Source organism: Phaseolus vulgaris, chromosome 11 (assembly GCF_000499845.2).
Source record: "Phaseolus vulgaris cultivar G19833 chromosome 11, P. vulgaris v2.0, whole genome shotgun sequence".
NCBI lineage: Eukaryota > Viridiplantae > Streptophyta > Magnoliopsida > Fabales > Fabaceae > Phaseolus > Phaseolus vulgaris.
This window is the reverse complement of record NC_023749.2, coordinates 35676268-35820446: the sequence shown is the minus strand read 5'-3', so window position 1 is coordinate 35820446 and position 144179 is coordinate 35676268. Positions and strand designations below refer to the sequence as shown.

Genomic DNA, 144179 nt, shown 5'->3' with positions numbered 1-144179 from the left:
GCTATCTCTATGGCTTTTAGCTATCTCTATGGCTTTTACACTAAAAAGTGAAAGCAGGATAAAATAAGACTTGAGAGAAGTTTTTAAACCAAATAAGAAGAAATTCATTACAATATTCAAGTCTTAAAATATTACAAGACAGACTCCCTTTTTATAGAGCCATAAGTCTCCTAAAGATGACTATTGGAACTTCTAAAAACTCTCCATTCATGGAGTGTCATGTGACAGTCCATGTCTTTAAAAGCTCTCCATTAGAAAATGGTCATGTGGCACAAGGGAGTGGAAAAGGCATGCATGAGGCACCCCATGTGCTTCATGAAAGAGTGGAAGAGTCACCTTGCGGAGAAGGAAGGAAGGAAAAAGGAAGGTACCATGTTGGAAGCTTATGTGGCTTCTTGTGTGTGCCATGTAGGCATCTGAAATTGAAATTTTATTTACTTTATATAGTTTTTACAAGGTTACAGAAGAAGAATTCTCTAGAAAAATAAGTTTTGATAAAAACTTTTAGTGGCTAGAATGGTCCTCCATTAAAGTTTGTTTCCAAATATAAGTTTGAGAATAAATCCTTAAACTAGTTCAAATAAGGAAGTTGAATCAACATTGTTCGTTCTCAACAAATGTGGTCGCGGTCTAGTGGATCATGCAAAGAATATTGGCTAAATGAAGTTGAGTATTGTTCAGCCCATGTACATATACTCATCAATTAAAATGAAGTCAAACAAATACTTGAGTAAGTTAAGTACAACACAATTTGTATTTATTACGTTTAAATTGCAATTGTATGACTGATTACATATTAATTTCAAGATTGTTCTTACAAGTTCACTCCAACAATAATGAAGAGGCTTCAATGAGTATACATAAACAATTTCGGTAATAGTTTAACAACTACGTAAGTGTTGTATAATTTGTGCTTATAATTAATTATTGTAATCAATTTACATATTAGTATGTATGTGACCATTTCATATGTTCATGAGGAGAAGAATTGGGTGATTGACCCAAACATGAAAGCATGTAAAATCGTGCAACATGTACTTCATTAATGGGTACAAGTTCCATACAAAGGCATGGAGTGAAGGCAACAAAACCACAACTTATGGGGTGCATGTAAAAGTTGTAACAGAAGGACAAGATGACTTTAAAACAAATTAAAACATTAAACATATTCAAAAGAAAAAAGAAAACAAAAATCATTAGAAAAATGTACAGATCTTAAAAAACAAAAACTAAAAAAATTATTCACATAAAAAAATAAAAAATAAAAAAATTTTAAAATATTTACATAAAAAATAAAAACTAAAAAAAAATATTCACATAAAAAAAATAAAAACTAAAAGAAACTTTTAAAATATTCACATTAAAAAATAAAAACTTGAAAATATTCACTAGCAGTAAACTTTTTAAAATATAAAATTGAAATAAAATAAAATAAGTTTAAAATAAATATGAAAATAAAATAAATAAATAAATTCAAAAATCTTAAAATAAATTAAAAGCATAATAAATCTGAAAACAAATAAATTCAAAATAAAGATTAAAACAATGAAAGCAGATCTTCAAATTAAAAGAAAATAAAATATGTAATAAAATAAAAAAAATAAAAACAAATATATAAATAAATCAAAATAAAAAATATTAACAAAATATAAACACAATAAACAAATCAAGAACTATTAAAAAAAATAGAAACAGTTAGATTATGATTCATTATGGCAAAACTCTTTTTGAAAAAAGTTAAAATAATCTAGAAAGACATTACTGCAAACCAATACTTATTCATTAACTTATGGACAAATACACAATATAGTAATAATATAGTAATAGATACAAGAATTCAAATTTGTACAGATTTTAAATTACAGAATAAACTTAGAAAGAAAGTATGATAAATAAAAGAGAAATTGACACTTTATGTCAACAATATGGGATGGAACCAATTAGAGTGCCTAGTGCTAGAAAAAAACAAAATAATTAAGAAACAAAATAAAATAGGAAGAAAAATTTATAGAAAGCTTTATAACAAAAATAGGCAGGTTACTAAATTTCAAGAGAATAAGCCAACAAGAAAATCTAAATATAAAAAATTTAAGAAAATAGAAAATACGTGTTGAAAGTGTGAAAGGGCAGAACATTATGCAAATAGTTGCAAAGTAGTAAAATGATAAATCAAATTGAAGATGAAAAATTAAAACAAAGTTTACTTAATATATTAATTAATTCAGACACCGATGAATCAAACAACTCTATAGAAGATGATAGTGAGTAGAATTAGATCAAATAGAATATGACAGTACTAGTGAAAATTCAGAAGAGGAAACTGAAAAAATTTATTGCTTAGGACCTGATTTATGTAACTGTACAAATTATAAGAGTATAAATTTGTTAAACCAAGCAACTGTTTTAATATCAATAATAGATATATTAGACGAATCTCCTTTGCAAAATTAATTTTTATCACAATTAAACAATTTAGTAAAATGGAGTGAAGAATCCCAAGAAAAGGTAAAACCATAAATATGAAAGATATCCATAATAGATTTAAACCACACAATCATCAAATAACTACAAAAGACTTACAAGAATAAATTAAAAATCTTAAACAAGAAATACAATTATGGAAAGCATATGATATTTCATTAGAGTATAGATTATTAGAATTAGAAGATAAATAAATAATAAGATATCTAAATAAACAAGATACCGATTCAAATCAAAATTATATAGAAAGGAATAATACAGAAACTTATATTAGCATGTTAAGTCTAATTACCACCCATAAATATGACATACTGAAGTAACCCTAATAATCAAAGAAGAAACGTTTAAATGATAATCTTCATAGACTCAAGAGCAGATATTAATTATATTCAAGAAGGAATAATACCTACTCAATATTATGAAAAAACCGTAAGAAAAGTAATTAGTGCTAATGGGACAAAAATGAATATTCAATAGAAATTATCTAATGCTAAAATACGTAAGAATACAATATGTTATAGTACTTCCTTTCTATTAATAAAAAATACGAATACCATAATGATTCTAGGAACTCTCTTTTTAAAATTATTATATCATTTTCAAGTAACAGAAAAATGATTAATATCTCAAACCTTAGGGAAAGAAATATGCTTTAAATTTATAAATACCCCTAGAACCACCAGAGAATTAAATCTATTAAGAGAACCTTTAATATATTTTATATAAAGTAAGAAAAAACAAATAAATTTAGTAAATAAAGAAATTAGATTTAGAAGAATAGAGGTGCAACTAAAATCACCTAATCTTAAAAACCTTATTAAAGATTACGAAGAAAAAGTAAAAAGGAAATATGTGAAACAAATCCCATAACCTTTTGGTACATAAAAAAATATATCGTCTCATTACCATATATAGATAATTTTGATGAGAAACAAATACCTACAAAAGTTAAACTGATACACATGAATCAACAATATTTGGAATATTAAAAAAATGAAACCAAGAATACTTAGATAAAGGATTAATAAGGACCTCAAAATCACCTGGAGTTGTGCGGGGTTTTATGTAATGAAAGCCTTAAAAATAGAACACTACAAGAAAAATCTATTTTAGCTTCCAACAAAAAGTGGAGGATGATAAGTGTTTAAATTCAATAATATTTCATATTAAAATATAGACACTTTTGAATATTAATTGCTAATTTACATATAAAATAATCCATAATTTATGAATTTATACCTTTTTACATTGTTTATGATATTTATTTGAATAAAAGCATTTTATTCCCAAATTTGGTGTTAATTGCAGGTTTATAGGGAAGAATGAAGATTTGAACTAAATAAGAATAATATAAGCTAAAAGGAGAAAGTTGGAAGGTCCGAAACACACAAAAGAGAGAAAAAATTCCAACTCAGCAGTAGAGATTCTCGCTTGAGCGAGAATGCGTCAGATACATTGGGTCATTTTATGTTTTTATCATTAAGCCCATTAGTGTGATGCATGAAGTCACCTAACCCTAGTGAATTAGGTTAAATAGAGGGCTAGAGGCATAACTCTAGTGTGTCAGATTGAGAGGAAAATATCATTGAGTGAATTGTAACCAATTGGTAGAATGGAAGGTGCTAGAAGTAAGTGTGGCTAATTCTACCCTTTGGGATTGGGAGTAATTTGTTCGAACTCTTATGTATTGAGCTGATATTTAAATATGATATAATATTTTGTTCTTGACTGATTATTGGTATTGTTGTTTTGCTTCTAAATAGTTATGATATGTTTGAGAATCTTAAATCTCACTGGATGATATTTTTAGAGTTCTGACCTAAACAACAATACTTAATATATTTGAGTGCTATAAATAGACTTGAAAATGTTAATTGCTATTAACGTCTGAGCGTGATTCTAATTTTTTTTTATAAATATGCAAGAAATTGATATTTAGGAAACATTCTTAAGAATTTTATATGCGAGAAATAGATATAAATGATTTTTCTACAGGCATGAATTTCAATCAACGAACTTAATGTTTACATGCTAATCAAAATCCGTAGGAGTGAGAAAAGATGAAACCCAATCCCTATTTTTCCAATTGAAGCAAAAAAACTTTGATTTGTTTTTCCTGTTAATTCTTGCCATTATAACAATTTTAAACCAACTTTTTATTGTTCTGTTTTATATTTAGAGAATATTGTACTTGAAAATTCAATTGTTCCTTGTGGGATCGATATTCGTCCTTAGGGACAAATTATTACTTTTGACAACGCGGTGCACTTGTTGTAAAAAGTCATCAGAGGCTATAAAAAAGAATCCACTACCATGGGTGAAGTCTACTCAAGTTGGACACAAAAATAAATGTCAAATATTGTGTCCATAATGGACATCTTTAACTCACACTAAAAATATTAAAACAATAATAATAACTTAATGTCTAAAATGGGGACACAAAGTAGATGTAATGAAAAAAAAAAGTGACAGAAAAATATTGAGTCTAGAATGAGGACACAAAGTGGATGCAAGTTAATATTTTATTACATTTAGCGTAGGTCTAGACGACACTAAGGTGATGTGGACGTTTTTTGTCACCTTAGCCCAAGCTAAGTTATTTAATGAGAAAAAAATAAAACATTAAAAGATTTTTGTCTCACATTTTCATTTTCTCACTTTCAATTTCTCATTTCTGTCTCACACTTTCAAACTCCTAATCTCGAAATTCCTTCCAAAAACCCTACATCTTCTTCGTGGCCATTTCGCTCTCCTTAATTTCATTTTTCTTTTTTGTCTTCATGGTCATTTCGCTCTCCTTAGGTGCATTTTACTCATTTTTATTTCCCAGGTAGTGTCCCCAATGATGACAATTTACTCACAATTGTTTTCTCACGTAGTGTCCCTAACGACGATGCTAAGTTTAATTATTGTTGGAGATCCCACATCGACTAGAGATTATGACATTTCATAGTATATAAGTGGGTGCAAACCTCACCTTATAAGTCGGTTTTATGAGGTTGAGTTACGCAAAGTCCACCTCTTAATATGGTACCAGAGCCATTTTGAGTTTATCCTAGCAATTGTTTGTTGGCCTTATCAAGCCACCTGTTATCGGGTTGTTATCAGACCACCCATAATATATAGTCCTACGCACGAGTTGGTAGCCTCGACGTGAGGAGGGTGTTGGAGATCCCACATCGACTAATGATTAGAATATTTCATAATATATAAGTGGGTACAAACCTCACCTTATAAGCCAGTTTTGTGAGTTTTTAGATCGCATTTTAGAAGATTAAACACATTCTAGACCTAGTTTTCTTTTCTTTTTGTAATTCTTTTGTTTTGCTTTCGCATTGAAGGCTAAACCTTTTTAGTTTATTCTTTTGTAATTCCCCATTGAGTTTTGAGGTTTTGTTCAATAAAAGTTTTGTTTATTAATTCTCTACAGAAGTTATTTTAACATTCTAATCTCTTAGGAAACTGGTTTTTGTGAGAGGTTGTTTTTGAACGCATGATTGAGAGTCTTCCTTATTTTAAACTTTGGTTTCTTAGCTAGTTCGTATTGTTCTAATTAATTTCTCGGGCGCATGATTCAAGAGAGAGGAGATAAGCATTCCCATGAAGTATACGCATGGAACAAAGTGAGTATTGATTAAACTAGTGGACCCATGCTTTACTGATGAGTTTTAGTTGAATCAGATCAGCACATGTTCAATCTAGTTTAGCTCTGTTGGAGGATTGAGAAAGGATTAATCTTTAGAGAACTTGTGAAGAATTCAATGGTGGAAGAACTTGGGGATCAACCGCTTTTTATTTGTTATTTTAATCACTTTTATATTTTCTGCACAACTATCACAGCCCCTTTTTATCATCATTATTATTATTATTGCTAACTTTTATTGCTTGCAGATAGATTCTAAACACTAATTTTGTAATTTTACTATTGGATTCGCTAGAAGACGACATGGAATCATCTTACCACAATTATACCATCATCTCTCTAGTGCTAGACAAGTCTACGCTAAAATCATACTAATTTGACAGCAAAACGACAGTTATCAAGCACCAAGGTTAGTAATTAATTTTAAAGAATTAAATAAGGTATTAAAATGGATTAGGTATCCATTACCTTATAAAAGTGATATGATAAAAAGAATACATGATGCTACAATATTCTCAAAATTTGATTTAAAATCAGAATACTATCAAATCTCTATAGATGAAAAAGATAAATATAAACTTTCTTTTCTAGTACCTTTTAGACATTATGAATGGAATGGAATGTAATGCTTCGAGGACTAAAAAATTCTCCTAGTGAATTTCAAAATATTATGAATAATATATTTTATCCTTATATGAAATTTTCTATACTATATTTAGACGATGTTTTAATATTCTCGAAAAATATTAATGAACATAAAGAACATTTGGAGGAATTTGTAAAAATAATTAAGGAAAATGGATTAGTAGTTTCAAAGAAAAAGATAAAAATATTTCAGACAAAGATAAGATTTTTAGGATATGAAATATATCAAGAAACTATCACACCCATACAAAGGTCATTGGAATTTACAAATAAATTTTCAGAATAAATAATAGAAAAACAATAGTTGCAAAGATTTTTAGGGTGTGTAAATTATATAGTAGATTTTATTCCAATATTAGAATAATTTGTGCCCCATTATATGCAAGATTAAGAAAAGACCCTCCAGTTTGGAATGAAGATATGACCAAAGCCATAAAACAAAGAAAAGAAATAGTTAGAAAACTACCTTGTCTAGGAATACCTGACCTTTAAACTTTTCTTATTGTGAAATAGATGCCTCTGATTTAGGATATGGAGAAATTTTAAAACAAAAGCTTTAAAAAAAATCAAAAGATCAAGTAGTCAGATATCATTCATGAATCTGACATTTTTCTCAATAAAAATATTCTACTTTTAAAAAAATAAATACTTTCAATAGTTTTGTGTTTGCAACAATTTCAAGACAATCTATTTAATAAAAAAATTAATTTGTACTAATTGTAAAGCAGTTAACTAAAGACGTTCAAAATCTGGTTTCTACACATATTTTAGAAAGATGACAAGCTTTATTATCTTGTTTTGATTTTGAAATAGAACATATTAAAGGAAAAGATAATTCTTTACCAGATTTTTTAACAAAAGAAGTTTTACAAGCTTCAATATGAGTGTCAAGTTAAAAGGAAAAGATGATTATGGTCCCCACTGAGATCAAATAAAGAATCTAGTTCAATAAATAAAGCTCAATATGATTTCTCACTGGGATCAAATAAACCATTTTCATCAATATCATTAAGTCCATCCTCTTCATTGTCTTTAAAACCAGCAAACACCCACAAACCAACTTCTACCTAAGAAGAAATTATAAAAACTCTTCATCAATCATCGAACTCCTTAATACCTCCAAATAGGTTCACCCCCATTATATTACCAAAAATGTATTAATAAGCCCAAAAGACTTTACCAGCAGATTTCCCAAAATCAATACCCTCATAGGAATATTCAGAAAAACCCAAAAGTATGCCAATACTAATATTAGAAAAAACATGGATAACTCCAAACCCAAGACAAATAGTTGAAAATTGGTTTCCCCAAGACTTCCATCATTTGCCAATAGACATATGCAAAACCAAAACTTTTTATGAATTTATATTGGTGGATACAAAATCCATAGAAGTATCCCATCATAAAGCTGATGAAGGAAATATCCAATTATCCAAAATAAAAGTTCTACAAGTCCTAACCCCTCAAGAGTGGAACCAACCTCTCCACAATAAAAAATCGTTTTCAAGAATGTTTGATTCACAACAATATAGTTATTATGATTATATGGATGCATGGACCAACATATTATTTGTCAATCGAGAGAAGCATTCTTGGTTTATCTGGTTCAAAAAAGGAGTATCTTTAAAATTTCCAAGATGGTTCGAATTCATAAAATGGTTTGTCAACTTTGGACCATTACATTCAATATTTCCAACAAAAATAAATGAAGTGTATACGTATTGTTGACAAAAATTCTACATTTGTACTGGGATATAGGCTTATATCTTTCATAAGCCTCTCAAGCTAATACTTGGATAGTAGCTTGAGATTATACTATGGTACAACCATATGAAGGAGTCAAAATCAGGATGTTATCAAGAAAGATAAAGATAAAATGGTGGAAGAAGTTCAATAATAAATTAGTGTACAAGAACAGGATTAAAGAATGGATAAAGCATAATTCAAGAAGCAAAGATAGCCCTGCACTCAAACAAGATGCATTCTTCTTAGTAGAGAAACAACAATTAATAGCATCCTTAGCATCAACAACCTCCAAAGAAGAGTTTGAAAGAGCTCTTCAAAAAGATACTTCTTCAAAAGGCTCAGACAAAGTCAGTACTGATAATGAATCATCACAATCCAATCCTTATCTCTGCAATGAAGACATGTATTATTGAAGAATCATTAACCGTAATGTGTCAATACATTTTCTGACATCAATACAAAGTAAAAAGTATCAAAGAACAGTAGTTGGAGCATTTGGCAACCGTGGCAAGAGGCAGAAGATTTTTCCACATAACAACAAAAAGAAGATTTTCCAAGATAACAATAATTTGGAATCTGAATAATAATGTAGACTTTTCTGAACAATAATGTAAATCTAGTTGTCGTAAGTAATGTAGTGTGCCTATATCAAGAAGCTCTTCCAGATAAGAAAGACAGAGTTGAGTAGAGAGTTCACTAAGAAACTTGTATAAAAGTTTTGTCTATGAAATAAACTGTTTTCTTCTTGAGCAACTGTCTCCCATGGTTTGTGTAAGTCTTTTGCAATCTTCTTTCAGTATTCCAACACAATATTTCTTATGAATATTTTAAGTTCTTCCATTTTATATTCCATGACTATTATTATTATTCATTCTATGATCTGGAACAAATACATTACAGATAATAATAATAATAATAATAATAATAATAATAATAATAATAATAATTTCTATCAAGGTAAATTTGTAAATATACTTTTCCTTTTACGTCTATAATACTAGGTTTGGTGTTTTTTGATTTTTTTCTAAGAATAATTTAAATCTCAGAGGAAAATATAGTGAACAAGTTGAAAACAAATGCGACTTTCTTTAAGCATTATATTTATATTTCGAATTTAAAAATTAATCTTTGTATCTTACGTATGCAATGAGAAAAGTGTTCCCATTTTTCTATTGCTTTTTGATTTTGCTAGGACCTTTCAGTTAAGGTCTACACTTTGTTCTTTTTAGGTTGCATAAATCCTTAAAGATTGTCCTTTGCGGTTAGACGAACTCGAGTTGTTGATGTTGCTCATATAGTTGTGGAACCACTGAGCTGCTTTTATATGCAGGCAAAGTAAAAAATTATTGTAAATGGAATGGAACCAAATATCTAGTTTCTATGCTAATTTGTTGCCTATGATGATAATCTGCTATAAGCACCAACTACACTTCTGTTTTTGAAGATGGAAGTCTAGTGGTAAGTGATTCAGGTCTTGTCCTAATATTTGTATTTGATTTGATATTGTGATTGATAATAAAACTCAATCATGCAAATCTAGTTCTTATGTGCCTTAGATCTCCCTGAGGTATCTTAAAAAAAATCTCAAAATACTTCAGAGATATCTCCTATGCACCATATAGTTCTAAGCAAAAGACCAATCATATTAAATTTTTATAAAAGATCAAAACACTACTTTTAAACAAAATTTTGAAAACTAAGTTTATAAATATTTTTCTTTTTATATTACTCTTCTTATTATTTAAGATTGTTAAATCACACTTATTTCAGTAATTCTTTTATAATTTAATCAATTTATTCTAAATTAAAACTATTTTAAATTGTCCAAACTTAAGTCATTCTAAATTAAAACTATTTCAATTTCGTACACACATAATTATATTAAATTTTTAATAATTATGACATTCGTAATATTTGTGTATTAAATTTTACCTGACATTTCTTTGATGGAGTGGTGGTTGAGAAGAAATTTGCAAGCTGAAGGCTCTCCATGGTTAATCACATTTCAGTTCCTTGCAGTGTTCCAAACTCAAAATTTTAAGATTGGAAAGTTGCTTGATGGTGCTTGGTAGTGTCACAAATTTGTTTCCCCGCAAATCTAATATTACTAAAGAACGCAAGTTCCCAATTTCATCTGGGATTTGAAGTAGATTGCAGAAGCTTATATCAAGACGCGACAAACATGGGACACAAGACAAAGAAGACAATAACAAACCACATGAATCTTCAGGTTTAGGATGGGAGAAAAACTGGAAAGGCAACATTAGAAGTTTGTATACAGAGGATGTTGCCGATTGGATGACATATGTATTTTTATCAACTTTCTCCGTGTGCCTTGGGTCCATTAACATCTTACTATTTAGTACTTTTGAACAACCAGAGAGACTTAAGAATTCAAGAGAACTGAGCCCAGATATGACATTCAGATTAAGGACAAGTTTTTTACAATTTCCCAAATTCAAATGACAAAGTTCTCTTAGAACAGCAATGGATGGATGAATCTCAACAATTTCTATACATCCTTCAAGATTGATAATCGTAAGACGTGGAACCTCAGTTAAGTCTGGCACCTCAATAAGACTTTTTGAGTGACTCAGATCCAGCCTTCTCAAATTAGGCAGACACTGAAAGAGAAACACAACAATATATAGTACCTTTTGCTTTGTTCTAGAAAGTTGAGAAAATATCTTGGTATCTTCATTGGCTATTCTCTAAATAGTCATGCATACAGAATCTACAACAAGAGGCTAATGACTGTAGAAGAGTCTGTTCATGTTGTCTTTGATGAAGTGGAACACCAGTTTGAAGAAGCTAGACATCTGTGCAGAAAAACAACCGGTTGATTGCTCAAAACAACCGATTGAATTTCTGCAGCAGAGTGAGTTGCCCAAAGAATGGAGGATTCCTAGAGATCTGTCAGTGGAGAACATCATAGGGCAAATAAAAGAGGGTGTTTCTACACATAGCTTTATCTCAAACTTCTGCAGGCACACTGCTTTTGTCTCTCAAATTGAACCAAAGTCAATTGATGAAGCTCTCAAGGATGAAAAATGGGTTGAAGCTATGCATGAAGAGCTGAATCAGTTTGCAAGGAATGAGGTATGGTTTCTTGTCCCTGAAATAGCTGAGATGAACATCATTGGCTCAAAGTGGGTATTGAGAAACAAACTGGATGAGGATGGTATGATCACAAGAAACAAAGCAAGGCTAGTTGCCAAAGGCTATATTCAAGATGAGGGAATTGGCTATGGGGAAACCTTTGCTCCTGTTGCAAGATTGGAGGCTGTGAGGTTGCTGCTGGCTTTTGCATGTATGTGTGGTTTTAAACTCTTTCAAATGGATGTCAAAAGTGTCTTTTTAAATGGCTACATCAATGAAGAAGTGTATATGGATCAACCACCGGGCTTTGAAGATCATCAATATCCTAATCATGTCTTCAAGATGAAAAAGGCTTTGTATGGGCTGAAGCAAGCTCCAAGGCAGTGGTATGAAAGGCTTAACAACTTCCTTTTGTCACATGGCTATGAAAGGGGAATGATTGACAAGACTCTCTTCATCAAAAAGTCAAATTCTGAAATTATCCTTGTGCAAATCTATGTTGATGACATCATCTTTGGTGCTACACAAGATAATTTGTGTGAAGAATTTGTGGCTGCTATGAAAGGTGAGTTTGAAATGTCTATGATGGGAGAACTGTCTTTCTTTCTTGGATTGCAGGTTAAGCAAACAAAGGATGGAATATTTCTATGCCAATCAAAGTATTGTAAAGAGATTCTCAAGAAATTTGAAATGGAGAATTGCAAGGAAGCAAGCACACCTATGCCCTCAAGCTGCTATATGGATGCAGATGCTGCTGAAAAGGGGTAGATCAAACAGAATATAGAGGTTTGATTGGATCTTTGCTTTATCTAACAGCAAGTAGACCGGACATCATGTTTGGGGTATGTCTTTGTGCAAGATATCAAGCAAATCCAAAGGAATCCCACTTCAAAGTTGCAAAGAGAATTTTGAAATATCTTAAAGGAACATCATCTGTTGGGTTACGGTATCCTTCTCACTCTCCCATTCATTTAGTTGGCTATTCAGATTCTGATTTTGCAGGATGCAAGTTAGATAGGAAAAGCACAAGTGGCACTTGCCACCTTCTTTGTTCAAGCCTTATCTCATGGCATAGCAAGAAGCAAGCTTGTGTGGCTCTCTCTACTGCAGAGACTGAGTACATAGCTGCTGGAAGCTATTGTGCACAAATCCTCTGGCTCAAACAACAACTTGCAGACTTTGGATTGCAAATCAGCAAGGTGCCTTTGATGTGTGACAACACAAGTGCTATCAATCTTACTAAAAATCAAATTCAGTACTCAAAAACTAAGCATATTGAGATTCGCCATCATTTCATCAGGGATCATGTGAGCAATGGGGACTGTGAAGTAAAGTTTATTGAGACAAAACTGCAACTAGCAGATATCTTCACAAAACCACTACCAAAAGAGAGGTTCTTCTTTTTGCTAAATGAGTTAGGTATCCTTGACCTTCAAAATCTTTCCTAAATCTGTCTTATCACTCTTATAGTCTATTTGTGAAGACAAATAGGGGGAGAATTGATTGGTTCTTGTGTGTCTTTCTCTAGAAATGTTTTAAAATTGTTGAAATCTCTGATATCATAATTGTTCTGCTTCGGCTGATAGAAACAACCGATTGTTTCGTGTAAACAACCAATTGTTTGTCTGGAATTTTGTTTTAAATGTGTGTAAATCTAACCTTCTGTTGTAGAAAGCATTGGATTGTATATATGTTTCTTTTTGCAGGAACTGCTTCAGATTCAATCAAATCCAACACAAGCAACCAGGGATTTGTCTTCATCAAATAGGGGGGATTCTTGAATCAAGTGTGTTGAAGCTTTGAAGAATCCAAATCCTTTGAGTTTGATGGAAGGCTTGATGTGTTTGCTGTTGCTAAGGTGTTTTAGAATAGGATCTGGGGTAGATTATCTGTGTAAATCCACTCTTGATTGAATCCAAAGCTCAAGTATTCTCAAACCTTTTAATTGAAAGTGTTTTTCAAACTAAGTGAAAAACAACTTGTTATTTTGTCAAAACAACCGATTGTTTTATACTTAGGTGCTTTTGAGAAAGGTTGAAAACTGTTTTTGATGGTTGACTTGTAGTCATACCCAAACAACCGATTGATTCGAGCATTCAACCGATTGTTTGTTTTGAAACCATAACAAAAAATTGTTTTGTGCTTTGACTGAGCTTTAAATTATTTCATAACTGAATGCGCTCCTGTTTTAAATGCTTTGACCAGTCTTTGAAATCAATAAATAGTTTGTTAAGATTTTGCAACAAACAACAACTAAGATTTAATCATAGAAAAACATATTTGAGTTTTTCACTGATTTAGTTTTTAAAAAAGTTTGAGATTGCTTTGAGATTACTTTGGTCAAAGCGAAAGTGGAATAGGATTTTCATCTTGTATTGATTTCAGATCTTTCTGTAACAAGTGTAATCCTTCTATACCTTGTGTAAACTCTGGTGTGATAGGCCAAGAAGTGTTGTGTGCTCTTGAGGTTGTCAAGATCAACAGTCTTGGTGGTGTATGTGTTGAGCCAAAGGAAGTGTGTGTCTTGAGGGGATCAAGGTCACTTCTTTGGTGATGTTTGTAAGTAATCTAGGTTTGATTGCTTAGTGGATTCCCCCTATGGTTTCTGAGAAGATTGGATGTAGCTCTTGGTTTAAGAGTGAACCAATATAAACTGTGTGTGCAATCTCTCTATCCTTAAACTCTTTAATTTCAGTTTGTATTGTTTAACTAGTATAAACAACCGATTGTTTCTGCAAAACAACCGATTGTTTTTCTGGTGATGTGCTAAATTGCTTTGTGTTTTTGGCAAACTGAGTTCTTAATAAAGTTTTCTCAAAGGAATTTCATTCTAGACTAAAAAGTTTGCGAAAACCCTCTTTAAACCATTCACCCCCCCCCCCCCCCCTCTAGTTTAAAGCCATACATTCTAACACATACACTAGTGCAAAATGGTAAAACAACTACTGTTTAATAAATGTGTTTTTACCACAGACGTAGTCTTACAAAATGCGGTGTCCTTTTTTAAATTATTTTTATTTATGAGTGCGGCTATTTGTAACAGCCATATTCATAAATCAAGTGTTTTGATTTATGAATATCAACATAATAAAATCAAACAGTTATTAGGAGATAAAGAAAGAGAGATTTACACAACATAATTTATATTGGTTCACTCAACCTTGAGCTACATCCATTTCTCATAACAACCTCTGAGTTCCACTAGTAATCAAATCCAGATTACACCAACACACCACAAAGAGGTGACCTTGAAAACCACAAGATCCACTCACCCTCTTTGCAACACCACACACCTCAAGACAGAACACCCTCTGTCTTTACATGATTTCACACACACAACAGTTTTTAAGAAAGTACAATTACAAGGATTTAGACAAGGATAGAAAACACCTGAGATTACACACAACAGGAAGTCCTATGATCAGATCTTGTTACCAGAGCAAAGGTTGAACAACAATCTTGCAACTTTGAAAAACTTCTTTCAAAAACTAATCTTTCTCTTTGATCTCAAATCAGTATCAAAACTTGTTACATTGCTTTGAAAGAATGGCTATATTTATAGCACTTGAAATCTAGCCGTTTAAGGCAGTTTTAATGAGCTAAATCAATTTTGATCACATCCAAAACAGTTAAAACAGGTTTTCAAAAAACTGTTATAAAAACACACATTTAACCTGTTGAAACCACGATTTAACCAGTTGAATGGGTCAGGTAGTTAGATAACCAATTCAAAAAACAATTTCAAAACCTTTAAGCCAGCTAAGTGATAAACAACCGATTATATCGATAATTCAACCAATTGTTATCCCTTTGCTTGGAAAAACACTTTGTTTCTTCAAAACAGATTGGTCAAGCTTTGTGTAAGGATTAAAGAATTGATCTTAACATAGATTCTAAACATTCTAGTCTAAACCCAAACCAAAAGCAGCACAACTTCAAGCTTCATGTGGATTTGAAACATCAAAGCTCCCGTGCTCAACATTAAGTATATTGTTTCATTGCCTTCGCTCCTTTTCATTATGCTTTTCTGTGGTCGTCGTCGCTGTTGTTGTCGCCGCTGCTGCCACTCTCGTTCCACTCTTCACCAACGTTGTCGTCACGCACAAGGTTGGTGTTGTTTTAAATTTTTTTGAATTTTTTTTAATGTTAAGCATTTGTTTATATTTTATTTATTATAATTCTTATTTTTTAAATTTATATTATTTAGTATTTGTTATAATCAAGGTTGTCAAACTTGCGAGTCTACGTAGACTCGTGGGAGCTCTGTAGACTCGACTCGTAGACTCGTAAGAGTCTACTTTCATATTAAAAAAAATAATAGTGTAAATAACTACATTTAGTCCTCATTGAGAATTATCTAACTTCAAAGTCTCAAATAAAGAAGTTCATACAAATACAACAAAAGTTAAATTGTTCAATTCAAGTCATAGAAATTAAATAATTAGAAATTCAAGTTTCTATGTCCAATCCTCTAATGATATCCTCTCCTCCATCATCTCCATCATCATCTCCATCTTCATCTTTATCTTCATCCACATTGACAACAAGGTTCAGAGTCCTCCCTAGTTCCAACAAGATGATGCTTGAACCTAAATATTCCTCAACTCACAGTCTTTGAACTATAACTACACTTCACTTTTTTACCATTTCCATTAATATTTATCCCATGCTTCCATCCAACATCAATTCTATTTCCTGAAGCATTTTTACTTCTATTAGAAGATGCAGTTCTATTGACCTCACTTGAATTTGATCCACTCCCAGAAATTTCTTAACAAAAATACTACTCCTCCAAATTCAATTTTTGTCCAAAAAAACAAATGTGCAGTGCAGCCAACAACTATTCCCAATTAAAAAACAGTTCATTCTGCAGCCAATAAAAAAATAGAACCCTAATCCCTTCCCTTCCCTACCCTAATTTCACACCACCCATCTCTAACCTTATATGATGAGCAGCAACCACGAGTCCCACGACCACTCCGACGCGACCACCGCGATGCGACAACCACTCAATCTACCGCGTCGCACTCCACAAAAGAAGACGCAAATACAAAACAGAACGCGAAACCTAAGTTCATTTTGGTTTCATTCAGTTCCCCCATTCAAAACGACACATTTTTGGTTAAAAAAAAAACCATTTGGACTCACCAACTCGGACCAGAGTCGCAAGTCCACTACGAGTCCACCGATTCCACACCGAGTCCACCGAGTTTACCCCAAAAATGAGTCTGCAGAGCACCTTCTATGTGATGGGTTTTTTTGATCTTATACAACTTGGACATGGCATAGTGTATTATTAAATTTACCATGCGTTTCCGTAACTGAAGAATATGTGGGGTCCACCATGGATGATGCAGTACATGATGATGTAGATGATGATCAATTGAGGACATGATTCGTGATGTGGGAGTCGAGTCTTTTGCAGATGCACATGGATATGGAAGTATGTCAAGCGATGCAGAGACTCCACTGTATCCTGGATCAACTAAGTTCACACGGTTGTCGGTGGAGTTAAGATTGATGAATTTGAAGACGATAAATGGATGAACCGATAAAAGCTTCATGGAATTGCTTCAATTGTTGAAGGATATGCTTCCATAGGGAAATAGTCTACCTAATCATAATTATGAGGCCAAAAAGATTCTTTGTCCAATGGGTATGGAGTATAAAAAGATACGTGCATGTCCTAATGATTGTGTATTATACAGGAAAGATTTTGAATTGTTGAAAAGTTGTCTGGGGTCTGTGTTATCACGTTATAAGTTTAAACACAAAGATGACGATACTATTGAAGAGATAGAAAAACTTGGACCCCCAATGAAGGTTATGTGGTATCTTCCTATCATTCCAAGGATGAAGCGTTTGTTTGCAAACCCAAACGATGCTAAGAATCTTAGATGGCATGCATATGAGAGGAAATGTGATGGCATGTACCGACATCCAGCTGATTCTATTCAATGGAAGAAATTTGATGATGAGTTTCCAGAGTTTGGTAAAGAATCAAGAAATATCCGACTTGGTTTAGCTATAGATGGAATGAATTCGTTTGGTAATATGAGTACAAATTACAGCTCATGGCCTGTTTTACTAGTTATTTACAGCTTACCTCCTGGATTGTGCATGAAGCGAAAATGCATGTTGTCAATGATGATATCTGGTCTGAAACAGCTAGGGAATGACATAGATGTTTATCTAAGTCCCCTAATTGAAGATTTTAAGTTAATGTGGGATCGGGGTGTTCATGTATTTGACGAATTTGCTAATGAAACTTTCAAGCTCCATGCCATGTTATTTTACCCCATCAATGACTTTTCGGCATATGGTAACTTATCAGGTTATAGTGTTAAGGGTCATAAAGCATGTCCAATATGCGAAGAAGACATTGTTTCTCAACAATTGAAACATGGAAGGAAGACAATATATCTTCGGCATCGGAGGTTTCTTAGAAGTCATCATCCTTACCGAAGGTTGAAAAAAACCTTTAATGGACACCAAGAGACTAGTGGTCCACCAACTCCATTAACTAGTGTTAAGGTTTACGAAAAGGTAAATAACATAGACCACACCTTCGCTAAGTAAAAAAAAAGTCATCTATCTCAAACATTTGGAAGAAAAAATCAATCTTCTTTGATCTTCTGTACTGGCCGAGGTTAGAAGTCAGACATTGTATAGATGTAATGCATGTTGAGAAGAATGTGTGTCACAGCTTAATTGGTACACTTCTTAACATTAACGGGAAGACGAAGGATGGTCTAATTGCTCGTTTAGATTTGATTGAGATGAACATACGAGGCGATTTGGCACCCATACAAATGGGTAAGCGTACATATTTGCCCCCAACCTGTTACAGGATGTCAAAAGATGAAAAGTAAGTTTATGTCAATGTCTAAAGGGTGTGAAAGTGCCACAAGGACATTTCTCAAATGTGAAGAGCCTAGTGTCAACGCAAGATTTGAAGTTAATTGGGTTGAATTCTCATGATTGCCACATCTTGATGCAACAGTTGTTGCCGGTAGCTATTTGTGGAATCTTACCAAAAAATGTTAGACATACCATAACCCATTTGTGTTCATTCTTCTCTTTTATATGTTGTAAAGTCATTGATCCATTAAAATTAGATGAACTTGAAGATGAAATTGTTGTTATCTTGTGTGAATTGGAGATGTGTTTTCCTCCATATTTTTTTGACATCATAGTTCATCTAGTTGTGCATCTGGTTAGAGAAGCTAGATTGTGTGGACCAATGTACTTAAGATGGATGTATCCTGTTGAGCGGTATATGAAAATTTTGAAACGTTATGTGAAAAATCATTATCGTCCAGAAGCTTCAATGATTGAATCGTACATAGCCTAAGAAAGTATTGAATTTTGTTAAGAGTACATGTCAAAAGCAAATCCAATAGGTCTTCCAGCTAATTCATGGCGCCACAGGCGTTCTATAAGTAAATGTTTACGTGGTGTGAATATTGCAAGCAAATCTCAATCAGAAGTCTTGCAAGCACATTTGTATATATGGAATAACACAAATGAAGTTATATCTTACATAGAAGCTCATAAAGCCATTGTGAAGGCAAATAACCCAAGACAAGCAGAGAAATGGGTTTTGATGGAACATAATAGAACTTTCATGCCTTGGTTTAAAGATGAGGTGTTAAAGGATTCAACGGCATCGGAGACCTTGACCTGGTTCGCTGCTGGATTGAAGTTTGATGTCATTTCTTGTAAAGCGTACGAAGTGAATAATTGTATATTTTACACGAAGTCTATGGATGAAAAGAGTACAGTTCAAAATTCTGGTGTTACTCTTGAAGCCGAGTCCATGCAGTTTTCCACTTTGAAAGATACAAATCCTATACGATCAATGGCATACTATGGGTTTATAGAAGAGATATGGGAGGTTTACTATACTAAGTTTTTTGTTCCATTTTTCAAGTGTAAATGGGTTAACAATAAAAGTGGGGTTAAAGTTGATGAATTAGGATTCACACTAGTGGACTTTCGAAAGACGGGGTATCGAGATGAGCCATTTATAATGGTTTAACAAGCATCTCAGGTTTTCTACGTCCAAGATCCTACGTCAGAACATTGGTATGTCGTTTTACACGGGAAAAAACAAGGGGAGGCCATAGATGATATTGAAAATGGTGACCCCGGTTCATTAACAACAATGATAATTAATAAAGATGACGATGTACTTGATGATGTACATGCAACCCGTAAAGACCACAGTGAAGGAATTTACATATGAACATTCATAGACTATGGTAATAAATTTAGAAATATTTTTGGTAATACGCATTTAGAATTTTATGTATTTGTTTTATATGATTTTCTTTCGATGCAGATTAACCAATGTATGTTACCTAATTTTTTAACACAAATGTGGATGACGATCAGACTCCAATCTGACCCTGATCCAAACGAGGCAGCAGATGACCTACTAGATTGAAGTTTCTCTTAATGAGACGTGCTGCTGGTCAGAAGACACATGTTGATATTGACGTCAACACTGGAGTGGCTTCTGGTCATAATGCTGACACGTTTAACAACTATCTTGGAGTTGTTTCTCGTGAGAGGCTCTCCATTTTTATTAATTCATGGGATGATGTATCAAAGGTGGATCGAAACATGCTCTGGGAGGATGTTCAGGTAAGCTTTACGTTACTATCATTTTCATATATTGCCTTTTAATATTCATTGATTAAGACTTAATGTGATGATATTATTTTGCAGGCAAATTTTCAAATCCCTAATGTGGAACCGCTTCGATCAAAGATTCTATCCAATATCGCACTTAAATTTCGTCAATTTAAGTCAAGACTGACGACGAATTATGTTTTTGGAAAGCTTAAAAGCGAAAGTCCTTGTTTAAAGTAGGTATAATAACTTTTTCGTCCATACATTTAGGGTCAATATTCAATTTACTATAGTAATTTTTAAAAAAATCAATTTAGTCCCAAAGTATTTTAAAAAATATGCAATTTGATCCCTTCTGTTAAATTTTCACTAACACCGTTAACTTCAGATGATGTGGCATACACATTGTCATTAGTATGTATAGGTGGAGCGCAGGGTCAAAGGAATTTATTCTAACCCTAGATTCAAGCAGGGTCAAAGGATGGGGCAATGGAGTTTGAAACACAAAGCAATCAGGTATGGTGGTTGTGCACCACTTTGAAGAGCTGAGGCAATGAAATGAGTATTGGCACTCTTCCCAAACCACCATCCTTCTTCCTACTCCGGTAACCAGGGTCTCTACGGCAGCGTATTGGTCAAACCTTGCGCTACGGACGCCCTTCCTCTCCATCTCCAGCGACAACAATCTGTCGCCATTCAATTGAGATCCGCAATCGACAGGTAAAGGTTCGGCACGATGGAACCTGACGTTACCACGTATGCGTGAGAACCAGAGAAGATTGAGAGGTCGTTGACAGCGAACACTGTCATTTTGTTGAGAGTCACGAGCTTCGCATACTTCACCTTCATCGTTAGGGCGAGGATGCTGAAGTCGTTGTTGCGGAGCCTAAGCATCGCATCTCGGAGCATCAAGCGCATCATAGAAGGATGCCCAACCGCGTTGTTAGAGTGGAGATGAATTCGTCGCTGCCACGGAGGAATCTCCCTCTCCATGTTTTTTATGAACCTTTTGGAACAATTAGAAAGGTGAAGGGTTTGTTGGTGGTTATTCTGGTAGAGTGTTTGTGGTTGCAATGATTGCAATTGAACCATTTATCTCATTTTCCCAATTTTACATAAGAAAACATAAGGGTAGCATGAACGAAGGGTTTTCTTCTTCTATTATTCCCAAATCACCACTTCTGAAACGTTTCAATAGCAGCAAGAGGGTGATATGCTTGGAATTGGACCTGAAGCTAACGCCGTTGGAAAATGACTTGAACTTATTGTTCGAAAACAAGGCTCCGACGATGCATCTTTTGTTGTAGATTTTTCCCATTCTTTCATTATTTTTTGGACAAATTTACGTCATTGACTAATTGAATCCGGTGTATACTGCATCTATGAGATGTTAGACTGTAGTTAGATCGCTAATTGATTGGGAATTCTGATGGTGGATTTCTGTTTCGGTTTCTAAGGAAGAACCGTGAAAGATAGATAAATTGGCTCTGCGGTTTCTATTGGTGTTTCTTTTGTTGTTGGTTAGCGCGTATATAAGGTAATAACACAGATCCCTAAGTGCAAAGTCCACTTGTGCATACTAGTGATAGTGTGTATGCCACGTCATCAGAAATTAACGTTGTTAGTCAAAATTTAACCGAAGGGACCATATTGCATACTTTTTTTAAAAATCCTGGGACCAAATTGATTTTTTTTAAAATTACGGTAGAAAATTGGACCCTAAATATAGGGGCGAAAAAAGTAATTATACCATAATACAAACATATTGATGAAGAGACATGGCTTCTTTTTAAAGAAAGTCGTGAAAATGAAGCTTGGGTGGTAAGTGAAGTTACTTATATATTTTTTATTTATATAATATTAATAAGTTAATATTATTTAATTCACTTTGTTTATTTCATTTATGACAGGATCGTCAGAAGAAAGCTCAAGACATAGCTTTAAAGAATCTTACCCCGCACGTATTGTTTCGTTCGGGGTACCGAAAGCTTGAGCAATCACTGATGGTGGAAAATGAGCAATCTAGACAGGGGTCATTTCTCCTCCATCACCACCTTTGCGCCATGTAAAATGGAAGATGGCCCGAATTAAGAAGTCAAGTGCACCAAGTTCAGAGCAAGTAGGGGTTATCATCAAAAAAATTGTGAGTTATTTTTAGTCTCTTAAAGCATTAATTATATTAAAAAATGATATGATTTTGGTCTCTTGCAGATACCTTGGACTCCCAAGGTAATTTTGTTTCTCAAGGTCGTCACGATATCCTGGTGGAAGCAATTGGACGACCTGAGCATTGTGGTCGTGTTCGTGCAGCTAGACAAGGGGTTGGAATTAAACTATATTTTGGAGCTGCACCACGACACTCATTCTCCTCCCCCAAAGAGAGCAAAGCAGAAATGGACAGTAAGCTACGTCAAGAATTAATGGATGAGATGAGAAAGAAGACCGAAAGGATGCGGGTAGAGTTGCAATAGGAAATATTATTTCATATTAAAAGATAGGCACTTATAGATGTTTATTGATAAAATAGCTATAATTCAACGTCTAATTTATGAATTTAAACCTCTTTTCATATTTTATGATTATAATATGAATAAGAACGATTTATTCCCAAATTTGTGTCAATTTTAGGATTTTAGCGAAAAAGTGAGATGAAGGGGCTAAAAGGGAAAGTTGGAACATTCAAAACTCGACCCAAACTCGCTCAAGTAATCTTACTCTAGAGGATTATCACTATTCTTATGCTATTTTGATCACAAAATTTCTACATTACTTTAAAGTTGATTTGGAGGATGAAAAATCTGAACTTGTGAAGTCTACAAGTGAATTCAATAATGGATCACTAAGTAGGATGGGATTCACCAAAGTTAATGGAAGATGGATAAGCAAAGGTGGAGATGCACATGCTGAAGGTGAAGATGAAGATCAAGCTGTTGTTGAAGGAGATGTTGCTGATATGGAAGCTAGAGGAGAAGGTGTTGGTGGTTATGATGCTTAACAAAATGCTAGAAACATGGGTGAACGTATCACATCCATGTCACCCTTTGAGAGGTTGATGTTGAGCAGAATAGACAGTTTTGCAGAAAACCAAAGAAATCTCCATGAATTTTGTGCTACCAATTTTCAGAACTTTGATGATAGATTCCAGAGCATGAATGCACGTTTTGAGAACTTGGATGAGCAAATAGATGTTGTGTAGAACCAGCTATTTGAAATCCAGTATGGGAAAGATGATTGAAGACTTGGTCATGTCTTAAAGTCTTTTGTTGTTGATGATTTTATATTTGTTGAACAATGCTTGTTGGGTTTATTTTGCTTAGACAATTTTATACTCTTTTACTCTATTTGTGAAGACAAATAGGGGGAGAATATGCTGGATTGATAGTTGATTGATTGTTGTTTTTAATTGTTTTTAATAAGCTAATATGTAGTTGTGCAGGAAACTCTGATTTTCTCTCCTACTTCACTAGTTTTTGTAGAACATGGGAGCTTTGATGTTTCAAATCCATGATGAAACTTGAAGTTCTGTTGCTTTTTGTTTTGGGTTTAGTCTAGGGTGTTTAGAATCTTTGTAAGATCTTTCCTAATTCCTTACACAAGCTTGCTCAAATATGTTTTGAAAGAGAAAAGTGTTTTTCTAAGTAAAGAGAAAAACAATCGGTTGAAATCTCGAAATAATCGGTTGTTTGGCACTTGGCTTGTTTGAAGGTTTTAAAACTGTTTTTGACTTTGTTAAGTAACGGCCTAACTAATTCAACCGGTTAAAATGACTTTTCAACCGGTTGATTGTGACATTTAATCTGTTTTGGATGTGAATCAAAACTGTTTTGGCTAATAAATGTTGCCTAGAACGGCTAGTTTTGTCTGCTATAAATATAGCCTTTCTTTCAAAACAAAATACATAAGTTTTATATCAAACACAGTGAGTTTGAGATTGATTTGAAAGAAGTTTTTCAAAAGTTTTGCAAGATTGTTGTATAGTTGTGCACTGGTTCAAGGTCTGATCATAGGAGCTTTCTGATTACTGTAAACTCAGGTGTATTATGTTCCTTTCGTGATTCTTGTATTTGATCTTTCATACACTTGTAAGTGTGTGTGAGATCCTGTAAAGTCAGAGGTTGTTCTGGCTAGAGGTGTGTGTTTGCAAAGAGGGTGAGTGGTTCTTGTGGTTTCAAGATCACCTCTTTGTGGTTGTGTAAGTTATAATCTGTGAGTGATTACTAGTGGCACCCAGTGGTTGTTCTGGGAACTGGATGTAGCTCAAGGTTGAGTGAACCAGTATAAAATTGGTTGAGTAAATCTCTCTCTTTCTCACTCCTCATAACTGTTTGTTTTAATTTTTCTTTTGCTACTGCCATAAACAACCGATTAAAACAAAGTTTCAACCGATTGAATTTCTGCAAACAGTTTTTTACTCATTTTTTATTGCTTTCCTTGATTTTTTAATCTGTGAATTGTGTTAAAGCTTCATTCCTATTCAATCTTTGCGAAAATCTTTGATAAACAATTCACCCCCCTGTTTAAGCCATTAATTCTTACAGTTTTCACACTGATTTTGAGGTTTCTCTTTGAGAAAATCACATAGTGGAAGCTGGTTCAATAGCATAAGAGGTTATGGATGGAATTGCTCTTTGGTACTGCTTTTTTGATTGTTTTGCAGGTACCTTCAAATTCAAATAGAACTCAACAAAGAAAACCAGGGATTTGTCTTCATCAAATAGGGGGAGATTGTTGAAGAAAAGCTTTGATGACTCCAAATCTCCATGGATTGCTTGAAGGCTGATTGTAGCTTAGTTGGGTGTATTCTGGTAGTTTGAATTTATTAATTCACTCTTAGTTTGAATCCAAAAGCTGGTTTAATTCAAGTCTTTTTAAAAGAATGTTTTATGAAGAAGCAGAAAACAACCAGTTCTTTTATCGTTTCAATCGGTTGTTTCATACTTAAGGTTTTTTAAACTAGTTTTGGAAGATTTGAACTTGGTTGACTTTGTTGTCAAACCAAGTCAATCGGTTGTTTCGACAAAACAACCGATTGCTTTTTTAACTACCTTAACAAAATTCTGTTAAGTTTGTTAAATATGCTTTAAATGTTTTCAAACTGATTTGACTTTAATAAAAAATGATTTTAATTGCTAATTGGAGTATAAATGTTCTGTTATACTCTCCTACCAAAAGGGTTACAAGATCAAATTTTGAAATCAAGGTTTTTTCCAAGATTGCTTAAAGCTTTGGATTTTTCTCTAAGAATGAATTAGGACTTGCTGTGTACTTTGATTTGATTTGTACCAGGTGTGATCAATTCTATTTCTTCCTTCAGTTGTATTTCTGTAAGAACTTGTGTTCACAGAGTCAGAAGGTGTTCTTATCTGTGGTGTGATTGTGTGTGTCAAAGGAAGTGTGTGTTCTTGAGGGGTTCAAGATCACTTCTTTGGTGGTTGTGTGTTTGTAATCTGGTTTTTGATTACTTAGTGGATACCCAGAGGTTTCTGGGAACTGGATGTAGCTCTTGGTACAAGAGTGAACCAGTATAAAATTGCTTGTGTGATTCTTTCTCTCCGTTAACTCTTGTATAATTGTTTTTAGTTTTTTTTATACATTGGTGATACAAACAATTGGTTGAATCACTGAAACAAACGGTTGAATTTATGGAATTCAACTAAAACTGTTTTCTATCTTGCATTTTTGATTCCTTTGGCTGTGATTCTTCTTTGATTATCTTCATACCTTCTAAACTTTTGAAAAACGTTAAAAAACAATTCACCCTCCCCTCTTGTTTAAGGCCTACAATTCTAACACTTACTTGTAATTGTTTTCATATTTGTAAAACTTGTAAGGTACTGGTGTCTACAGTTAGAGGGTGTTCTGACTTGTAGTGTTTGTGTATCAAAGAGGTCGAGTGATCTTCAAGGGTTCAAGATCACCTCTTTGGTGTTTGTGTTTTGTAATTTGTGGTTGATTACTTAGTGGAATACCTAGGGGTTTTTGGAGACTGGATGTAGCTCTTGGTGTAAGAGTGAACCAGTATAAACATTGTGTGTGAATCTCTCTATCCCTCACTCCTTAAAATTGTTTGAACTGTGTTTTTATAAACTACTGATAAAAACAATCGGTTGATTCTTGCCTCTTTTCTGGAATAAATTAAAAACAGTTTTGTTTCTTGGCTGATCTTATTGCTTCTTCTATGCTTCTTCATTAATCCTCATTCTTGTCCAATATTTTTGACAATTTAAAAAATTCAACCTCCTCTTGTTTAAAGCCTTTAGTTCTAACAATAACATAAGGAGGACAAGATGACTTTAAAAAAAAAAAAAACTTTAAACATACTCAAAACAAAAAGAAAAATAAATCTTTAGAAAAATGTACAAATCTTAAAAAACTAAAACTAAAAAATTATTCACATAAAAAAATAAAAAAACTTGAAAATATTCACTAGGAGTAAACAAAATTAATTCTTTTAAAATTCAAAATTGAAATAAAATAAAATAAATATGAAAATAAAATAAAAACAAATAAATTCAAAAATCTCAAAATAAATTAAAAGCCGAATAAATCTGAAAACAAATAAATTCAAAATAAAGATTAAAACAACAAAAGCAGCAAATTAAAAGAAAATCAAATCAAATCAAATTTGTAATAAAATAAATAAAATAAAAACAAATATATAAATATATCAAAATAAAAAATAGTAACAAAATATAAACAAATTAAGAACTATTAACAAAAAAGAAAAATAGATTGAATATTCACAATATTTAGGAATTTATATTCAAAAATTCAATTGTTCCCCAGCAACAGTGCCAAAAACTTGATGACTATTTTACAACAAGTGCACCGCGTTGTCATAAGTAATAATGTGTTCCTAAGGATGAATATCGAACCTACAAGGCACAGTTGAATAATCAAGTAAAATATTCATGAAATATAAAAACAGAATAATGAAAGTGTGTTGAAAGTTGTTGTAATGGCGATGTTTAATAAGAAAACAAGGCAAAGATTTGTTGCTTCAATTGGAAAAATAGGGATTAGGTTTTATCTTTCTCACTCTTTTGTATTTTGATTAGCGTGATAATATTGTGCTCTTTGATTAATATTGATGCCCGTATAAAAATCATTTATATCGATTCCTCGCATATAACATTATTAAGGTGCTTCCTAAATATTGATTCCTCGCATATTTATAAAAAACACTTATCATTAAGATTAGACGTTGATAGCAATTAAAATTTCAAGTTTATTCCTAACACTCAAATATGTTAAGAATTAGTGTTTAGGTCAGAACCATAACAATACTTTTTAGTCATATTTAAGATTCTAGATCAAAAATTAGAAGCAAAACAATAATACCAATAATCAATCAAGAACAAAATATTATATTCAGATATCACCTCAATACATAAAAGTTTGAACAAATTACTCCCAAATCCACAAGGTAGAATTAGCTACACATCTTCTAACACATTCTATTCTCCCAAATGGGTTACAAGTCACTCAATGATGTTTTCCTCTCAATCTTGCACACTAGGATTGTGTCTCAAGCCTCCTATTTAACCTAATTTGCTTAGGCTTAAGTGACTTCTCACTTGGGCGCTAATGGGCTCGCTTGGGCGAGTAAAACGTAAAAAAGCCCAACGTTCTTGCACTATCTTGCTCAAGCGAGATCCACTAGCGGCATTATGGCTTTGTGTGAGTTTGGGCAGCTTTGGTGAGTGTTAATGCATTCCAACTTTCTCTTTTTAGCTTTGTATATTTTTGTTTTGCCGAATTATCTCCATTCTTCCCTAGAAACCTGAAATTAGCACAAATTTGTGAATAAATTGTTCTTATTTAAATTAAAATCATAAAATATGTAAAAAGGTACAATTTCATAAATTAGGGGTTATTTTATACTTATTTTATCATTTAATACTCATAAATGCCTATATTTTAATATGAAATATTACTGAAATTTGGCACTTATCCTTGATGATGATATTTCTTTTTTTGTAATCGTACAATTTGGATTATATTTTAAGAATGGATGAATGAATGCAAATAATTTCAGTTTGATCTAAGTTATTTAATTCATGGAAAAGTTTAATGGACTGCAAGAAATTTCAGTTTTCCTTTTTGAGTAAGCGGTCTGCACTGTACAAAGTCTAGTATTGCTGTATATCATATTTTGCCACTAATGTGTCATTGGACCACACGAATGTGAAGTTGCATGTTAATGTATTCACTGATATTGACTGTTGTTTTTTTATTGAAAGCATTTATTCGTACTGACTGGAGATAGGGGTAAGTGGTGACCTGAAGTTGTATAAGTGGTGACCCGTGACAAGGTTCTTGCATGGTCATGTGTTTCATTTGGGTTATTGGTAATGAAGCCTTAGCAGTCCATGATCTATGTGAAGGCACCTCAGTGTAGTAAAGGAATGTGAATTCGGTCAGTTAAAGCATATAGTAGTAGTCATTGGTGAGCTTGTAGGGGTAAGTGGTGACCACAGTTTGTATAAGTGGTGACCCATGGCAAGTTTTCTGCATGCTCATGTGTTTCATTTTGGTTATTGGGATTCAAGAGTTGCATGTGCATGATGTGTGTCAAGGCACCTCATTGTAGCATAGGAATGTGAATTTGGTGAGTGAAAGCATTTAGTGGTGGTCATTGGTGACCTTGTAAGGGTAACGGGTGACCTCAGTTTCTATAAGTGGCGACCCATGACAAAGTTTCTGCATGGTGATGTGTTTCATTTTGGTTATTGGGAATCTTGGCAGTGCATGATATGTGTCAAGCTACCTCATTAGCATAGGAATGTGAATTTGGTCAGTGAAAGCATTTAGTTGTGGTCATTGGAGACCTTGTAGGGGTAAGTGGTGACCTCAGTTTGTATAGATGGTGACCCATTTATTGACGATGTAAGCAAAAAATTTTGAGATTCTAATTCATTTGGTTTACAAAAGCAATTAATTTTTCTAGTTTCTAAATAAGAAAAATCTTGAAATTTGTAATGCTTTTTAGGGAACATGTTTTGTATGGACTAGGTTGCACAATGCAAGAGCACTTGTATTCTTGACAATGTTGATCAACTTGAAGAACTTAAGCTGTTTACTAGGAATAGAGATAATATGTTACGTGGATGCCTTGGTGGAGGGAGCAGAATCATCATAACTCTAGGGACGAACATATATTGAGGACACAGGGAGTGGATGATGTTTATCAAAGTGATTCGTTGAGATAGGAAAATGCTATGCAATTGTTTTGTAGAAATTCTTTCAAAGTAAACTATATTTTGAATGATTATGAACAGTTGGCACATGAAGTAATTGGCCATTGGAGTAATTGGGTCATCTTTGTTTGGTTGAAATGTCTCACGGTGGAGAAGTGCATTGGGTAGGCTAAGATATAATAGAAGTAAAAATATTATGGATGTGTTTACGTATAAGTTTTGATCAGTTGGAAGAATAAGATAAAGAAATATTTCTTGATATTACATGCTTCCTCAACGATTATAATGAGAGTTATGTGAAGGAAGTTTTAAACTTTCGTGGATTTCATCCTGAATATGGCATACAAGTTCTTGTTGATAAATCAATCATAACCAAGAAACATGGAAGGATATATATGCAGAGTTTGCTAAAGGATTTGGAAAAGAGTATTGTTCGAGAAAAATCACCTAAGAAGCCCATGAAGTGGAGTAGGTTGTGGGATTACCAAGATTTCGAGAAAGCTATGTTAGAGAATGAGGTAAAAGTAATAGATTGAGTATAAAATCTTAAATTGTCTTTTTTTTCTAGAATATGAAAACCCTTGAAAAAATATAACAATGTTATTCTTTTTGCATAAAGTTTAGGCAACTGAAAATCTTGAAGTTGTGTATGTTAAAGGTAATTGGGAGACTTATAAAACTGTGGTTTATCAAAAATTAAAAGCCTTAAGTTCCTTAGTCTTGTAGGAAGTTTATAGGAAGTCTCAATCATCTTTCAAGTGAACTAGGATATCTTAAATGGTACAAATGTCCTTAAAAGTGTTTGTCTCCAAGTTTTGAACCAGATTGGGAGCAGTATTCAACAACTATGGAAAGGCACAAAGGTTGTGTATATTAATTTTTTATTTCTATTTTTTTTAAAATAAACCAATTAAATGACAAACTATGTCTTTTTATTTCCTTTTACTTTTATTAGCCCAAATGTCATTGCTAATTTGAAGCATTTGGATCTCTTTTTCTCAAAAAATTTAGTTGAGATGCCAGATGTTGTAGAGGCCTAAATCTTGAAAACATATATCTTGATGAATGCATACAAAGCTCCAAAAAATCAATCCATCGATCGATTTTCTGAGAAAGCTAGCTATTTCGAATTTGAGAAACTATAAAAGTCTAGTAAGCTTACCCAATACCATATTGGGTCTGGATTCTCTTGAATATTGGAATGTCTATGGCTGTTCAAAACTATATTTAATAAGTTATTAAATGAACCAAGGAACACTAAGCATTTGAAGAATCTTTGTTTAGTTGAACACTAAGCATTAGATGTGTTGTTGTCTAGAGCACAAAGAGACTCAGTCAACTCCTTGTTACCTCCTCTCCTACTCTCCCTTGTTTGCGTGATCTGGATCTAATCTTCTGTAACTTAGTTAAAATCCCTATGTCATTGGAAAGTTAAGTTGTCTAGAAAAACTAAATTTGAAGGGAAACAATTTCACTACACTTCCCAACCTCAAGGACCTTTTCAGATTGTATTATTTAAACTTACAACACTGCAATGATTCAAATATTTGCCACATCTCCCTTCAAGAACGAACTTACCATGAAAAATTACAAGCTTCCACTCTTATATTCCATAGAGGACTATGAAGATGTGGCAGGATTAACCATTTTCAACTGCTCAGAATTAGATGAGAGAGAACGCTACACTAGCTTAACTGTTTCATGGATGATACAAATTGTTCAGGTGTGCATGCTCCTTCCTTTCTCTTTCCTTCTTTTAATATATATTTTTTTAGGTATGAAAACAACTACTAACGCATAACTCCATCGAGGTACAAGGCGACCCACCAATACAGATGTCTTACATCCACTCCATTCCGTCCAAGTGTTGAAAGTATTATCCCTGAAAGGAAAATACCAAGGTGGTTCAACAATCAGTTTGTGAGCATAGGCAATTCAAAAGAGATTGATGTCTCTCCTATCATGCATGACAATAATTGGATTGGTGTTGTGTGTTGTGCAATATTCTATTCAGGCAATGAAAGGGAAATGATTTCTCCAAGAACATAACATTTTCCCATCAAAGTACTTCCATTCGATTTTATAGATGTATTCAGTTATGTGGCTACATTTGCATTGAAGCATTAAGCTACATTTGCATCGTAGTGAAGAATTGAAGCCATTGTTGAATGTGGAAGCATGAGTTGATAATCAAACCAAACCAAGAGGCACATTAGAAGCAGCAGCATTCAAATTCCCTTGGCTTCTCTGAGGCACTCCATTGCTCTCATCACAACATACAATATTGTTACTGTAGAATTCACTTGTTTTAAAAATAATTATGGAACAAATGCTCACTGTTTTCCCTTACAATATACAGTCCAATTAATTGCTAATATTATATTTTTTACTTTGTTCGGAATTTTGGGTTTTGGAAATATATCTTGAAAACTATAAGTATGTTTTATAGAGGAGTTTGTGATTTATTTTATTGATATACTCCAAATATAGAACAAAATGTAACATAATATTAAATCTTAACAATATCTCAATCTTAATTTTTTAAATTTATAAATAAATATTTTTTTTAAAGATATTTTTTAAAAATTAAAATATTTTCTAAAAATTAATTTAAATAGAAAGATTTTAAGTAAATATTCTCAATAGTATTCAGATGTACTCTAGGTACTTCATGCTATCACAAATTTAGTATTCAGATGAACTCTAGGTACTTCATGCTATCACAAATTTTATATTTGACTCAATTAAGGTACTTAATATTACTATATCTCAATATCATATCCTAGGCTAACATTAATATCTCTCAATCTACTAATATGAATACAATAGATACTATAAGAAAATCATTAAATAAAAACTAATTTTAAAGATAAAAAATAATTAATCATTATCTTGATTAAAATTGATATTATTTTAAAGATTAAAAAAATTATTGGTAACTAAAGTAGTTTCTATTTTTAATAAAATTTCTAAACTAGTTTCTAAATTAGTATCTAATTAGCTACCAAGGTTTTAGCTTCTAACTTTATAATATAAAGTAATTGGTAGCTAATTAGATACCAATTTAAAAACTAGTTTATAAATTTTAATAACAATAGAAACTATTTTATATACCAACAATTTTTTTAGTCTAAAATAATATATAATTTAGTCAATATAGTGACTAATTATTTTTTTTTTTTAAATTAACTTTATTTAATGATTTTTTGTAGTGAGGTGAATAATATCATATATAAAGTAATAACACTAGTAAAAAATGTGTTGAGGAGTATAATTTTACTCACACTTAGAATCTTTAATCATAGTTGTCCTAGATTAAAATTATGTATAAATCAACTATTTTAGACATAATTCATCTAATTGGGTTTATTTTTAACATAACCATTTAAAAAATTAATTTTACATTTTTAGTTATAGTACATGGTATAATATTGTTTAGAATACGATCTAGTGGTTACATGGAGTAAATGATATGAAGGAAGCATTTACTGCTACAAGCAAGCCTGATCAAGCGAAAGTCTAAGTTTCTTCTCCAAATCAAAATGAAAAATGAAATTTGAGTAGAATAACATAATAAAATCCACAATATCTCATAAACAAAATTAAAAGCAAATCATTTGCAAAAATATAAACAAACATAATTCACGATAAAACTGGAAACAAAATCCGATAATTCCAAAAATTTGGAAACTGAGAATATGTGAGCAATATCTGAGACAAAATCTTTTTTCAATATACTTAGAACAAAGAAACCTATAAAAAGATACAAGTTTCAAGGAGAAATAATGAAGTTTTCTTATTTTCCTTATTTTCTTCGTTATAATTATTTCATTTTACCTTTATATGGAGGACTAAACTTTTTTGAGTTTATTCTCTTGTGATTTCACAATAAATTGAGGTTTATGTTCAATAAAGTTTTATTTTTAAAATCTCTATCACAGTGTGTGTTAAACAATCTAATCTTTTTTAATTCTAGATTTTGTTAAGGAATTTTTTTTTAATACATATTTAGAATTCAATTATTTTCTTTAATTGGAATTCAATCTCTTGTTTTCTTAATTAAAGAGGTAGAAGATAAACATCTCAAATTGCACTATTTTTAACCTCTCCCATGTGATGTGGGACTTCCATGATTCAAGCTCTCTTTTTCATGTGTTGGTCGAATTTTGACCGTGCCTTATGGTTCTTGGCTAATATTTCTAGCCCTAGTCAAGGCCCAATTATGGTACAAAGGAAGTCCAGTTATACCTCTACAAAATCCTACAAAAAAAAAATACAAGAAAAACTACAACAATACAATTTGTACAAAACAATGAAAAAAAGAAAATTCTAGTTTTTTACTATTCAAATATAGAGTCTCCTTCCATCCTTTTAGCCAATGATTTTGATGCATGATAGTTTCCTTCAACAAAGTTCATAAGGATGAAGTAGACATGTGATGTGAACTTTAAAAGAATGGAAGAATCTTGATCAACTCAAGGAAGTATGGAAAAGAGAAACTCCGTTGATTTTCAACAACCATTGGTGGAAGCATGAGTTTCATGGAAGAGATACTAAATTTGAGTTACCTTTACTAATCCAAAGCTAACTCACCTAAGCATATGATTATAACATGTTAAAATCTTCCTTTTATTCCTTCTTCTTTATTCTTTCTTGTCATGCTTGCTTCTTATATTTATTCCTTTTGTCTCTTCTTCTCTATTCTCAACAAGTTTTGCCTATCCTTATTTATATCAACATGACATGTGACTTAGTAACAATGAACTTTTGAAATTATTTTACAAAATCAAATATACTAATGGAATGTAGAAAGTCCTCCATTTCACTGGTCATATTTAATTACACGTAGAATAATAAAGAATATGGAAATAAAAAACAAAACAAGACCAAATCTAAAACATAAACAAAGAAGAAGGGTTATACATAATGGGACATAACAAGTCATGTGAGAAGTGGAACGGTGAAAAAAAAGGAAAAAGGATACAAATGGGGTCAGATTGCAAACATGATCTCAAACCCATACTAAAATTGAACCACATTACAACAACTCCCAATCATAAATATGATTTTAGATAGCATGATAATAATGAAACAAAAGACGATGCCGATGCCATATGAGAAGGAAGGGAAATAAGGTTTTAATATTAACTTTAATAGGAAGTGTAAAGATACAACGCAAGATATAAATATATAAACATGACAATAGCATAAAGATTATACTATTTTTAACTAATTTATATACACACATATATATATATATATAATTATTTAACAAGATAAGTGTGTTATTATGGATCTTTCTATGGTTTAAGGACTTTTCAAACTTTATTCAACTTCCGCCTATAGAGCTTACATATTCCTTCAATTATAAACTATAAAAATACGGATGAATAAAAAATCAAACAAAACAGAATTAAATATATTTAAATTAAAAAATTCATAATTCACATAATTATTTAACAAAATAATTCATATTATAATTTTCTTTTTGAAAAATCATTATTTTAAGTGAATTTTTTAATTAAAGTATTTTCATCTACTTCTTGACTAACTAAGATCTTTCGTAAAATCTTCTTAATTAAATAATCGTCCACAAAATACTTCTTAAATCTCAAACCCACATAATACACTACTTTTCTCACAGAGAAATTATAGACAATTTTTATCATAAAATTACAGACTTGAAACATAAAATTATTAAATGTTTTTCTCTAAAATTTCATAAATGACATTATTAATTATAAAGAGAAACAATTAAAATTATAACAAAATGATAAAATTAAATACAATTAATAATAAGAAAATACAGAAGAAACAACAATAAACATTTATAATAATAATAATTTACATTGACAACATTAGTTTTTGTCATTTCAAAAGAAATGAGGTGCAGGTTCAAATTTGATAAAGAAGTAATTATCCAATTATAATCATCTCTAACTTCACAGAATCTTTACTACCTTCGGCAGGCCAAGCATGGTATTGGAAACATGTGAATGAATTACATATAGTAATTTTGTTAAGATGATGAGTTCTAATAATATGAAAGTAAACATATATCTTTTGTTTATAATCATTCAAAATACAATATGATGAAATCTAATAATGGCTAATAATGAAGAATATCCCTAATTATTAAGATCAAATCATATCTTCACTGTGAAGGAGGCATAGTAGGATATATAATAAGAATGAAATGGATACATCACTCTTCGGAAGAACATTTCTAAAGCAACACAAAAATTTAGGCATCCCCTACCTCTATCATACACTACACATATCACTGGAACTAGTATTCAGGTCTTTGCCCTCTCTTCCTTTACTTTTTCCCGGCTTTTTCTTCTCTCCTACAGAGTCAACGGCACTGTATGTTTCCTGACATGCTATTATGACAGAACAAACCTCCGCATCGTCTCGTGGAATTTTCTTAAGAATTAAGCTTGCAGAGCTACCATCTCCTGCTGCCAAAAGTGCCTGATACATTCTACAGCCATGGAAATAATTGAAAGCCACAACCATGAGCCAAAGATAAAAACTATATAAAAACTGTAAGGGTTAGGGAGATAAAAACTTACCGCAAGTAACTTAATACATTGTAAGGAAACCCAGCAATTTCGTACTCTCTCCAAATCAAGCGAGCATTGTTCAAATCTCTAGCATTGGCACAAGCACTCAAAAGAAAATCAAGACACTGCCGTGACGGCATAAGGTCCAGTTCATCCTTGATTGCCCAAAGCAAGTCCAGGCCAATCTGTAAATGAGTGGACTCAGACGCTGCAATTGCAGAAAATACCTACAGACACAAAGTTGATATTAGTAAGACTGTTGGAGCCCAACAAGTTTATGGGCTGAAAGAGCCATCGGTCCATGAAGAGCATGGAAGAAGTATGTGCACAAAAGAAAGAAGGGAAATCCTCAAGCTGAGGTAGCATGAGTACTGGGGAGGTGGTTAGAAGTGGAACAATATTTTTATTATTTAGTCTCAAGAGGCAGAGGAGATAGGGGGGATTATCTGTTTTTCTGTTAGAGGAGCTATGCTCTCGGCCATTGGAGGTTTCCTCCCTTTTGTAGTTCCCTTTTTATTGCAAACAACATACAATTCTCCGGTGCCTTGATATTTTTCTGCTTCGTTTTTTACTACTATAATATTGGTATGTAACAAAGACATTTTTCTTTGTAAGTAGACGATAACGTTATCTTTGTTTGATAAGACGAAGGTTTACATCCACTTATAAATTATAATTTTGTTATATCTTTAATCGATGTGATATCTCAACACACCCTCTCAGGCCTAGTGTCAGAATCACTTTATTTATGCTGCATTTAATATTTCCATGTACAGTTTTAATTACATAATTAGGAGATTTAATTACATTTCATAATTTGGAGGATTAATAGGCTGATAATATATCTTATATTTAGTGTACAGGATAATTGATCCTGAATTGTAGGGATAGATTATATCCATTATAAATTAGGATTTTCAGTTATTAAATCTTTGTATTCTATTTAAGAGCAATTGCTCCTCTGAAAAATATTAGAAACAGTTTTTCTAACTTGGTATCAACGCTCTAAGATCCTTGGGAGCCTGGAGCATGTGTAATCTAATGCGCAAACTGCATTGCTGTAAAACCACACCCCTTTCTTTCATCCATCCAATGCAGCCTGCATTGCTGCAACACCACAACCCTTTCTTTCTTCCACTGTATTCGCTCAAGGCCTGCATTGCCATACTTCAAACCTAAAAAATGTCTGATACTCAGAAAACTCAGCCCACCACAAAGTTCAGTGCAAAGGAGATTCTAAAATTAAGGGGGTTGTTGAATACATTAACAAAACCTGTAGACTCAAGTATCCTTACTCAATGCCTTTAATTCCTCTAAAGGTGTATGGGTAGTTGATTTAGAGCCATAGACCACATGACTCAATGATCTATTGGGTTTATATATTATAGACACTGTCCAAGCAACAAAAAATTGCACATGCTGATGGAACTTTCATTACAATTGCTGAACAAGGAGATATAATGACAAACCAAAATCTAATTCAGAAGGATGTTTTGCATGTGTCCAAATTCTCTACCAATTTGATTTTTGTTCACAAGCTTACAATGGATTTATACACCAATCTGAAGGTTTGGTGTTTTTTGATTCTACAACCTGCCAATTTCAAGATCAGGGAATGGGAAGGTCAATGGACTTGTACCTTCTAAAGGATGCTAACAATATGTGTAGCACTAAGAGTCAAATTCCTTTATCTTTGATGTTAGAAATAACTCTCCAATAAAGAAAAAAATTTGCTTATACCAACTTCCTTTAGGCCATCCATCATTCAGTATCTTAAAAATTATGTTTCCTATTTTATTTCAAAATGTTGAAGAACAAACGTTTCATTGTAATACTTGTGAATTTGCAAAGGACATGCGAGCATGTTGACTTTCCCTCTAGTAATAAAAGAATGGTTGTTCCCTTTGCATTAATACATAGTGATGTGTGGGGATCCTCTAGTATTCCTTACTTAGCTGGGACAAGTAGGTTTGTCATATTCATTGATGATTGCACTCGAGTGACATGGGTATTTCTCTTGAAAGAAAAAAGTGAAGCCAAGCTTTTGAAAACATCATCCAAATGATTAAAGATCAGTTTGAGACAACCGTTAAAAGAGTCTATTCAGATAATGCCAAAGAATTTTTCAACCAAATATTGTCCTCCTTCAATGAACAATGGATAATTCATGAATCTTCTTGTGTGAACACTTCCGAACAAAATGGGGGTGACAAAACAAAAAATTGGGCATCTCACAAATTTAACTCGAGTCTCTCTTCTTGTGTGAACACTTCACAACAAAATGGGGGTGACAAAACAAAAAATTGGGCATCTCACAAATTTAACTCGAGTCTCTCTTCTCCATAAAAATGTTCCAAAATAGTATTAAGGAAAAACTATCCTTACTGCTACTTATTTGGTCAATTGTCTACCCTCCAAAACACAATAATAACAGTCTTAAACCAGTAGAGACACCTATTGAACAAAGTCACAAACATGGTGAATCAATTGAAGATGTAGTTGTGGATAGAAAATCTTATCAAAGGGTGGTCAGGAAATTAATCTACTTGTCTCATACTAGGCCCATCATTGCCTATGTTGTAGGGATCGTAAGTCAATTGATGCATAGTCCAAAGGAGACTCATCTCATAGTATTCTACAGTACTTGAAAGGAACTCCTGGAAAAGGAATTCTATTTACAAAGGGGAATGAGATTATCTTAGAATACGCTAACTGTGCATGTTTTATAGACAACAGAACATCTACCTTTGAATAGTGCACTTTTCTTGGAGAAAATTTAGTCACCTGAAGGAGCATTAAACAAAATGTTGAGACAAGATCAAGTGCAGAGGTAGAGTTTAGAGCCATGGCCTTAGGGATTTGTGAAATCTATGGTTAAAGATAATTTTAGAAGACCTAAAGATTGATTGGAAGAAGTCTATGAGATTGTATTCTGATAACAAGTCAGCAATAAATATTGCGCATAATCCAGTGCAACATGATTGAACTAAGCATGTTAAACTAGACAGACACTTCACAAAGGAGAAATTGGATAATGGGACAATATGTACACCATTTGTATCTTCTGGAAATCAACTTGCAAAGGCATTGACAAGAGGGTAAGTGGTGCTACATTTAGTCTATTGTTGGCAAGTTGGGAATGGATGAGATCCGCTCACCAACTTGGCGAGTGTCAAAATCCCTTGATTTATGTTGCAACTAGTATTTCCATGTACAATTTGAATTACGTAACTAGGAGATTTAATTACATTCAATAATTAAGAGGATTAATAAGCTGACAGTATATTTTATATTTATTGTACAGGATCATTGATATTGAATTGTTAGGATAGATCATATCCACCATAAAATAGGATTTTCAGTTATTAAATCTTTGTATTCTATTAAAGAGCAATTGCTCCTCACTGAATAATATCATAAACAGATATTTTTTGACACAGAATTATACATCTTGAGTATGGGAATAAAGTAAGCCCGATAACGGATAGACTTTGAGCCAACAAACCTTGTGAGATAGACTTTGATACTATCTTAGAAAATGGACCTGAAGCCAAATTCAACCTTATAGAATCGGTCTTTAAGGTTAGATTGTGCAACCACTATTATAATTTGGTTATATCTTTAAATGACTTGAAGTCTTCAACAACATATCAATGGGAGTAATTGTGATGAAGAGAGTGAAACATGTCAAAATTTTGAATTTCCGTGTATAACAAATATTTTGAAGTCACCTCAAAAGTGTTTCAAACTCAAAAACAAATTATATCAGGATCTTGGCATAATATTGTAAGTTCATAAAAATTAACTAGGAGGGAACAAAGAACTCACTGCATCAAAAAGGGCTTCCATTACCATTTCATCATTTTCAAACTTATCCTTGAGTTGTTTGAACAAAAGAATAGCAGAACTGAACCATAAGACCAGAGTATGAAGATAAGCAACTTGAAGAATACAATTTCAAAACACTGAAATTCAATGTGGGAGGGGTAAAAACATCTAACCTCAAATTCTTGTTTCGTGCACAGTACAAGATGACCTTGAAGCAGCCATCAACCCAATAGTCTAGATCACTCACTTCCTTGAGCAGAAGCAGTAATTTATCCAACTCCCCATTATGTTGAATCAACTCTTCCTAAGAATATCCAATAATTAATGAAAAAGTTGAAGGTAGATAGATGATATAAAAAACACTAATGCAAAACCTTACAATCAAACAGGTAGCAGCTTTTGGCTCCAAATTATGTCCAGCTTTCTTAATTTGTTCATAGACAAGAAAAGCCTCGGACAATTGCCCATGTGATGCAAGAGCTACAGCAAGTACACTCTTGATTTCAATTAAGCTGTTGTTTGGTGTGTTTGGATCCAAAACTACCTGCAACATGAAATACAACTTATGCTCTACACCAGTATTGAAGAAAGAGGTGATGTACAAAGTTACTCCAAAACGGGGACTACAGAAAAACATGGCATATATTGATGGAAGAGGCCCAAGCACAAGCCCAACAACTAGAAGATTGGGGCCAACAACTAGGGCTATGGCAAAGAAGATTCAAGAGGACTGGGATGCTGCTACTGATGGCAGAGAAACATTTCTCTACATGTTCCAAGAAGCCAAGACCCTAGTAGAGTAGACTTCAATTTTCTTGTCAAAAGAAGAATAGGAATTTTACTTGTATTTTTTTCTAAAATGTAATTAGGGTTGGATTGGGCATTAAAAACCAACTAGATTAAATTTAGAATACTCCTAATTAAACCTAGGGTCGGTCATTTAACCTAATTTGAGTCACATGATGCACACCTTGCTCATGATTGCCATGTGAGCTCAAATAGGCGCCTAAATTCAAACTAACTAATTAGGCTAATTTTAAGTATTTACCTAGTAAAATTAAATTATGTGTATAGCCTGTAAAAGCTTATATTTTTATTTTTAATTTTAATTTTAATTTTAGGTGTACAACATTTGTAAAATAACAGTTGTGATAATATGCTATCAATATAAAAGTATGAAAGAACTTTAATTTGGATTTGGCCTATGACAATCTCAAAAGCTAGCTTTTTGTGTGAGAATTGCTCCCAAACCTTTATGAGATCTGATTTGGTTAAATATAATTCATGTGGGATCACCACGTGCCCCTATGCTTAGGAATGAGCATTTGAAGCAAGGAGATCCTCAGAAGGGCTTCTTTATATTGCATTAGAACAACTGCAAAGCTAGGTAGACTACACTAGAAAAAAGCTACAAAGGGTGGTTAAAATATCAAGTCTGATAGGTTTTAATAGCATATGAAATTTGAGTTATCTTGAGATATATGATGAAGAGACAAAATAATCTCTTTGTATGCCTATTCCACCAGAGCAGCATGTATATAAAGTGTCTCAAATATAAAGAAGATACAAAGTGATGGCCTAAGGCCCATCAGTTACATTTAATACTCCCCTTTAACTTGATGCATATAAATCATATAAATCAATTCAAGGACCCCACAATGATTTAGAGTTGTCAGCTCATCATTAAAGTTAACAAATTGAGTGGTGATGTCTCCAAATGCTATCTTTTCTGACAATCTACCTTAATATGTTTACTCTTCTCGTTAAATACTGAATTTGAGGAAATATGCAGGGCAGCTTGGTTATCAAAGATAAAAGTCATTTGATTGAGCAACTTGGTTATCCCAATTCTCAATTCTTTAAGCAACTGTTTGAGCCAAATGAGCTCATAGATGACAAAGGCTCTAGTTCTAGTTCTATATTCTTCTTCTACACTTGATCTTGCTACTAGAGTTTGCTTCTTGCTTTTCCAGGAGATCAAATTGTCCCAAATAAAGACATAATATCTGGAGGTGGATCTCCTATCACATGGAGATTCAACCTAATATGCATCTGAATAACCCACAAACCAAGTGTGATTATGACTATATAACAAACCTTTTCAAGGGGCACCTTTAATATACTTCAGAATGCAAATCGCTGCATTCCAATGTCTTGTACACGGAGAATTAGAAACTGCCTTGTCACACTGACTACAAAGAAAATGTCAGGATGTGTAACTATAAGATAGTTCAATTTTTCAACTAATCATCTGTATTTCTTAGGAACAAGTAGTGGCTTCCCCTGACTAGGTAGTAGTTAGGAATTGGTATCCATGGATGAGTCAATAGGCTTGGAATTCATTATTTTCCTCTAAAATATCCAAGGCATACTTCCTTTAAGAAATGACAATTCCATAATGGCAAAGTTGTTAAACTCATAACTTGGAAGAGGATCAGAAAGGGAATGAAAACTCGTAACCCGAGGATCATAACTCGACTCGGAAAAGTTACTACTTGAGTTACTACTATACATAATATAATTAAAGATAGATTCATAATTCATAAAATAGTCCAAATACATAACATAATTAAACATACATTCATAATTCAAAAAAAGTTCATTTGCTTTGTACGACTATGTGCTTTATACAATTTCAAGTAAAGACATTGTAACCAAGAAGAGATAAGTACCTCCAGCTATCAAAATTTTGCTTAAATAAGAGAAAAACATTTAATGCATGTATGGAACACATTTAATGCATTTTCTACATCCACGTTGCTCAAATGCAAGCAAGAAGTTCATGTGAGCTAAAGCTTCTCAACAGCCAGAAAAGGATTTGCAACAATCATCTTTTGAACAGAAGAATAAGAATCTGAGCCATAATTTGCAAGGCGTCAAAACGCTGTTAAAATATTTTATGAGCTAAAGCCTTTGTAAGAACACTATTATGTTCAGCTAGCCAACTAGAAAAAATAACTTAAACCTTGTACAAGTCGATAGACGATAACCCTTCCTAGTGAGCATCCTATGATCTTTTAGATCACACCCTAGACATATTGTCTGAGTCCATATCATCAAACTATATTTGCAAAAAAGTGAAAAAGGTTTTTAGAATACAAATCAACCTTCCCTTCTTATGTTGTACCTGTTTTTCGCAAAAAAACTAAAGCAGAACCAAAGTTGGCTAAAGTAGAAGTGAAACAATTCCATAAATAAATTCAGTGTCACGCATAGGGCACGTGATTTTAGAAACTATTTATGGTTAATTAGATCAAATTAGTTAAATAAAATTACTTGTAACCATTAACAATAATAATTGCGGACATGACAATTTACATGCAGCTACTTAACATATTGCAAGTTCGATTAGCTAGATATTTAAAGCTCGTACAATGCCTCTATTACCCTTTAAGTCCCAATAATCGTAATGCCAGGTATGATACTTATACCATACCTGTTTTGCCTTCTCCAAATTTCCACAAGCTGCATATGAATTAACAAGGGCCATAAAAACTTGTTTTGTAGCATGAATTCCACGTTGATTCATTTCTTCATAATACTACAAAAAATATTGTAATTAGTAACTCAAAATGTCCATACATGAAATCTTAACATCAGAACTTCAGTTAACATAAAATCTCAATTACATCAAGTCATCAAAAGTAGATGGATATAGCTACAAGACTGCATGCATTAAAAGAAATTAATCATATTTTTCTTTTTGGGTGTGAATGGTTGAACATTTAACAATCAACAATTACTAGAAGTTCACTATTTTCAACCCTATCATGATATTGACTTTTGTTGGAGATCCCACATCGACTAGAGATTAAGACATTTCATAGTATATAAGTGGGTGCAAATCTCACCTTATAAGCCGGGTTGATAAGGTTAAGTTAGGTTTAAAGTCCACTTCTTAATAACTTTCATTAAAGCATATGAACTTGATCAATGTAAACAACACACATTATCTAGAGATTATTCAGCATACTTAATGAAAATTCATTCAGCAATGTAACTTCTGAGGGGAATCCCAACAATTTGTTCATGAGCTAGGCTTCCAAAAATAAAAATAAAACAAAAAGAGATTTGCTTGTCCAAATTTGGTTGAACTTCTGTAAATTACTAATGTTGATGGTATAATTACATAAATAAGGATCATATCTTTATAACCTTAAATATCAAGATCATATTTACATTAGTGACATTTAGTATCTATTCTAGTATAAAATCTTTATTATGAGAGCATATAAAATCTCCCCTGTTTATTTTCTCAATATATATTAATCACTCGTGCTCTCAAAGAGACACACGGTTTCAATCAACACTTCTCTTTTTCTTATACTTCAACAATTGACTTAACTCTTCCTTTGAGAGGTTTATACATGAAGATTTTTTATGCACTGATATTTCAATTTGTATCATATAACGTATTCATATCTAATATGTATCCACATCAAATACTCTAGGATACTTTATCGATACTTATTGATGATGTATTCAATCTATGAAGCACTAATACTCTTAATGATGACAATAATTTATAATTTTTTGTTTTGACAGGGTCTAAGAAATGTGATTTTAATTTGGATCCACATAATTGTAACTATATATTTATTACGTTTTAAGAATTTTTATACATTTTTAAATACATATTTGTCACGTATCATATCATGTTATTTTCAAAATAATTGTATTGTCGTATAGGATACTAATTAGGAAATATGTAGAGAAGAAGAATCAAGAGGATCATTGTTGAAGCTTAAGCTCATGAAAGATCTTGAAGGAGACTTCAAACTTAAAGATTTGGATTAGCTCACTAAGCAAATAAGCCAAAGGAAGAATTGTTCATTAGATGAAGTCACTCCATGAATTACTTTTGCTAAGGGAAATTTGGATAGCAAAGAATTCACTAAGCAAGTTAGTTTTGCTGAGAAAAAATTAGACAGTCAAGAGCAAGGAATTCACTCAACAAATATATTTCGCTAAGCAAAAGTTGGATAGTATGCTAGAGTGTTCAAGTCCACTGAGCGAATAAATTTCATTCAATAAAATACTCTCAAACTTCACAATTTTCCATTGTTTTGGAAACTTTAGTCCTATTTAAAAGGACCACGTGAAATTAATAGACATTTTTTGGATTGTGTACAAATGTGGTCATTGATCCATTGCACAAAAGCTTTCTTCCTATTATTGCACAAATCATCAAAGGAATAATATTCTTATCCTTGTACTCCTTGTACATTTTGGTATGCTTGTTCTGTGATTATTGTATCACTTGTTGATAGACAACCAAAGTTTGTTCAGATTTGTTATGGAGTAGCTAATTTTGCACAATTGTCATACGACAGCTATTACAATTTATTCGGATCTATATAAGAGCATCTTGTACTTTTTTGCATGTATCTTATGATAGCAATAAAATCAGTTTCCTTTCTCTCTGTATCTTCTCCATCCCTATCAATTCAAGACTCACTAGTGGCTCAACATTTAGGATCTAAACCAGCCAGCTCTACCTATATTCTCTAGTGTAATTCTAGTCAAACAATTGTAAGACCATTTTCCTCTCCTAAAATTAGATAGCATCAAAGCTTAGGCTTTCATCCTATGTTCAACAACCACCTCTTCCACGAATTCTAGAGGCATCAAAACTACATCAGCATTTGTGGTCAATGCTCTGCCCTCAAGTTTTAGCTTAATACTAAAGAAAAATGGAAGAAACTATGTTGAATGGGCGCAATCCATAAAGAGGTCTTGGTATGTTCATTGACGGATACCAAGGCTCAAAAAGGATATCTATCAAACCACCCAACTAGAAAAAAGAAAACAAATGTAGAAGGTCAGGCATTTCAAACCTCAAAAAGGAGAAAACATGGAGCAAAGGGGCAACTCAAACTCCATTTCTCTAAGAAACAATTGAGCATTTGTACAAGCTCTTCTCAGATAAAATGCCAGTTATTATATCATCTTCTCTAAGGATGGCAACAAAATGGGATAAATACAAATACAGCTACCCACCCTACCAGGTAGAAATCTGTCTTGGGCTCTCCCTGCTACCCACATGGGTACCCATTTAAAAATTACCCATGGGATTTTTTATTTCCACATGTACTACAAATATTCAGGGTTACATGGAAGAAAAAATTTACAAAATTCTTTGGAAAGCTTTATACATTCAAGGGCGACATATATCACTGAATTTTATAAATTAAATAGTTTTGAATAAAAAATTGTTCTTAATATATAGTTTCAAGGCCCACAGACCTATGTTATTTTTCTCCCTTAATTCAACAATGTACAAGATTTGTCATATTTCTAGCAAAAATAAAGTCCTTGAAATTATCGAAAAAATACTCTTTAAAATATAAATCAATAAAAACTTACACTCTAAAGTATAAATTTTCAATAAATATTAGGGTGTGAGTATGATTATATCCAGCTCTACATTGTTTGCAAGCAGACAGAAAAAACAATTTAAATTACAAGCCAGTACCCATTTAAATATCCATTTCCTATCCAACCCACTGGTACGGATTTTTTTCATCCCTACTCTTCTCTAGCTCAAAAAGGATATTTTTTTTCTGTTACTCTTTGTTATTCTAAACAAAAGGCTAAAGTCCCATGAATCATTGATTCTAAAGCTACTGGCCACATTACAAATTGTTTGTAACAGTTCTTCACATATAATTGTGCAGGCACAAAAACATAAATTTCATATGGTACTTGTCCGTTTGTAATTTAACATGATCTACACTGTCTAAAGTTGAGTTTGATGAGGATGACTTGTTAGGGACCCCGTAAAAGGAAAACAAGACACACCAAGATAGAGATAGAGATTCTGAAAATTCCTCTGTTTATTGTGATTCACTGTTACAGGAAGACAAGCCTTCAAAGGGAACAACCTCCCTTTCTCACAGGACTATTCTTGTTGACAAAATCTAATACTCAAAAACTGCCCTTCCCAAAACCTGTTGGTCAACCATACCCCACTAACAACTAACCGCTCCCTTAACGGTTCCTATTATTTCTCCTATGATACACCTTCTCTGTCATTTCCCTATTCTTATTTTATGTCCTAACATTACTCCCCTCTGACACAGCAACCTTGTCCTCAAGGTTGAATTCAGAAAATTGTTCTTTGATTGTTGTCACGTCCTCCCACGTACCGGTGTCCCTCTCTCCTTTATTCCATTTTATCAATAGCTGTGGAATATATGCTCCTTGGGTGAACAATCTTCGTCTATCCAATATTTCCGTTGGATGCAATTCCTCTGCCGGGCCTTGCAACTCCCTAGGGAGCTCGGGTTGAACTTCTTGTGTCCCTATTGCTAACTTCAGTTGCGATACATGGAAGACCGGATGGATTCGAGCTGTTTCTGGCAGCTGTAGGCGAAAAGCCACCTTCCCTACGGCAACCTCCACTTGAAACGGCCCATAATACTTGGCTGTCAGCTTTGGATGTAATCTGTTTGGCATTGACAGTTGCCTATGGGGCCTGATTTTTAAGTAAACCATATCACCTACTTTAATCGGGGAAGGTCTCCTATGGCGGTTGGCGTATTTGGACATCAAATCCTGCGCCCTTTCCATGTGAAATTTGAGTTGTGAGAGAGCCTCATCCCGGTTCATTAAATCCTGTTCCATTGCCTCTACCATCGTCTCTCCGGGAATAAAGCGTGCCAAGGATGGTGGGGGACGACCATACACTACTTCAGACGGTGTACACTTCGTCGCTCCATGAAAGCTGGTGTTATAGCAGTATTCCGCCCACGGAAGTAAAGTCGCCCATACATTAGGTTGTTCCGAACTAAAACAACGTAGGTATGTTTCCAACGTTCTATTCACCACTTCTGTTTGACCGTCTGTTTCGGGGTGATAGGCCGTTCTCATCTTCAACGTCGTTCCTTGCAACTTAAACAATTCTTTCCAAAACAGGCTTAGAAACGTTGAATCCCGATCACTGACTATGGATGTGGGAATGCCATGTAATCTCACTATCTCCTTAACAAAAACCTCCGCAATAGATCTCGCAGAATATGGGTGTTTAAGGGCGATGAAATGACCATACTTGCTAAGACGATCCACTACCACCAGAACTGCGTCCTTCCCACGTGATTTAGGAAGCCTGACGATGAAATCCATACTTATCTCCTCCCACACCGTTTTTGGAATAGGTAGAGGTTGTAGCAGTCCTTGTGGTGAACACGCCTGATATTTGCTCTGCTGGCACACTGCACAGGCGTGGATGTAGTCCGTAACACTTTTCTTCATGTTCATCCAGTATAACGACTGACCTATCCTTTTGTAGGTGTGGAAAACTCCTAAATGTCCACCCAACAGGGTTGTATGGTATTCCTCTAGTAACTTGGTATCCAACTGGAAGACGCCGACAACACCATTCTACCCTTGTAATGAAGTCTCCCATTTTCCAGGGTATAATTCCCATGTGACTCCGGGTCGCTCTTCAAGTCCTCCATGATCTTCTTTAGGGTAGGATCTTGCACGTTTTCTTCTTCCACTAATTCGATGTCCCTCCAATAAGGTTTGGACAAGATATTGATCTCCTTAACTCTTTCTTCCTCTTCCTCCAGTCTTCGAGACAACGTGTCTGCTACCCTATTGGCCGCTCCCGGTTTGTACACAATATCAAAGTCGTACCCCATCAACTTTGCTAACCAATTCTGTTGGTTCTGGGTGGTTATTCGTTGTTCCAACAAGTATCTCAAACTCTTCTGGTCAGTATAAACTGTGAACCGCCGTCCTATCAGATACGGTCTCCAGTGTTGGATAGCCAACACTAAGGCCATTAACTCCTTTTCATATACAGATTTGGTGAGTGAACTCTCTACTAAGGCCTTACTGAAGAAAGCAATAGGTTGTTTCTTCTGAGATAGCATTGCTCCAAGTCCTGTCCCCGACGCATCACATTCAATACAGAAAGCTTGACTGAAATCTGGCATCTTCAAGTGAGACATGTGACTTCGGGTCGCTCTTCAAAGGGTATAATTCCCTTGTGACTCCGGGTCGCTCTTCAAGTCCTCCATGAAATCTGGCCATTTTTCCATAGTTATAAACGAATCTCCTATAGTACCCCGTGAGACCCAAAAATCCTCTTAGGGCCTTCAAGGACTTAGGTATTGGCCATTGCAATATAGTTGATATCTTCTGGGGATCCATTTGAACCCCTTGACCTGATATGACATGACCCAAATACTGTACCTCCCGCTGACCAAAATCGCACTTCTTGTGGTTGGCATAAAACGGGTGGCATTGCAGGGTTTCTAAAACCTGCTTCAAATGGTCCAGGTGTTCCTCCCAAGTTTTGCTGTAGACCAAAATATCATCAAAGAAAACCAAAACAAACCTCCTCAAATAAGCCTGTAGAATGTCGTTCATGGTGCACTGGAAGGTGGCAGGCGCGTTTGTCAACCCAAATGGCATCACCAGTGACTCATAGTGTCCATGGTGGGTGCGAAAAGCGTTCTTCTGTATATCCGATTCATGCATGCGAATTTGGTGATATCCTGCCCTATGTCCACCTTAGAAAAATACTGCGCCCCATATAGTTGCCTTATTCAGAGCCCTGTGATCCACACAAAACCTCCAGCTGCCATCCTTCTTCACGAGGATCACCAGACTAGAATAGGGGCTGTTACTAGCTCTAATTATTCCGCTTCATCATCTCCTCTACCTGTTTTTCTATCTCTGTTTTCAGCACAGGATATCTATATGGTCTTACATTGATAGGATCCGTTCCAGCTTTGATCGGAATCTTATGGTCAATTTCTCTGTTGGGTGGTAGCTGTTTGGGTTCTTCAAAAACCCCTTCATACTCCTTCAGGACGTTCTCCAACTCTGCTGCTTGTGACCCTGTTAAATCAGCAAAATCCTGAATAATTCTGGACTGGTCTAAGGCTGAAACTTCAGCATTTTCTTTCCCCACACAATGGATACTGCTTCAATTTCTTTCTCTATTTTTAGAGCTTTTGGAGTCACCGACATTCGAGCTAATTTGGGCTCTCCCCGGATGTGCACTTGCTTTCCTCCCCTGCAGAAACTCATGGTCAAAGTCTTCCAATTAATTTTCACTTCCCCCAGAGTCGCCAACCATGCCACTCCCAAAATCATGTCCACCCCTCCTAGCTCAAATACGAAAAATTTCTCCTTGATTCCATAGGTTCCCAGCTATATTTCCACCTCCGGGCAACATCCGCTTGCAGATTTTTGGTAGCCATCCCCTAGCCTCACCGTATAAGTGGGTGTTGCTTCAATTTTTAACACTGGCCCCACTGTCAATTAACACCAGTGCGGTTCTTCCCTCCACGATGCCTTGTAATTTCATGGTGTGTGGCTGTGTTAAACCCCCAGCCGAGAAAATTGACAGGTCCATTTTTGGGTTTCCCCTCTCTTCCTTCTCGTCATGACAATTCTCTTCACTCAGATCCCCCTCCTCTTCCGCACAAATCATCACCCTCATATTTTTCTCTGGACAGCGGTGCCCCAGGCTATACACCCCGCCACAGTGGAAGCATCTGCCCTCTTCCCTCCTTCTAACGTACTCGGGGTACGGAAGCGTCCTCGACCCACGGTTCCTGGTGCTCTCCCCTGGCCGAGCCACCCTGTTAGTCGTGGTCGTCTCCTTCCTGGCATTACTAGCCATGCTCGTTGCACTCGATCCACCGCTTCCCCTCGTCACGTCGACGCGACTCACAATTCACGATCGATTAAAAGTGGTGGCGTTTCTGTAACAGTTGTTCCCCTTAATCTCCTCGTTGAAAGCTTCCTCTACATCAAGAGAAATCTCCATTGCTCTCATCACTTCTTTCAGATCATGGGGTCGGATTTGATTTCGAATCCTAGGTTGTAGGCTTGCAAAGAAATAGCCCAGCAGCTGTTCTTCTCCGGTTTGTGGGGCTTGAGATACCAATCCTTCAAATTCTTGGATGTAATCCTCCACTCTCCCATTCTGTTTGAGCTTGGCCAATTTCTCGAAAACGGAGATCCGTTCTTTTCCCCCAAATCTGCGAATCAGAGCTAAAGAAAACTCCTCCCAAGACTGGTTCTTGGAATTCTTTCTCCAGAAAACGAACCACGAACTAGCGCTACCCTCCATGCTGATGAACGCTAACTGTAATTTTTCCCATGTTGAAACATTCTGTACTTCAAAGAACTTCTCGGCCCTAGCCAGCCATCCCATCGGGTCCACTCCCTCAAACATCGGAAGTTCTATTCTCCTAGACCATGGTCTCCATTCTCCTTCCTCCTCCCCCTCCGATTTGTTAATTTGTTTCACCCGCTCATCCCTTCTTTCTTCCCCATTTACTGAACTTTCTCCTCCGTCAGATAATTGGTCCCCCTTCTTGAGGTTCCGCAGCATTTCCTTGATGTCTATGATGTCGTCCTTCAACCCATTAATGTCATTCCTTAATTCCATCATCGCTCTTCCTTGATCGCTGGTCAATTTCTCCAACACACTCGTCCTCTGTTCCATCCTCTAATTTTTTTTTCTCGCCCAAACTCCCCTTCGATCCGGCAAGTCGGACCACTTGTTAGGGACCCCGTAAAAGGAAAACAAGACACACAAAGATAGAGATAGAGATTCTGAAAATTCCTCTGTTTATTGTGATTCACTGTTACAGGAAGACAAGCCTTCAAAAGGGAACAACCTCCCTTTCTCACAGGACTATTCCTGTTGACAAAATCTAATACTCAAAAATTGCCCTTCCCAAAACCTGTTGGTCTTTATTTAAAGACCAACCATACCCCACTAACAACTAACCGCTCCCTTAACGGTTCCTATTATTTCTCCTATGATACACCTTCCCTATCATTTCCCTATTCTTATTTTCTGTTCTAACAGACTGCAAAGTGGTAAGTTAGTTGATGGACTCTTTCTCTTTGAGGATGAAGTTTTAAGGGAAAACAAATGGTCTCTGTTGAAAATTCCTAATGGCTATTTAATGAGAAGGGCTCCAAGTGGGCAGGGTAGTTTTTCCCAAACAGTGTTTTTCTCAAACAGTATTCCTAGTTATTTCTGACATAGTTCATGTGATTTTCCGATAAAACTATCATGCTATGGATTCATGATATCTTTCTAAAGGTAAGCTATGATTGAATATTACATTTAATTTTCAGAAGCCAAATAAATATTGGAGACTGTCAATGTCAAAAGTTACAATAACCATTTGACAAAAACACTAGACAAAAATTAATAAATTTACATAAACATTAGAGTTTGTGCACAATTTCTGGTCATGTATTACTGTCACAACATTAAGCTGAATGTACCTGCATTATATCCTCTTCTGTTTCACAATTGTGAATCAAATAGCAGAAAGTCTGAGAATCAGGCTTTACATTGGCACCTTGCATGTGCTTGAGGACCCTCAACCCACCACTGATGTTCTTCTACAAAATATCAAAATGGTGAAAAAGGATTGCATTATTTGAAACAAATTTCAATATTTTCTTCAATAATGAAGAGAAAAAAGTTCAGAAATAGTATATGCATATAAGATAATATGTCCTTGTGTGTCAGGAGGCTATTTTAACTTATTGTTGAAAATGACAAAAATTGTAACATATTGCGATTGAAATTAATGCCAAACATTAAAATCTAGCTGGAAAAATGGTTGCAAGATTGACTAAGAATAAACATATCTTAAAAATCCAAGAATGTCACCTCTCGAAAATATCCTGCCATTATAGCATTGTACATGTTTGTCGTAGGTTTGAAATTCATTTCCTCTAAGTCACCAATTATTTTGTATGCGCCTTCAAACTGCATTCAGTAAATACAAAATAAGTTTGCTGCATATTTGACACATTGACACCAATATTAGACAAAGAGTTTGAATTTCTAAATACTAGATTTCTTTTCTATTTTTTTTGTATTTCTTTCAGCTATATATATATATATATATATATAGAGAGAGAGAGAGAGAGAGAAAGAGGCAGACAAACACATGCATTTGCTAGCACACACCATCTTGTTCTTTAAAAGAAGTATGTCCCCAAGCTACACCTTGGATGTATTTTAAAATAATTATAGTCATAATTAGCTAACTTACCCCCTTTAAAAAAACAAGTTGGTGAATGTTAGCAACTCCCTCTTATTTATATAGAAAATCCCACTCTTCACTATTCGATGTACCTTGATTTGTACCCTAGAGCATTGTTCAAGTGAATTCAATCAATAATATTTCATGTTCAAGTTTTACTTTTAAGCATGTATGTTTGATTTTCCAATGGGAACTATCAAAATTGATTTTGCCTCCTTCAATTGAACAACAGTGATAGAAAGTAGCTTTTTGGTTAGGTTAAAAATTTACACAAAGGTTTGTAACAAACCAGCTTTCAGGTAAAAAAATTCAAACATAAACCTCTTTGCTTTGAAATGAACTTAAACCAAAATTAATGCTGCATACATTCACCCGAACACACTATATCTATTTCAAGATAATTGATTATGAGGTCATTTCTCACAAGGAGTAGTTTTGAAGTATACTGTGTGTATATTCAATACCTCTGTCAACATAACACCAAGGAATAGAATTTCCTCAACTTTTACAGGACCTTACTAGATCACGTTTCAGAAAACATACCACTTGAAAAGGATTAATCTGAATAAGAGTAGATTTTATCAATTGCAAAGACATTTATAGAATCTTCAAATAGCTTCTAACAGCACATTTAATATCTTACTGTAGCTTATTAACTATATCTTCTTTTAAATCAACACACCTCCTAAAGTTGGTGAATGGATATCTATCATTCCCACCTTGCATGTGAGATCATGAAATCATTCAGTGGAACATAAGAAACAGTGATAAGGCCATTGTCCAGTTTTTCTTTAGTAAAAGTGTCCGTCTATCTCTATATGCTTGGGCCTATCAAACTGAACTGGATTGTGAGCAAAGTTAATAGCTGATTAATTATAACAATAAAGAGTCATAAACATTTCACATGTCACATTAAGATCTTTGAGAATAATTCTCATCCATAACAATTCACACACCCCATGTGTCATAATTCAGCCTCTACACTAGACCTTGCAACAACATTTTGTTTCTTACTTCAACAAGTCACCAAATTTCCACTCAAGAACATGCAATATCTTAAGGTGGACTTCCTATCTGTGACAGGCCCTGCATGATCAACCGAGTATGCACCTCCATTTTTCAATTTTTCATTCTTCTTAAACATTAATCCCTTTCCTGGACTTGTCTTCAAAATATTGATGGATTTTGTTCACAACACTCCCCTTCAAGTTCATGATCTCCTACAACATCCATGTCATCAACATAGACCAAGAGTAGAGTAAGTTTACCTTCTGAGGAATGCTTGATGAACAGAGCATGGTCATCTTGACTTTCCGATATCCCACAGAGATCATAACTTGAGTGAGTCTACCAAACCAAGCACGGAGTGACTGCTTAAGTCTATACAAGACTTTCTTCAATCTACAAACTTTATTCCCTTATCATTCCTTTATTCAATAACCTAAAACATGGAGAAATTTGCATGTAGACTTCTTCCTATAAATATCCAAGCAAGAAAGCATTTTTCACATCAAATTGTTGCAATTCCCAACCAAAATAAGATGTCATTGAGAGAATGATTCTAACAGTACTCGTCTTTGCCACCAAAACAAAAGTCTCCTCATAATGAACACCATACGTTTAAGTATTCCCCTTAGCAACTAACCTTGCTTGGTAGATCTAATGTGCAGTCAGACTTATACTTCACATTATAACCCCATTTGCATCCTACTGCCTTTTTATCCTATAGGCTATCAACAATCTCATATATATTGTTCTTTTCTAAGGGATTTAACTCTTCATTCATGGCTTGAACCCACTTTTTATCCTTCAATGCTTCTAGAACAAATGTAGGGATTCTAATTGCATCAATGGCAGAAAGGAAGCACAAATGCTACATTGAAAGGTGTTTAGTAGTCACAAAATGAAAAATAAGATACTTGGTATAGGATTGAGTTTCTTTTCTCAAAGCAATGAGTAAGTCATCAAGTTAAGGTTCACAATTAATATTCAAGGAATTTTCTAAAGGTTTAAGGGTGTCAAAAGAATGAACACTGAACCCTAACTCAGACGATTGGATTTGTTCTTAGATCAAGTTAGGCTGCCTTTGTATCCTCTGATAATGTATAAGAAAGAAACTCTATGGATGATTAATTTATCAAGTTGACTCTAACTCGGGAACAAAGTTGCCTTTGTAAGGAGTAGCAACAAAGACATCCATACAGGTGTGTCAGGAGTAGTGTCAGTAAGAGACAGATCATGTATAAAAGGTACAGTGGATAACTCGAGATTCAAAAGACTCATCCTTTATAAAACTCTCCTCCTAAAGTTGAGGACGCATGTAAAAGGATTTGTTTCATTAAAAGTAAAATCCATAGAGGTAAAAAATCTTTTGACTTGGAGTATGGTAACAACGATCGATATCCCTATTTATTAGAAGCATAAGTAATGAATATGTATTTAGCAACTCTAGGATCTAACTTCCCACGAAAGTCACTATGAGTATAGACAAACACAACACATCCAAATACCCAACTATGAAAACTAGAGAGATAAGGAACAAATGGAAAGAAGGAAAACATAGACTCAATGGGACAAAGGTCATCCAAAACACGGGAGGGTAAGATAGGCAACAGTAGTGACAGCCTTGCCCTGGTAAGATTTAGGGGACATACATCTGGAAGAGAAGTGTTTGTGCCACCACAAGAAGATGCCTATTTTTTCTTTCAGCAATCGCATTTTATTGTGGTGTATTTACAAATGTGAATTCATGAACAATACCACTTTCGGAAAGGAATTTAGACATGTCATGATTTACAGATTCTCTCCCATTTCAAAATTGTGCTTTCATCATAAGAATTTGAAAAATAAGGTCAAAACTTCAAATTTATCTTTCATAATGAAAATCCATGCAACACAACTAGACTCATCAATAAAAGTGACAAACTGATACTATCCTTAGTTCCCAAGTTGTCAAGGCAATACAACCCTCCATATTCCTTAATAGTTCAATCGTCCTCTTCATGGCAAGATCATGAAAAACACATTGTGTGGGAAAGAAGGTTACAGCACAATTTAGGTCATGAGTAAAATTTTAAACAAATATAAGGTTATCAGAAAGTTTTGGAACATGAAGGACATCTTTAAGGCTGAGGGATGGCAAAAGAGAAATACTACCATGTTCATTTATTGGGATATAAGTTCCATTAGCAACAGTAATATGGTTACCGGAAAGAGAAACATATGATACTAAAAGAGGTGAATGAGAGGTCATATGGTCTGTCGCACTAAAGTCTAGAATCCAAGAGTCCTTACATAACAGTTCTACAAGCATTAAAAGAGGAACTCGACTTCTTACCATTCATGGTTAGAGAGCAAATACTAGAAGGTCACTTAATGATAAAATCCATGAGAGATTTTAGATATTCAATCTCAACACACAGTTCAGGCATTCCTTCAGAGGACGCAATAATCTTGCTAGAATTTTCAAAATTTGAATTAGCCTAATAAGCCTTTCTTGAGGGAAGATCTTTTAGTTTTGCCCGACGAATGAGAGTTTTCTCCTTTCCATGTAGTTTGAAGCAAGTCTCCTTAGTATGACGAGATTTCCTCCATTAAGTATACCAATGATCCTCCTTACCTTTTAAGCTGACTTTTATGTTTCCAGGATTTGAAGTCCTTGGTTTGCAAGCCTTTAAGAGAACAAGGAAGCTCCTTTAATAGAAGGCTCATTCATCATGACCACTCAACGAGTCTCCTCACCTCAAACAATGTAAAAGGCAACAAAAAGAGAAGGAAGTTTGTCCCAAGAATTTGTGCCCTAGCTAGGTCATATTCAAGATTTGATCCTGATAAGAACTTAAATACATGAGATCGTTCAACGAACTGAGCAAAAGTGATAACATCCCTATTATTTTCAAGCTTCAAATTTTGATATTTGTCTATCTCAATACACAGACCCTTCAACATTCCATAATATTGTACAACTGGTGGGATACCCTACATGGCATCAAAGATCTAGCTTTCTAACTCAGCATGTAAAGATAACTTGTCGAATGGAATAGGTATTTGCAAAGTCTTCCCAAATTTCATAGGCACTGAAGTATAATATATAATTCTATTAATCTTTGTAGTCATGGATCCCCATAGTCATGTAATAATTCACGAGTCCCAAATTTGGAAATTAGGGTAGAGATATGGCCTCTCCTTAAAATATGGTTGAGCCTACTCGTACCTTTGAGTTACATCTGATGAAATGAGCCCACTGGATATAATCTCAACCAAAAAAACAGCTATCATCAAGCAAATGTTCAAGATAAACATCGCTTAGTGGAGTTGCCATGCCAAAAAGAATGGTTCCTTAGCCCCCTCCTAAATAGAAAAAGAACAATGAATAGCAAGAACAAAAAGAAAAAGAATAAACAATGTCGTCTGTGAACACTACTCCTTTTTAAAGAGAGACACGCAAGTCGAGTCAAAAGTAGAAAACGGTGATAGACCAAGTGACTTCAGCGATGCAAGCGACAACGACAACATCTGCCAAATGCGCCATCACAAACCAAAACTTTGTGGCACACGAAAGAAGACACGAGTGTAGGCATGTGACAGCTTTGACGGTCGCATGACTCTCAGGATGGACAAATCAAAGGATAGCAAATCTCCTAGTTAGATCTTTCATCTGATTGAAGGCTTTGGCAACGACCACTAAATAACAATGACAAAGTTGGTTCCTAAGAAGGACGTGGTGCAGTTCAAGCAACCCTAATAATCAAAGGAAATGGGTGCACTCCAGGGAACTCTAAAAAGGAACCATAGCTATGACGGTAAAGAAGAAATGAAAAAGCAGAGCCCCCAAGATCGAGAGTGCTAATACCAGCTTGAAAAGTATTAATTTGAATAAGAGAAAATTTTATTCAATTCATTGATCTAAAACAGTAGATTAGCCTCTATACATATACACAGAGAACTCAAACCCTAACATAAGGATTACAAAGAGATATATAGAATCTTCTAATAGCTTCTAACAACACATTTAGTATCCTATGGTAGCTTATTATCCATAATGGCTTATAAATCAACATAGTCATGCACCCATGTAAACAAAAAAGATCCAACTTACATCTTTTATCCTCACACAAAAGTGTACCAAGCACCTGCCTATTTCACCATTCAACTTCAACTGATAGCGACATATTATGGAATGGATTCGATGCACCTTCATTTTTAGTCAAGCATGGAAAAATAGAACAAAAGATATCAGCACGATATGAAGAATACAAGGTTAAAACAATTAAAAATTATACACAATTAATTTCGACTTAAAATAATGAAGCTCTCTTGAAATATAAAAAATTGAAAACTTCTCAACAATATGAATGAAATTTCATGAAAATACAAAAATGGCAAAATAAAGATAAACTTCTTGATGTAATTCTTATTTATGTACAGATATAAAGAAGGAATTTCTCGTCCAATAACACTTTCCTCCCATCCTATGTTGTGGAAATCACTTAGTCTTTTGCAAAGGTATTGTAAAAGATTAGTTCGCCATTTTATGATAGATGGGAACGAACGTTGTGAACAAAACAATTCGTTTTCTTTATAATTAACTATGAATTCACCATGCCTTGGACCTTCACCTTGAATTTTAAGCCATTAAGTTGAAAAATGTAAGGTTGTATTAGAGACTCCATGACCAATTATTCGAAAATTGTGATTGGCAACCCATTCTCTATACATATATTTATATTATATACAAGCTAAAGCACAAGCTATGTCATTGAAATCTCAGTTGTCCAATTCGTTTAAGTTTCAAGTCTGTTTAGCCAACTTAGCTTGTTCGTGAGCTGTCTCTGTATAGAACTATTCACTTTGACCTATCTCTCTCATGCATTTTCATGAGTTACAAGTTTTATTTTGGATGTATTTAAGGACCACATTATTTAGATTAAGGAGTTTAAATCAGCACCATACTCTTCACATTCTTTTATTCAACATATTCCAAAACCATTAGTGAAATAATTCGCACCTATTCTAAGGAAAAAACACAAACTATCCAAAATCATTCATCTCTAATTTGAAGACAATTAAAGTGATCAATCATTTTAAACATAAGACAAATAAAAAGTTTACCCTTTGTAAATTACAATCATAACAAATTAATATTTCTACAGATTTATTGCAAACAAAGTCGTTTTTTTATAGATAAAGGGTTAGGTACATGTATTTATGTTCTTAAATAATCAATCTAATAGACCTTGATCATGAAAATAATTATTATACATACTATAATGCACTTCAAAATCATATGTTTGATTTCTAATTAGAGAAGTTTTTTTATATAATTCATATGTATTACAGGTTTGTAACAAATATAAATTTTATAATCATGATGATATAATAAAAAATAATGGCATTAATGCAATATAATTTTTATTCTTAGTACATCTAGACATCGTTTAAGAAATTGAATTCCTACTATTTGTAATGACTTTTTACTAGAGTTCTTGGTGATTTATTGTTTCATAATGTTAGACATATTGTATAAATAATTCAAAATGTAATTTATAAATAAGTTCTACAAGGGCTTAATTTAGTGCGATCAAATATTATTTGCAAATTCATACATACTTGAGATAGACAAGTTCGAATAGACAAAAAAAAAACTTTGTTTAGTTTTCAATACATTCTATTCTATAACTAATAATTTCTAAGATGCCTCTAAGCACACATGTGTATATCTCATATCAATTAAATGTCTGCACAGTGTAGTTTTGGACAATAGTCTGTCGTTTGAGCCCTAAGGACCTTACCAAAAAAAATAGTTTTGCAGACTAACACATACACAACATTGACTACCAGGGAATCTATGGCCAAAATTTGATTACATATGCTGTTAGAAGAGATTAATAGATTATTTTGTAAATTATCAAAAAGAAGAAATAGATGACATGTTGCAAGGAAGATGAGATATACCAAAATGTATTCATAAGATTCCTCACAGATTTGTAATATGAATTGTAACACGTCAGTTGACAAGTAAAAGCCAGCATTACACATTTGTTCAACAATATCTAGAGCATCTCCCACCTGCATTGTAAAATAAAAGGCAAAAAAAATAATATAAATACAATTTGCAAGCTAAGTTGTCGTATATGAATAACCTAAGTATTGCCCTTCTGCTAGTTTTCTCACTTCAGAGGATAAAAATCGAAAAGATTCTATGTATACACTTCCTATTTCAACCAACTTCTCATGGATTTTCAACCTTTCTTGCACCTAACCTTGTAATCAATGTTATTTTAAATATTGACCATGGAAAAGAGGTTTTAGCTTCTTTCAAACTATTGAACTAGTGTATAGTAGGTCCTTCCATACTCAACTTGGTCTATTCAATCCTTAGATCTTAAATAGTTTTCTACATTTCAAAAATGCTTTTGAGCCCATGTCACACTTTCCACATTCTCAATAGAGCTCATTACTCTTCTTGTCAGCATTTTCCTTCAAGCTTTTTTTCTTCTCTTCTTTCCTTCTCATGGATAGAGTTTTTTCAAGCCAAGTGATGCCTACAACATGAGGATGAATAAAAAGAGGTATACCTTGTCTAAACCACAGAAATGCAAAATGAGCTTCTCATATGATGACGATGAAGGCAGAACTTCCAGTATTCCAAGCATATTATTGACTTTCGGGATGATGTCCTCAACCTTCAAAATTACCAAAGGACATACATAAGAAAACATACAACTACTTAAGTCCAATATTATCCCAAATAACATAATAAATAAAACAAAAACTTGCAAACAATCGTAATTGTGGTCAAACTCATCAACATAATGTGTTTTTGTTGTATAGAAGCACAATGGTTTAAAACCTCATGGCAGTGAAGAAGGATTAAAGTAGTTTCTGCACAAAACATGAGTTTTTTGTTTTTAAAAAAAAATGTTATGGCATCACTATGTTGTTGGCACAACAAATAACATCAATTGTGTGCAGCATTTCAAAATATCATAAAAAGAGAAAGAATATAAAAACAAGAGTTGGGGAACCACACCTTACCCACAACTAGACCCTAACGCTATAAAAGGATAAATCAAATCTATCCCTGAAAACCTCAACACAAATGAATCTTGGAACACTAGCCCACCAAGTATAGCCCTGAGATCGTATTATTGTTGCATACAAAACAATTAAGCTATCTACTAGGAATGATGGAAGGGCTAGACTAAGCTCAACTAACAAGCACGTTGACAATCATACTCAATACATAGATTGGACCATCCTTTGGAGACAACAGCTTCCATAGCTAGAAATAGCCTTATGAACACAAGAAATAGCCCACAATGGAATAAGGATGTTCTCTAAAAATGACCCTGCAACCAGATCTACCAATGGCACCTTTAGCTGCCCCATGCAATTTTGCATTTGAACCAAAGACATGGAGGATGCCAAAAAACAGGAACATAGACCTAACCTTTCTAGGTTGTATATCAGCCCAAATCTTTTAAGGATCATGAGCTCTTGCACACTAGACTTCATGCATCTAGTATAGCAGTTGCCAGCCTCATTAAACTAAACATAAATACTAAGAAGTGAACTTTAAACCTAACTCAATCTTACAAAACCGACTTGAAATCCACTTTTTAATATGGTATCAGAGTCTATCCTAACAAGAGTTTGTTGGGTCTATCGTGCCACTCACTATAAGGCTGTTATTGGACTACACATAAATATCTAGTCACACGCATGAGTTAGCAGCCTCAACATGAGCAGGTGTGTTGGAGATCCCACATCGGCTAGAGATAAGGACATTTCATACAAAATAGACCTTGCATTTACTTTATCTATATAGTTTTTGTGATCCCTAAAGAAAACCTAAAATAACAATTTTAGCTTGTGCACAAAAACATGAGTAAACCATGACAAACTGTGTCAAGGCTGACCTAAAACGACCAAACCATGCCCAAGAGGATTGATTCAAACCATATAGAAACAGATAAAACTTACAAACAAGACAAGAATCACCAAAAGCAATAAAACCAAGGGGTTGATACATATAAACTTCAACCTGCAACGTACAAGGTAGGAAGGCATTTTTTATATTCAAATGATGAAGAGGCCAATGATGAATAGCAATCATAGGTCGAAAGAGGTGAATAGAAGTTTGTTCGGTGACAGTAGATAAAGTATCCCCATAATCTAGAGCAAAAATTTATGTAACTCTTCAAATCATAATAGCAAGTTCGTGTGCATGAGGCGTGTCCAAAGGAACGATTGGAAGAGAATATGATACTTGAAGATCAGTTAAGTGATTAACAACGAGTTTTATGATCATCTTTGGTATTGGTGCAATGGAGGTGGCGAAGAAAAAATTAGTTGAGTGGAACACGCAAGATGCCTAAAGAGTCTGCTACAAAATTGGAATCCAATATAATAGAAGTGGAGAAGGAAGTAGTCTCAAAAAAGGTACATTAACAAAGATAATATATTGTTGAAGGGTACGAGCAATGTCAATCAAGTGTGATTGGCAAATTCTGGTGTGTGAGAGCAAGTTGTTTGATGAAGAATAGCTTTGAATTCAAAAAAGACTAAACTCGTACAACACATTTCACGAGCATTGTCAATTTGTGAATTTTAAGAAGGATGCCAAATTGATTTTGAATTTCACATGAGAAACTATGGAATATAGAAAAAACATCAAAATGAATTTCCATTAAGAATAACTAAGTACATCTAGAAAAACCATTAATCAAACTAAATAAGTAATTAAAAACCAAGGTTGAATTGACAATACTAGGACACAAATATCTGCATGAACCAAATCAAAAAGGGGATGAAGCACTTTTACTAACTCGAGGACCATAGTTACGATGAGTGTGTTTACCTAACTACAAGGACTCACATTGAAAAGACAAATGGTAAGGAAAACTTGAAATCATAAGATGCATTTTGGCAATACTAGGATAACCTAAGTGTTGATGCTGAGGGGCTTGAGAAGCAATGCAAATACAAGAAACCGATTGTGATAAATAGTATAATCTTCAAGACTAGGATGTCCTACTCCAATCATTTGCCTGAGATGTTGATCCTGTACACAAACAAAATTTTGGTCACAGGTGAGTTTGCTAATGGAGATTAAATTAACAAGACAACCAAAAATATAAAATACAAAATCTAAGGTAAGATTAGGAATTTGAGGAATGCCATGAACTTTTATTTGAGAGCCTTATGTTATGGTAACAAAGGGTAAAAAATCCAAAAAAAGATAGATGAGTCAAGGGACTTATTATCAAACACATGATCCGATGCACCAAGGTCAAGAATCCCAGGTCCAAGGGAAGAGGACTAGGAAACAAAGGCTAAGGGATTACCAGATTGAGCAACGTCAGCGACAAGTTGTGTATGTTGCATGGTTGCCTTGTATTGAAGATACTCATTATAGGCATCAATAGAAATTGAAACCTCAGCAGATGCTTTACGAGAAACGACATGAGCAATATTAGTGGTATTGGGTTGTTGTCATGCCTTTGTACAACAATCTGCCTCAATATGGCCATATTGTTGACAATAGTTGTAATGAGGATGTCGACCACGATAACTAGTCCATCGACCCAGTTAGAAAAGTTGGGGTAAAAGGTAGATGGATTTATTGAAAGGTCAAGAGACTACCCAAACGTGTGAGGAACCAAGAGGCAAAGTAATATTCGTAAACATTGTCATAAAAATGGAACAACAATATTGAATATTTGATTGCGGACAGATTCAAACTCGAGGAAGTCTAGCCAATGCAAGAACCATAAAAACTTTCCACGTTGTTCAGCATACTTGTTTGCATCATTAGTGAAAGGCATAAGGGCATCATAATCAACAATTAAGCTATCGAGCTTACCAAGATAGGTTTGCATATCATGCTCTTCAAGCTTTATAGAAATAAGGTCAATGACAACATTGTAAAGACAATGAACATCATTGGAATAAAGTCACTTGGCTTTGTTCCATACCTCATAACAAGTAGTAAAAACTTGATATTGGGGATACAATTTTCCATCAATAGAGAACCAGAAAATTCTACATAAAGAGGCATCAATTTGCTTCCATCAGGCTTGATCAATGCCAGGAATATGTTTGGCTTGTTTGGTCAAGTGGTTGCCACGACCTTGACCCTAGAACCACTACTAAACAGTAGTTGCTCAAGATCTGGAGTTGCTTGCTAAGGTAAGCTTTTCACATGGAATCAACAGAACAATGTAGAAGTCACTGCAGAAGTAATATTTAAGTGTGTTGTCAAAAGCCATGGAATAGTTGTGTACTCTACGCTCTTTGTTCTTTACTTTATTTATGTCAATGCGAAGCCATAAATGGCTAAACACCTAGTTAGAGGTTGATGTAACACTCGAATCATGTACTTGCCCCAACTTTTGCAACAGTTGAGGTCATGTTGAACATGAATGTCGCACCAAAGCTCACCAGCAATATCAGGCAGCCAATGTGGCCCATGCCACCACTTCTACTTCAGATATCACAATGTATCATGAGCTTCTCAAACTTCAAGCAACCAATCAACATGCATCTATTTCAGCTGTTGTGACCCAATCTAGTAATCTTCTAGCTTTAGTTCATCAATTCTCCTATTGGACCTTGGATGCTCAATTTTGAGGTCTCGGATGTGAAACATGTGAAAGGTCCAAATACCCTCACGTAATGGTTTGTAAGGGTATTTTGGGGTTTTAGGTTTTAAGCTATATTTTATATAACACATTGTCAACACGTTTCATTGTCACCACTCTCTCCTCACCACAAGCCTCCTTCTCCAACAACCACCTCTCTAATGCAGTCTTTTTCTTTTTTCTTATTCAGTCCTTTGTCTTACACTTGCCTTTATCTTAGTTTTTGGTTTTTTAATTTCTTATTTAGTATCTATTTTTTTATATCAGATTTTTATTCAGTTATTTGAAAAAAATGTTGTTTACTTATTCGATCTTTTTATTAAGTTCTGAGTTCTGCTTGTCTTTCTCTCAGTTTCTAATTTTTTAATGTCTTATTTAGTTTCTGATTTTGTTATGTTCTGCTGCCATTTTCATTTTTAATTGAAGTAATGATTTTTTTATTAAGTGTCTTATTTTCTTATTGAGCTTTCGATTAGTATTATTAAGAATTAGAGAATTATAAATTGATAATTTAGGTTTTATATTTGCTTTTACTTAATTATTTAATATATATATATATATAATATTAGAATAGCGGTCATCCCGCTATCCCACTTTTGGGGCCAGCAGTTCGACTCTGATATCCGGGAATGACAAATATGGTTCTAGGATAGAAGAAAACTTGTTGGCAGGCAAAAGCGCATCAAAGTATAACATAGCATCAAGGACATTTACCATAGCATTCATGACATGAGAAGTTCCTCACCGCTAAATTTGGAATGCTAACAGCATAACTAACAATGAAGTTTGAAATATTATCTGCATCACAATCTGCATCACAAAAGAATCCATCATGAAAATCCTAAATTTTACATGCCACAAACTTAAAGAGGAAGATAATACTTGATCCTTCCGTAGGAGAACAGATTTTCACCATCCATTCACATTCCAAATAAATATGGGCAAAGTATTAGAAGAACATAAATTAGTACATATGCAACTTCAACAAAGCTTCAAGAAAATATATATCTATATATACACACAATAGATCTCTACCTTAAAGAACAATACATTATGAATTAAGAAAATTAAAGCCATGTTTTTTTTCTAAAGCTTCAATAATTTGCAAAGTGAAACTTGTTTATGAATATATGTGTACTTGTATATTAACCCTTACTAGCCCAAAAACATTAGGACTACAATTTTAAACTAATTTCAATTTCTACAATTCTAAATAAAATTATGTTGTAAATAGCATATTGTTAACGTAAAAGATATTCTCAATATCTCCATAGTACTTAAAAAAAAATCTTCAGAATCTTCCTATTCATTTCAACATATTTTTATTTCCATTTTAAAAAGGTTTTGGTTATTATAAGCACTGATGATGAGGATGTAATTGATATGATTGATATCAATAAAATAATTATTTATTTCTAACATAGTTCAAGTTGGTACCAGAGCTTTGTTTCCATTGCCTAGTTAACCGCCATTCTTAACCATCATCGTTGAGGTTAGCGGTGGGCGAGAAAAGTATGCGTAACTTGCTACCACCACACACAAGGTCTTTGGGACCTCTTTAGCACCAATGGCAACGTCTCATTTGACTCTGATTTGGTTGTTTCCAAATAGGCCTTTTTCTGGTTAAGAGTTGAATCTTTATTATTTTTTAGTAGTGTGTTTTTCAATGTTTAGTATGAAAGCTTTCAAAGAGGAAAATAATCATTTGAAAACAATGATTAAATCAATGACTAAACTCTCTAGATTGTATACCCTACCCAGAAAGATAAGAAAGGTAAGAGTACATATAATACTAATGAACCTTTTTCTCAAGGTGTTTGGATTCTTGATTGAAGAGCAACTGATCACATAACTCCTTTTTCGAAGCTCTCCAATTCATATGTCAAAATGACCAGAGAACAACTTCTTACAGTTGCAAATGGTGATAGTATAACCATATGCGGATTTGGCAATATAACTTTAGAATCATCTATTGTATTAAAGTTGCAAGTTGCAATCTTTGTCTTTTGATTGATGTCAATTAGGTAAGCATATTTATAGTTCCTTTTCCAATTACACTATTAGTTGGGCTTTGTCCCCTTTTTGTTATTGTAGTCCATTCAGATGTTTGGGGTCCCAGTTCTATTTTTCAATCTTCTTTTCACGAAATCAAAAATCAATTTGGTGTCCCAATTTGAACTTTGCAAAGTGATAATGTGTTAGGTTCCCAAACAGAAAACCCAGAATCCCTCCCAAACACAACAAGAAGAAAGAAAACTCTGTTTTATTACAGTGCAGAACAGAACACCCAAAAGGGTTACAAAGGAGAATAGCTCCTTTCACACAGGTTTAATCCTGTCAACTTCTTACAACAATTCAGATCCCCTTCCCCACAGCAGGTTGGTCTTTATTTAAAGACCCCCTCACCACAACTAACTAACCCAACAACTAACTAAGCCGCTCAACCCTTATTTTTAAATTTCCTTCTATGATACACCCTCCAAGTGCTGTCTTTATTTTCCTGCCTAACATAATGCATGTGAGTATTTGTTTACTCAATTTCAGACATTTATAGCATCTCATAGTGTGTTGCATAAAATATATTGTACTCATACACCCCAAAAAAACAAGAAAAACAAATATCTACTTGAGACCCCACCTGTACTCTTTTTAACCTCTAGTTTTAGTATATTTGTCGAAGATAACCTTGTCCCTTTGAAAAGCAAGAAACATAATGTTTTAGCTAGGTTCAGCACAGAGGCAGATTAACCAATTGTTGTAGCCAATTAGGAGCTTATATATGACTCAAACAATTGCTTCAAGAACAACAGTTTGGGGAGGTTATACAATTATCACTTCTATGTGATAATCATGTTGTCATGCATCTAACTTCAAATCCAGTACTACATGAAAAGATAAGGCATATTAAAGTTGATTATCATACTGGGAAAGAAAAAGTCATCTCCAAGGAAATGTTTACTAGCTCTATCAATTCCCACAATCAACTAGCAAACATATTCGCTAAGTCACCAGGTGGTCCTCAAACTATCTACATATGTAACAAGCTTAGTGCATATGACCTATATCCTCTATCTACATATGTAACAAGCTAAGTGTATATGACCTACATCCTCCTGATTAAGGGGGAATGTTAAAATCTTGTAGATATGTTAGAATTCTACATATATAGTAACTAATGATATTAGTATCAATTAGATTGATTCTATAATTTTGTTATTAGTCTAAATAAGGCAACTAAATATTCTACAATCATGTTCTCTCCTCAATAAATTGAATAGCTCTGTTGTAGTTTAAAACACAAAATTCTTCATATGTAATCTCGGTTTCTATCTTTTCAACACTATATCATAATGATAATTTTACAAACCAAACACATCAAATATCTAAATCCCAAGAAAAACACAGTTGTAATATAAAGTGGAACACATATATATACCTAAGGTCTTATCTAATAAACAAAAGAGTGCACCACGTCTAATTCCATCTCCAAAGATGTTTAAAGAAAATAAGATCATAATCATACCACGTGCTCTCAAATCCAAAAGTATATCCTCTGCAACAGATTCCAGCTGGAGCCTGCCTAATGATTGGAATATATTTTCAATAGATTCTGCTGATAAAAGCTTGATGATGTCTATATTCTTCACCACATCCAAAAGCTGCATCTTCCGATCACTTTCACAAAGAGCCATCAAGTAACTTACTGCAACAGCAATTGATTTTAGCTGAGTTTTGTCTACCACGTGAAACAAAAATGTTATACAAAAATGTTGCTTGGACTTGGACATAAAAATACAGAACAAGATGAATTGTTTTGCATACACTGATTTTCAAATAACTATGCTTAGCACAGTCACTTCTATTATTAGGAAGCTGGAGGCCAGCAACATATTTCGAATACAATTTAGTGCAAATTCAGTTTTCTTACTGTGTTTCTAACATGGTATGAATTAAGAAAAATACCATTGATTGTAGCACAGGCATAAACATCCATTTCCAAAGCAGTTATCATTTAAAGTGTGTCACTTAGTATTCCCTGGTAGCAAGAACAAGAATATGTCTTATAGAAGGTGTCATTGTGGTCCCTACTACCCTTATTGGTTTAGAGGATGGAAATAAGTTGGTCTTGTTTAATTTAGGGGATTTGGAGGATAATTAATTTTGAAATCGGTGGAACCCCTATACTATTTTTAACTTATTTGCATTCATCTCTTTATATTTTCTCTATTTCTCTTCAACCAAATACCATTAACTTCTATTTTATTTCTTACACATTTCCACTCATCCTTTTTATATTTGTTGAAATACTGACCTATTAAAAGATATTATTGACTAACAAGGAGATATTATTAATCTATGCAATTGTAATGTGATAACAAGTCAGCCATGAACATTGCCTATAAACTGGTAATAATAGGACCAAACATTGAAATTGACAAGTATTTCATCAAAATTAATCTTGACAGAGGCCTTGTGGTTACAATCCATGTCCCTAAGGAACTTCAAATAGCAGATATTTTCACTAAACTGTCTCCTCATAAAAGATTCCAATAATGAGAAATAGTTGGTAAGATGTTTCCCAATCAAATTATATCATATCTCTCTATTAAATATAATCAAATCATATATCCGTACCATAATCAAAGCATATCTCAAACAATTTCCATCCATCCTATTTCTCTTCTCTCGATCAACCAGAGCATAAATGAAAAAAAATAAAGCAACTTACAAATTTCTTACAAGTTGCTTTTAAAATCCTGTACTGAATGTTCAAAATTAGACAAAACAAATCATTAAAATTGATTGACCAACCTCGTAAGGCAGAAGTGTCTTCTCTATCATCGACTGTAATAAACTCACAAATGTCCCGGATCATTTCTTCATTGTCAACTCTTAACCACAGCAACATTTCATAGTAACCCAATCGTGAAGCTGAACCAGGATTCTCAGCTTTGATAATATCAGAGAAAAGTTGAAATTCTTGAACCAAACCCATATCAATTATATACCGAAGAAGTGGATCATATGTTTGCTCTTCAAGTGGAAATCCACAATCCCTCATTAATTTGAAAAGGTGAAAAGCCTTACTCATTTCACTTAGAGCAATGTATTCATCATCAGTCACCCTAGCCTTCTGTACGCACATTCTTATCAGTGTATTGTACTCCTTGACGCCTGTTTTTCGACCCAAGTGACCCAACACATTAACTGTGTTTGTTGTTCCTAGTTTATCTGCACAGAATTTAATTAACCTGTTGAAACGGACATCACCTGAGTATTTAAAAATCCACTTAAGCTTCCGCTCACGCCCTAGCTCCTTTCGTTTGCCCGATAATTTACCATGAGGCATGTCTGGTATCCATGGTATTTCTACCACACTTTTCCATTTTTCTTCGTGATCGACCTCATCATAACCAGACCCCTTGTCCTGTTTAGCTGCAAAAGAAAAAAACAGCACATGCCCAACATTGACACAAAACAAAAACATGAGCAAAAGGCCATTTCAATTCTCTAGGTAACCACGTCACCCGAAGTAAAACACAAGACATGTACTCTGTCAGTAATTTCAACAAACACTTACAGCACAGTATAGCAGAGAGTTGAGCAGTTTTCCCATCTTCGTCGACCAAATCCCCTGCACCAAAACGTTGAAAAAACAACACCATTAGAACCCAAATACCCCAACAACACACCAAAGTAACCCCAAGAAACAAAACAAGTGAAACAAAAGCATTCGCTAGCACAAAGCCCAATATTTTTTTTTTTCAAACTCGTTTAGTTCAAATAAACACAAAACTCATTAACGCAATACGACTCCTCTATGAGACTTAAAATAGATGAAAACATGGGTAGGCATAAAAATTAAAACTTGAGAAGGGTACCTCGGGAAGAGTTACGAGGAAGGTCGAACTCTGAGGAGTGTTGCAGTTCAGAACCAAAACCCACTTCGAATTCAGGAGAAGATTTTCTAAAGGTTTCAACTTTGGTGTCGAGGTTGCGGGTTAACCGAGAGCGGAAGAGGGCGCTGAGAGTGCATAGGTTTCTTACGGTGGGGGCGCGCATCTAAGCTCTGCAACAAGGTAGAAAAATACGAGTTTGGGTGCTTAGCTTTTGTTGCAGAATTGTTAGTTTCGTTCGTTCTAAAAATGCGTTTTGTGTTGCTGTGCAAGCTGAAGTGGGAACCCAACCACTGCATACATGGCGAACATGAACACAGAATAACAAAATGTTGTAACCGAGGGTGTCGGACTAGTGAAAGAAAGAAAATCAAAATAAAAAGGACACTAAATAAATAAATAAAAGCAACAAAATTAACAAATAATTACTTAATGATTAATAATATTAACATTTTAATTGTGTATGTCTTTAACTTTTAACTTAAAGTACAAATACACACTATTAAAATAAGTTACAAAATTACGTATTTTTCTTTAAAAATATAAAAGTATAATTTTTTAAAAATATATTTATCAAACAAGAATTACAACTATCACATTTTAAGAATATTTTTTATATGATTGACTACATAATGATACTTATAGCATAAATCACATGTTATTGTTAGATTTTGTTAGATTGAATGAAAAGAAAAAACAATATTCTATAAATTTAGAATGTCATGGGTGTATGGACAATAAGTGATTTTAATATTTCAGATTATATAGTTATTTTCTATACTCCACGTATATTATTATATGAAGGAATCTTAAACACTACTTCACTTATCGAACAAAACCTACAACTAATTCAAGATTATAGGTCTCTCTTGTTATCAAACTTTCAAGTTTGCTTACAATTTTCTAAATCTAACTTTTATTTGAAAAATGATACCGTTGTTATTGGAAATCGAGATCTGGAAGTGTGTTACGGATTTATCAATCCATAATTGAATCATTTTTTTTTTCGAATGAGGGTGTTTTCCATAAGCAAATTTTGCATAAATTATTGATTTTCGGATTGCTGAATCTGGAAGCCTAATTTTGTTATGGATTGATGGATTTAGAATATTTTTTTTTAATTATGGATTTCTAAATCCATAATGCATATGTCTGTTACGAATTGGTGAATCTTGAATACTTTTTTTGAACGATGGATTTTTAAATGTGAAATACATATTTTGAATTACGGATTGGTAGATCTGAAATTTTACTCAAGTATCAATATGAAATTTTTCCATATTCCATAATCCAGAATGCAAAAAAAATAAATACAGTTCAAGTGCATTTTAGGGTTCTTAAAAAACAATAGAAAGAGTTTGATCTTTGCATAACATTGTGGGGTGCAGGAAAAAAATTAAAAGTACATGAAGAACTACCATCACTAAACCCTAAACCATAGTAATTTAAAATAAACTTGTTAAAATTTAATAATATCGACAACAAGAAAACTGAATAAAATTAAATCGCAGAAATTGAATTAAAAAATATAAAAAAAAAATAACATTCCATAAAAAAAAATGAAAAATAATTATACGAGAATTTAAAACTTATTTGAAAAATGTAATATTTGAATTAGTGAAAAGGAAGAATAATTGAAGATGAAGGTGGAAGACATTCGAAGAGGGGCAGAAGAGAAAAGAATTTCAAACAGCAACACTCCATCATCGATTCCAACCAGCATCTCAGTACATCACCACTGCCCATAAAACTCTCTTCTTCTTTTTCTTCTTCTTCTTCACCAGTCACGTGCATGGCACCTGCACGCCCCGACTGCTGCGCGTGCTGCCTCGCCACCCTCTTCTCCCTGGGTTTCTCAGCGCTCTTCCTCTGGCTCAGTCTCCGCACTCAACCTCCCCAATGCTCCCTCCAATCCCTCTCTCTCCTCACCCAAAACGACACCATCGTCTTCCAACTCTCCCTTAAAAACGACAACAAGGACAAGGGCGTCAAATACGGCGCCGTTCTAGTCACCTTCGCGCTCTTCCTCGACAACACCACCACGCGCCCTCTCACCAACGCCACGCTCCTACCATTCTACCAGGGCCGCGAAAAAACCGCGCGCAAGTGGGGTTCCGCCGTGGCGCCGCACTTAGCACGACTCAACCGCACGGCGGCGGTGAAAAACGGGAATGTGTTTCTGCGTGTGGAGTTCGCGACTAGGGTGAAGTACAAGGTGTGGCTGGCGTTTTACATTAAGCGGCACCGTTTGGCCGGAGGGGCTAATGTTGAGGTTAATGCTAGCTCCGGGGAGAAGGTCGAGCCTAAAGAGATTAGGCTCGGGGACGTTCCTCCAAGGCTCGGGTCCGGAGCTGCGGTGGTTCGGAGTTGGTATGTGGCGGTTGTTGGAGTTCTTGTCACCGGCTTCTTTCTCACTTGAGTTGACCATTGACTATTGAGTGGGTTTTTTAATTATTATTACTATTATTATTGATTGTTGGTTTAATATTTTTTTTCCTATCATTATTTTTTACATTATGAAGAATTCTCATCATCTCACCTTTTGAAAATGAATGAATATAATTTCTTTGAAATTAATATTGACGATCCTATAAAAATAACAAATATAGAACAAATTATAAATGTTAGAAGAAGTAATATAATTTTAATATACTTTTTATGGTTTCTATTATACTACATTATCTAATATCTGTTTTTTTCTTTTACACAAGAGTTTTTAATAAGGCTTCATTTTATTATATATTATTTATCTTTTTAATTTAAAAATATTTATTTATTATAAAATATTTTTAAAACAAAAAGTTATTTTAATGTAAAAGGATATTTTCTTTATTTTTCTTATTCTGGATCTTATATAATTGTTATGTCAACATATTATAAGAACTAAATATTCAACTTTCAACATGTTTTTTTATAAATAAAGAATAATTATGAATAACCAATATTATATGTGCCCATTTAATAATGTAACCTTTTTATTAAAAATTACATATAAAATAAGATAAACATTAAGAAATTACAAATAATTTTATAAAAATAAAAAAAAAATGTATTTATTTTCTTAATCTATATGCTGCAAACTTAAAGGAAATAAAAAAGGAGTGAAAAAGACTATGGTAAATAAAATTATTAGTTTTAACAGCTGGTTACATACTAATAAGAAAATGGGGAGAAACATTTGAATTTGTGCATATGAAGTTATTAATTGTTGCATACACATTATATTGATCTTCCTTATGCCTCTGTCATTTAAGTCTCTACATATTTGCTTCAAAACTTTCTATATCTTTTCATACTGCTTTAATATTTAAACTATTTTATCTTCTTGTTTATTTTGATTAATTCAAAACTTATAATATCCATTACCATACAATAATGGAAGATTGTTAATAATGATCTAATAATAGTCTAAACCTATTAGATTTTTTTTATTGGATAGTTTTGACGTTAACAATATGAATAAAAAATAAATTAAATTTTGTATTAATTAATTGCTTAGGAATAATCCGACATGTGTTTTATGAAGTTGAAGTATAATTTATGTTATTCGAACCTCTTACATTGAAATGCAAAACAGTATAAGTAAGTTGATATATGCATTAATCTTGTAACACGAAGCGTAATAGTTTTAACAAAAAAACTTTGTTATACAAAAAAATCAAATATATTTGGTAATATTTTATTTATATGAATTAATCATAATCATTGTAAACAACTCAACACACTATTTTTATATAATGAAACATATGATTCCGAATAATATTCATAAATCTCTTTAATATATATATATATAACTCAACTAATAACATGAGAAATACAAAATCAAATATATTACTACAAGAAAATTATTAAATAACAATTAATTAAAAATAAAAAATCATTAATCATTATATATGAACTAAACTAGATACTATTTTAATAAACTACACTCCCTTTTATCCAAGTTGACAACAAACTTGTCTCGAACTATAAAGATATGTCTCACTTTAAACAAGTGGTATGGAGAACAACTATTACACATACGAAAGTGACACATTATCCATTACAGAAATAACAATTAAAAAAAGGTGGTCAAAGTTATTGTAAATCTTGGTACCTAAAATCAAGATAAATTTAATTCTTTTTGTAGTTTGCTTGCATTTTGTGGGCAGATGGATCTTTCATAAGATGAAAAATATATACAAAAGCATACACAATGAAGATGTAGTACATACCTTTTGTTGGTGAAAGATAAATGTGTTTAATGAACTATTGTTGCACCTCCTAAATCTTCAATGACTAGTTTGAAAAACCATGACCATGAGTTCTTGTTCTCAATTTCAACTACAACATATTCCAATGAGAGCATTTAGTCATTAGGGTCCCTTCCTAGTGTCGTGAACAGTTCTCCTTCATAATAGCCTTTTAAGAAACACCCATCTGAACCAATGATGAGCCTACATGCCAAAATAATATCATTGTAGGCCTTTAAACAAACATAAATCCTCTTAAAGACTATCATCCCATTACTTTCTTCAACTTTCATTTTAACTGTGGACCCATGATTTGATCTCAATAGCTCATGGGCATAATCATAAATTCTTTTGTACTATTCTTGAAATGAACCATGCACATTCTTGAATGCCATTAACATTGCCTTTATGCCTTTGATCTAGAAATACTTGTGTTCCATTTCTTGACAACTTTATCATGTACATCAAAACTTTTCAATTTTTGGATTATAAAAGGCTTCAACTTTCCACTTAACCATTTAGTACTAAGTAAATCTACTTTGAATTGCCTACTAAAAGTATGGATGTAATTAATTTTCCTTAATTTCATACTAGTTGATGGTAAATGGCCACAATATGCAAACCACTTATACCAGATCCATTACATTTTAACCCTAAATCTTCTATATTGTCATTCTTTAACATTTTGAGATTTATCCCAGAATAAACAACATATGTTTTTATTTCATCTTTGAAAACTTCCTTGTCTATAAAATAGGTCCCTAAATCCCACTTGAAATTGACCATGTTTTTAGGCATGGTAAAAGTAGGGAATTCACCACTACTTCATGGCATGTTATCAACTTCCTCACTCTTATCCACATTATCCAAATCTTCTATCCTGTAGGCCTATGTCATCAATTGGGTTATCATCATTACCCAATGATTGAAAATCTTCCTTGGAATTTGGTTCATAATCTTCCACATTATATCTTTCATATTCATTCTCAGCCTCAACCTCCACAAACAGATTATGACAATCACCTTTAACTTGCTGATAGAAACAATCCAGCCACAAACAACCACATAATAAGGAGGATGACAACTTATAGTATGTTTATGGACTTACTTGCAAATATGAGTCTAATTGGGCTTTTGTTTATCTTTGTATGCCCAATCAAGAGGACAACTCTATGATGAATGAATGTATGAGCATATCCAAGAAGTCCTTCAAGTAATCAAAATATTAACTAGAGCTTAGGTCAAAAGAACACAAGAAGACTAAGTTTTGACTAACTTTAAAAGAGACTAGTCAACATTATTTTTTGGACCACGCTTTAGCTTAAATAATTGTATAAAATAATTTAGGATTTCATGGGCCATGCATTGGGCTTAGTAGCATAAAATAATTGGGCCAAATATTTTGACCAAGTAGTGTAGGTTTTAAGCCTGATATTTGGACCTAGAGTAGAATATAGTTATAATAGTGTAGCAAGAGCTATCTAGGACAACATTTGGACTTCATTAATCCCAATGTAAACCCTAGACATCCAAGTGGAAGCAAGAGGCACACCAAGGAGCTAGCTACACACATAAGACACATTTAACATGTGTTACACATGGGAGGAAGCATGGAGAGTGTGACTAGTAACATGTCACACTCTCATTGGCTCTTCTAGATCTAGATTTTGAATTTGACTCTCTTTTGGTTGGCCCTAACACTATAAATAAGTGTGCTAGCCTCTTGTAAATTCAAATTATGAAATATAGTATTATGTTGCCCAAATTACACAACAAAAAACTTGTCTTCCTCTCCCTGGGGTAAACACATTCTTAATCTCATTCTTGCACCTTCTAAAGTGAGTTGGTCTAACCTCTCACTCTTCATAAATCACTACATCTTCTCCAAATTCCATTTGGTGCTTCCGCTCATATTTCCATTTCATTCTAACTCCAATAATCCATGCAAGTTAGAATGATAATTTACATCAACCTTAGCCTCCACAAACTGATTATGACAATCAACATTAACTTGCTCAGCCTCAACCTCAACCTCTTCACCCATGTGTATCTCATCATCATCCTCCCCACTCTCAAACTCATCCTCAACAAGTCAACCATCAGACTCATCTACATGAACCTCCCACCATCAACCTCATCTACATCACCTCCTCACCATCAAACTCATCTACATCACCCTCCACACCATTAGACTCCTCACCACCAGTGCCCTCATCCTCAAACTCCTCACCATCATTGTCATAGTTAGCCTCGCTCTGAACTCCTCCATCATTACCACTCTAACCCTATATTCCAAAAGGTTGTCAATAACCACAACTTCTGACACAATGTGTACCACAAATAAATGCATTTCACCATATTTGTTTGCAATGATTACTATATTAATTGCGCCATTGTCATCAAACAAAAGGTGTAACCTATCTTCCAACACAGAATACCCACCACGTGAATACCAAAATTCATTCACTATTACATAGACAATTTCCTTTAGAATTCCTAGTATTTAAAAATAAATCCATTTATCTGAGTCACATGACCATGTAGTTGTCTCACCACCAACATATCCTACTCTGTCAGCATTTAAAAAATTCCCGCCATGGTGGACCACAACGTTAAAAAATCCCTTTATACATGATAACCAATAAATTAAACCTATCCCTGTCAAATATGAATATGCACACAAATATCAAACAAATTACAAAGCAAACCTTCAGTTAATACACCAAAAAGAAAATGGCGGACCATAGAGAAAAAAAATGTGCACATGGTGGTGGGACCCTAAGCCCTAATTAACTATAAAAATGCCTTCAAAGTAATAAACTACACAATAAACCGCATATAAAAAACTCAATGACACTCAAAAAAGAAAAGATTTAATCCTACCATAAATCCTCGATCAAAGCAATCTCACAACAATGCAAGTCAAAATCAAACCTTTGTACCTAATTAGATACCAATTTAAAAACTAGTTTATAAATTTTATTAATAATATAAACTACTTTATATACCAATAATTTTTTAGTCTCTAAAATAGTATCTAATTTAGTCAATATAGTAACTAATTATTTTTTGTCTCTAAAAGTGATTTTTATTTAATGATTTCCTGTAGTGTTGGGTGTTCTTTTTGCTTAAACTTGGAGCTTCTTGGGAATAGAACGTTTCAAGTAAGGGAAACAAATGAGTGATTTTTTAACTAGAGTCCTTGATGAAAATTTTAGTAGAAGAATTTGGCAGTTGCATGTTGAGCCAAAAGCTTTTTTGTTGCATGTAAGGTGAAAGTCCTTCAACTAAGTAAGGAAGAACTTTTAATACATGTGTTTTTGAAATTATGCAGTTACACGTAAAATATGAAGCTCACGTGTCACATAAAAGCTGGAAATTCTTCCATTATATATGGAGTAAAAATTTTACAAGGACATGTATGGTTCATGTTCTTTAGGAATATGTTGATTTTGGAGTCTTTGTTTTGTTTGTCAAACTAGGGTTCTTACTTATTTGTCTATGTGGAGTCTCCATCTTCTTTTAGTCTTAAAGGTAAGTAAACTCATTGTTATTCCTGAAAGGAATAGTTTTACAAAGAGATGTAGGAACGAGTTTCGAAGTTTAATGAAGATAATTTTGTTTTAAGAAGTGTCTCTGTGTTGATCCAAGAGGTTTTGTATGAGTGGTTAATTAAAGATATTGTTTGATACCCCTTCTCTTAGCGATAACAAACACACCTAAGAAAATGTTTTGTTTGAGCACTCTAGTGTGTGCTTCAGATGGTACCCTCACTTAGTGATAATAGACACGCCTAAATGAAGGTTTCGTTTAAGTCACTCTAGTCACAGTTTCGTCTGATACACTTTAGTGAGTGTTTTGTCTACCATCCTCACACAAGTTAATTTTCTTCACGTAAGCCAAGGTATCATCTTACGCACATATTCAAGTGGATTTTCCTAGTTTTTATGGATATTTAGATTACGTACATGTATGTTTATATGTAGAAATTGTTGAATCATATACTTAAATGATGGAGGAGGGCCAAGCACACCTACCCAAGGAAGCCAAGGCACAAGCCAAGGAGAGCGTCTAGACCAAGACCACGACCAAGGTGAGCGTCTAGGACGTGAAGGTGAGCGTCTAGGACGTGAAGGAGGGAGGCTATCCATGGAGCTAGACCGTCTAGGCCCCCTTACAAGATCCATGGCCAAACATGCTCACACACAAGTAAATGAAGCCACGGATGGAAGAGAGAAGGCTTTGTATATGTTTGCATAAAGGCCCATTAGGGGTACTTAGTAGATAGGATAGTGTAGAAAGCACTTTTGATGGAAACATTCTAGAAACTAGGGTTGTGTGGCCGGTCATTGCACATGGCACATGGCTTAGCATTTAGATTTAATTTTGGTTTTCTTTTCCTTAGAAGATAGCTTAACATTTACGTCCAAGATAGCTTATAAATAGGAAAGCTATCTCATTGTATTTTTCAAGTTTAATTGAGTAAGGTTATGCTGCCATTTTTGTGCACAAGCTTTACTTCTCCTAGAAATCTAGGCTCTAAACTTCAATCCTTTCACCTTCTCCCTTGAGCTGGCCGAACCACTCAAACACCATACTCATCATGCACCTACAAGGCCAACACAACTCCTAGGAGGGTCTTGATCATCTCACCCATTGCTTCCGCACCTTATTTTCTACTTTGATTCAAGAAGAACACATGAAAATGCCATCATTTGGTATCATGAGCTTTTGGTTCTTCAAGATGAGTAGCTTGGTCTTTTAAATTTTCAGTTTCTTCTTTATTTCATATTGTCATTTAAATTCCATACTTGTCTTGCTGTTTTTTACTTTTAAATTGTTCTTGGTGTGCTTATGGAAGATCCAACCAAAGCACAATTGTTCAATTGATCTTGAACAAATTCTGTGCAGCTTGTGATAGGATTCCTTACACCATTGAGTGGCTGTTTTCTTTTAGGAATTTGAGTCCTTATTGCTTTCTTAATTTTGCTTCATTTTATGCTTTGAGTCTTTATTTTCTGAATCTATAAATGTTGTGTCAAGTCATGTGAATCCATATTTGTCAACAATTCTTAGTAGTCCTATTATTGGCTTGATTGTTTCTTGCTTTTGGGTCTCTTTAAATTGTTTGAATCTGCTGTTCTTTGATCCTTTGGTGCCTTTCTATTTTTAGTTTGAGTTCATAATTGTGTCTTAGTTCTTACACAATTTCCGTTCTTACAATTCCATTGTGTTAAATTTTGGTTATCTTGCTGTTTTTTTTTCAGTTTTTCAGAATTCCCCTGTTTACACCTTCTCTGTTTTGGCTGTTTTAACCCAGAAAAATATTTCCACCCATAGAAAAATTCTGATTTTCTGGAAAATGCAAGTTTAAAGTGTTATAGAAAAGACAAAAAAAGAATTAGGTCAAAAGAAGCAACAGAAAAAAAATGATAAATCTTACAAAATCAGAGTGCAAATCTTGAGCGCTCCAGCTGGCCTAACCGAACACCAATTTTGAAAAATTTATTAAAAACAAATGGTGCATCCGTTTTGAGTGAATCCAAAGCCAGATTTTAGATAAGATCCTGAATATCTTGCATAACAAATTTCAGAGCCAAATTCCAAAAATACAGATCAGCATAAATCGGGGAACAAACACGTTTTCTGGCCCACAACATTTTCCAGTGGTGCTGTTTTTTTATTTGGTCATCTAATCTAGTGCTTTTCTTTAGGAATTCTTTTGGTGTGCCAACCTTTTATTGAGTACCTTTAATTGTTTGCTTTAATTTCTTGAATCTCCTTCTAAGTTGTCATATTATAAATCCTTTTGGTGGTACTGTTTTCTTTCAATTAAATTTGTTTCTTGCTTTTGTTCCTTGACCTCTCTTTTTGGGTGCTGGAATTTAATTTCTCCCTTGGTGCTTATGTGCATGGAATTTGACTTGGTTTAAGGTTTAGCCCTTGTGAATAGGTGCTGGAAATTGGAGAATTAAAGCCAACATTCTAAGGAGGAGACAAAGCCAAAGCCGAAACAAACTTCCTTGAAACAAACACTACAAACATTTAGGAGATCAACAATCAAGACAACAAAGAAGTGCACTAACCAAAAGGAGGAACAACAAAGGGAGTTTTCTTATTTCCCTTTGCAACTTGGTTTATTGTTAATTACATCTTTTAATTACGTTTTAGACGGTGAGTGTGTCTTCAAGGGCTCAAAGTGTCCAAGAAGCCTCACCTAGGGCCGAATAGTATAGCATTCTTGATTAGTAATTGCTTTTCTTTTGCTCTCATAGCTACGTCTTGCATGTTTATTTTTGTCTAATTTGTGTGCTAAACCGACTAGCTTTGATTGCATAGTTAGCTTGCATTGTTTTCTTGCATTTATTTCTCAACTTATTTGTGTTCTAAGTGTTTCACTAAGAGAAAGTCTTGTGTGAAGATATTGGGGGATAGTTTTTGGCAAGGAAAAGGCTTGGTACTTAAGTAGTCCTTTGTGACTCACCTCCCTTACCTGGAAAACTACCTTCTTTAACTTTCCTAAACTTTTTCAAAGTAAAACACCTATATACACAAAGTTTTAGCCATGTCTTCTTCTTCTCACTCTCCAAAGTCTATAGAAAGTGAAGTAAAATCTTTGAAAACTCTTTTAAAAGAAGTATCCCAAGCGGTACAATTGATATCTTTTAGACAATTGGAGAATGAGAACAAAATCAATGAGTTGGCTAAAGCTCAAGAAGAGAAGTCACAAAAATCACAAAAATAAAAAAAAACTCATGCATCCCATTCTCAAAGTATTGAGTCTCTAGGGGAGGGAAGCCGTAGAATCAATGATTATTACCAACCACCCCCTAGAAGAACTAGGCAAAGGGAACAAGATGTGCCAAGGGAAACAAGAGTAGACCTACCTCATTTTCATGGAAAAGAAAATGTAGAAGTATATCTAGATTGGGAGATGAAGGTAGAGCAACTCTTTGCTTGCCATAGGGTAAGTGAGGAACGAAAAGTACCCTTAGCCACCCTTAGTTTCCAAGGGAACGCCATGTATTGGTGGACCTCTCTCGAAAGAGATAGACGTCTTCATAGGGAACCTTCCATTACATATTGGAATGACCTTAGGGGAGCCCTAAGACGTCGACATATACCTTCCTACTACCATAGGGAGTTGATGGACAAGCTCCAAAGACTCCAACAAAAGAACATGAGTGTGGAAGAGTATAGGCAAAAAATGGAGCTCTACATGATGAGAGCCTCCATTAGAGAAGAGGAGGAAACCACCATAGCTAGGTTCCTTAGTGGCCTATCACTTGAGATAAGAGATAGAGTAGAGCTCTTACCTTATCAAGACTTGAATGATTTGGTTCAACTTTGCATTAAAGTTGAGCAACAAAACTTGTGCAAAACCTCAAGTCAAAAGGTGAGCCCCTATTCTAGCTTTTATCCCAAGAAAGAGTTTAGAAGGGAGGGTAGTACATCCAAGGAAAAACCAAAAGAGCCTACCAAGCCCTTCACCAAAGAAACCTCAACCCCACCCATCCGAGCTAGAGATGTTAAATGTTTTAAGTGCTATGGTAGAGGGCATGTGCAAGCACAATGTCCAAACCAAAGGACTTTGTTTCTTAAAGGTGTAGATGAGTACACTAGTGGCGAGGATGAGCCTAGTGAGAGAGAGGAAGGGGGAGAGGATGAGAGGGTAGCTCCACTAGAGGGAGAATTGCTTATGATTAGGAGAACCCTCAACAATCACCCTAGCACATCCATGGAAACACAAAGGGAGAACATCTTTCATACAAGATGCAATGTTTTAGAAAATATATGTTCCCTCATTGTGGATAGTGGATCTAGTTGTAATTGTTGTAGTGCTAGGATGGTTGAAAAGCTTAAGCTACAAGTAGTTCCTCACCCAAAACCTTACAAACTTCAATGGCTTAATGAAAATGGGGAACTACATGTAGACAAGAAAGTGGAAATCAAGTTTTCCATAGGGAACTACAAAGACAAAGTTTTATGTGATGTAGTGCCTATGGAAGCTTGCCATATCTTATTAGGGAGACCATGGCAATTTGATAAGAAAACCTTGCATGATGGTCTCACTAACGAGATTTCCTTCACCCATAAGTATAAGAAGTTTGTACTTAGTCCTTTACCACATTCTCAAGTGGTGAAAGACCAAATACAAATGAAACAAAAGAGGGATGAGGAAAACAAAAAAAAAAGAGCTAGAAAAAGAGAAAATCCTTAGGGATAGAAAGGTGTGGGAGAAGAGTGTTCCTTCCCACAAGGTTGGTCAACAAGAAAAACCTCTTGAAAATGTTTTTGAAAACTTGCTTCTTGTTGAACAACCAAGCCTTATCTTTTGTAAAGGAGCACTTACATGCACTGCCACAAGTAGTGAACTCATGGTTTTACCTCCTCAAATAGAAAACCTTTTGAGTGAATTTGAAGATCTATTCTCCCAAGAAGGACCCATTGGGCTTCCTCCTCTTAGGGGGATAGAACATCAAATTGACTTTATACCGGGGGCAAGCCTACCAAATAGGCCTGCTTATAGAACCAACCCCGAGGAAACAAAGGAGATAGAATCACAAGTTCAAGACTTGTTGGAGAAGGGTTGGGTTCAAAAGAGCCTAAGCCCTTGTGCTGTACCTGTCTTGTTGGTGCCCAAAAAGGATGGAAAATGGCGTATGTGTTGTGATTGTAGAGCAATCAACAACATCACCATCAAGTATAGGCATCCAATCCCGAGGCTTGATGATATGCTTGATGAATTACATGGGTCAACTCTATTCTCCAAGATTGACCTTAAAAGTGGATATCACCAAATTCGAATCAAGGAGGGTGATGAGTGGAAAACCGCTTTTAAGACCAAATTTGGATTATATGAGTGGTTGGTGATGCCCTTTGGGCTTACTAACGCTCCAAGCACATTCATGAGGCTTATGAATCATACCTTAAGGGATTGTATAGGTAAATATGTAGTAGTTTACTTTGATGATATCTTAGTATATAGTAAAACCCTAGAAGACCATCTAAGCCACCTTAGGAAAGTTCTTCTAGTCCTTAGGAAAAATAGTCTTTTTGCCAATAGGGATAAGTGTACCTTTTGTGTAGATAGTGTAGTCTTCTTAGGCTTTATAGTAAACAAAAAGGGGGTGCATGTAGATCCCGAGAAAATCAAAGCCATCCGCGAGTAGCCAACTCCACAAAATGTAAGTGAAGTAAGAAGTTTTCATGGGTTAGCTAGCTTCTATAGAAGGTTTGTGCCTAATTTTTCTAGCCTAGCTTCTCCTTTGAATGAACTTGTAAAAAAAGATGTTGCATTTTGTTGGAATGAAAAGCATGAGCAAGCCTTTCAAAGGCTAAAAGCTCAACTCACCAATGCACCCATCCTATCTCTCCCAAATTTTTCCAAAACTTTTGAGATAGAGTGTGATGCATCGGGGGTAGGCATAGGTGCGGTTTTGTTGCAAGGTGGACACCCCATTGCTTATTTTAGTGAAAAACTCCATGGTGCCACCCTCAACTACCCCACCTATGACAAAGAGCTCTATGCTCTTGTGCGAGCCCTAAAGACTTGGGAACACTACCTTGTGTCCAAAGAATTTGTTATCCATAGTGATCACGAGTCTTTAAAATATTTAAAGGGCCAACACAAGCTCAACAAGAGACATGCTAAATGGATGGAATTTCTTGAACAATTTCCTTATGTAATCAAATACAAGAAAGGGAGCACCAATATAGTGGCCGATGCTCTTTCAAGACGGCACACACTCTTTTCAAAACTAGGTGCCCAAATTCTTGGATTTGACCACATAAGAGAGCTTTACCAAGAAGATCAAGAACTCTCATCCATCTATGCTCAATGTCTACATAGAGCACAAGGAGGTTACTATGTGTCCGAGGGATATCTTTTTAAAGAAGGAAAACTTTGCATTCCCCAAGGAACACATAGAAAACTCCTTGTCAAAGAATCACATGAAGGGGGACTCATGGGCCATTTTGGAGTTGATAAGACTCTAGATCTTTTAAAAGCAAAATTTTGTTGGCCACACATGAGGAAAGATGTCCAACGACATTGTTCTAGATGTATCTCATGTTTAAAAGCAAAGTCTAGAACAATGCCGCATGGACTCTACACCCCTTTGCCGATTGCAAATGCTCCTTGGGAAGACATTAGCATGGATTTCATTTTAGGACTTCCTAGGACTGCAAGAGGCCATGACTCTATTTTTGTGGTAGTGGACCGTTTTAGCAAAATGTCCCACTTTATTCCATGCCACAAAGTAGATGATGCTCAAAATATTTCTAAACTCTTCTTTAGAGAAGTGGTGAGACTCCATGGTCTCCTTAGAAGTATAGTGTCCGATAGAGATCCCAAGTTTATAAGCCACTTTTGGAAAACTCTTTGGGGTAAACTTGGAACAAGACTACAATTTTCAACTTCTTGTCATCCTCAAATGGATGGGCAAACCGAAGTAGTCAATAGATCTCTTGGAACTATGCTTAGGGCTATCATGAAGGGCAGCCACAAATCTTGGGATGAGTACCTTCCCCACATTGAATTTGCTTACAATAGAGTGGTTCACAAGACTACTAATGCTTCTCCTTTTGAGGTAGTATATGGTTTTAATCCTCTCACGCCCATGGATTTGATACCCCTTCCTAACCCCCAAGATTTTGTGCATAAGGAAGGAGTACTCAAAGCTGATTTTGTCAAGAAAATGCATGAGAAGATTAAAATTCAAATACAACAACAAAATGAGAAGTACACAAAATACAACAACAAAGGGAAGAGATAAATAATTTTTGAGGAAGGAGACTTAGTTTGGCTTCACCTTCGCAAAGATAGATTTCCAAATCAAAGGAAGTCCAAACTAAGTCCCCGAGGTGATGGACCTTTCCAAGTTCTCAAGCGAGTCAACAACAATGCATATAAGTTGGACCTACCTCTTGAATATGGAGTACATGACACTTTTAATGTAATTGATCTTTCTCCATTTGTAGGTACCAATGACGATGACGAGCTGGATTTGAGGACAAATCCTTTCCAAGGGGGAGGGGATGATGGAGGAGAGCCAAGCACACCTACCCAAGGAAGCCAAGGCACAAGCCAAGGAGAGCGTCTAGACCAAGACCACGACCAAGGTGAGCGTCTAGGACGTGAAGGTGAGCGTCTAGGACGTGAAGGAGGGAGGCTATCCATGGAGCTAGACCGTCTAGGCCCCCTTACAAGATCCATGGCCAAACATGCTCACACACAAGTAAATGAAGCCACGGATGGAAGAGAGAAGGCTTTGTATATGTTTGCATAAAGGCCCATTAGGGGTACTTAGTAGATAGGATAGTGTAGAAAGCACTTTTGATGGAAACATTCTAGAAACTAGGGTTGTGTGGTCGGTCATTGCACATGGCACATGGCTTAGCATTTAGATGTAATTTTGGTTTTCTTTTCCTTAGAAGATAGCTTAACATTTACGTCCAAGATAGCTTATAAATAGGAAAGCTATCTCATTGTATTTTTCAAGTTTAATTGAGTAAGGTTATGCTGCCATTTTTGTGCACAAGCTTTACTTCTCCTAGAAATCTAGGCTCTAAACTTCAATCCTTTCACCTTCTCCCTTGAGCTGGCCGAACCACTCAAACACCATACTCATCATGCACCTACAAGGCCAACACAACTCCTAGGAGGGTCTTGATCATCTCACCCATTGCTTTCGCACCTTATTTTCTACTTTGATTCAAGAAGAACACATGAAAATGCCATCAATCCTCACACAAGTTAATTTTCTTCACGTAAGCCAAGGTATCATCTTACGCACATATTCAAGTGGATTTTCCTAGTTTTTATGGATATTTAGATTACGTACATGTATGTTTATATGTAGAAATTGTTGAATCATATACTTAAATGATTTACTTATTTAATTTGGGCAAATTGTGATAAATGTGTGTGTATACATGGAATTGAAATGTAAATGACATGTTTTGAGTAATGTGTAAATTAGAGACATGAATATAAGATGATGTGTGAATTGTAGTATAAGATGGTGTATTATGTATTAGAACCTATGAAAGAGATTTGTACATGTCGGTTGACTCGATTGCCTTTGTACATCTCCGACGATCACATGCCTGATTATCCCTGCCTTCGTTCGTACCTTCCTTCGATCAAACACCTGAAAATGCAAAGACAAAGGGCGCCCTAGAGGCCGTTTGCACTCCGACGCTCAAGTCAATCTTAGGGCTAGGAAACACCAAAACTTAGCTGTATAAAGCTCTGTGTGTGTGTATCCTAAAGCTGCGTAAGAATTAACGTCCCTCATTAGGTTTGATACTGCCCCTTTTATACTTTAAGGTTTCCACTGTTTCCAATGTTTCTGCTAACCGTAATTAGGGTTACTAAGGGTGTGCCTTAGCGCCGCTATCACCCACTCTTAGGGCAATCTAGCGCGTAAGGCTCCCTTACTAGAGTTCAACCTCTGACGGGATGACCACCTGGGTACCAACTTGTGTACCTAATCTCTGAGGCCATCTGTCCTGGGAGTCCCTTAACTGTTCACGTGCCATGCATGCAGTTTACCATTGGAACGTAACCCTTACGGGCCTTATCTCTTCCAGTGGCTCTTTACTTGTGTTACGCCTGAATGCGTCATCCACACCACAAGCATGGGCCCCTCGTGATCTAGGCTTCTCCCTACTGGTAACTGGTGTGTTGTCTGGGATCCACCTCTCATGGCCCAGCTTCGCTGTTTGACTTGCCGAGGTCCGACGACACGTCAGCATATCCTGATGACCGAGGCCTGACCACTCCTCGATCCTCTAGGCGTACCGTTTGCGAGGCACCCTCATTACATGACTGAGGCCTGACCACTCCTCGACACCCTGGGCGTGTCGTCTGCAAGGTGCTGGCCCATGCCGCTCGTGGGGCCTAGCTTACGTGGCCCCACGTCCACTAGCAGTCAACGACACCCGAGGACTGGTCGGTACACAAGCCCCCAGTCTCCAGCTGTTAAATTGTTCAGCGAAGAGACTAAGTCCTCGCCCCTGGCGACCTACGTGGCTCTATGTGACAGGATGTGAACAGTACACCGAAGTGACATTTCTCTGTGCCCATTTTAATCTGCGCACACATGTCTTGATCAAAGACCAGGACTTAACGTCGCTTGCGCTTCTTAGTTTACGTTAAGTATTCGAAAACGCGCGCTTCCAATCACTGTTCCATTATTCTCAGAAACACCTTTGATTGCTTCATCTTCTTCCTCGAGCGCTCTCGCCTTTCCTTTTACAAAGCCTAGAACTTTTAACCGACATTGATTGAAAGCTATGAACTTTATCCTTTGATCGCCCTTATTTTTCGATTTCGCTGCTTGATAACTGGCTGGGATTGTTTAAATTCTTTGCATTTGTGGTTTCCTCTTCCTTTCCTCTATTCCCCTGTTTTTCTGAGTTTCTTCTTCGAGTGTGGGGTTTTTTCTGTTTTTGCTGAATTACGCTATCACCATTTTCTAAACCTTCGTTTTCTTCTTTTCTTTTCTTGCTTTTTAGCTTTCTTTGAGATGGCTTGAACGTCAACAGGCCGAGAATTTCAAGAAAGCCGATGTTGAGCTTATTGAAGACGTTGTCGACGCGTACGCCGCAGGGTTCGAGGACGCCTTTGCTCAGGTTGCCTGTGTGCATCCTGAGATGGACGCCTCGCCCTTCGCGATGTCGAATCACGTCGTGGATGGGCAGATCGTGCCACGGGCTCCACCATCTTAGCTTGTATTTGGTCTTCTAGCATACAATATTCCTTCATATTTATAAATGTTTTACTTACTTTCAACTATCTGAGCTGTTTATCTGCTTTAAACTTGCATGACTTGAACTGTTTGAACGCTGCGCATAACTTGCTTTAATTTGCGTTCTTCGTCTTCAACTATTAACTGTTGTACCTCGCGCTGACGCTTTTTAACAACGCCTTTGACAAACACTTGAACATTAGGTAGCACGCTTCCCTGCCCCATTCTACCGTATACTCATTAGGTAGCGGGATTTTGCATACTAACCTGAACTTGCCCCAGTAGGCAAAGGTGAGGGAACTTTTGGTGGCCGCTCTTCGTACCTACTCCATAAGGCGTGGCAGAGAGAGACCTTCTAACTGACCTCGCTCCTACCTTACTGAGCAAGGAGGCGCTTTACTAATATCGTTGGCGAGTCATGATGCCCTCGTCTTGGCGTTCCTGCTCAAGAGGGAGGCGCTCTACGAACCATCCTGCCCAGTCTCGAGACTTCTAGCCCGAGGTGAAACTCACACTGACCTCGTTCTTGCTGTATAAAGTCTAGGGAGGATTTAACTAGTGAACCTTACTTTTTTCCCCTGGCGTTCTCACTCAAAGGGGAGGGGGGAGCTCTCTATGAACCATCCCTCTTGCCCTTGAGACTTCTAACCCCTGGGGAAGGTTCCAAGCTGGCCTCGCGCTTGCTTAAAGTCAGGGGAGGACTTAATTGTGAACTGCGTTGTTCAACCTTGGCGTTCTCACTCGAGGGGGAGGCGTTCTCTGCGAACTTACCTTTCTCGCGCTCGAGACCTCTAACGCAAGGGGATGACTCGTATCTGACCTCACATTCGCTAAAAGGCGAAGGAGGATTTCTCTGGTGAACCACACCTGTTCATTCTTGGTGTTCTCACTCGAGGGGGAGGTGTTCTCTACGAACCTACCCTTCCCACTCTCAAGACTTCGAACCCAAGCGAACGGTTCGTAACTGACCTTACCTTCGCTCAAAGGCGAAGGATAATTTCACTGGTGAACTGTTTCATTCAACCTTGGCGCTCTCACTCGAGGAGGGGGGTGTTCTCTGCGAACATACCCTTCCCACTCCCGCGACCTCTAACGCAAAGGAAAAGTTCGTATCTGACCTCGTATTCGCTCGAAGGTGAAGGAGGATTTCTCTGGTGAACCATTTCGTCCAACCTTGGCGTTCTCACTTGAGGGGGAAGGCATTCTCTACGAACCTACCTTTCCCTCGCTCGAGACCTCTAACGCAAGTAGACAGGTTCATAACTGCATTGTGCAAACACTCGCGAAGATACTTCAATTGAAATTTATTGGGTGACCTTGTTAAAAAACTCTTATAAGGGAAAAAGAGCGTCCCCTAAGAACTATGTACAATGCTACAGTTCAACTGAAATAAAACTTAAGGTTGGTCGCATTCCATGTACGAGGAATCGTGCCTCCCTCCAGCGTCTCAAGCCTGTATACCCCATTCCCAAGGGCCTCTGTCAATTTGAAAGGACCAGTCCACTTGGGGGACAACTTGTTCTCTAGCTGATATGGGTGGGCCTTCCGCATCACCAGGTCGGTGACCTGGAACTGACGAGGCTTCAGCTTTGAGCTATGCTTATACTCCACCTTTCTCTTTAATGCTTCAACTTTAATTCTTGCTTCCTCCATGACTTCATCCAGTAGGTCCAGATTCACCTTTCTCTCTTCGTTGGACTCCTCGGCCACAAAGTGCTGGAAGCGTGGCGAGCTCTCCTGGATCTCCATTGGAATCATCGCGTCCGACCCATACACCAAGCTGAAGGGTGTCTCTTTGGTGGTGGACTGGGGAGTGGTCTGGTAAGCCCACACAATTCTAGGAACCTCCTCTGCCTAGATTCCCTTGGCCTTCTCGAGCCTCCTCTTCAGACCTTTGAGCAGAACTCTGTTGGCAGACTCGACCTGACCATTTGTCTGGGGGTGCTCGACTGATGCAAACACCTGCTTTATTCCAACTTCTGAGCATAGCTTGCCCAACTGTTGACGTGCAAACTATGTGCCATTATCAGACACCAAACGCTTCGGCACCCCGAAGCAACACACTATATTCTTTCACACGAAGTGCGTGATCTTGTGGGTCGTGATCTGCGCCACTGGCTCAACCTCGATCCACTTCGTGAAGTACTCTATGGCAACCACGAGGTACTTCATATGCCTTATCACCAAAGGAAAGGGTCCCAGGATATCGATCCCCCATGTATGAAATGGCCAAGGGTTGTAAATCGACCTGAGCTCCTCTGGCGGCACCTTATGCCAGTCAGCATGTTGCTAACACTGCTTGCACTGCTGTGCGTACCTCATGCAGTCTTCCCTTACGGTTGGCCAATAATATCCCGCACGAATGGCCTTCGATGCTAAAGATCAACCAATGATATGACTCCCACATATCCATTCGTGAAGCTCTGCCATTATACGCACGCATTGGTCTCCGCTTACACATAACAAGATTGGGTGTGTGAACCCGTGCCTAAACAGCTCTCCGTCAATGAGAGTGTACTTGGCAGGAATTTTTCTTTATTTTCCTAGCCTCTGCGGGTTCCAATGGGAGTACCCCATCAGCCAAGAAGCGCTTGTAGGGCGTCATCCAGGTTTCTCCTCCTTTGACCAGGCAAACCTGCATCGATTCCCCCCAGGATTGGATATGCTTATCCTGGGAGTCTTCAGTGTCTTCTGGGTCAGTGATCGAAGACTCCTCGCCCCTCCTCTCATCGTGCTGACCTGGTGTACCCCACCAAGTTATCTGCAGTGAAAGTTGGAGGTGTCTTCAGGGTATCCTGTATGACCGTCCTCTACCTGCCCCCCTTACCTAAACTGGCGAGCTTAGCTAGCAAGTAAGCTCGGGCATTCTGCTATCTTGGGACATGCATTAGCTCGAACACCACGAATGACCCCTTAAGAATCTGGACATACCCTAGGTATGCGACAATCTGAGGGTCCTTGGCCTGGTATTCTTCAATCACCTGACCTATGACTAATAGGGAGTCGCTTTTTGCCAACAGACTTTGTGCACCCATATCTTTGCCCAGTAGCATGCCAGCGTTGAGGGCTTCGTACTCTGACTGGTTGTTGTTGGCCTTGAAGGCGAACCGTAGGGCCTGCTCGATCAATAGCCCATTTGGTCCCTCCAAGATGACGCCTGCCCTGCTGCCTTGTTGGTTAGAGGACCCGTCTACAGAGAGCACCCACCGGAAGTTGGCTTCCTCTTGGTGTGCATTTGCTGAGAAGAGCTCTACCATAAAATCTGCGTAGACCTGATCCTTGATAGGACCTCGGGGCTCGTACTGGACATCGAACTCCGAAAGTTCCACTTCCCAGCGTACCATCCTTCTCGCCACATCCGATTTCTGTAGCACCTTGAGGATAGGCAGGTCTATCATCACCATTACCGTAAAGCTTTGGAAATAATGGCGAAGTCACCTAGCTGAGAATACCACTGCTAAGGCTGCCTTCTCTACGACCTGGTATCTTACCTCAGTCCCTTACAATACTTTGCTCACAAAGTATATAGGCTTCTGCACTTGGTCCTACTCCTGCACAAGGACCGAATTGATCGCCCGCTCCGTTAGAGCGAAGTATATGCGGAGTGGAGTACCCAACTGTAGCTTGCACAATGGGGACTGGTCAGGTACTCCTTCAACTTGAGGAACGCCTCTTCGCACTTTCTGGTTCAGATGAACCTGTTGTTCCTCCTCAGACATTGGAAGTAAGGGTGACCATTGTCTCCTCCAGCTGATACAAATCTAGACAAAGCGGCCATCCGCCCTGTCAATTGTTGCACCTCCTACACGGAGATTGGGCTTCTCATCGTGAGGATTGCAGCGCACTTCTCGGGGTTTGCCTCTATCCCACGCTCGGTGAGTAGGAAACCTAAGAACTTACCCGCTTCCACCCCGAACACACACTTTTCGGGGTTCAGCTTCAGTCTGTACTTAGTTATTGTCGTAAATAGCTCTTCTAAATCAGCCACATGCTGATCTTTCACCTGTGAGGTCACCACCATGTCGTCCATATAGGCCTGCACGTTTCGCCTTATCATGGGTGCGAGCACTCTATCCATTAGCCTCTGGTAGGTGGTGTCTGCATTCTTTAACCCAAAGGGCATCACCATGTAATAGTAGCAAGATAGATCTATCATGAACGTTGTCTTGCATTCGTCCCTGGGATGCATCTTAATCTGGTTGTATCCAGAAAAAGCATCCAGGAAGCTGAGCATTCTGCAGCCCGAGGCGCTGTCCACCAAGGCGTCAATGCTTGGTAGAGGATACAAGTCCTTCGGACAAGCTTTGTTGAGGTCTGTGAAGTCGACACACATCCTCCACTTTCCATTGGCCTTCTTCACCAAGACCACGTTTGCCAACCACTCAGGGTACTGGATCTCCCTTATGTGGTCGGCGCTCAACAACTTCTTCGTCTCTTCTTTTATGACCTGCCGCCTTTCTTCGTTGAACTTCCTTCTTCTCTGACGGACAGGCCTGACCTTGGGGTCCATGGTGAGGTGGTGGCACAAGAAGTATGAGTTTATGCTTGGCATGTCTGAGGCGGTCCATCCGAAGACATCCAGATGTCGTGCTATGACCTCGGGGATCTGGTCCTGCGCTACTTGGCCTAGTGATTTGCCAAGTTTGAACGTCTTTCCCCCAATCTCCCTCTCCAGGACTTCTCCTGCTAGCTCGGGTTGCCTTTCCCAGGTGATCTCTGCACAGGCGATCTTTGCAGGGGTGATTCTTTCTTCACTCGGTGCCCTGGTGGTGACCATGAACACCCCTCTCTTGGTCTTGAGGTTGTTTTCGTAACATCTCTTAGTCTCCTTCTGGTCTGACTTGATGGTTATCACCTTTCCTCCCAAGTCGGGCAACTTCATCTTCATGTGCCTCGTCGATGCCACCGCCCTCAACCTGTTCAACGTAGGTCTACCCAACAGTATGTTATATGTGGAGGGGGCATTGACGACGAGGTACCTGATGTTCTCCGCACGGGACGCAACACCATCAGTGAAGGTGGTCCTCAACTCTAAGTGCCCACGCACCTCCACCTGGTCTCCCGCAAAACCGTACAAGCAGCCAATATAAGGCCTCAGTTGATCAGGGGACAACTGCAGCTTATTGAAGGTCGTCCAGAACATCACGTCTGCCGAGCTTCCCTGGTCTACCAGTACACGGTGTACCTTTCTCCTTACGGTCACTACTGAGATCACCACTGGGTCATTATCATGGGGAACAACATCTCAGAGATCAGCCTTTGTGAAGACAAGATTGACGTTGAGATCTTCATCTGCCTCTTGCGCCTCTACTAACATTACTGCTCGTGCATACTTCTTCCGCTGAGAAGCGGTGCACCCTCCGTCTGAGAAACCACTGCAATTATGTGGATTTCGCCATGTACGGGTATCTCGTGTCCCTGATCCTCTCCTAACGTTGTCGAGTTCTGGGCTCCCAGTGACTCCACCAGGTAATTCTTTAGGAAACCATTCTTCACCAACTCGTCTAACTGATGTCCCAACGCCAAGCAGTTGAGTAAGGGGTGGCCAAACGCTTGGTGGAACTCGCATCAGGCGTTGTTGTTAGGCCCTAACTTCTTGTCAGTCTTAGCGGATATCTTCGACCTCTCCGCTATGTTGGGGACGACGATTAGGTCCTTCAATTCTACCACAACGTTGTGCCTAGGTGGCACATTCTCCCTTGTGCGGCCCCTAGTCTGGGCTTCCTGGGCTCGTAAGGCTGCTGCTTCGCTAGAGCCCTCTTCTCTGTTGTTGCCTCATGCACCCCCAGGGGTTGAGGTCGGCCTGGTGCTCGTGGGCGCGTAGGGACAACGCATGTGCGCTTCTCATTGACTTCTCCCTCCGCGACAATGTGAGCCACCGCTCGACGCCTTATCTCATCGAAAGTTTTGGGGCGGTTCTTGATGAGTGATTCGCTGAAGGGTCCAGGCACAATTCCCTTCCTGAACGCATGCACCATCATGGTTTCATCCTTGGTGTTCAGCCTCACCACCTGCGCCCCAAAATGGTTGAGGAATTCCTTCAAGGACTCTCCCTGACACTGTCTTACGTCAAAAAGGTTGTAAAAAATGGGTGGGGGAGCCCGATTCGCGATGTATTGCTCTTTGAACAACTTAGACAATTGCGCGAATGACATCACGTGGCCATCAGAGAGGCTGATGAACCAATCCATCGCCGTTCCCACTAGTGTACTCATGAACAGCTTGCATCGCACCGCGTCAGAGCCCCCAACCAACATCATCTGCGTATGGAAGGTCGTGAGATGAGCCTCTGGGTCCTCTACCCCTGTGAAGGTGGCTTTGGGCTTCACGAACGTGGCTGGTATCACAGCGTCCATGATCGCTTGCGAGAAAGGCATTGGGAAATTCCTGGATGGTGTCGTAGGTTCTTGATCTTCCACCTCACGTTCCCCTTCTTAATTCCGCAACCCCCTACGCAATTCCTCGTTGGTTCTTTGCAATTCTTCATTCCTTGCCAGCGACGTAGCCAGATCAATCTGGATGCGTTCTTGATTCCCTCTTGATGCAGCCACCGTTTCTTGGAGAGCCTGCATCGTTTCCATGATCTATTGCAGGGTGAGACTTTCGCCTCCATTCGGTGCAACAAATCCTTGCTTCGTATATCTCATCTTGGTTGATCTTTCCTGTTCTTGCGGATGGGACAACGTTTTAGATCGTGCCCCACGGTGGGCGCCAAATGTACCTGCCGGTTGACTCAATTGCCTTTGTACGTCTACGATGATCACACGCCCGATTATCCCTGCCTTCGTTCGTGCCTTCCTTCAATCAAACACCTGAAAATGCAAAGAAAAAGGGGGCCCTAGAGGCCGTTTGCACTCTGACGCTCAAGTCAATCTTAGGGCTAGGAAACACCGAAACTTAGTTGTGTAAAGCTCTCTGTGTGTGTAGCCTAAAGCTGCGTAAGAATTAGCGTCCCTCATTAGGTTTGATACTACCCCTTTTATACTTTAGGGTTTCCACTGTTTTCGCTAACTATAATTAGGGTTACTGAGGGTGTGCCTTAGTGGCACTATCATCCACTCTTAGGGCAATCTAACACGTAAGGCTCCCTTACTGGAGTGCAACCTCTAACGGGATGACCACCTGGGTACCAACTTGTGCACCTAATCTCTGAGGCCATCCGTCCTGGGAGTCGCCTAGATGTTCACGTGCCATGCATGCAGTTTACCATGGAACGTAACCCTTACGGGCCTTATCTCTTCCAGTGGCTCTTTACTTGTGTTATGCCTGAATGCGTCATCCACACCACACGCATGGACCCCTCGTGATCTAGGCTTCTCCCTACTGGTAACTGGTGTGTTGTCTGGGATCCACCTCTCGTGGCCCAGCTTCGCTGTTTGACTTGCCGAGGTCCGAGGACACGTTAGCATATCCTGATGACCGAGGCCTGACCACTCCTCGATCCTCTAGGCGTACCGTTTGCGAGGCACCCTCATTACATGACCGAGGCCTGACCACTCCTCGACACCCTGGGCGTGTCGTCTGCAAGGCGTTGGCCCATGCCGCTCGAGGGACCCAACTTACGTGGCCCCACGTCCACTAGCATTCAACGACACCCGAGGACTGGTCGGTACACGATCCATAACTTCACTAATGACCTAAGTCTAAGATGACCTAAATCACATAGATTGAGACATCATGTAGTTTTAAATTGAAGAGAAATTTATTGCACATTTAACACACTATGAGTCATAGATTTTGGATATTTTGAACTTACCTCGTACCCTTGAAATTAAAGTGTGAGATATTTATGTAAAAAAGTTGTTAGTCTCTTATAAAACTTGCTTAATATTGATCTTCGAGCATGCATTGAAAGATCTTTCTTGATGAATATCCTTTATTTGGAAATGCATGTGTATATGGATCTTATAAAAAGACATCAAGAGATAAATTATAAAATTAGGCGTGAAAGCAATAATCTAGAATTTTATCGTTTTCATATTTATTCTTAATATAGTATTAAGAGGTTGAAATGATGCACACACTTTCTCTTGAGTCTATTTTATATTCTTTTAGATGTTACACTTAAAAATGTTTATTATTTGAATAAAATTAAATAATAAATATTAATGTACTTTTTAAAAAAGTAATTATTTATTGAAAAACTATCATACATAACATTGTTTATGATTTTAATAACATTAAATTGTATATATATATATATATATATATATTACGAAGTGGACTTTAAGCCTAACTCAACCCCATAAAACTGGCTCATGGGGTGAGGTTTGCACCCACTTATATACAATGAAAGGCTCTAATCTCTAGTCGAGGTGGGATCTCTAACAAAATATATATATATATATATATAATATTTATTTAAAATAAATAATTATATAACGAGTAGAATGTTATTCTTAAATATTAAAATTAATATTAATGATTAAAACTATATATACATAACACCATCTTCAACACTTACATATAAACCTAAAATTTCGACTAAATGCTAAAGTAAACTATATATTTTAACGAATATATATATATATATATATAGTAAGTCAAAAATAAAATAAATTTAACTATATTTAAAATACATTCTAAATAATTATATTTTTTAAAATTATTGACTTGAAATATATCTAACCTTTTAAAATATATAATCTTTTATATTTTTATTATAATATATATTATTTTCATCATCTTTTAGTTTGATATATGAATCGATATTTTTAAATAACCAAAAAATTATAGTAAAACATTAATATGAACAATTAAATTTTTAATCGATAATAATTAGGTCCATTAAATCAATTAAGTATAACTATTTTAACTTTAATAATATGGTAGTGTTTTTTTTATGTTATAAGAATGAGAGTGGTATATATATAAAATAAAAATAGGAACAAATCCCATCAAGTATAACAGTGAGTTAAAGCAAAAGTTTACTGTGTTGTATCAAGACAATCAACTTTTGTTTCTCCTGAAACAGAAACACAGTTCAAGCTTTTCTTTTCACATGGCTTTCAAGCATGCAAACATGGAACATTCTTAAATTTCATGAGGGGCAACCCAGGATTCTACGATAACATGTGGGTTTATTGTCTTGGAAAAGCAAAAGAGAGAAAACAAAAAAATCTACTATATATTACAACTAGTACTAAATTTTATCTAGGAGAGCTACCAATTTGAAGTTTAACAAGAGAATTGTATGCACCATCACGTCCGAGTGAAATCAATTCGTTATGTGAACCTTGTTCTACAACCTTCCCGTTCTTAATCACAGCAATGTAGTTGGATTTCTGTATTGTAGAGAGCCTGTGAGCCACTGCTATGCATGTTCTTCCAACCATTATCTTCTCTAGTGCTTCTTGGACCAAGATCTCTGACACACTGTCAAGTGCACTTGTTGCCTCATCTAGAAGAAGTATTGCAGGATTCTTCAGAATGGACCTAGCTAATGCTATTCTTTGCTTTTGACCTCCTGATAGCTGAACTCCTCTTTCACCACAGTATGTCTCATACCCTTCATTCATTCCACTGCCACACAAAAACCACCAAGACAAAAAAAGGGTTTCAAGCTGCAGCTAATGCAGTTTAACTTCGGAAAATCTTTTGCCATTACAAAACTTAATATTTATATCATGTTTAGATAGCTATAATTTGATTTTCTCTTCTCCTTGAAGGGATAAGGTGGCCCAAACACAATGTCTAAAAGATATAAGTAACCTTTATAAGTTAGTTGGAAGAGCATATAACAGATTATAACTTAGGAATAAATACTTGTGTAATGTTTGGGAGAATTTATGATACTTGCCAAATCTATTTTCAACTTATTTTCAGAAGCTCTCTAGGATAGCTTATGGAAACAACTACTTCTTATATAAAAAGGTAAACCCTGTTTCATTTTCGATTAAGGAAACAACTTATTCATGAGTGCTGTTATGTTAGTCACTTTTTCAATAAATGTGAGCTGCTATATAAGCTAATTATAGAGGAGCTTTTACTTTTAAGGAAAAGAGAAATTGAAAAAGTTGTGTCAAATGCTACCTAGTGTTTAGTTGTTCTTCTCTCTAGCAGACTGAGCATGTCAATATGTTAAGTTTAATTCTTGTTTGTTTCCTTAATGTTGTGTTTAGACAAATGAAATTTTTTTTGGCATCAGAACAAAGAATGCTTAAAAAAGTGATTCTGAAAAAGCTTTTTCTTGTTAAATTTATTTGCAGTTCTCGCGTACCTTATGAATTCATGAGCATTAGCCAAAGATGCTGCCCTTATTATCTCAGATTCAGTTGTGTTTTCTTTCCCATAGGCAATGTTTTCTCGTATGGTGCCAGAAAAAAGGGCTGGCTCCTGACTCACTAATGCAATTTGTGATCTCAGCATTCTTAAATTATAGGACTTGATGTCTTGCTCATCAATGCATACCGTTCCCTTTGCAGGATCATAGAACCTTTCAATGAGACCAATAACTGTTGATTTACCACAACCACTGTGCCCCACTAGAGCTACTGTTTTCCCAGATTCAACTTTAAGACATAAGCCCTTGAAAATCATTTGATCAGGTCGAGTTGGATATGCAAAGAAAATATTTTTTAGCTCAATTCTGCCCCTTATTTTCCTCTTTTTCTCACCACCCCATGATGTCTGAGGATCAATCTCAGTTTTCCTTTCTAGAACTGCAAAAACTGATCCTACTGCGCTGCTTCCTTTGGACAAGTCAGAAGTCATGCTTCCAGCATCTGCAATAATGTAAGCAGTGAAGAGTAATATTAAAAATGCTTGGAAGAGGTGCTCTGGTTCTATTTTCCCATCTATCAAGAGCCTCCCACCATACCAATAAGCCAGTGCTGTTGATGAAGTGTTGAAAAACTGGGAGCTAAAAAGACCAAAGCCTGAAATCCATGACTGCCTAATACTCTCCTTTTTAGGCCCTACCATTGTGGATTTGAAAAGTGCCAACATTCTTTTCTGAGAGCTGAAGGCAGTTATGGTTCTATGGTTTATAACAGCTTCACTTGCAAGTTGGCTTCCTTCCCTTTGTGCCTTGCGAGCTTTCTCGGCCATACTCTTCATCAAGACACTTCTTGAGTAAAAGCTTCCAATCACTAATGGCTGCACTGCAATCATCACAAGGGAAAGCCTCCATGTGAGCACAAGTCCTAGAGTGTAGGCAAAGACAGACCCAAAAACTGCTTGAGCCAACAAAGACAGTCGATCTCCAACAAGGGAACGGACCAAGTTGGCTTCAGAGGATAATCTTGCACAAATGGACGCACTAGTGTTCTCTTCATCATCAAACCATCCTATCTCAAAAGTCATCAACTTCTCTAACATCTTCTCTCTTATTCTTTTAGTCAACCTTTCTCCCATAACTGCAAAGTTATAGTGCTGAAGAATACTAGTGAAGAAGTTGAAAACACCAATTCCTAAGAAAATGAGGGCCAGGTCTTTCGCTTTAGATTTCATCTTAGAGCTATCAGTTTCAAAATAAACTGATATAAGTTTTCCTACACAGTATGCATTCACAGGTTGTACTGCTCCTGACCCTATTGCTCCTAAGATTCCTAGCATTGCTCTTCCCAACTCAGGTGCATTCATTTTCAGCAAACGCCACTGTGAAGGAGCTGGATGATTTGCTCGTTTCATATTATCTTCATAACTATCATCATCCGGATCATATTGGATAGAATATGAGTAAGGTGTTCCCATGGAAAACCCCTGACTGAAGGGATACAACATTGGAGTGCCTACAGTGCTTGATCTGAAACTCACAGCTGGACTTTGTGGAGTGCTCATTCTGTGGAAGTTCTTTCCTTCTATTTGAAGATTGGAAGGTTTGAATTCATCAGTTTGAGTTGTTACTTGCTGCAACTCTACCATGTGAGCATACTCACCATCAGTCAATTCCATGAGCTCATTATGAGTACCTGTTTCAATCACTCTCCCTGCTTGAAGGACTGCAATCAAGTGAGCAGATTGAATTGTAGACAAGCGGTGAGCGATGATGATTGTTGTCCTTCCTTTTGAAGCTTGATCAATGGCTGCTTGTACCACTCTTTCAGATTGAGCATCCAATGCACTGGTAGCTTCATCAAGCAAGAGAACCTTTGGATCCCTTAGCAAGGCTCTTGCTATGGCAACGCGTTGCTTCTGCCCACCAGACAACTGAAACCCAAACTGCCCAACCTAGGAAAACCATAGTGGTTTGCAATAACAAGGCTTTAATGGTACTTTACATAACAAATTTAAATAAATTTAGTTCTCTACTTTTCACTGTTTTGTTTTTATAGACCTTGTAAAAAGTATATTATTTGGTCCATGCATGAACAAGTGCTTGTAAAATAGTACTCGGCAACTAAGCAAAATCTGAAACTGCAGTAACTTCGGTAAACAGTAAGAATCAATTTATAAGCATTTTTTCATGTAAGGATCAAACTAAAGTGTTGATTTTTCGATGTAGAGACCAAAATGAAAAGGGGTATAAAGTCTTGTTCATTTAATACAATATTAAAGATCAAACTATTTTGATGTGCTCTGGTGCTATAAAGTATTAGGTAGAGAAACCTTTGAATATTATTATAATGAAATTTCAAAAGAAGCATGCTCAAACACAAACAAATTTATAGAAATTTTATTCCATTTTCTTCTTTTCTTCTCTATATGTATTATAGTTTGTTTTCATAGTTCATCTGAGGAATCAAGTTGAGACCAACTTACTTGAGTTTCATATCCATCTGGCAACTTGACAATGAAATCATGTGCATTAGCTGTTTTAGCCGCAGTTATCACACTTTCCATTGAAGCTCCTTCTTTTCCAAACAATATATTCTCTTTTATGGAAGTTGCAAAGAGAACAGGCTCTTGATTTACAAGACCAAATTGGGATCTCAACCACTTCAGTTGAAGCCTGTTAGTCTTGTGACCATCCAAGAGTATCACTCCCTCAACAGGGTCATAAAACCTTTCAAGCAGTGCTATGATAGTGGATTTACCTGAACCACTACCTCCCACAAGGCCTACCTTCTTGCCTGCTGGAACAGTGAGATTGAATCCTTGCAAGACTGGTGAGTCTGGTCTATATGGGTAACAAAAGTAGATGTCTTGGAATTCAATCTCCCCCCTCACATATGATAAGGCCTTTCCCTTCTTATCTTCAGAATCTATGGTTGGCACCCGATCAATCATTTCTAAAAGACGTGTGACTGCAGCAGTTGCCTCTGTGATGGCAGTTAAATTTGGAAGGGCACTTAAAATGCTCCTGAAATTCATGAAGTTAAACATATAGGTATTAACATGTCATGTTAAAAATGTGAACTATATGATGAAAAACTAGAATATAAAAGATGAGAAAATCACTCACAAGCCTCCCATGAGAACATTGAAGCCAGCTACAAACACATGGCCACCTTGTTCTCCTACTTTAGTGATCAGAATTGTTCCAACCCAAGCCTGAAAACCCCAACTTATATAAATGACCCCCATACTTCCCAACATCAACCCTTTTGCAAAACCTTGCTTTATTCCAAATTCCAGTGTTTTCTGAAGTGCGCTGCTAAATCTGTTTAGTGTTTGATTCTCCCCAACATATGAATAAACAGTTCTTATTGAAGATATTGCCTGTTCTGCTATCCCCCCGGCAACCCCATAAGACTCAATCATTTTCATTGCCAGATCCAACATGATCTTCCCAAATACAAGTGCTGGAACAATGAACATGAGAGAGAGGGGTATGGCTGCCAATGTAAGTCTCCATGAAAGTACAAATGCAAAGATGTGGCAGAATAGGAATGTTGACATATAAGCCAGGCAGTCAGGTATCTACACTCAGAAAGAAAGAAAAAGTATAAATTAATAAAACAGAGAAATAAAGAGTTCTGTTTTTATCAGATTTTGAAACCCATCTATTAAAAAGTTACCAAATTAGTTAGATTTCAAATTCATGTTAAGATCAGATTCACTGGCTACCTTGTGAACAATTCTTATGAAGAACGTGTTCACTTGTTAACAGCAGAGGAGATTAAATTACATTAAATGCAGAATAAATTTCAAGGAACAAATGAGATAAAAATGAAGAAGGAATCAGAATATTATCATAAGGGACTGCTTCACAATCACAACAATTACAAAAGTTCAAATAAACTCAAAGAGTTGTTTTTGTAGACCTGCAAAGCCATGTTTCTCATTGCGTAAAAAGTAACCATTACAAGTGTTGTACTTTACTCGATAGGAAGAAAATGTAAATAAAAAAGGGTAAACTATATGAATTCTCAAACGTTGTCAGAAGTAACCTATTTTCATTATAAGAAGCAAATGTATTGTAAATAAGACAGAAGACCTGATACTGCATTGTACTGAAGAAATATTCTCAAATTCTAATACTCCTATTTGATATGTTTTTCTTCAACACTTTAAGTCTTTATCTTAGCAATTCAAACTTTCCTTTTGGGAGGGCCTTCGTCATTACTATGTCTGCTAATTGATCTTCAAAACTGCAATGTTCCAAACATATTTCCTTTTCTTATGATTTTTTTGTTTCTCTAATTGCATGATGTCTATTCTTGATATGCTTTGTTCTTCCATGTTTAATAGGTTCCTTTCCAATTGATATGGTAGACTTGTTATTTTATTCAAAACTTGTTGATTTGCTATAGTAGCTGCTGAACTATATTCAGCTTCAGCTGTGGATTCAGCAACTACATCTTGCTTCTTTGAGTACCAACTGAAAACACCACTTCCACATGAAAGTACATACCCTATTGTACTCTTTGCTTCGTTTAAGCTTCCTACCTAATCACTGTCAGAGTAACCTTGAAGATTTTCACTCTTCTTCTTCATGAACTAAAGGCCGAGGTCAATTGTGCCTTTGAAATACCTCAAAAATATTTGTCCTACACCCATGTGAAGTTAGCTTGGTGAGGGCGTGAGTCTGGATAACAAACTTTTTGTAAACATTAAGTTTGATATTATTGCAGACAAATACAACAAACATCCAATCAAACTTCTATACAAATTCATTTTGGTCCCATCTTCATCCAGGCCCAACTTTTCATTTACCATCAATGGAGTGGTGGTAAATGAAAAGTTGAAATGCTGAAATCTGGAGTTATACAAAATAGCAACAGTCCATTTACCTTTCCAGTTATCAACAAAGTGGGAACAGTAGCTTACAGACTGCTTCTGCTAGAAATTCTAAAGTGCATAATGAGTTTCATGCGTCTCAATTAAAAAAACCTGTGGGAAAAGCCCTCACTTCTACTGATGTGCCTAGTCAAATTACAGAGGTTACTACAGCAAAGGAACCAGAGACTATATTAGATCGCTTGATTGTTAAAAGAAGAGGTCAAGCTGTAACTAAGGTTCTTCTCAAATGGAAGAAGCATCAAATTCAGGAAGACGCTACGTGGGAGTTTTATTATGATATTGGCAGAAAATTTCCATCTTTTCATTCTTGAGGTCAAGATTCAAGAATGAAATTAAGGGAGGGGTAATAATATAGATAATTTTTTTAGATAGTTATAATTGTCATCTTTACCTTGTATTCTCTATAAATTCATTTAAAAAAAATTAATGAAGCTAGCTATAAGTATTATACAGAAACTTCCTTGAATCTTTTCTATCTGATCTCACATCCACTAAGAAAACTCAAATTCCTTTCTTCCCTAGGAATTCCTATATCTTGTTCTTGGTTTTCTTTGAATTACAGCTGTTATTCCCGGGATTCCTATCTTTCTAAATAATAACCGTATCATATTCTTTTAATTGATTCCCTTAAGGTTCTTGCTAGCAGGATCCATTACTTACTACAGATCAACCAACTTTTTTTTGTAAGAAAATTAATGAGCAGAGTTTAATTTCAATGCACTGTAAGTATACATTTTTTTAAAATATAAAAAATACCATTGGTATTAATTTTAAGATAGTTATGGTAAAAATCATAAAACTTACTATACAAGACAATTTATGATTAGATGACAGCGTAAAAGTCTCTTACACTCTTAGTGCATACACTATTTTTACTCAGAGAAGTATGTCACTAATGCACTTATTATGTACTAGTTTTACTTTTGGAGATATGTGATTATGATCATCATTGAATTCCAAACAAGTATGAGAAATGCATAACTGCGGAAAAACCTTCTCACACAAGACAACTTGGATTGTATTGGCATCTGAGGAAATGAGTGAGACAACTTGGTAGGTTGTTGAAGTACCACCAGTCTGTGTGTCAAAGAAACCAACTTCTTGTCTTAGGACTGATTTTAGGTATTCCATTCTCATTCTGGAAGCCTGTCTCTCAGCAGTTCTTGTCCAACATATTCCTTCTGTAGTAGACGACATCAATTGGTATCAAGAATGAAAAGTAGTTAGATTTCCTTTTTCTAATACTAGCAATGCTAATTGCATAACTTCAAACTTGATGTTAAATCTGCTAGGGAAGTAACTGAGCTACAAAATGTACAACTTACCAATAAAAGCTGAAAGTCCAACTCCAAGTGCAGCACAAAAAAGCCTCAACGCATACTGAAAAAAGGCAAGTTGCAATTTCAAAAACTGTTGAGTAATCATGTCATAAAACTCAAATTGTGGGAAGACCTTGCTTAAGTGGTAATCTTCATTAGATGGATAAATCAGTTTCTACGTGCATGCTCCAGTGATTTCTTAAAGTTTCATGACTACTTACTTAGAGTTAAAGAGACAAATAACTTTTTTTTTTTTCTGAAACTCACATGACAACTTTAACTTCTAAATCAAATAACTGCCAAAAGGTTAGCATAAGCAGTTTCCATCAAAATTGTGTACTACGAGCTGATGCATTTCTGCCACACATATTACACCAGTTGTCTATAGCTGAAGGGTACAGATTTTATTGAACAAGCTCACCATGTTCACATCATGCTTTGTCAAGTGACTGTTTTTGTCTCCGAAGGCGTTGATCACTTCACTAAGAATGTAAAACATGAGAGGGGTCTGTAGTCCATCTCCAAGGCTTCCCAAGGTCCCAAAGAACATCAACAATTTGTCCACTCCATCTGCATAACGAAACAAACCATTGTTCCCCATTTCCCCTTAACCCTCCCTGTGAAGAGATAGATACCCCTTAATTTATTTTTTCAAGATTCAGTACCCTCTATCACCAATCTCAGTGAAAATACTGAAAGACTAACATATACAAACTCTATTCTCTTAGCAAAATCAGCAGCTAACAAATGGCTCTTACTGTTGTCTTTTTTCAACCAAAACCGTAAAGGTTACAATTCAAACTTAGAAAACATTGTTTTGTGTAATTTGATATATGTGGTGTTTGATAGTTGTTGTTGTTGCACCTAGTTTATTAGCCCGGCACAAAATTCCATGAGGGTCACTGTTAATCTGTCTTCTTGCAGTTCTTACAATAATATAGATTAATGCAAAGAATCATTCCCGTTATAACCTGGATATGCTGTGTTGCCAATTGGACCTAGTCATGTATTGTTGCCAACTTAATAAGGCAATGATCCGATATTTACAAGGCACGTCTATTGGCAATGTCTTTCTACCTTTGCATTGTTATGTAGGGCCAATCTCACTCGAGGATTCCAAAATTTCCATTTCTTGTCTTTGATATCGATCAGTATCTACTTGCCTTCAATGGTATCATTTTACCCGAAAAACAACAAAGAAAAAAACCATATATGTGTGTGTATATCTTGTAAAGATAGATAGATATTCAGAGAGAAAAAGTTAGTTTAACATACATAATGTAAGATTATTATCTTGTATAATTACTCTAAAATTCATATTTATGATAATTTTTAACTGTTTGATATTATATATAAAAGTTCATGTATATCAACGCCCTTAGTGTAAACAAAGATGAAAGTCCACACTTCGTTCTAAGCAGCTACAACAATCTCTAGATTTTGGCCATTTGTCACTAAGGAATGTAGTCTTTTACTAAATAAAATATGCTGCCGGCCTCACTCAGAAAGAGGTACTTGATTCAATCTTTGTTGCACATATTTTCTGTGACAAGGAGAATTTGCAGTAACAGGTTCCTATAACATCATCTTTCACCATTTAATATTAGTAAGCTTTCTACAAAATTGCTCTTAGCCGTCCTGAGCCACTTAGAAGGATTTAATTCTTGTATTTTTATTTTTTTATGATGTGGAAAGTGTTTTTTTGTTTGAGGGTACAATAGTGGTAACTGTTGGGTGTTTAGTTAGTGTTTATTCCAGTGTATCATGGTAATTGTAGAAGAAAAACTAAATATCATTTTACATTTTTAATGTACTATTAAATAATTTTTATATATGTAACAATATCAATGACAATAAGGTTAATTTTGCAGCTTTTTTACTCAACCATTGCTGTCATTAGTGAATATGTCGTGGAGATTTTCGTTAGCAAAACAAGTCCTATTAGATAGAGACCGATTTTTTTCCCATTCTTCATTTTTATCGCGTATGAAGTAAAATAGAAGACGTAGTTGTCACGTTAATTTCTCCTTAAAATTTTGCTAGGGAAATGTGAGTACAAGAGAAAATTAAAAAAAAATAAAAATCAGGGCACAAATTTATTTCCTCACCTCAGTGTTTTCCATGACGAACCATTAAAAAATATATCAATGACACTAAATAATTTTGTTTTCTAAATGACTTCAAATCTCCAATTATTTACATCTCTCTCATTTTGTGAAATTGGAATACGAGACTGCAAGAAGAATAAGTTGGCATTTTCCAAAAAGTCTTCGGTGTTTCTTATACAAATCTCAAGAAACAAATTAAGAGTAAAATGATAATTTGTTATATTTAGAGCATTTTTTTTTTTACTTTTGAGCTTCTATTATGGTCAAGTATTTATTTCATTTGTTGGATGTTTGATGATCCCAAAGCTGTTATTTTCTCCCTTCTTTGGTTGATTCTGGGTTAAAAGTTATTTTTTACTGTTAAAAAAACTCACAGATTTGTATTGAAGAAACGCTCCTAAACTAAGTGTTGTGACGATGGAAGCTCCAACAACCTTGAAATATAAGGAAGGTTTCCTTAAACATGGAACTTCTTAGAAGAGAAAAATCAGTGCACGACAAATGGCACCTCTGAGAAATCTCAGAGTACAAAACAGATGCCTGAAGTTTATATTAACAAGTGGTTTTAAATCCCGAGGAAAATTACAATCCAAAAAAGCATCAGGGAATTCGAATATACAATTACTGATAATACAGGGACTCCAAACTGAAATATTTTTTAATCATGAAACATGTTTTTTTTTTTAATTATAATAAAATAGTTAGAACATTTATATCATGTCTATAATAACATATAATGAGGAATGTAATAAGAACTGAAAAAATCTAGAGGTCCCCTAGAAATCATATAGATCGTAGCTCACTATCAAAATATGATAATGATTTAATTAAATATTTTCTGCTGTTTTTAGTGTTTCATCAAAATACACACAGGACAAGTCAGAATATGATAATCTAATACTGCAGCAATGAATAAAAACCTCGGGTATACAGTACTACAAAAACAAATTCACTCATCATCTTTGTATGGATACTCTTCTGGAACATGCTTGAGAAGTTTTACCTGCAACTCAAACAGATCGTCACCTCGAAGCACATCACGGAGCCAAGTTACCTCAGTCTTCATTGACACCTGTACATGATATATGGGAATCATGTTTACAAATATAGAACAAAGCTTATGCTGTGGAAAAAAAACCCTTTAATGCCTCACTATGACTCCCAAATCCCAAGATTAAACAGAAAACAGAATATCACGTACCATGCCTCATTTTCCTCCAGGACAATTGACTATCATAAAGGTGTTTAGCAATTTAATTAGGATGACTTCAGTGACATGATTTGGTCAAGTTGAACTTGCCCAAAATGTGGAAATTTTCAAGTTAAACATATCCCTTTCCATGTCCAACAATGCTACACAAACAATATAGGAGTCGTCTATTTCATGTCTGAGACTACTCAAATTTAGAAGACCACAGAGGAAGGATGCAGTAATCAAACTAATATATTTTCCAAGTTTCCTAACTGTTAAAAGTGGAAAAAAAAATAATTGGTATTTCATAAACTGAAGTTCTATAAAGTTGAAGTGGCAAGTAAATTGAAGTAACAATTAGGAGCAGAACTTACCATATCTAAGGCTCCTCTAATGACTCCACTTAAGATGTTGCAATAGTACAGACCTTGGCAGTTGTCAGGAAGCTCAACAAAATCTACCAAAGGATTATCCTCCAAAACAATACTACAACATGTCCCATCAGCATCCCAATTGGTCACAGATGCAGTAACACCAAGGAACATTTTAAAACCAACCTGTATAAAAAAGCAAGAGTAAAGTTGATAAAATTAAAAACTTACCTTCTCGTTTAAATACATTTTACGAGTAATATAATTAATAAACAAACAAAAAATTGTTGATAAAAAAGCCAAGAATCAATGTTTAAAACTGTGAACCTCATACATACCAATCAAAGTGTCACCCAGCTGTTACGTACTGAAATTAAACACCCATAGCCCAAACCAATCACAACATGTGACAAAAGCCAGCTGAGTATAATAGAACAAAATCATAAAGGAATCATGTATATGATATCCTCCTACAACACTTGGCAAAAGTGAGTGAATATTGACTAGATAGTTGGTGATGACAAGTGGTTAACCAGGACAGTGGTACTCATCATTCTTAAACCAAGTTTGGGCACTAATTATATTTGTAACATAATTGATTTTCTTTTAAAAGCTTTCGTTGTAAGGTGCAGAGAGAGAAAGAAATTGTTTTACCAAAATCCCACTTAATAAAAGCATGGGTCTGATGAGGTTGACAGATAGGAAGCTATAGGCTATCTACTATAAAATACCCTAAAAATTACCGTTAAAGCTATAAGGAAGACAAACATAAACATTGATCATTTCCTTGATTATAATAGGCAGGAAGGAATACACATATAATCTAAAATGTATCAACAACTAAATGATGACCCTACAAGTGTCACTATCATCTTTAGGAAAAGAAAAAAAAATATTATAAATATTATTTTTAACAATCATGTGATGGGATGATTGCTGGGGCTTGGAAAAAGGAGTCAACAAAATATGTGAGGGGGGCGGCGATATTTGTCAGGAATGGGTATAGGCTTTAGTCGGTGGGATGGTGGAGGTACAAGTAACAGTTGTGAAGAGATAGGAAAATCCAAAGGAAGTGACACTGTAGGGGTGACATGTGATGGTTTATTGGGTTTGTGGAGCTCATAGGGATTAGCGATGGGTAGGTTGTGTTTTAAATTTGGGGTCTGCAAGGTGTGTGTATTATGGGGCCAGTTGGACGTGCTAGAGTTGATGTGATAGATTGGTGGGGAACAACTTCAGGTGGAATGGGTGGTGGGGATGTTGTGTTTTGTTCGAGGGTAGTTTTAGTAGTTTTACGTGTGTGGGTAGGTAAGTGAACATTGTGGTCAACTGAATAGTTGAGTTAGGGGGTATAGAGAGATCTATGTGTGTTTGAAGTAGGCAAGGCAATGAGACAAACACTAAGGAAGAGGGTGTAAGAGTAGTGTGGGAGGTTGACTGTGGTTAAGGTCAGAGTAAAAAGATATGGAAGGGGTTAGTGGGAAATGTGACCAAAAAATGTGAGTGGAAGTATGTTAATGACAATGACGGTGGTTGTGACAGAGGCTGTTAAGATTTTGAAACCAGCATTTGAGGGTGTGAAAGACAAGAAAAACATGAGAAGGTTGAACTGTGTTTTAAAATTTTAGCAGGTTTTTGCAAGTATCTTATGATACTTCGCCAGTTAGACGATCTAACAAAGACTTCTACAAACTTAGTTTGAAAAAGCTTCACCTTCTTTAATTAGCACGGACTTAATAACATGCAATGTAAAAGGTTAAAGAGAGAAGCATTACTCAGCATTTATATAAGTTCGATTGATAGCACGTACTACATCCAGTTCTTGACCAATAAGTAATGTTCCACTAAGCAGACTACCGCTGCGAAGTACAAAAAAATAGTCTTTCAACAAACCACTCCTAACTCAACCCAAGTATTCTATCAACAAGCAACTCTTAGCTCAACTAAAGTATTCTTTCGACAAGCCACTCATGGCTCAAACCCCAAGTATTTCTTTCAACAAGCCACTTGTGGCTCAACCCCAATTATTCTTTCATGAAGCCACTCTTGGCTCAACCCCAAGTATTCTTTCAACAAGCCACTCCTAGCTCAACTAAAGTATTCTTTCAACGAGCCACTCATGGCTAAACCCCAAGTATTCTTTCAACAAGACACTCATGACTCAACCCGAAGTATTCATTCAAGAAGTCACTCCTAACTCAACCCAAGTATTATTTCAATAGGTCACTCCTGACTCAACACAAGTATTATTTCAACAAGTCATTCCTGGCTCAAGACAAATAAACCATAATCTAACTATATTATGTAAAATCCTTTAACCATTTAATCTTCTTTCTTTTGGGCCTCCTGCCCATCCTTTCATTGACACTCTATATTTACAAAGTAACATGTTATTACATCAATTGCTCTATGGCATAACCCTTTTTAGTGAGGTAGCACTTAAAACGGCCAAACAATGCACTTCAAGATAATAGCAGTTCACTTTTTAATCTTAGTTGTGCATTATGTTGAAATTATACAACCACCCACCCCCCCTCCCCCTCCCTCCATAAAAAGGCCACAAATGTGTTGTGCGGAATCAAGTTCAAATCTGTTAGGAAACCACAACAGAAATAGTGAAAAGAATTTATAGAAATTAATTATTTTATTGTTTTTCTAAATATGACCAGAGCAAAGAGGAAAGGTCTCCTTTCCAAGGATTTCCCCTTCACAAGGGTTGATTCCTATGCCTAGTATATTCAATCTCAGAAACATACTATTTTAACTAAATACTCAGGTCCAACCAAAATCCAACTACAAACTAGTGCATATAAGAGTTAATAATAAATAATGTGTGGAGCAGGTGCAGCTCACCTGAGTCCATATACTAGTATTTTCAAATGACATATATACATGAAAATAAATACTCATTTCTATGAAATAAAATTTACTAACATACTTCTTAGAAGAATACAGTTCATAAGGATGTAATATATGAATTTTCAAATTACACAATTAAAAGCAAGAGAGAAAATGAAATAATAAGAAATTACCTTTTTAATGAGAAGAGAAAAGTAAAACAATTTTGTGGAACTTGTCCATTTAAGCTTTAGCTTCATTTAAAAGAACCAATTCATGAATCAAAAGTGGAAAAGTTTTCCAGGAAAGCGTAACATTTAATATTGCAAATCCACTCTCAATGATTTCTGAGAAAAACATTCTATTTACTGATTTCTTAACAAGCATCCTTAGAGCACTCGTCAACAAGATCTCTTTTTTGATACTACCAACAACATTAAATAGCAAGTTAATTTCAGAAAGCTGCACATTAAATAACATAGATAAAATGAACAAACAGAAGCGCAGAACTTTTTATGCAGTACAACGAGGATGACTTCACACATTTTTCTCCAGCAAGTAAAGACCAAAAAATACAGTACAATACCTTTGCAATTACATCAGTTGTCTCTTTGAAATCGTTGCATCTTGAGACATTAGACTTAGCTAAAAACTCATCAATCAAACGGATTCCAATATTATAACCCCTGAAAAACCAACCACCCACCAAAATTCACTTACGTAATATAAGCAATCTAAATATGAATAGGGTAATTACATTATACTGATAAACCCTCTTTATCTTCCATTTTCTTTTCTCTTTCTATTCCTATTTTTCTTACAAGAAATTATTATATGGTCTAGGATCACCACATGTCCATTATCGGGGCAAATTCCACATGGCACATAACTGACTTTTTTTATTACATGAAGGAAAGGTTAACAAACAATGATAGTCTCCCACCCCGAAAATCAATGAACCAAAAAATTATTTTTTTTACATAAAACGATAAACTATCCACATTTATCAAATTCAAAAGAAGAGAGAGATTCAAAGTTTTACATTTGATCAAGCTGCTTGTTAACCTCCTCAACCTCTTCCAGATCCGTGAGCAATTGACGCACAATTGCACCGTAAGTCAAAGTAAACAGCTCCGCATTCTGCACAATCCAAACCAATTACGATCCCATGAAACGAACTCACTAAATTCCACAAACTTCAGCATAAAGAAAGTTCACATTTTTCAGGAAAAAAGAAAAACAAAATCGAGGAATCCAGTGTGTGGAGAGGAAATTGTTGCAGGATCGAGAGGAGAGAGGACTTTTTGCAGTGTTATTTTCTGGAAAACCAAATAGAGGGTTTTGGTTTCGGTTTTGGGTAAGGGTTGCTTACAACGCGTTCGACGTTGGCGAATATGGCATCGCCGGATCGAGGAGCGACGGGAGGCATCGTCGGAGTTCAGTCTCAGACTCTGCTTTGCTGCGATTTGCTTGGCGATGACGAGTTGAGCAAAGATGCGACTTTGGATCAGTGCCCACAACAAGCCCAGTGGTTTTCACAACCTTCATTCATATTTCTTTCAACAATTTAATTTAATTTAATTTTTAAAAGACAACATTTTAAAACATATCTTACTTTTATTTATGCTTAAAACATATATTACTTTGAAAACATAAATAAATGGTGAGTCTCTTCCTTTTTGTCTAATTCGTTTGGTATTGAAAAAAAATATAGAACACTAAAAGAAAATAAAAAAAAAAGGAAGACAAATAAGTGAGAAATAATTTGAAAAAAAAAATAGTATGTTTGAATGGAAAGAAATTGGGGTGGGTTATCATAAATTTGATTTGAAAAATTCATTTTAAATTAATAGGATAAGTTGTGTTGATGCACGGAATATATAAAAAATTTATTTAGGTCTTTATCCTGATAAAAAATAAACAAACTTTTTACCACATTAAATAATTTAAAAAAAAATTATCAAACTAAAAGAATATGTTTTTCATTATTTAAATTAAATTTTATCAAATTAAGTAGATTATGTTACTAACTTTTATAACTATTGTACTACCGAGATGCAAATCGAGAGACTGAATTTATATTGACATTCGGCACTTTAGCACGTCTTGCACGTGACAAGACTTAGAGGATCTAAATTACGATTAATATATAACAAGTATTTATAAATTAGAATTAGGATACAATTAGGTTATTAGGTTGTTGGATCTAATTCATCTACTTGTATTATTAGAAGTCCAAAACAACTCTTATAAATACGAGAATATCCCAAAGTTATTAGGTATGAAAAATCTAATCTTGTGAATTGATTTCGAACTTAAACTAACTTCAGCATCAGAATGAATTTACAGGTCTCAACCTACAAATATCGTGGCATGAAGAGACTTGACCGTGAAGTTGAAAGACTGCGAGACCAAGAGACCGAATATCAAATATCGAAGACCGTGGAGAGTGAGTGTAAATATTTGACCTTTGTAAGAACACTTTTTGTGCCTACTGTGGAGCTGGAAAAAAAAAACCTTACAGAAGATCCACATGGTAACAACTAGAAACATGATGAGCAATGACAGACATACATTGGAAGAGGACGAGAATCATCAGGAAAACCCGATGGTAATGATCAGGGAGATGAGAAGGGAGATAGAAATGTTGAAGAGAAAGAATGAAGAGAAGGTAAACACTCTGAAGAGGAGGAGAAGGAAGAAATAGTTGTCCTTAGGGAGGAGAATGCTCATAAAGTAGAAGTTAGGTGATAGCCAAACTATCCCAATCACATAGGAGGAAACTTGTGATCCCACCGAGCTAGTCAGCGCATCCCACCAAGAACAGAAAAGGCCGACAACTGCCATCACCAAAGTACGAGGCAATCCATCTTGATTAGCACACATGGCCTCCCCTCAACATGACCCATTCACTAAGACCATCATGAAAGTCTCTTCCTAAGCACTTGGAAGAACCCAACCCTGGACAAGTATGAAGGCACGACCGATTCAGACAAGCATGTGGATGCCTAGGTCAGCCTATACACAAACCGTGATGCCCTATTGTGTCAAGTATTCCTCACTTCGTTGAAGGGAGTTGCATTAAGCTAGTCCACGCGGCTGCTCACCCACTCTATTGATTGCTTTGACACCTTAGTCGCCAAGTTCAAGGCATAATTCGCCACAAGACAATCATATCATTTGATGTCGATAGGGCAGTCAATATCGACAAGAGAAGAACGTAACAACTCAAGCACCATGGGACAATTGATGTCATCTACAACAAAAACATTAAGTAAACCATGTTGAACAAGATGCTTTGATGATTTCCAAATCCAGCTTGAAGACTTGAAGAATCTGTTGTTGTGTGTGTAGTTAGGTAGAATTTGAGTTGTTAATTTACACTTAGTTATGATCCAAGTTCGTATGATTTGAAATCTCTTTTGAAAGTTTTGTTTTTCAATTTTGTGTTAATTTTAGTTAGTTATTTCGTGTTTTAAATCAGTTGAAAAAGTTTTTGTTCAAGTTTGGTGACTACAACAAGTTTTTCAACAGGTTGATTTATCGTGACAATTGATTGAATTACACTTAGGGTTTTTAAAAGGATTTAAAAATGATTTGTTTTCTTTTGTCTTTTCTGTAAAGCAAAATCAATAAGTTATTTTGATAAATGAAGTGGCTTTTTATGTTTAGTCTTTTAACAGAAAATGAAAACAACCAGTTTGTTTAAAAAATCAATTAAGTGATTTTAACATGATTATGTTATGTTTTCTTAAACTGTTTTTAAATGTATTTAACGTATTTCATTTAATGATCAAATTGTTTTAACCATCTTTAAAAATCTATGTAAAAATTGTTTTCTGATCATTTTAAAAAGAAGAAGAGAGATTATTGAAAACATTTTTCAAGAGAAAGATCAAAGAGCTTTAAGAATCAATCTTGTCATATGATCATTGCTTTTGTGTGAAATAGGAATCTGGATTTTCTGTTCTATTGTTCTTCAACTTTGTACAACCCATGTGTATTCTAATTCTTTCTTTTAATTATATATTGTGTGTAAAAAAATTTCAAATAGCGTTTCTAGACATTGTGGTTTTGTTGAGAGTGTTGTTGTTCTTGAAGGGTTCAAGATCAACATTTTTGGCTGTGTTGTAATCTGCTTTTGATTACTTAGTGAATTCTCAATGGTGTGCTGGGGACTGGATGTAGCATTTGGTTAAGAGTGAACCAGTATAAATTTCTCTACGTGAACCAGTATAACTGATATTTTCAATCTACTTCCAGTTTTTGCGAAAATCTTGCTAAAACAATTCATCCCCTTTTGTTTCATCCATACATTCTAACAATTGGCGTCAGGAGATAAGTTCTTGAAAGATACTCAAATTTCGATACTAAATCCCTTTTGAAAAATGGCTGAAAAACTACTATTTGGGGAAGGTGTTTCTATAAACAAAACACCTTTGTTTTGTGAGATGAACTATCAATTCTGGAAGATAATAATGAAATTTTTTGTTGAGTCAGTTGATAGAGAAATTAGGGATGCTATCACTAATGATCCTTTTATTCCTAAGCTTTAAAGAGATAATGTTTTTATTGAAAAACATTGTTCTCAATGGACTGAGAGTGAAGGAAAAAAGGCTCAATATGATTTTAACATCAAGATACTAAAATGCTTTGACAGACCATGGCAGTTAAAGGTAACTGCCATTTCTGAATCAAAAAAGGACTTGATTGCATTGACCACTGTTGTTGAAGATGGATGAAGCTTCTTCTCAGGAAGTCTTAGTGTGTGTTTGATGTAGAAAAATGTATTGTTTGCTTTGAAGTTAGTGAAGATGTTATTAGTGGTCATAGTAGGTTAGAGTGAGTTTAAGGTGGCCTTTTGCTTCGTGACCCACTTCATATCCTAAACCAAGGTGGTAAGATCAAGCACAAAAAGTTTTTCAAAAATCTTTTATCAACTACCTTAAGTTTTCTCAAAATCAGGTTACTACACAAAAATAAATCTGTTGATTTGTAAAACAATATATTTATTTATGAACTGGTTAATGTTTTTCAAAATTTTGTTAGGGCATCTTTTGGTTAAGATGAGCCGGAAATGGTTTTAAAGTCATCTTTTGTTTTTCAGAAAAACAATCCATTTATTTTAACTTCAACCAGTTCTTTTTATAACAACTTTCAACTATTTTTTGAAAAACTGTTATAAACTGTTTTTTATATAAAGAGAGGCACATCTCACATGAAAGGATACTGAGTGATCACGTTTTTAAACACAAATCCAAGAGTTTTCATTGAGAGACAAAAGCTTTGAATGTTTTCTTGAAAGGTTCTCTTAAAGAAATTCAAGTGTGTTTGTTCATTGTGTGCCTTGGTCAAGGGTTGAGGTTCTGTCATTGCTGAACTATAGAAAAGTGCTGTTGTTTTAGGTTTCTTGCATCTTCTCTTCAGGTGCTTTCTTTCCTTATTCATTCTTGTGTAGAGGTGGTTGTTTAGACACTTCTTGATAGGGTTTCTTGGAGTGTTCTTGCTGCTGAAATAGAGTCTTTCAACATTGTGTGTGGCTTGTTCTTGAAGGGTTCAAGAACCACAAGGTTTTGTAATTTTTTTTGAATTGTTTAGTGGATTTCACCTTGGTGTGAGGTGAGACTGGATGTAGCTCTTGATGAGTGAACCAGTATAAACCGTGTGTCCATCTTTCTTCTCAATCCCTACACTTGTTTTCTGCATAATTTGATAATCTGCCATGAAAATAAATCTGTTGAATCAAAATTAAATTTGTTCTTTCTGGGCTTGTTCATACTGTTCTTCAAAGATCCTGAATAAGTTCTTTGTTGTTTGCAAATATCTGAATCTGTGTGTTGGCTGTTTAAAGAGAGTAATAAATCTTTAAACTAACTCTTTTTAAGATTCATATTCTTTTCAAGATCACTTGTTAAAGATTCAAAGTTGAATTTCAGGGTGTAAATTTTGCTGCAGTAAAAGAGCCTACACTATTATGGAAAAACTATCTTTTAATCTCAAGCTAATCTGATTAAGGTTTTGGATTTGAAAAAGTAATCAGAAAATAAATCTGTTCTTTTTTAAATCAATCTATTCTTTTTCTGGATTACTAGAAAACAATTTCTGTTTGTGAAAATTTTTAAAAGCTCAATTCAACCCTCTCTTGAACTTAGATACTAATAGACCCAACAATTGGTATCAAGATCTAGGACTTGTATTTTACTCAAGTTTTGTGCATTATGTCTGAGTTTAAAATGCCTTTTGCTGAGGGTGTGTCTATCAATAGACCTTCTATGTTTGGTGGATTGAATTATGCATTTTGGAAAATTATAATGAATATTTTAATGGTATCTATTGACATGAGAATTTGGGATGCAGTGGTCAATGGACATTTTGTAGCTATGCAGGTGGTCAAAGAAGAAACTATAAAGAAGTCATGGTCAGAATGGAGTGAAAGTGAAAAGAAGAAGGCTCAATATGATTCTATAGCAAAGAACATCATCACCTCTGCCTTGAATATGGATGAATTCTTTAGAGAGTCTCAGTGCAACTCGGCTAAGGAGATGTGGGAAATATTAGAGGTAAGACATGACGACACAGATGATGTGAAAAGATCAAGAAAGAACTCACTCATTCAAGAATATGAACTTTTCAAGATGGAGCCAGAAGAAAATATTGCCGATGTGAAAAAATGGTTTACACATATTGTAAACCATCTCACTGGACTTATGAAGGTTTTTGACAGGGAAAAGCTCAACATTAAGGTGTTGAAATGACTTGACAGGAGTTGGCAACCCAAGTTAACAACAATCTTTGAAACCAGAGATTTATCCAAGTTGTCCACTGCTGCTTTGTTTGGAAAACTGATGGAGCATGAGCTAGAGCTCAAAAGACTAAAAGAACAAGAAACAGTGGAGTGAAGAACCAAGAGAATTGCTTTAAAGACTAGCATACAACATGATACAAGTGATGAAGAAGAAAATCCTGAACATGTTGAGACTTTGAGTCTGTTCACCAGAAAGTTCAGCAAATTCCTAAAATAGAAACCAAGACTAGACTCAACAAAGGAAAAGGTGCTATAAACCCAATGAATCAAATTCTTCTAACTACACTTGCTTTGGCTGTGGTAAACCAGGTCACATAAAGATTGATTGTCCAAACAATCAAAATAAAGAAAAACCAGCCAACAAGAAGGGTGAAAAAGGCAGAGGAAAAGGATAATATATTTCCTGGGAGGAAAATGAAGTCTCCTCAACAAGTGACTCCTCAACTCGAAGTGAAGAAGCAAATTTGTGCTTCATGGTGAATATTGAAGGATCAATATCTGATTCGATTAGTGAGTTTTCCACTGATTCTGAAACTTATGATCAACTATTAATTGCCTTTAAAGAAACCCATGATGAAGCAAACAGATTAGTTGTCATATGTAACAAACTGAATAATGCAAACAAGGTACTTGAACCTAAGGTTAAGTCACTTGAGGAAGAATTACACAAAGCTAAAATTGATCTTGTTAGTCTTGAATTGACATGTTTGCATGCATCCATAAAAACCTGTGAAAACTGTAAGAAAATGGAAAAACAAGTAGAATATCTTTTGAAAACCTTATCAAATTTCACCATAGGAAGAGAAAATCTTGAAACTCTTCTAGGATAACAGAATGTTGTTTTTAATAAAGATGGGCTAGGATATAATTCTGGAAGAAAGAACAATGTTAAAAAGCTGTCTAGTTCTTTTGTTCCTTCTAAAACAGGTTATTCTTCTTTTAACAGTTCAAATACAATGCATTTTGTCTCTTGCTTTTATTGTATGAAATCTAGACATATCTCTAGAACATGTAAAGCTAGAAAATACCTTGTTCCTAAAGGATTGGCCAAATTGTTTCCTAAGGAAAGGTATTAGTCCTGTTGGACCCTAGTCTAATAAGGGGTACCATATGTGTTAATCTTGTTTGTGCAGAAAAACAACAGGAAAAACCAGTGGTACTTGGACAGTAGATGCTCAAATCACATGATTGGTGATTTGGCTCAGTTCACAAGTCTGAAACTTAAAGCTGAAGGGCATGTCACATATGGAGACAATAACAGAGGAAGGATTCTTGGAAGAGGAAATGTTGATACTGAAAATTCAACCACAATTGAGAATGTCTTATGTGTGGAAGGACTAAAACACAGTCTTCTAAGTATTAGGCAACTATGTGACAAGGGCTACAAGGTTAATTTTGAAGGCAACTCATGTACAATTTCCAATGAATCCTCTGGTAGGGTGTTGTTCACAGGTAAAAGGGTAAATGTACTGATCAAAGCTCGGTTCTCGGTAGTAAATTTGTGATAGCTCAGTTGTTGGTCCTGGGTGAGACTTGCGTAAATGGCCCTCTTACAGGGATGAGCCCAAAGCGCACAGTAGGGTCGTTGCACGAAATAATTTTGTGTACACGTGCTTATCGATATATATGGGGCAGTGAATATAATATTTGAGATTATTGTGTATATTTGTTATTATTACGAGTCAATATTTTTTTTGTTGCATGTTTGTTGCACGTGGATAGTTGTTATTAACCCTAGGAAGATAGGGAGGTGCATTGGTAACAGAAAGTGAGCCTGCGGTTAACACCTGAAGATCATTGGTGCCCATGGCAGGTGGTTTTCTGTTAGAGATAAAAATTTAATGTGAATGTTTTCATTTGAGATTTGCTTATCTCCAGGGATAGCTGTTGCACGTTGCATGTGTGGTGATAAAAGGAGATTGAGTCTCTAAGTGAAGGTACATTGTTTTTGCACACTAGACTAAAAATTGTTTACTTTTTGTGAGCCCTTACTGACTTGAGCGTCGGAGTGCAATCAACAGGTAGGGCGCCCTCTGTCACAACGGAGTCATGTTTCAGTTCAACAGAGAGACACAAGTCAATACTCAACTGCGAAAAATTCAAGAGAAGGCGTTCAACCTAGTCAACCGGCGAGAACATTTGGCACCCACCGTGGGACACGCTAAAACTTGATCTCATCCACATTCTGGTTCGAGTTTACAAACGAAGATGAGGAATACGAGGCAAGTACCACCAGGACAAGAAGGAGGTGAGGCTCCCACACTATAGTAGGTTATGGAGACCATTAGGAATCTCCAAGAGGCCAACGAACAGTCCAGACAGGAGCAAGAGAGAGTACGAGAAGAGTTACGCAAAAAATGAGAATTTGCGTAGAGACCTATAACAGCGAGATCGACGTAACCTGAGAGAGCGAGATCCAAACCCGCCTAAGAGAGACTTCCCTGAGCCTTTCTCACGTAACCGCGCACTATGTGGCACCTAAGATCACTTTCACGTGAGTAGAAGACCCTGAGAGTCATCTTACCACATTTAATGCCAGATGATCTTCTCAGGTGGGTCAGATGCAGTGCGGTACAAGATGTTCATGGGTAATTTCACGGGTACACCGATACAGTGGTTCAGTGAACTCCCGGATGACCATATTACCTCTTTTGCACAGTTCGCCAAACTGTTTTGAGAGCAGTTTTATGCCAACCGGGTTAAACCCTCGGTCTTATATGACCTCTTCAATGTGCGCCAGAGGGAAGGAGAGACATTAAAGGATTATCTGAACCGGTTTTGGGCTCTCACTGTGAGACTCCAGACTCATGATGAGAACATCATGGTGTCTTCCTTTGAGCAAGGGGTCGCTCCAGGACCGTTTTGCGATTCCCTTATCAGAAATTCGGCAGAGACTTTCTCCGAAATCAGACGAAGAACGGTCGCCCACATTAATTTTGAAGAAGCAGTGGTGGCTATGAACAATGGTTTGCATTCTCGAATGGCTAAGCCAAAGGAGGCTAACAAAGCTTCCCAGCCTTTGAGGATTAATGAGACCTCGGCAGGGAAGAAAGCAAAAGTCAGACATGCCCCTTACAGGAAGGGCGAGTTCAAGGCGAGAGGCAAAGAAAAGGATTTCCATCCCAAGTTCCTCATATCATACAAGGAACTGATAAACATACTTACAGTGACCGAGAAGCTGAGGTTTCCTTAAAAGGATGACCGAAATTTGGGGGGAAGAAAGGATATTTGGTGTAAATTCCACAAGGGGTTCGGGCATGATATTTAGTGGTGTATGGTTATGGGCTACCAGTTGGCCGAGCTGTTGAAGGACGATTTCTTGATGGAATACCTTGAAGCCGACCAAGGAGAATCCCAGGAGGAAGCCGTCCTAAGAAACCAGGCACACAAGGTCCCCGTGCACGACGAGTTAAAAACGATCTCGGGCGAGTTTTCTGGGGGAGGCAGCACGACTACCAAGCGCAAGAGGTATGCAAGGGCAGTGATGTCGTTGGAAGTTAGAGATCACGATGATACGCCAGAGCTAGATCTCTACTTCACGAAGGCAGACTTGGTAGGTGTAGTCCCTCACGACAATGATCCGATAGTGATATTCGTTGTTATGGTGGAGAGAAAGGTGCATTAGGTTCTCATTGATCAGGGAAGCTCGACGGATGTGTTGTTTTGGTCCACGTTTTTCAATTTGCAGTTATCCCCAACTCGAAACACAGCATATATCTCCCCCTATTTGTCTTCACAAATAGACAAAGATAAGAGATAAAACAAGATAATGTGTTCATTATATCAGAATAAAACAGCAACAGCAGAAGAAAAGAAATTTTAAAACTAGAAAAGAACAGCCAAAAACAATCGATTGTTTCGATGACCAATCAGTTGTTTTTCCTTCATTCTTTTTCATCAGCAAACTGAAGATCAAAGATTTGATTCTGGACAGCTTCAATCTGTTCATCCAGAGTCATAAACCTTGCATCCATGTTGTCAAACCTGGTGTCAATCCTTTGGAAATTACTAACACAGAGATTATGGAGGCTCCTTTGATTTTCAGCAAAGCTATCAAGCCTATCCATCATTTGTCTTTCAAAAGATTATATGGTTGGCATTCTTTTTCCTTGATGTCTATCAGCAGCACTAGGTCCTGCATCTTGAAAATCTTCAGTTGGATCTTCATGTTGAACATCCATATCAGCAGGTTCATCTTGTTCAAGATGAGCAGCACCACTAGATGAGGCACCATGATCACCATCCTTACTTATCCATTTTCCACCTACTTTTGTAAAGCCCATCTTGCTGAGTGATCCATTGTTCAACTCTTGAGTTGACTTGACCAGCTCAGAAGTTTCATCTTCAAGATTAACTTCAAAATAGAGTAGAAACTTAGATATTAAAACAGCATAGGGATAATGATAATCACCTAACCTCATGGCTTTTTGCATGTGTTCTTTGATTATATGAATCCAATTGATCTTGACTTTCTTGGTGATGCAGAAGATATAAACCAGATCTTCTTCAGTTAGCACAGAGTGGTTACTCCCCCTTGGAGTTAGAATCCAAGTTACAATGAGAGCAAGCAACCTCTCATCAAGCTTCAAACCTCCAACCGAGCATGTACTAACTTGAACATGTTGATTTTTCAAGCAGCTTTTGTAGAACTGGATTTTAATAAAATCCTCCACCACACCAAGGTTTCTCTTGTTGATTCTCAGACCTGAGAACTTAAGTCCAGCAACAGCAGCCCAAACGTCATGAGTTATCTCCATTTCCACACCTTTCACATGAGAAACTAGATTGTTTCCCTCAAACTTCAAGTTGGTGTAGAATACCCTCGCCAAATCTGGACAGATGTTACCCTTCATCTCTAGGAACTTTCTGAGAGATTGAACCTTGAGCAGCCTTCTCACATTATCAAGCTTTTGACTTTTCAGTCAATCAAAGCATACAACCTTGGGGCTGTTTATCTTCTTGATACTTGTCTCATATCTATACTTCTCAATGAGATAATTGTCTACAGAAAACCAGCCTTCTAGCCTTCCTCCAGACCTTACAGCCCTGGTTTTGACTCTTTTGGAGGTGGGAGGGGTTGATTCCATGACATCAGAGACAAAAACAGAGGAGAGAACACTTCACAGATTTTTGCAAGAGATGGTGCAATAGATATTGCAAGAGATGTTGCAATTGGTTGTTCTTGTGGAAGAAATCTGCACTGGATTTTATAGCAGTAAGAGAATCAATTTGAATTTAATTTCATTCAAAGGGTACCTGATTTTCAGAGAGAGAGGACTTGACTCTATTCAACACAGAAAATGTCAGAAAAAGCTGAAAATCACATGGTCTTCACATGTGATCTTTGACTAGTCATTAAGGCTCTTGAATTTCCAAGATTTTGGAATATATTCCTTTATGACTGTTGTAACTTCTTTCTGAACATGATCAGCTTTCAACACAGATCTTTTGACCAAGATTCTCTCTTTTAAATTGATATGCAACGGATAGAATTTCAAAAAAGCAATTAAATCAATTTCTTGTTAGACCCAAAACAATCGGTTGTTTCGAAGAAACAATCGGTTGTTTTTCTACAGCAGTTAAAACTTGATTTTTGAAATTTTAACCATGAGCAGAAGCAGTTTAAATCAGATGACATTGATTAAAGAAAATGAATCACAAGAAAGAACTTTGAAACAGAGATTGAGAACAAATACAGGAAAGTCTTATCCTTGTGTTGATTCTTCAATGAGCGAATTGCTTGTTGATCAAGAAAACTCCTTTTCACTGTTTTGATCTTTTGCGTAACATTGATTCAGCTTCAATGACTGCCTTTTTCTTCAACAACTTGATCAGATGGCTCAGTTCTTCTTTTTCTCTTTATTTTTCCTGCATAAACGATTTCAAGTAGCAAGATTTGGTCCCCTTACAAATTTGGGTCCATTTGACTTTACTTTGCTGTTAGAAACATCACATCCCTTAGGAATCCATTTCATAAAACCTTTAGGAACATAATATTTTCTAATTTTACAGAATCTAACAGAGTGGCCTTTCTTCATGCAGTAAAAGCATGTAACAACCGGTTGTTTCGTCTTAACAATCGGTTGTTTTTCTGATTTTCTTAAAAAACTTTTTGAAAACCTATCTTGCTTGTTCTGTGGATTGAAGCCTAAACCAGCCTTTCCAAAAACACAGCTTTGAGATGTCAAGACATTCTCAAAGTTTGATTTCCCCTTTGAAAGCTTGTCCACAGTTTCAACAAGATAGTGAACCTTTTTCTCAAGATTTTCACAATTTGTGCAAATGAGAGTGTCACACTTGCAAGAGGCATTTTTGAAATGATTTTCCAATTCTTCAAAATCATTTTTTGCTTTTCTCAGATCCTCTTCAAGTGATTTAACTTTCTTTTCAAGCCCACTGTTAAGATCTTTCAATCGGTTGTTTGAAAGAACCAATCTATTAGCTTCATCATGTGTTTCTTGAAAAGCTTCAAGCAATTCACTATAATTTTGTTCATTTAAGGAAGCACATGAACTTACCTCACTTGAACTACAAGAATCATCATCATCCTCAGCTACCAAACATATGTTTGCTTTTTCATCTTCACTTGATAAAGAACTTAATGATGACACCTCATTTTCATCCCAAGCTATGTAGGCTCTTTTTATCTTGCCTTTCTTCTCCTTGTAGCTTGTCTTTTTCTCTTTGCTCTTGTTAGGACAATCTGCCTTTATGTGACCTTGCTCACCACAACCAAAACAAGTATAGTTATTTGAATTGAATTCATTAGGTTTCTTGTTTCCATACCTATCCTTGTTGTTGTCTTTGTTGTGGTTTCTCTTTAGGATTTTGCTGAATTTTCTTGACAGCAAACTAAGATTTTCCTCATCACTATCATCACTTGAATCTTGCCTTCCCTTATGCTTGGATGCTTTCAAGGCTATGCTCCTTGTGTGCTTATCTTCACTCTCTTGAACATTGAGTTTATTCATCTCTAGCTCATGTTCCCTAAGCTTTCCAAACAAAGAAGCAACACTTAATGATGTTAGATCTTTAGATTCGGAAATAGCAGTTACCTTTGGTTGTCATGCTCTATCAAGACATTTCAATATCTTGATGTTCAGCTCTTCTTTGTCAAACGTCTTGTCTAGGCTCATAAGGTGATATATGATGTGCGTAAACCTTTTCTGCACCTCAGCTATTGTTTCACCTTTAAGCATTTTAAACATCTCATACTCTTGGATGAGAGCATGCTTTCTAGCTCTTTTCACCTCATTTGTTCCTTCACGAGTGACTTCCAAAGTGTCCCACATTTCTTTTGATGATTTGCATTGTGAGACCCTGAAAAACTCATCAGAATTTAAAGCAGATGTTATAATATTTTTGGCAATGCAATCGAATTTGGCCTTTTTGCTTTCTGCATCAGTACATTGAGACCATGGCTTCTCAATGACAGAACCATCTTTTTCAAACTTTGGAATAAAAGGACCATTTTCAATTGCATCCTGTACCGTCCTGGTAGTCGGAAGTGATGACGTGGAATCGAGCTATTATATAGGCGTGTTGAGCAGGGCCCGTGGCTGGCAGGAGGGAAGGAAGTCGGGGGGCTCGTGTGGTCCCCAGTTGTTAAGTTGGCGTGCCCCGGTCTCTAGCATACCTAAACCGGCGGTCACCGGGTTTGAGATGAAGTCGCCAGATGCGAACCCGTAACCACATGGTGGTCAGAGATCGCCGAAACAAGGACATCGCCGAAGATGAAGTCAGATAGTCATTTCCTAGCTAGCTAGAGGATGAGGTCGGGAGGCAGCTTACCTGAACATACACGGTGAAGCAAGTAAAGTAGATCATGAAGGCGGCCGACGAGACCACAGGGAAGGTGTGTACGAAGGCACCCGAACTCGCCACTCAGAAGAGATCACGCTCCAAGGCAGCTATGCACTGAGTTGTGTCATGCATAAGTAACTTAGCCAAAAGCCTGAAGAGTAAGAAGTGGCGCCCAAGTCAAGGATGCTCCAGATGGTGACACGTGTACAGCTGGATGCGAGCCACGTGTCCAGATGTGTAACTGTCAGGAGAGAGAAAGTGCACAGGTATATAAGAGATTCTAACGAACTTCTGAGGTACGCACGTTTAGATCACTTCTTTACGCTTGCGAGTCTTGAGTACGCTGAGAGAGAATTTTGCACGGTTCCTTAGAGTTCTTGAGTTTTCTCTTAGTATTTGGTGGTTCAGTCGTTGACTTGGGCGTCGGAGCGTGGTCGGCCGCAGCGGCGCCGTTCTGTCTTTTGCAGGTTCTTGAGGTGAATCGCGGTGAAGGACGGAGGCTAACACGGCGCAAAAGTCGATCCAGGTTTGACGAGGCAAGGTTCTTGCGTCCCGGTCAACAGGCAGGATCATCAGGCGCCCAACGTGGGGCCGTGTAAAACCTGTTCCCATCCACAGCGTGAGTTCTTGGAAGTTTCTGCAGTTTCTGTGTGGTTGTGTGCTGGTGCAACCATTTTCCGCCGTTCATCTAAGCTTCGTTCGGTAGTTTCGTGTTTTCCACCGTTCATTTGAGTTTTTGTTCAGTGAGGTGAGGTTTTTCGCTGCTTACGCAAGTTTTAATCGGTGAGATCTAAGTTTCGCCGCTCGTTCGGATTTTCGTGGAAGAAGCGGTGGTTTGTGGTGGAGTTGTGAGTTTCTGTGAAGGTTTGTTGTTGAGATTGTGTTCTTGAAGTTCTTTGGAGTTTTGCGAGGCTCTGACCGATTGATCGCTGAATCGATCGTCGCTGAAGAAGGTGTTGTTCGTCGCTCTTTGTGATCTGTCAAGTTTTCATGAGAAAGATGAGAAGCAACCGTTCAAGTCCGGTTGTGCCCGTTGCTGCTGAAGGCGCCATGCCTATGGTGCAGATGGTGGAAATCATGCGTGCGTTGCAGGCGAATGTGGAAGCCTCGCGCATAGAGCAGGCAAAGATGCATGAGGACCTGGTCGCCTCTCAGGCTAGGAATGAAGAGCTTAGCAGAGTGACTGAGGAATTGCGCCAAGCTCTTCAGGAGCAGCGAGGGCGCCCAGTCGCTGAAGAGGTCGCGTCATCAACGCCGCCTCGCGTTTTCCCCATGCCTTTCGCTCAAGCGATTACAGACTCGCCTATCCCTGCGAGTGTGGTACCCGTGAAGGCTGTTTTTACCGGTGTGGAGGATCCTGAGGCACATCTCACCACGTTCCACACGCAGATGATGCTGTCAGGAGGATCGGATGTTGTGTATTGCAAGATGTTTGTAAGCACACTCCAGGGGACGGCGCTGGAATGGTTTGTAAGCCTGCCTACAGGCCACATAACCAATTTCCAGCAGTTTCGAAGATCTTCGTCGAGCAGTACATAGTGAACAAGGCGCCGCCTAGGGTGTCCTATGATCTGTTCGACATAAGGCAGTACCAGGGAGAGTCCCTCAGGGACTACTTGAATCGTTTTGGGGCGCAGATGGTCCGCTCGCCGGCCAAGGACGAAGAGATGTTGGTCTACGCATTCAAGAAGGGCGTGCTGCCGGGACCCTTCTGCGAGGCGTTGATCAGGGCTCACCCCGCCACGTTTGCTGAGGTAAGGCGACTTGCGGTGGCCCACATCGCCGATGAAAGTGAGGTCGCCGAGAAGAGGGGAAGCGTGGCCCCCGCTAGGCCACGTGCCCAGACCAGGATCCAGCCACAAAGGGTGTTGGAGATAGCGGCGGCCAAGAGGGATCAGAGGACTCGCATCCTTATGATCCAAGGAAGAACAAGGGCAGGGGCCCAGGGCGCCCTCAACTGGCACGTCGGGAGTACAATCGCCCGTCGAAGCATAAGTTTGTCATGGGGTTGGCGGACCTGATCGCCATTCCCAATATATCAGCCAGGCTGAAGGCGCCCGAGAAGGTGGGCGACAAGGTGTTGGGACCAAAGCCAGACGCCTGGTGCGAATTCCACCAGGGCTTCGGCCACATCGTGGACTCATGTTTGGCTTTAGGATACCAGCTCGACAACCTGGTCAAGAGCGGGTTCCTAAACGATTACTTGCTGGATAGAAGGACGGGGGGCACGTCGAGCTCCCAGCCAGCAGGTGGTGAGGCTCAGCAGCACGAGATGCCTACTCACGAAGAGATCCACACCATTGCAGGAGGTTTCTCGAGTGGTGGATGCACCGCGTCACAGAGGAAGAAGTATGCGAGGTCTGTGATGACGGTGGACATGTTTGAGGACCACTCACCAGACGTGGACATCACGTTCACAAGGGAAGATCTCAGGGACGTTGTGCCTCATGACAACGATCCGATAGTCATCTCGCTTGTTATGGTGGGAAGGAAGGTCCACAGAGTTTTGGTGGACCAAGGAAGCTCGGCAGATGTAATGTTCTGGCCGACTTTCACACAGTTGCAGTTGCCCCTTGACCAGCTGAGGCCCTATGGAGGGTGTTTGTATGGTTTCGCTGGCGATCAGGTGGAGGTCAGGGGGTACATAGAGTTAAGAACTACCTTCACGGATGAGGCGGGCTCAAGAACGGAGAAAATCAAGTACCTCGTCGTGAACGCTCCCTCAGCATATAACATTTTGTTGGGAAGACCAACGCTCAACAGAATAGGAGCTGTGCCTTCGACCAGGCACATGAAGGTGACGTTGCCATCGATGGAAGGGGTGGTGATCACCATCAAATCTGACCAAAAAGAAGCAAAGAAGTGCTATGAGAATAGCCTGAAGAACAAGAGGTCAGCGAGTTACATCACGACGACGCCGCCTCCCGGTGTGAGGCCTAAGCCAACAGAGTGGCGGGTTGTCGGTGCGGCGATGGAGGTGGCCGCCGGAGGAGACGTCGCCATGATGGATGCTAAGGCTGAGGGAGAGAACGCCGAGCGGGAAGAAGAGGCGAGGAACCGCCCAGAGGAAGCGAGGGAGCTGGGAATCGCCAGGGCGGTAATCGCCAGGGAAGCTAGACCCAAACCCGTCGAGGAATGGCTCGAAAGGGAGATCGGGGGAAAGGTCTTCAAGTTGGGAAGATCCTTGGAGGCTGAGCTCCAAGACCAGATTGCCAAGGTGATAGAGCGGCATCTGGATGCTTTCGCATGGTCTGCTTCAGACATGCCGGGAATTGACCCCGACTTCTTGTGCCATCATCCAGCAATGGACAACCAGGTCAGGCCAGTGCGACAGAAAAGAAGGAAATTCAACGAGGAGAGAAGGCAGGCGATCAGGGATGAAACCCAGAAGCTCCTCGCTGCAGGCCATATCAGGGAGGTCCAGTACCCTGAATGGCTAGCCAATGTCGTGCTGGTTAAGAAGAGCAAGCACGTTGCGGACTTGGAGGAGTTGTTCACTACGATCGCCAAGTTCAGGTTGAAGCTGAATCCCGAGAAGTGCATCTTTAGTGTGGAGGCGGGGAAGTTCTTGGGATTTCTCTTGACTGAAAGAGGAATAGAAGCCAATCCTGACAAGTGTGCCGCCATCTTGGCGATGAGGAGCCCGGCTACCGTGAAGGAAGTGCAGCAACTTACAGGTCGGATGGCCGCCCTGTCTCGTTTCGTGTCAGCCAGCGGAGAGAAGGGTCATCCGTATTTTCAGTGTTTAAGGCGAAACAATAAGTTTGCCTGGACGAAGGAGTGCGAAGAGGCCTTCGTCAAGCTTAAAGAGTACCTGGCGAGCCCGCCGGTTCTGTGCAAACCGCTGGTGGGGACCCCTCTCAGATTGTATTTTGCTGTGATTGAGAGGGCGGTGAGTGCGGTGCTCGCCCAAGACCAAGATCAGGTCCAAAAGCCTATTTATTTTGTCAGCAAGGTGCTGCAGGGCCCGAAAGTGAGATATCAGGCCTTGGAGAAAGCTGCATTGGCAGTGGTTTTTTCGGCGAGAAGGTTACGCCACTATTTTCACAGTTTTACAATACTGGTGATGACCGACTTGCCCATCCAAAAGGTTCTGAAGAAGCCCGATGTAGTTGGGAGGATGGTGAAGTGGGCGGTGGAGCTGTCGGAGTTTGACATCAAGTATGAGCCTCGAGGGCCGATCAAGGGGCAGATTTTCGCAGACTTCGTGGTCGAGCTCTCGTCAGAATCAACACGAGTTGAGGGGGATGATTTTCGTTGGGTGCTTTCGGTGGACGGGTCGTCGAACTAGCAGGGTAGCGGTGCTGGAGTCATCTTGGAAGGGCCCAACGGCGTGCTGATTGAGCAGTCCCTGAGGTTTGCCTTCAAAGCCAGCAACAATCAAGCAGAATAAGAGGCGTTGATCGCCGGAATTTTGCTGGCCAAGGAGATGGGAGCTAGGGTGTTAATGGCTAAGAGTGACTCGCTGTTGGTCACGGGACAAGTAACAGGCGAGTTCCAGGCCAAGGATCCACAAATGGCGGCTTACCTGGAGTATGTGCGGGAGTTAAAGAGTTCCTTTGTCTCCTTCGAAGTGATCCATGTGCCCAGAGAGCAAAATGCCCGAGCTGACTTGCTAGCTAAGCTCGCCAGTTCAGGCAAGGGGGGTAGGCAGAGGACGGTGATCCAAGAAACTCTGAAGACGCCTAGGGCATTTGTAGCAGACCACCTGCTTCTTCAGATAAGCAAGTCGACGGAGAAAGCGGCGAGGGGCCACAGGTCTTTAACTCAGGAGACCTTGAGATCGCCAAGAATAAGAGTGTGTCGGGAGGAGAAGGTAAACGTGGCGCAGGTCTGCACTACCCATGAGCCAGACACCTGGGTAACACAGTACAAGCGATGCCTGGCGGATGGCCTTCTCCCACTAGATCCGACGGAGGCCAGGAGGATAAAGAAGAACTCCAGCAAGTTCACGATGATTGATGGCGAGTTGTATAGGTTTGGGTTCACACACCCACTCCTAGAATGTGTGCACGGAGAGAAATGTACAAGAATCATGGCCGAGCTCCATGAAGGGATTTGCGGAAGTCACGTCGGGGGTCGAGCTCTGGCCGCGAGAACCCTCCGTGCAGGTTACTACTGGCCAACAATGAGGGAGGACTGCAAGAAGTACGCACAGTGTTGCAAGCAATGCTAGCAGCACGCCGATTGGCACAAAGCGCCTCCCGAGGAATTGAAGTCGATTTACAGCCCTTGGCCGTTTCATACGTGGGGGATCGACATTCTAGGACCTTTCCCATTGGCGATCAGGCAGATGAAGTACTTGGTGGTGGCAATCGAATATTTCACCAAGTGGATTGAAGCGGAACCAGTGGCCCAGATCACCGCACACAAGATCGAGAGCTTTGTGTGGAAGAACATCGTGTGCCAGTTTGGTGTGCCCAAGCGTCTGGTGTCAGATAACGGGACTCAGTTTGCAAGTCACCTGTTGAAGAAGCTGTGCGAAGGGGTGGGAATTCAACAAGTATTTGCATCTGTCGAACACCCTCAGACAAATGGCCAAGTAAAGTCAGTCAATCGGGTACTGCTGAGAGGTTTGAAGAGAAGGCTAGAGAAAGCCAAGGGATCGTGGGCTGAGGAGGTACCCCGTATAGTCTGGGCGTACCATACCACCGAGCAGTCAGGAACCCATGAGACCCCGTTTAGCCTGGTCTATGGATGCGACGCAATGATTCCAGTGGAAATCCAGGAGAGCTTGCCGAGATTCCTGAACTTTGTAGCAGAAGACTCGAATGAGGAAAGAAGGCTGAATCTGGATTTGCTGGATGAGGTCAGGGAGGAGGCGAGAGTAAAGGCTGAGGCAGTGAAAAGAAGGATTGAACGAAGGTATAACTCGAAGGTGATGCTAAGGCAGTTTAAAGAAGGCAACCTGGTGATGAGGAAGGCCCACCAGTACGAGATGGAAAACAAGTTGTCGCCTAAGTGGACGGGACCGTTCAGAATAACCGAGGCGCTCGGGAACGGCGCCTACCGCTTAGAAACGTTGGAAGGAGGGGCGATTCCTCGCACTTGGAACGCCACGCACCTCAAGTTATATTACAGTTAAAAGCCTTGTAAGTAAAAACAAACACGAAGAGTTTGCAAGCTTTCTGTTAAAACGATTTGAAGGGGGCACTCTTTTTTCCCCAAAGAGGGTTTTTAATGAGGTCACCCAATAAAAAAGAGTTTTCAAAGTTTAAAGTGTTTTAGATTGCATGCTTGTCATTATTGCGAAAGTTTTGAAGAAAAGACCTTGTCACTCGAACGTGATTTAAGGCGAGTTTTGAAGTGATGTTGCATGCTTTCTAAAAAGTTTCTAAGTCCCCATCGTTTTTCGGCGATTGGCGGCATCAGTTAAAGTTAAAATTCCTCATTGTCTTTCGGCGATCGGAGGCACCAGCGATGGTTAAAAGACCTCAACGCCCTCGCGCGTCCTGAGGCGAGAAAGAGATAAAGACCTCCTCGCCGTCGAGCGAGTGCAGGCGAGAAAGAGTAAAAAGTCCTCAGTGTTTCCAGGGGAGAGAAGATGTAGCCTCTGGAGCAATGTAGAGGCACCAGTAAAAAGTCCTCAGTGTTTCCAGGGGAGAGAAGATGTAGCCTCTAGAGCAATGTAGAGGCACCAGTAAAAGTCCTCAGTGTTTCTAGGGGAGAGAAGATGTAGCCCCTGGGGCAATGTAGAGGCACGAGTTAAAGACCTTCTCGCCGATGAGCGAGTTCAGGCGAGTTAAAGACCTTCTCGCCGTCGAGCGAGTTCAAGCAAGATAAAATCCTTCTCGTCTCGAACGAGTTCAGGTACGGTGTGGAGGGTGGAAGAAGTTTGAAGGATAGCTAAGGTAGGTTCGAAGAGAACACTTAGCTATCCGGCTTACTGTTCTGAACGTCAGGGAAGGTAGAGAAGGATCCGAAAGGCGCCTCTACCCCCAGACGAGGGAACAAATGGCCAAGTTATGAAGGCAAGAGGAAGCTGGAATCGCCAAGACTCTTTGGCGATCAGAAGAAATTCAAGCGATGGCAAGAGTTAAGGCCCGTTTCGATGGAGCAGATCAGGTGAACTATGCCTTAAACTATTAGTTGGATTGAATCTTGCTGCTTAGCAAATAGTTTTACGCTGAAGCTCGATTGCCTTAAGTTCACAAGTTATTAGAGTGCTATCGTTCGAAAGTTGATAGTTTGAAGCAGTTAGTGAACAGTTGCGCTCGCAGAATTACTAAGTCAATTTCGTTTAAGCGATTTTTTACAAGGAAAGCAAAGCTAACAGAGAGATTATATAAAGAGGCAGAAAACTTCATAACACAGTGGTATCAGTTCAAAATACATGTACCAAAAAGGGAAAAATTATTACAAGTAAGTTGTGCAAGAGAAGAACAGATGAATAAGTGATGGAGGGAAGCAGCTAGTCTTCAGAAGGAACGATCTTCCCATCCACCACTTCGTTGTTTAATGACACCATGGAGAGGTCCAGATCAGGGTACTGGCAGGCAAATTGCTCCAGGGCGGCGCCAAACCCAGCAGCGAGGATTTGGGCGGAGCTCAGCTCGAGCTCTTCAGTTTGCTTTTTAAGCCCCTCGGTCTGTTGTTCTAACTCATCAGCTCGTTTCTTTAGGTTTTCAGTTGTCTCGCGAGCTTGAAGGAGGTCTTCAGCAACCTTCTTGTTTTCCGCCTGCGCCTGGGCCAGCTCTGCGGCGATCTTCTCATTCTCCTTTCTGGCCTCGGCGAGCTTAGCCACGGTGTCATCCCTCTCTTTCTCGACTTTTCCCAAGAGGACCTCCCGATCTACCGACCTCTTCTCAAGGCTCTCTACCTTGGCTGCATCTGCTTTGATCGATGCCTCCAGGTCAGCCACCTTGAGACGGTAGGGAACCAGTTTGCTCTCTAGCTCAATTTTCTCTTGAGCTAGGAGGTGCACCTTCTGGCGTAGATCGGTGGCCTCCTTGCGCGCCACCCTCAGCTCAGTGCTCATCGCGTCCTCCACCCGAGAATGCTCGATTTCCGCCATCATAAGGTTGCAGGACAACTTCTCCGCCTCGATCCTGATTAGGCGATTCTCCTCTTGAAGCATGGAGATGTCGTCCTGAAGCTTTTGGCTGGAGCTCTCCATAGCTTTTGATATGATGGAGGGGAGGTCCTCTGCCATCATTCTGAGTTTGGCTGTGAAGGGTCCCCAGATCCCTTTAATCGCAAGGGGAAGGCTCGCAACCGCTGGTGGTGGAGGCGCTGAGGGAGCTTGGTGCTAGCTCTCACCACCGCCCTCTTGGATTGGTAAAGGTTGGGCTTCTTGGCGCGGTGGTGATGTAGGGGATTCAGTGATAATTATCGGCGAGTTGTGAGAACCCTCATCCCCGCCTGGTGCAGCTTCCGCGATTGAGGCTGTTGAAGGAGGACCCTCTCCAGCAGATACAAATGGCGTGGAAGCGCTCGGAGGGTTCTCCATGAAGTTGGGCTCAGTAGCCTCAACCGCCGGAGATGCAGCCGCCAAAGGTACTGCTTGGACTGGCGGTGTTGGAGCTGGGGGAGGAGGCGGTGTTGGAGTTGGAGCTGGCGGAGAAGGCGGTGTTGGTGTTGGAAGAGGGGTGGAGCAGGTGGTGAAGAAGGTGCCACCCTTCTCCTTTTAGTGATGAGGCCATCCTCAGTTGCCTCATCGTCCTCTTCTTCATCCTCATGGACCACCTGAGGAGCTTTCCTCTTTGGCTTCCTTAGGATGAGTTTCTTACGTTGTTGGGCGGGCATGGCTTCTGAAGGAGCTGGGCCTTGAGGGGGCGATCTGCCCTGAGCAGCGGCGATCTCCGCTACTGAGGTGGGCACAGTTTGGGAGCCCGACGCCAACCCGTGGGCTCGGGCGAGCGCCCTCAATTCAGCTAGCTTGCCTTTACCCTACATGAGATCTGCATAGTGCAAAGTATACAGGTGAGCTCAAAGACAAAAGTAAAACATATGAATAAGTGTTCAAATGAGACAAACAAATGGTGCAGGAAATAAAGACCAAGTCTAGTGCGCAACAGACAGGACGCCTAGTAATGGATAACAGAGATGCAGCACAGGGCAAAAACTTGAATGTTGAGGTAAGCACTAACCTATGCGAGCCTCGAGTTGGTCCTCGAAGAACTCGAAGGATATGATCGCAGAGGTGAGAAAGGTGATGTTAGCGGCTGCCACGCTCTTCCAGAAGAGGCACAGGTCCTTGTCCAAATCACCCATGTTGTCGGGGCTTCTTGGCTTTCTAAAGCTTCCCTTGGAGTCTTTATTGCCCTTGTTTACCCAGTACAAGGGAAAGCCGTCGAGCAGCGAAGTGTCCCGATCATTCTGGCGCACTTGGACGAATTTTCCTTTCCAATCCTTGTAAGATTGCTGGAAGATAGAAAGGATCGACCTCCCAGCAATTCCGTTCAGGCTCACCCAAAGGCGATCTCTAGGGTTCTTGGCCTCGAACAGGAAAAGGAACACGTCTACCGAGGTCGGTAGTCCCAAATGTGCGCACAAAATTTGAAACACCCGCACGAATGCCCAGCTGTTGGGATGGAGCTGGGCGGCGGCGATGTCGAGCTCGGTTAGTAGTTCCCGTTCGAAACGGGTAAGGGGGAACCTAAGTTTCACCTTCTTGAAGACCTAAGTTTCACCTTCTTGAAGAGGGTGGTATACACAAAGCAGAACAACTCGTTGTTGTTCCCTTTGTCATCTGCGCAGACTGGCACGTCGGGGGGGCAAGGTAGCACCGTCAATTTGTCATCGTGCTCCTTGTGGAACGAAAGGTTGGGCTCGTCCCCTTTCTTCAATCGAAGCACCGCCAGGGCAGAGTTTACTGAAGAGGTCTCCTTCAGTAAAGTCGAGGTGGCCCATGGGTATAGCTTCTTGTAGTCTGGGGAAGGGATGGAGGCACCTCCGACGATGGGTGGAGTTGCCTGAGCAAGGTTGGGGTGAGAGGTTGCAGGCCTCTCAGCCTGGGAGGAGGAAGCACCGGGTGCTCGCGGTGGTCTTTGTTCGAGCCATCGCGGGAACTGCAAAGGAAAAAGGAAAGAAAAGGTGAGCGAAGGTTGCAGGGGTCGACTTGATTGTGAACGAAGGATGAAAAAAAGGAAACGAACGAACGAAAGTTCGTTATGATGGAAGACATGGAAGACGAAGCCCTAAGTTGCGAAAAGGGAGAAGAAGAAGAAACAACCCACAGTGTATGCACCACGCAGTTAATGGATGATGCGAATCGGTTAAAATGCAGCAAATATCAACAGAAGAAGTAAAGGGAGTACCTTTCGATGATCAGACGAACGCGAAGGAAGTTGGGGATTAAGAGGGTTGAAGAGCGTCGTGGGTTTGCAGAGGAAACTCGGAGCGTTTAAGAAGGCAAAGAGATGATGGAACAGTAGAAATGAAATGGGTTTAAGGGTTTTTCAAACGATTTTTGGAAGCGTAAACGACAGCTAAAGATGACCGTTGATGAAGCCACGTGTCGAGCGATTGGAAAAGTGTTTGGTGGAGCGTCAGGAAAGCAGAAAGTACGAACGTTTGGAATTCTGCGCCAGCTCCACGTAGATCGGTAGTGACGTGACTTCTTTAGTCTTTTCGCTGGACAAGTCTTCGCTTAAGACTGGGGGGCTTGTGTACCGTCCTGGTAGTCGGAAGTGATGACGTGGCATCGAACTATTATATAGGCGTGTTGAGCAGGGCCCGTGGCTGGCAGGAGGGAAGGAAGTCGGAGGGCTCGTGTGGTCGCCAGTTATTAAGTTGGCGTGCCCCGGTCTCTAGCATACCTAAACCAGCGGTCACCGGATTTGAGATGAAGTCGCCAGATGCGAACCCGTAACCACATGGTGGTTAGAGATCGCCGAAACAAGGACATCGCCGAAGATGAAGTCAGATAGTCATTTCCTAGCTAGCCAGAGGATGAGGTCGGGAGGCAGCTTACCTGAACATACACGGTGAAGCAAGTAAAGTAGATCATGAAGGCGGCCGGCGAGACCACAGGGAAGGTGTGTACGAAGGCACCCGAACTCGCCACTCAGAAGAGATCACGCTCCAAGGCAGCTATGCACTGAGTTGTGTCATGCATAAGTAACTTAGCCAAAAGCCTGAAGAGTAAGAAGTGGCGCCCAAGTCAAGGATGCTCCAGATGGTGACACGTGTATAGCTGGATGCGAGCCACGTGCCCAGATGTGTAACGTCAGGAGAGAGAAAGTGCACAGGTATATAAGAGATTCTAACGAACTTCTGAGGTACGCACGTTTAGATCACTTCTTTACGCTTGCGAGTCTTGAGTACGCTGAGAGAGAATTTTGCACGGTTCCTTAGAGTTCTTGAGTTTTCTCTTAGTATTTGGTGGTTCAGTCGCTGACTTGGGCGTCGGAGCGTGGTCGGCCGCAGCGGCGCCGTTCTGTCTTTTGCAGGTTCTTGAGGTGAATCGCGGTGAAGGACGGAGGCTAACACGGCGCAGAAGTCGATCCAGGTTTGACGAGGCAAGGTTCTTGCGTCCCGGTCAACAGGCAGGATCACATCCCAAATTCCTTTGTCAAGAGATTCCATAAATATTTTCATTCTAACTTTCCAAAACAGGTAATTCAAACCACAAAACAAGGGTGGTCTGTTTATTGAGACACCTTCCCCAAACGGTAGTCTATCAGCCATTTTAAAAGATTTTTAGGATCAACTTGAATGACTTTCAAGAACCAAGCTCTCGATGCCAATTGTTAGAAAAGATGGCTTTAAACTAGAGGGGGGTGAATTGTTTAAAGGGGTTTTCGCAAACTTTTCAAAACTAGAATGAATTTATTTCAGAAACCAATTGATTCAGCAATTCAGCTAGCCAAAACAGCAAGCAAAAACTGTAGTACTAGAAAAACAATTGGTTGTTTCGTAGAAACAATCGGTTGTTTATACCAGCAAACAACAAATAAACTGAATTTAAAGAGTTAGAGATAGAGAGATTGTACACAGTTGTTTATACTGGTTCACTCCAAACTAGAGCTACATCCAGTCTTCTCAGAAACCCTGAGGATATCCACTAAGCAACCACCACTTGATCACTTACACAACAACCAAGAGAATGACCTTGAACACCTCAAGAAACACACTCTCCTTGGCCAACACTAAGATTGCTGATCTTGAACACCTCAAGAACACACAGCCAATCTCAGCAAACACAGAAACAAATTGTTCAACAGATTATAAAGATTACACTTGTTACAGATGAATATCTGAAATCAATGCAAGTAGAATCCTATTCCAGCACCTTGATCAATCACAAAACTTTTAACAATCTCAGCACTTTGAAAAACTCTTAGAAAAACTTTGTCAAAAGATTCTTAATTCTCAAAACTGTTTTTCTGAATATATTCAAAGATATAGTTTGTTATCAAATCTTAATAAACTCTTAAATTGCATTAAAAGATTGGTCAAAGCATTTAATGACTGGAGCGTATACAGTTAAAGCATTTAAAGCTCAGTCAAAGAAAATAGTTTTTCTGTTATGGTCCCAAAACAAACAATCGGTTGTTTCCTCGAATCAATCGGTTGTTTTGGTACTTAACAGTTTCAACCATTCAAAAACAGTTTTCAATCTTTCTCAAAACACCTAAGTATAAACAATCGGTTGTTTCGACAAAACAATCGGTTGTTTCAACTTAGTTTGAAAAACATTTTACTTTCATAAGAATTGAGATGCTAATTGCTTGAGATTTAATACAAGGGTGGATTACAACATATAAACTACCCCGGAACAAAGCTTAAACCAGCACAACAACATCAAGCAAAGCAGAGGCTTCAACATCCTTCAAAGGATTTGGATTCTTCAAAACATTGAACACCACTTGGTTCAACACATACTTCACCACCATCTTGGCTAAAGAATGTTAGGGATGATTTTTTCATACCTCCTAATGGTTTTCACCATTTAAGAGGACTTTTTCCAAAAAATATCATCATTCCCAAACAATCTTTTCCACCTTGGTCTGTCTATAGGACCTCCTTTTCTGAACTCCCAATGCTTACAAATTCTATGTCATGTTTGCCTTTCTCTTATTCAACTACTAATTTTGATGGTAAACTGACTTTGTCTTACGCAGGAGTACTAAATTCGTGGTCGAATTTTCTCTAACTTGGAGAGCATGATGTGAACCAAAAATACATGAAGATGACCAAGGATGCTATACTTGAAGGGTCATCTCAACAAGCAAATAAAGACTTCATCAATAGAAGAAATGGACAAAGCCCAAAGCATTTGAAGTTCTTCTTATTAGTCTTCTCAAAATGAGTCCTAAGCCCAATTAATATCTTTTTTGTAATATCTTTAGAATAGATTCTAAATAGAACATTAGAAGGGAAATAATAGGAAAAGTCATTTTTCTAGAATAAGGAAGTGACTTAGATAGGGGCAGCATTTACATTGCCTTTTCATGTACCTTGCCTCTTCATTTACAAATGACTCTTCATGTATCTTACCTTGCATAACAAGTCCTCTATTCCTATATAAGGAGGATCCTTGCTTTTGTAAACATAAGTTGAAAGTTGAATATTGAAATTGAAAGTGAAGTTCCTCTCTTGAATTTGAGTGGTTTCATTGTGAGACTTGCTCTCCTTCTCTTTGTCTTATCTTGTGGGTCTTGGGAATCCTCAAGTGGCGGCACTCCCACTCATCTTGGAGCCTTCCACCATCCAAGTGGCGTGATCACTCCCATTGTCTTCAACTCTTCATCTTCTTCTTCCATACCCATTCTATATCGAAAACTCTAAAACATGTTTTGTTTCTTGTTCTTGATTTACAATCGGTCAAATTACTTGTTGATGTTCTATTCGATTCATGTTCTTGAAATGGGTTTCCCATGGGTTTCTTGATTTATGTTCTTGAAATGGGTTTCCATTTGGTTCTCTTGTTCTTGTTGTGTTTTTGAATTGCTTGTAGAATCTTGATCCAATTCTTGAAAGTGTCATATGATGTTTCATCTCCTAATCAACTCACATCAACCAGGGCCAGGTTCAAAAGCCAATTTACTTCATCAACAAGGTGCTACAGGGGCCTGAGGAACGTTACCAAGCAATTGAGAAAGCTGCGCTGGCGGTAGTGTTCACAGCTAGGAGATTACGACACTATTTTCACAGTTTCACTGTGATAGTGATGACGGATTTGCCTATCCGCAAGGTTTTACAGAAACCTGACATAACAGGGTGTATGGTGCGGTGGTCGGTAGAGCTGTCCGAGTTTGACATCCACTATGAATCAAGAGGGTCGATTAAAGGACATGTAGATGCTGATTTTATTGTCGAATTAATGTCTGGGGGTCCTCACCCAGATCCCAGAGATTTTCAGTTGATATTGTCGATAGATGGTTCTTCCAATCAGCAGGGCAGTGGAGCTGGGGTTATTTTAGAAGGGTTAGTGGCTTGTTGATCGAACAGTCTTTGAAGTTTTCATTTAAGGCTAGCAACAATCAAGCCAAGTACGAAGCATTGATAGCAGGGATGGTGTTATCCCAGGAATTGGGAACTTAGAGCCTGCTGGCGAAGAACGACTCGTTAATTATTATTGAACAGGTAACATGCAAATATCAAGCCAAAGACCCACAATTGGCTGCATATCTTAAGTACGTCATGTTGTTGAAAGAAGCTTTCACTAAGTTTGAACTTGTTCACCTGCCGAGAGAACAAAATTCCCAGGCCGACTTCTCGGCCAAGCTAGCCAGCTTGGGAAAGGGAAACCGACAAAGGTCAGTGATCCAAGAAACCTTGAAGGCCCCTAAAACAGCTAAAGAGAACCTAAAGAGGTCTTGGGGGTAAGCGCTCAGAGAGGAAGGAATCACCGATCGTTGACCCAAGAAACACTGAAAGTTCCTTGAGTAGTGGCATGCGAGATGCTGGAGGAGGAAATAATTATTATCTCCCAAGGTAGCATGGTGGATACCTAGATCACTCCTTACCAGCGTTACTTAGCCGATGGATAGCTTCCCAGTGAGCCCGCAGAGGCGAAAGCGATAAAGAGAAATTCAGGAAAGTATACGTTGATTTATGTCAAGCTGCTTCGTCGTGGATATGCTCACCCCACCCTTATTTGCATAAGTGGGGACTAGTGTGTCCGTGTAATGACCGAGTTGCACGAAGGCATCTGCGGGAATCATATTGGAGGCCGAGCACTCGCGATGAAGGTCATCCAAGCTGGATACTATTGGCCACGATGAAAGAAGATTGTGGGAGGTATGCTCAGCGATGTGAGTAGTGCCAGAAACACGCTGAATGGCATCACGCACCTGTAGAGGAGCTACGGTCAATCTACAGTCCTTGGCCATTCCATACCTGGGGAATAGACATTTTAGGTCCTTTCCCTTTGGCGATACGCCAGATGAAGTACCTTGTGGTAGCTATAAAATACTTCACCAAGCAGATTGAAGCTGAGCCAGTTGCGCAAATCACTGCCCACAAGGTGCAACATTTCGTATGGAAGAATATAGTATGCCGCTTCGAGGTTTCCAGACATTTGGTGTCAGATAATGGAACACAATTCGCCAGTCAACAGTTAGGCAAGTTATGTTCGGAGCTCGGAATAAAACATATATTTGCCTCTGTGGAGCACCCTCAAAGGAATGGCCAAGTGGAATCAACTAATAAGGTTAGATAAAGCTAAAGGAACCTGGGCGGAGGAGGTTCCCCGAATTTTGTGGGCTTACCACACTACGCCCCAATCCACCACCAAAGAAATGTCGTTCAGTTTGGTGTATGGGACAGATGCCATGATTCCCGTAGAAATCTAGGAAAACTCTCCTCGTTTTTAGAATTTCGTTGTTAAAGAGTTCAATGAGGGGAGAAAGGTGAATTTTGACCTATTAGATGAGGTCCGTGAGCAAGTGCGTGTTAAGTTTGAGGCACTGAAAAGAAAGGTGGAGTAAAAACAAAAAACCAAGGTCAGACCTAAGCAGTTCCAGGTTGTCGACTTGGTGATGTGGAAAGCTCATCCTTACCAGTTGGAGAATAAGTTGTCTCCAAAGCAGAAAAGACCGTTTCACGTAGTTGAAGTGCTCGGAAATGGTGCGTACAAGTTTGAAACCTTGGAGGGAGGACTTATTCCTCGGACATGGAACGCTGCTAACCTCAAGTTTTATTTCAGTTAATTCATTTGATATTTATTGTTGAACAATACAATGCTAAAGGTTAAAAGAGGAAAATGTACCAGTATAATTCTTTAAAGAATCTGGGGCAAACTCGTTGGCCAAGAGGTAAGCGGTATTGAAGGCAACGAGGAGGCTTGATAAAAGTTTGCCAACCTCCTCGTCAGCGGGAGCTAGGTCATCTAAGCGCTGAGCATCTTTGAAGTGGGGGTTTGGAGTCCAGTATAGGCGGAACTAGAAGGTCGGGATGTTTCTTATTGGCACGAACCTTGAGGAAATGACCTTTGAAATTTTTATAGGACGATTAGCAAAGGGTAAGAATTCCCCTTCCAGGAACGCTATTTACAGAAACCCATGGTTGACAACCTAGTTTCTTCACCTCGAAGAGGTAAAGGAACACGTCAACAGAGAGTGGGATGCCGAGTTGGTCACAAAGGATAAAGAAGGCTCAGACAAATGCCCAACTATTGGGATGTAGTTGGGTAGGGGCCATATTGAGCTCGGTTAAAAGCTCTTTTTCAAAAACAGATAAGGGGAGGTGAAGAAGAACCCTTTTAAAAACGATGGCGTAGAAATAACAAAAAGGTTTGTTACGGGATATTGATTAATCACAACACATGGACTTGAGATTAGGACATTTCATAGTATATAAGTGGAAGTCCACTTCTTAATAATGATTTAATTTTATATCCACTTTAAGTATCCCCGAAACCTACGTTATAGTTAAATAATATTTTTTTTTATGTAAGCTTAACCAACACTACCTTGTAAATTTGTGTCACACTGAAGGTCATCCCTAATGCATAGCCACCAAAAGATTAGCTTTCCATTTCTCTTGGGACGCTAAGTCCACACTATCCCCATATATCACATCTCTTTTTCTCTTTGTGTTGCTCTTTTGGGGACTCTACCATCATCATTTCTTGTAGTGATACTTTAAATATACATAATTATATTACGGTTAAAATTCTAAGAAGTTAATATTTTTCAAAATATAAATTATGAATTTGTGTATTAATATAATTACTTTTTTTAGTTATAATTTATAGTTCCCTTTTTTAAATTAATTAAACTTATTTATGTAAATATGTGATTTTGTAAAAATAGAATTGTAAAAAATGTTAAATTATAGAAATGGAATTATAATTTTACATATAATATATATTTACACCAATATTATTTAATATTAAGATAAATATAATTTTCATTTACATTTTTTGGCAAAATTTAAAAAATAAAACTAAAGATAGAAATGAAATTGTAATTTCTCATTTGATATACAATTCTACATACAATGTATTTTGGTTACTATTAAGAAAAATATGTTCATGTATGAAGAAGAGAAAAAACATCTCAATTGGATGTCATCGTAGGTAACTCATTCCACTTCCATACACTAAGCAAACCAGTCTCATCGCCAGTGAAGAAGAGTCCATCAGGTCCTAACTCGAAAGATGCAATGTCTTTCTTAGCATATAAAAGACCTCTCTCTGAAAATCTATATAGGAAAAGGAATCGATTAAGGGATGAAACAATATTTAACAAAGTGATATGTAAAATTTGAGATAGAAGTAGAATTAACTTTAACTTACGATGGCAATTCGTACATGCGTACTGAATTGTCTGTACAAGAGGAAAACAATATTGGCTTGCCATTTGCATTAGGCATCCTAAAAATTGAGACAATGGCATGTATACAAAATGTATGAATTTAGTGAATTGATCAACTTCTTCATGATTATTATCAGTTTTTTTTTCTAAAATTAACATGTGCTACCAAATGATTAGGTATCTTACACTTTGTTCAATGTGTGTATATAGCACAGTCAGAGTTCCTTCTTCCATGCATGCCCAGATCTTAATTGTGCCATCAGATGAACTTGACAGCAAAAATTCGTCCCAACAAATAAGGGATGTGACTACATCATTATGTTCATTGAGTGTCATTGTACATTGTAATGTATCCATGTCCCAGACCTGAAGAAAACAAGGTAATAAGATTTGGACGGTAAATGATAATTGAATTCAAGAAAAATTGACATGATACAAGAGGAAACGAGTATCTCTGCATTAACTCACAACACACATACCTTTATGCTTT

At 37.1% G+C, this 144179-nt stretch overlaps 8 protein-coding genes across 13 annotated transcripts in view; 2 read left to right on the top strand and 6 right to left on the bottom strand.

The window, feature by feature from the left end:
- Positions 1-35483: 35483 nt before the first annotated feature.
- Positions 35484-70802, bottom strand: LOC137827077 (pentatricopeptide repeat-containing protein At4g04790, mitochondrial-like). 6 transcript variants are annotated; one of them, XM_068633462.1, is made up of 18 exons: positions 70416-70779; positions 70115-70168; positions 69805-69969; positions 69346-69708; positions 68057-68236; positions 65279-65343; positions 62928-62954; positions 60466-60573; positions 59843-59956; positions 57987-58082; positions 52510-52608; positions 52116-52235; positions 43282-43386; positions 40225-40389; positions 40019-40149; positions 39846-39924; positions 36027-36244; positions 35484-35935 (listed from the first exon to the last, which is right to left on the bottom strand). In XM_068633462.1, the coding sequence occupies exons 1-18, from the start codon at positions 70594-70596 to the stop codon at positions 35716-35718; spliced, it is 2490 nt and encodes an 829-aa protein (XP_068489563.1). In that variant the 5' UTR covers positions 70597-70779; the 3' UTR covers positions 35484-35715. The 6 variants fall into 6 exon arrangements, 4 of the variants coding, with proteins under 4 accessions (XP_068489563.1, XP_068489417.1, XP_068489643.1 ...); XM_068633316.1 differs by having other exon boundaries at positions 69346-69969; XM_068633542.1 differs by lacking the exon at positions 62928-62954.
- Positions 70803-72083: 1281 nt separating this feature from the next.
- LOC137826999 (protein NDR1-like) lies at positions 72084-72915 on the top strand. The gene has a single exon (XM_068633210.1). It carries the CDS (start codon positions 72223-72225, stop codon positions 72847-72849), a length of 627 nt encoding a protein of 208 aa, XP_068489311.1. The 5' UTR covers positions 72084-72222; the 3' UTR covers positions 72850-72915.
- Positions 72916-91289: 18374 nt separating this feature from the next.
- On the bottom strand, positions 91290-91823 carry LOC137806276 (uncharacterized). The gene has a single exon (XM_068606293.1). The coding sequence runs from the start codon at positions 91821-91823 to the stop codon at positions 91290-91292; it is 534 nt and encodes a 177-aa protein (XP_068462394.1).
- Positions 91824-94082: 2259 nt separating this feature from the next.
- Positions 94083-94775, bottom strand: LOC137806260 (uncharacterized). Its single transcript, XM_068606270.1, has one exon. It carries the CDS (start codon positions 94773-94775, stop codon positions 94083-94085), a length of 693 nt encoding a protein of 230 aa, XP_068462371.1.
- A 2650-nt stretch (positions 94776-97425) lies between these two features.
- LOC137826905 (putative multidrug resistance protein) lies at positions 97426-106182 on the bottom strand. Its single transcript, XM_068633097.1, has 7 exons — positions 105286-106182; positions 104871-104925; positions 104539-104726; positions 101765-102222; positions 101122-101662; positions 98639-100590; positions 97426-97941 (listed from the first exon to the last, which is right to left on the bottom strand). Exons 1-7 carry the CDS (start codon positions 105463-105465, stop codon positions 97569-97571), a joined length of 3747 nt encoding a protein of 1248 aa, XP_068489198.1. The 5' UTR covers positions 105466-106182; the 3' UTR covers positions 97426-97568.
- Positions 106183-107728: 1546 nt separating this feature from the next.
- Positions 107729-112966, bottom strand: LOC137812521 (uncharacterized). Its single transcript, XM_068614592.1, has 5 exons — positions 112746-112966; positions 112416-112513; positions 111960-112059; positions 108539-108721; positions 107729-108044 (listed from the first exon to the last, which is right to left on the bottom strand). The coding sequence occupies exons 1-5, from the start codon at positions 112800-112802 to the stop codon at positions 107922-107924; spliced, it is 561 nt and encodes a 186-aa protein (XP_068470693.1). The 5' UTR covers positions 112803-112966; the 3' UTR covers positions 107729-107921.
- A 4625-nt stretch (positions 112967-117591) lies between these two features.
- Positions 117592-118128, top strand: LOC137806250 (uncharacterized). The gene has a single exon (XM_068606258.1). The coding sequence runs from the start codon at positions 117592-117594 to the stop codon at positions 118126-118128; it is 537 nt and encodes a 178-aa protein (XP_068462359.1).
- Positions 118129-143431: 25303 nt separating this feature from the next.
- LOC137827708 (zinc finger CCCH domain-containing protein 48-like) overlaps positions 143432-144179 on the bottom strand; it is a 2034-nt gene continuing 1286 nt past the window's right edge. The window contains exons 4-7 of the mRNA XM_068633985.1: positions 144169-144179; positions 143878-144055; positions 143671-143770; positions 143432-143576 (exon numbers count right to left, since the gene is read on the bottom strand). The exon at positions 144169-144179 is cut by the window's right edge and continues 139 nt beyond it. Coding sequence (XP_068490086.1) covers positions 143432-143576; positions 143671-143770; positions 143878-144055; positions 144169-144179 — 434 coding nt within the window. The remainder of the gene's footprint in view (positions 143577-143670; positions 143771-143877; positions 144056-144168) is intronic.

Excerpts from the sequence above, each read along its gene's own strand:
- LOC137827077 (XM_068633316.1), bottom strand. The coding sequence starts at position 70,596 with ATGCGCGCCCCCACCGTAAGAAACCTATGCACTCTCAGCGCCCTCTTC. Across the intron at positions 68,237-69,345 it reads AGACACTTCTGCCTTACGAG|TAAGTTACTTGATGGCTCTT; the intron begins GTTGGTCAATCA and ends TTGCTGTTGCAG. Across the intron at positions 58,083-59,842 it reads AATCTTATGAATACATTTTG|GTGCATCGAATCCATTCCAT; the intron begins GTATATCTCATC and ends CTAAAAATGAAG.
- LOC137826999 (XM_068633210.1), top strand. The coding sequence starts at position 72,223 with ATGGCACCTGCACGCCCCGACTGCTGCGCGTGCTGCCTCGCCACCCTC.
- LOC137806276 (XM_068606293.1), bottom strand. The coding sequence starts at position 91,823 with ATGGTGATGATAGACCTGCCTATCCTCAAGGTGCTACAGAAATCGGAT.
- LOC137806260 (XM_068606270.1), bottom strand. The coding sequence starts at position 94,775 with ATGGACGCTGTGATACCAGCCACGTTCGTGAAGCCCAAAGCCACCTTC.
- LOC137826905 (XM_068633097.1), bottom strand. The coding sequence starts at position 105,465 with ATGGGGAACAATGGTTTGTTTCGTTATGCAGATGGAGTGGACAAATTG. Across the intron at positions 104,926-105,285 it reads CAAAGCATGATGTGAACATG|TATGCGTTGAGGCTTTTTTG; the intron begins GTGAGCTTGTTC and ends GCCTTTTTTCAG. Across the intron at positions 102,223-104,538 it reads AAGTTGTCTTGTGTGAGAAG|ATACCTGACTGCCTGGCTTA; the intron begins GTTTTTCCGCAG and ends TTCTGAGTGTAG.
- LOC137812521 (XM_068614592.1), bottom strand. The coding sequence starts at position 112,802 with ATGCCTCCCGTCGCTCCTCGATCCGGCGATGCCATATTCGCCAACGTC. Across the intron at positions 112,060-112,415 it reads AACAAGCAGCTTGATCAAAT|GGGTTATAATATTGGAATCC; the intron begins GTAAAACTTTGA and ends TTGGTTTTTCAG. Across the intron at positions 108,722-111,959 it reads CAACTGATGTAATTGCAAAG|GTTGGTTTTAAAATGTTCCT; the intron begins GTATTGTACTGT and ends TTTTTTATACAG.
- LOC137806250 (XM_068606258.1), top strand. The coding sequence starts at position 117,592 with ATGTCTGAGTTTAAAATGCCTTTTGCTGAGGGTGTGTCTATCAATAGA.